The sequence below is a fragment of the Telmatherina bonti genome (genome assembly GCF_933228915.1).
Source record: "Telmatherina bonti genome assembly, chromosome: 18".
Taxonomy (NCBI): Eukaryota; Metazoa; Chordata; class Actinopteri; order Atheriniformes; family Telmatherinidae; genus Telmatherina; species Telmatherina bonti.
In genome coordinates this window covers 28,988,729-29,132,907 of record NC_136616.1, presented here as the reverse complement: position 1 = coordinate 29,132,907, position 144,179 = coordinate 28,988,729, and the positions used below count along the sequence as shown (strand labels likewise).

The window sequence follows — 144,179 nt, the reverse complement described above, 5'->3', positions numbered from 1 at the left end:
ATTGTGTCTTGGTGTGTGACGAGCGTCTGCTGAAGAACGGGTGCGATGACCTGAGAAAGTCGTCCCAGCTGAGGACGTCCTGTTGGCACGATGGGAGTCAGAACCTGAAGAACTCTGACTGATGCTCGTCACTCTAAAACAAAATGGAAATGAAACACCTTGTATCAAATCAAATGAAATAAAACTGGATTTTTGTGGCACTTTTCATACTAAAGAGCACCATTAACCCTTTATGGGGCAAGTGATTATTTTTGATCACTTCGTTTCCTTTCATATTCAGCATGAAACTATTTTTTTGTTAATGTAACAACAGAATGGAGGTCTTGGTGCATACCAGAAGGGCAATTTTTAGGTCAAAATTTCTAATTTCAAGGTATTTCATTGAGTGCCCTATAAAGGCTAAAGTGCTTTCCATGAAACAACAGTTATTACATGACAAATTATATTAACTTCAACACCAAAGTAAGAATCAGCCTTCACATATCCAAACATATTAACCAACCAAATTAAAAAACATTCATGATCTCACACTAATTCATCCAGATAAATCCCGCAAAATCTCGTCCCACAGATGAGATTTTACCAGAACTGCTACTTATGTGCTAAACAATAGAAACACCTGCAAATTGCAATTGTAGTTTACATAAATTTTACAAATATCACTTTTATTTAGCAAAAAACTGGATTGGAAACACAGCTGCTGTCTATATATCAAATAATTATAACGTTCAGCACAATGGCAACCACGTTCTTATCGTGTGCTGTGTCAATAAAGCAGGACTGAGTTAAACGCAGACAGAAAATCCATGTATTCTACCATCTAACTTTCAATGAAAATAAAAAAAAAAATAAAAATTTTTTTTCCACTTTACGAAAATGGATACCAACTGAAATTTAAATCAGTGCAACAATAATCAACAGTAATACGGATTAAATACTCACGGACGTAAATACCGAATGCTCGTCCTACAGAGAAGAGAAGAAGGTCAGATAAAGACAAGAAGATCCACTTTTGATTTGATGTCTTCCTCCTGATTTAAGAGTAAACATACCAAGTGTCCTTTGAAAACAGAGAGCACATTGAGCAGTTTTCCAGAACCCGAGTCACGCCGCTGGATTCAGCCATCTCAATGTAGATCTGAGGTGGAAAGACAGTTTAACAAAGAGCGATAAATAAAAATCCTCTTCGCATGTTCACAACAAAGCGATCAGAAATGTAGAAGTTTACACCCCAAAAAGTAAAATAAAACTTCTTCCAGTTGTGCTTTCTCTTTCTTAAACACATTCGTTGCAAACATTGACTTTTTAAAATGTGCAGATTTACTTTATTTTTGGTCAAATGTTTTAAAAATCAGGGTTTAAAACATCTGGCTGAATAAAACATGAAGTATTATTCCCATCACTGTCCACCTAAACACTGCTGGTAATGTGTCGTACCCTGTTGGCAAGCGGCACGAAGCTGACATAAGTGGCAATGGACGCCACCACTTCCATGACCGCCCTAACAAGGCCTACAGATGTTTTAGATATCTCCACACACAGCAGCCGCTCCCACAAAGTGTCCAAGTCTGGAACCGGCTGGAAAAAAAGGAAAGGTCATAAGTTTCAAGCAGCAGCTTTTCCTGAACAGCTAACTTACATAAATGATCAGAACTTACAGTGTTGCTCCATTTCATCAGATTTCTGTAAATGACCACCTGCAAAAAACAGAACACGACTTTGCCGACCACATTCAGGTTGTCAAAACACTTGTTTAATTCACAGACTGTCTGTAAAAGATGGATGGAGTCTGCGTGATGTCACCGTAGGTTTCTGAAAAGCTGAAGTGAAGCTCATTGGACGGTTCCTACTGTCACCATCATGGCCACGTCACGCGTGCGGTCAGTCCCGGAAAATACAATAATGGGCCGAGAACTAAAACTGAGAAGGGGGCTGTGAGTAACGGGGTGGATGACTGACATCTATCAACCTCTGACCTGCCTGTAGATAAGCTCTAACTAAGCATACCCAGAGCTAAAGGGAGCTAACCAGCTAACAATAGTAGGCAGGTAAAGCTAAGTCACACTGTTAGCCGGCCAAAAACTGTGGTTGTGCCACACTTTGCCTCCATGCGGCTGGATATCGAGTTCCTGTCAATCAAAAGGACACGCCCCCTAATTCTGCTGAATTTCGAGATTATTGTAAACAGATGAGTTTAAAAAAAAACCCAAAAAAAACAAAAAAACTGACCTAATAAATCTAAAATGTTTTTTTGTACCAGGTTGTAAACATGTTTATTTCTGCTGTGAAGTTGGTCTTTTTAACATAGGAGTCTATGGGGAGTTGTTCTGTTTTTGGAGCCCATAGAGGATGAGGGGGGAACTGCAGTTCTTGTCACTTCGCATAGGCTTTACTTTTAACCTCCGGAGGTTGCCGCTTGGTTCAATCTCACTCATTTTCCATTTACTGATAATAATTTAAAAAATCTGCACTTCTATCACGTCCTAATTCATTTCTTTTTAGACATGCTGGTGTTCACCATGTCGTCGTCGTCTACATTTAATGTCTTCCAGGTTGTTAATAAATACAATATTCTTTTAGGGCGTTTACAAATCACACCATTCATATTTTTCATTTTTAAAAACCATTAATCAATGTTAAATAAACAGTCATAAACAGAAAGTTATAATCTATTTTGATCCACCGACTGAACTGCAGCGCGTTTGCTGTGTCTTCATTCTGTTTCAGACTTTAGAAACTCGACTTATGGATCCACCTCTCAAATAGAAAACACCAAATAGTCTACAAAGAATGAAGGTAGTCATTGTGTAAAAGCCAACTGTGCTTTCTCCACAGCAGAACCGAGGTCTCATACCTCACTGGACCCAGGATGCATGTCCTCTAAGACCAAGTGGATGGTGACAGCGTTGCCTCTGATAAAAATTGGATTTCTGATGTGATCTCGAGCAAACATGGAGCACATATTCCAGCTGTTGAAATAGATAAATGCCTGGAGGTAAGCAGAGGAGAACAAGTCAGACATGAGAAAGCACTTCTTTATTTAAACTCGACTCAGCTCAACTCAGTTGATTGATCCACCCATCCATCCATCCACCTTCTGCCACTTATCCAGGGTCGGGTCGCGGGGGCAGCAGCCTAAGCAGGGAAGCCCAGACTTCCCTCTCCCCAGCCACATTTTCCAACTCTGCGGGGGGGATCCCGAGGCGTTCCCAGGCCAGCCGAGAGATATAATCCCTCCAGCGTGTCCTGGGTCTTCCCCGGGGTCTCCTCCCAGAGGGACGTGCCTGGAACACCTCACCAGGGAGGTCCAGGAGGCATCCTGACCAGATGCCCGAGCCACCTCAACTGGCTCTACTCTGATCCCCTCCCGGATGACCGAGCTCCTCACCCTATCTCTAAGGGAGAGCCCGGCCACCCTGCGGAGGAAACCCATTTCAGCTGCCTGTATACGAGATCTTGTTCTTTCGGTCACGACCCACAGCTCATGACCATAGGTGAGGGTAGGAACGTAGATCGACTGGTAAATCGAGAGCTTCGCCTTCTGGCTCAGCTCCTTCTTCACTGTAAGACATGCAAAACAACCCACATAGCATACAAACTGAGTCATAAAAGCTCAACTCAGGCTGACGAAACAATTTCATAACAAACAGGATAAAGTTCCCAACATTTCACACTCATGAGCACAGTAGCATCGCTCTTAACAACAATATTCTCTGACCATGATCCACACTTTTCATCTAGTACAATGTCATCAGCTGATGGATGGATGGATGGATGGATGGATGGATCTTACCCTCTGCTGCAGTGTCAGGATGATGAGGTTATGTAACAAGGGGCGGTTATTTTGTTTGGGGAAATAAGGCCCCACCAGCTTAGCGATGTCGCAGTGTGTGTATTCCCCTGCAGGCAAACCAGTCAACATGACGGTGGAGAACGTAGACGCCAGAGGGACCGCTCTCTGCCAAACATAAAGTTCACAGAACAAGGAAGAAGAAAAAAAATCTACACAATTTGGTAAAAAAATGATCATTAGGGGTAAAAAGAAAGAACATTCTCACCTCAATGTCGTCCATTTCTTTTACTGTCTGACAATCTAAGGGACAATAATGATCACTGACTTGTGAAACTGTGTATGTGGAGGTTCTGTAGTCTTTCCAGGTGTTTGTGTTACCTGGGATGCTGAATGGAGGAGATGAAGTGGAGGAAACGTAGGGATTAGTTTTCATGGTAACCCAGAACGGTGAAGTGTTGCCTGGTGGAGGGTTACAGTTTGTTTTCGGGACAAAAGCCGGGGCAGCATTCCCCGTTTTGTCTGGGCTTGGATCATCTGGCAGTGGAGGAGCTGCATAAACAACAAAAAGCAAGAGAAAAATAAATAAGGCTAATATTTAAGTTTGGTGAATAACAAGAAGTAACTGAATGAATTCAGTCTCTTAAAGCCGTTCACAATTAGAAATGACAAATGTGGATTGTCCTCTCATATGTCACGCTGAAAGATTTCCAGTATGAACTTTTCCACCTTTCTGGTGTCTTAAAATCTGCAGAGAAGCCTCATAAAAGCTCAGGACAGTCATCTCTCTGTGTGGTGAACCATATGTAGTTATAGAGCTAACCCATCTTGTTGTCAATGTCTATAAAAGCTCAGGAAAGTGCCTTTATTTTCTTGTTGCGGTTCAACAGTGTGTGACTTACATTGTTCCTTGCTTTCTGCTTGTGCTTGTTGCTGCACTTTCTGCTCCATCATCTTTCTTTGTTTTGAGAATCGGGTTGGCTTTTTGTGCAGCGGCACAGTTTTACTGTGAAGGAAGCAAAAGGAGGTAAAAAACTAGAAAAGGAGAGAAATGGAAAGTAAAGAAATAAAGGTTTTGATATGTTCTTCACAGGATCGACAACAAGCACCACTGAAAAGAAACTGGGATGTTGGGTAAAATAAAAACAGTATTCAATGACTTCCAGATCTCATAAACTCATATTTTATTCCAATTGGGGGAAAAAAACACATAAGATGTTGAAACTGAGACTTTGACCATTTCATGGAAAATATGAGCTCATTCACAATCTAATGGAGGCAAGAGATCTAAAAAAAAACCTCTTAGACTCTTAAATAGAAAGATGAGCAGTTTTGTCCATCTGCATCAAACTGCATCTGTGGAAAAACTCTGAAGACCCAAAATCTGCAAGGAATAATACCGTCAAAATATTCTTAGAATCAGGAGGAATCTCTGTACGAAGGGGACAAAGTTCAATGTTAAAACTGGATGGTAATGGTCTCGGCCACCAGTCAGAAGCACTGAGACATTTTCTACTAGAAATAATTGCATGGACTGATGAACATCTCCATCAATCCCTGTCTGTGAACAAGGTTCTCCCTGAAATTTACAAATACAGGTTAATGTTCTGCCACTGTCTGCCCTGGACCAAAGTCCATTTTAAATAGAATGGGACAATATAGAAAACTGTTATGAGGTCAGATGGATCAACATTTTTAATTATTTTTGGACACCATGGATGGCATCTGAAAGGAAAGGGACGATCCAGCTTTTTTTTTAGTGCACACTTCAAAAGCCTGCATCTCTGATGATTTGGGGTTGCATTAGTGCCTGTGCTGTGGGCAGCTTCCACATCTGCAAAGCTCCATCCATGGTGAAAATTACCCAGAGGTTTTAGAGCAACATCTGCTTTCATAAAGACTAAGTATCTTTCTGGAAAGACCTTGCAGATTTCCACAAGACAATGCATCCATCTAAGCAGCATGGCATCTCAGGAGAAAAGTCCGGCTGCTGAAATAGCATGTGAACGCATCACCAAGAGAAAATATTTGGAGCATTATGAAACCAAAAATCTATTAATGAAGGTCCAGGCTTGGTGAGCAGCCAGAGTCCTGCATCATACCAGTATGGGACAAAAACTTCAGCAACTCATCTCCTCACTACCCCATCTGGAACAACTTTTTACAGATGTGTTGCTGCCATTACATACATAAGACACATAAGTATCTACCTACCCATCTACCCACCTCTCTATCTGTCTATCTGTCTATCTATCTATCTATCTACCTACCTACCTACCTACCCATCTACCCACCTCTCTATCTGTCTATCTGTCTATCTATCTATCTATCTATCTATCTATCTATCTATCTACCTACCTACCTACCCATCTACCCACCTCTCTATCTATCTATCTATCTATCTATCTATCTATCTATCTATCTATCTATCTATCTATCTAAATCAAAATGAGCTAATATTTTCCATGAAACAGCTAAATATCTCAGTTTCAACATCCAATATGATGTTTACGTTGTATTGGGAATTTAGGTTTAGCAATTTAGGTTTATGAGATCTAAAATCACTGAATTCTGTTTTCATTATACATTTTACACAATATCCCAACTTTTTTAGAATTCTTCAAAATAAAGCAAGGGGCGTACAGAAAAAACACACGTAGCAGACAGAGAGATGAACCAACCTGAATATGTGTAATGATGCTATATATTGTGAGAAAGATCAAAGTAGCACAATCCATTTTAAGCACAACTTACTTCTTAGGAAGCTCCTTTTGCTTCTTTGAAGAAGTCTGCAGAGGCTTCCTGGAAGCTGCAGACTGCAAATAAAAAATGTATTTTAAATGAACTAAACTGAATGCAGACAGTGTGACTCCGCTACTACAGAAAAACGTGTTTCCATCTCTGATCAATGCACAAAAAGACATGGAATATCTTTTCCCTTACTTGGTATTTTTTTCACACTGAAAAACATAAAAATTTCCACACTGTCATGTTTCAATCTCTTAATTACAAACTGTGTTCAAAGATGGTTTTGAAGGCTTTTGTTTTTAGTTAGATGAATTTAAATTCAAAGCAATGTTAGCGATGAAAAGAAATTGTTTTTATAACTTACTTTCCAAATTCTATTTATCTAAACAAATGTTTTAGCCTGCAACAAAAAAATTTAACAGTTCTTGCAAACTTTGCAGATGTCTGGATCAATACCCCATATAGCAGATCAAATGAGCCTATTCGGTGCAACTTTTGGCCCTTCTAGGTTAGTTACACTGCTGTTAAGCAACTTGTAGGCCGTATGGAGGTTACGGCAACTGGGCTTCATGCCGTCCAGATGTCAATTCAATTCAATTTTATTTATATCGCGTCAAATCACGGCAATGCCATCTCAAGACGCTTTATAGACAGAGAAGAAAATATAATGAAAGCCAATTCATAAAAGCCTTTATAAGGAAACCAACAGATTGAGTTGAGTCCAACTCAATCTCCCATCCTGAGCAAGCACACTGGCAACAGTGGGAAGGAAAAAACTCCCTTTTAACAGGAAGGAAACCTCCGGCAGAACCCGGCTCAAGGACAGGCAGCCATCTGCCTCTGCTGTGTGGGGGGAAGAGGACAGAAGGACAACAGACAACAGGAACTGCTACTCCCGGCCAGGGAGACCATGTCATTTCCAGATGTGAACTTAATTTAGCCAAACACAAACTCAGCCAACCTTAAGTCCCACAGAAGAACTTGTTTTGCTCTTCTGAATGCAGACCTTTTCTTTCACACACTTTGGAGTCAACTTGGAGGAGGACGACGAGGATGCTGATTTCAATTTTGCTAGCTCAGCCAGCAAGACAGGTGCCAGGGTTTTCACCACAGCCTCCAGGTCAGACTCGTTGGACAGAGAGCAGCTTTGGGCAGCTGGAAGGACAAAGACACAGGGAGTCAAACATTTCTGGTTACAAAGCCTGAAAAAGATTTTACTCTTCCTCTTAGCAATTTAATAAATTCAGAACCAAAGACTCAAACAAAAAAATGATTCATAATCAGTCACGTTTAATGACCTGAGGTCTCCATCACTCTCTTAGCCAATCTCTCAGCACTGATCAGCTTCATTCGCAGCGGGAGCGGCTTCTCTGAAGAGGCTTGTCTCTCGTGACTTTTCCTCAGTGGCGACTGTCTCTTGTCACGTTTCTTCAGCGATGACTCGCAGCTCCTCTTCGGTGAGGACCGTTTCTCATCTCTTCTCCTGGACGCGAGTCGCCTCTCGTGGCTCGTTGAGCAGGCTTGATAGTGAGAGGAGGTCGGCCGGTTGTACCGTGGAGACCGAGAACGGGATCGTGACCTAAAAGCAGCAACAGTTTTACAAAAGACACAAGCATGGGATCTCCTCTCTGAGTATCACATAACATTGATTCTATTCCAAGCAAACCTGTAAGTTCGTCTGGATCTGTGTGGTGATCGTGATCGGCTTCTACGTCTCTCTCCGCGATGGCCGAGGGGACTGTGTGAGCGGGAAGATAAGGAGGAGCTTCTGGATTTGTCCCGACTGCTGCAGGCTATGGGACTACGGGCTTTACCCTTGTGGTTACGGCGGGGGCTGCGGGAGCTAGAACGGCTCTCATGTTTGGTCTTATGATGACTCTGTTGTGAGGTCTGGGTGGTACGAGCTGAGGATGAAGCACTTTGAAGAACATGGAAAAGAAATAAATAAGATAAACTTCCACAGATGAGGAGGGGTAGCTGCTCCATAACGCTGGAGATCTTTGATAAAATCCAGATGTTTACCTTAGGAACTGTCGTATGTCACCGTCCCACTCTGGAAACCTGTGGAGGAAAGAAAAAATCAAAATAAAAAAAATGCAAAGGGGCGACGCAATAACAAGTCTCCAAACATGGGCGGAAGGAAGACATCTTATTATACATGTATTACTTCTCCAGGTGGTTATTGCTTTGGCTCAGTGATCCAAAACTTCTTTACATAACAGACACGTTGTGTTTGCAACCCTCCTGTAACACCTGAGTGGTGAATAGTGTGATATATCCAATAAGTCTTCCTGCGGCATCCTCTAGTTGTAAGGCTTCATAATTGTTGGAATCTTCATAGACAAGGAGGATAAGAGTAGCACATGTATGCCGAAAATCAGCTTCTCCTGCCAGTACAGGGACAACTTCGGACTTTTAAAGTAGAGCCCACAACTTTGTTTCTTGATACTTGATGATACAAATTCTAAATGTAGGTCTTGAAAAACATCAGAAACTTGATAAATAAGGAGGATTAAGTTGTTTTTTTAGTGGCTTCGGTTCGTTGGGCCATTTTGGTTCTGCAGACATGATTGAGGTCCACTCATGGCCAGGGCCGGATTAAAAGTGCAGAGGCCCCTGGGCCCAGAGTGTTCCAGGGGCCCCCTTCCCCACTGCAACATTGTGAAAATTGTGAATGATACACTGTGAAACATTTCTAACATGTCTCAACCAGTGGTACCAACAGCAATACACTAGACATTGGTGTAACTAGCTGGTTTTTATGTACATTTTGTTTCATATCCATTCTAGTAGCACTGCTGGTGTTTGCCCTACATGGGCCCCTGTGCCCATAATGCCCATTGGATAATCTGGCCTTGCTCGTGGCTTGTTCTTAACATGTTAGCCAAGCAGAACTTCTTCTCGTTGGGCTTGGAGAAGTATTGCGTAATGGGTCAGACATTTGAAGTGGGAGTGGTTAACACAGACAAACTTAAAGCGGACAGTTGTCGCTTCCACAGTTTTGCTGATGCGAGGTTAAACAGTTTTACGAAAACAGCTGATCAAAGTGGTTAGAAAGAAGAAATATTTGTACAACACGTGGCTTTTAAAGATATGGACCTAGTTGTGCGCACATCCTTCCCTGCCGCGGACAAAGCTTTTTATTAAATATGAAATAACTGAGTTCACTGCAAATAAAAGCATCCTGCAGGAATCCCTGCCCCCCCCCCCCTCCCTCCCAGACAAAGTTTATTGTGGAGTCTGAATCAACAGACAAAAAAGAAGTTTTTTCTTGTTCTTGTTCCTGAGAATTAACAAAGTTCAAACTTCTCATGGAGTATGAAACACGTTACCTTACCAAAGCAGCTACCTGCTGAAAATCAGCTTCTGAAACAATGCCAAATTTGGATTTTTAATGCGATCTTAGTTGTTTATACATTGATTAAACTAACCCGCCAGTTTCACAGATTAATCTCAGTCCATTAAAACATTTTGACAATCCTAATGAATTCCAAAAGTAATTTAACAACTTTAAGCTATATTTTATTTTTGGAATGAACTAACACCACTGACATTATCTTGGAACCCCTAATTTGAGAAAAGCTGGTTCAGTTTAACATGTAGACTCGTGTTAAATACTTAAGAACTGACAACAATAACTGGTGAAGTATTTTAACCCCTTTATCTCACTATTTCACAACAGTGATCCCCTCCAAAGATATAATCAATCAGGATTATGATCTTTGCAACAAGCATTTACAAGAAGGGAGGACTTACATTTTCCGGAGGAGTTTGCACTTATTGAGATGAAGGCTGGTATTCTGGTGGGAAAGCCAGTTCTAGTAGTCACAACAAAAAAAAAACAAATAATTAAAGTCTTTCATGTGATTAGATTCAATAAATAAACAGCCATTTTATATACTAAAAGGCTAAATAAAAAGAGTCATTAAGCTTCTTTAAATTACAGATGACCAATTTAAGGTCTACAATAAAACAGAAAAAACAAAAACAGGTTTTTTTTTAGGGTCCTCATGTCAGGTCAACCGACCGGACGCCACACGAGAATAAACCAACCATTAACATGAAGGAAGAAAGAACGTGAAAAAGAGGGCTGTGCATTTTTTGAGAAGCCAAACGAGCATAAACAAACAGTAATGAGAAAATCTACTTTAAAGACATAAAAACACAGTCTGACCAACACATAACATGCCTTTATGAGAAAAAAAGTTATTTAAAATGTAAAAGATATAAAATCAACACTGTTAACTCCAACAGTGGCATGATGTTGTAAACCTTTCAGTTACTAACAGCTGTTTGAAATAAATTAATTAAATTTAGGGCTTAGTTATGCACATGTGCACCATCTCTACTTGTTGTTCACGACTCCTCAATGTTCATCACTTCACTCCATGATGAAAAACTGCCTCAAAAATGATCTTCCAACCATTTTCCATCAAATTATAATAATTTCAGGTTATTTGGCAATGAGCTTCACACCACAGGGTTTTATTGTTATCTGTTGAATGGATATTGACTTAACTGTTAACATTCTTAAAAAAACCCAAAACAATTCAAGGTCCCAATGTTCAAGACCTACATTCAACATTGCAGACACTGCAACCCTGAATTACAGATAAAATTAAAACCGCAAGCGGTGATATAGGCCCTCGCACCATGGCGCCGCTCGGCATAATGCCACCGCCTCCCCTGGCAACATCCTTCCCATGCCTCTCTCAACCTAAAGTTCAGCCAGACTGCACTTCAGGCCATTTAGGCCTTATGAAGGGTCACTTCCTGTCACCAAGGGGCGGGGCTAATTTATATTCTAATTATTGACATACAGAAATGTGAAGGATATGACTGGCATCATCTGTAGCAAATTTGGTGCAGGTTGGTTGTTTTTTGTGGGAGTTATGTCAGTTTTCCTTTTCATTGCATCACATCTGCTTTGCTGCCCCGCCTCTCCTAAACGATATCCCCTATTAAAAGAAATAGCACAACTTTTAATCACACATGCCTCTTGAGCATCCTGACTCATTTGGGTTAAAGTTGGACAAAATTCTTTGGAGAAGTTCCTCAAAATGCATGGCAAAGAAAATGACAGAAATGACCCCAAAAATGGCACCCTTTTCAAAATGGCCGACTTCCTGTTGGATTTAGCCCATATGTCCAAGAGACTTTTTTGAAGGTACTGGGAGGGTCTACGAGTTTCCCGAATCATATCCATGTCAGTCAATGTAGTGGGCGGGGCTGATTAATTAAAATATTGTAGGGGGCGCTATGGAGCCATTTACTATCTTCTCCACTATATTTTAATTTTACTCTATTAAGGGCATAACTTTCATGACTCATGGCAAGTATGGTGAAGATCAAAGGTTTCATGGCTTTGTTACAGGTACTTCCTGGTTCATGATATCAGACACTTCTTGTTGCCAAGGGGTGGGGCTAATTCATAGTCCCATTATTGCATTGCAGATTTTGTTCATCATGGGACTGGCATCAAATGTGTCGATTCCTGTGCTGATATGTTGTTTTATGTGGGAGTTTTAGCAATAAGTCATTGTTAATGAGACATAAAACTTTGAGGGCCCGCCCCTCCTAAACTAAATCTTCTATTAGAAGAAATAACACAACTTTACATCACACATGCCTCCTGAGCATCCTGTGCAAGTTGGGTGTCAGTTGGACAATATCCCTAGGAGGAGTTGTTTAAAATGCATGGCAAAGAAATGACCCCAAAAATGGCACCTTTTTCAAAATGGCCGACTTCCTGTTGAATTTAGCCCATATGTCCAAGAGACTTTTTTGAAGGTACTAGCAGGTTCTCCAACTGTGCTGAATTTTATCCATGTCGATCCATGTAGTGGGCGGGGCTGATTGATTGAAATATTGTAGGGGGCGCTATGGAGACATGCTCCATTTATTCCATAATGTTTCAATGGGGCTTAGTTCAGGGCCTTACTGTCATCAGTCATGGCAAGTTTGATGGCGGTCCAAGGTTCCATGGCTTGGTCACAGGTACTTCCTGTTTCATGGCGTTGGACCGCCATTCGCCATGTCCCGTTTAGCGTAGCGACTTGAGGTTTTTATTGTGGCATCATGAATGGGTTTGACATGTTTTGGAGGAGGCTCAAGTGTTTTGGACCATTTGCTTAGAAGCATGACCCTCAAACGTGGAAAAAACCACTTCCTGTTGTAAGTGGGCGGGGCTTAGGTCTACACCAGCAATGGTCACATTAATCTGTTCAGGACTGATCCCTTATTAATCCCTATAAGTTTTAGGGTGATCAGATCAAAATTGACAATTTTATAGTGATTTATGATGTCACGCCGCCGCATGGAACTTCGCCATGGCGTCACGGGCATACCGTGCAGCGTAGAGCAACGTCCTTTATCAGATCTCTTCACCAACATGTTTTGTGATGCCTGAGTGAATTTGGGCCATGTGGTGTCCACCAAGCCAGAGTTATGGGTGTGTGAGCAAAAAACAACACTTTTGACCTCCAGGGGGCGTGGCTATTTCATAATCAAAATATTGACATATAGAACTCTGTAGGAGGGGACTGCCATCATATCTAGCAAATGTGGTGCAGAAATGTTGCTTTATGTGGGAGTTATATCCGTTTAATTTTTCATGGCGAGACATCAAACTTTGAGGCCCCACCCCTCGTAAACTAAGTCTCCTATTAGAAGAAATAACACAACATTGAATCACACATGCCTCCTGAACATCCTGAGCAATTTGTGGCTCAGTGGGATAAAAGCCCTAGGACGAGTTCGTTAAAATGCGAGGTGCTAAAACGCCAAAATATTGACTTTGACCTAAAATGGCCGCCTTCCTGTCGACATTTCACCATGACATTAAGAGGATTTTTTGTTTGTCCTGTCATGTAGATCATGTGTATGAATTTTCATAAAGATTAACGACATGCAGTGGCGGGGCACCTAAAATAGGTGGCGCTCTCGTTCAGTTTTGCCCAAACATTCTGGAGCACCTCAAAATATCAAATTTTTCGTATTCCCTTGGGGGGGTACGCAAAATTTGGTGAGTTTTCGAGCACGTTCAGGCCTCCAAAAAAGCACGCGAAGTGTCTGAATAAAAATAATAAACACTGCAAATACAATAGGCCTTCGCACCGCCAAGGTGCTCGGGCCTAATAATAATAATAATAATAATAAACACTGCAATTACAATAGGCCTTCGCACCGCCAAGGTGCTCGGGCCTAATAAGAAACGCTGCAATTACAATAGGCCTTCGCACCGCCAAGGTGCTCGGGCCTAATAATAATAAACGCTGCAATTACAATAGGCCTTCGCACCGCCAAGGTGCTCGGGCCTAATAATAATAATAATAATAATAATAAACACTGCAATTACAATAGGCCTTCGCACCGCCAAGGTGCTCGGGCCTAATAATAAACGCTGCAATTACAATAGGCCTTCGCACCGCCAAGGTGCTCGGGCCTAATAATAAACACTGCAATTACAATAGGCCTTCGCACCGCCAAGGTGCTCGGGCCTAATAATAAACACTGCAATTACAATAGGCCTTCGCACCGCCAAGGTGCTCGGGCCTAATAAGAAACGCTGCAATTACAATAGGCCTTCGCACCGCCAAGGTGCTCGGGCCTAATAATAATAATAAACGCTGCAATTACAATAGGCCTTCGCACCGCCAAGGTGCTCGGGCCTAATAAACGCTGCAATTACAATAGGCCTTCGCACCGCCAAGGTGCTCGGGCCTAATAATAATAAACACTGCAATTACAATAGGCCTTCGCACCGCCAAGGTGCTCGGGCCTAATAATAAACGCTGCAATTACAATAGGCCTTCGCACCGCCAAGGTGCTCGGGCCTAATAATAATAATAAACACTGCAATTACAATAGGCCTTCGCACCGCCAAGGTGCTCGGGCCTAATAATAAACACTGCAATTACAATAGGCCTTCGCACCGCCAAGGTGCTCGGGCCTAATAATAAACGCTGCAATTACAATAGGCCTTCGCACCGCCAAGGTGCTCGGGCCTAATAATAATAATAAACACTGCAATTACAATAGGCCTTCGCACCGCCAAGGTGCTCGGGCCTAATAATAAACACTGCAATTACAATAGGCCTTTGCACCGCCAAGGTGCTCGGGCCTAATTAAGCTGAAAATGATCTTGAAACATTAAGAATTAAAAACATGGATCAATTAATCGCTGAATAAAGATGAACGTAGATTCAGAAATACTGTAGTTGGAACTTTTTCCACTAAGCAGCGCAGAGCTATGAATGCTGTCTTTTAAGAGACTATAGGCTCTATTTAACAGACTATATCAGTGTTTTGCAACCTTTTTAGAGCCAAGGTTTTTTTTCACTGAAAAACCACAAGGCACACCACAAACCAAAATGGTTTAAAAAAAAAAAAAAAAAAAAAAAAGTTCATATTATTATCATAAAGTCCATCTTGTCAAAACCTCTTAAAAAGAAATCAGATTAACACAAGAAAAATGAATGTTATTGTCTTTCACTGGGGTCTGTTTGGATGAACACAGAGCTGCTTTTTAGACCATTTAGATGAAATTGTGCAATTTCTCAGGGCACACCGGATGATCTCTCGCGGCACACAGTCGAAAAATACTGGACTATATTATGACTAAAAGGGACGGGGAAATAAAACATCTTTATCACAAACGAAAGTGGGTCAGCATGTGTGAATCGCAACATAAAAAAAAGTTTAAGATCGGAAGGAATGGAGGACATTTGCTTGGAAAAAACTTAGCCATAATAACTTAATCAGACTACCTCTACTGAAGTGAACATAAAGACATTTATGTCAAACTTAAACAACTTTCGAATAAAATTAAGACTCTACAATTGAGGTTATATTGGAATATGTATTACTTACAGAATGTAAGGTTTTCTCATTTGGAAATATAAAGGAACGTGTAAGTAATAATGATGTACATGTACGTAGGATCTTACTGAATGCAAACAAAGCAATAAGCAAATGACGACAAACTGGTACAAAACTGAACCATTAATAAAATGTAATGGTTGAAATTTGTGTGAGATTTAAATGGAAAAGAACCTCAGTGAGAGAAGTGTGTTTTTGTGAAAACAAACGAGGAAAAAAAAGGATAACTCAATAGAAACTGGAAATTGCGAAACTCTGGTCATCTGTACCTCCGCCTTTAGCAACAGGCAAATGTTAGCCATAACTTGTGTTTTGCACATTTAATTTATATTTACATACTATGAGTTGTGAAATTATGTCCACAAATGTTCATTTGTTATCAAGCAAATACTCAAATTAATAGATAAATAAAATGGAAACCATTTCATGCTTTAAATAAAAGGAACATTTTCATGTAATCCTACAATAAAATGAGCAAAAAGAGCTTTAAAGAAAAAGATAGACAGAATTAAAGATGATTTGTTCACTTACCTTAAGGTTGGCACATTCTGTGTCACATAGACAGCAGGTGTGTGGAAAAACCTTTGGTGTGGCTGCAGAGTAGTCCTGAATCATGGCCAACGTTGGCAGACCCTTAGAGACCACCTCCAAAGTGGGAGACTGTGTGCTGGTAGTGTGCATGGTCCTCCGCACAATCGTGGGAATAAAAGAAGAAGAAACAGGAACTGGTTCTGCTTGGGGTGTAACTGGAGACTGTGAAGCGTCCTCTCTCTGTGCTTGCAGCAGCGTCTTTATCTTCACTTGTTGGTGATTTTCATTCAGCTCAGCAGCTGTCGGTGCTTTTCCAGCTGTTTTACTCCGAGCATTGTTGCAACTGACCTCATGGCCATCAGTGACCAGGCCAGCGTGGACCAGATAAACAGATGAATGGGCTTTGGGTGTTGATAAGTAGTCTGTCTTTTGTTCTTTTAAAGGAAAAGTTTGGGAAGGCCTGAAATGTTTTAGATCTGTGTCTTTCTGCATCAAAGAAGAACAGGGTTGTAAAGTCTGGTTTGGCTGGGTCGGCTGATGCTTGACTGGAGGGGTCAGAGAGCTGCTCGCGGAGTAAAAACATCCCATATGATCACATGATGACATCAAAGAACAGCTTTTCACCTCTGGACTATGTTTTTGTATCGCTTCTTTACTGAAACTAGTGGTACTAGAATCGTCTGACTCTGTCTGACTGACCCTTTCCATCTCATCCTCCATCAAAGTATACTTGCTAGTATGTCCATAGTTGATTACTTTAGCTGGTTTAAGAATACCTGGTGGTGTTTCATCCTGCATCACCAGCACTTCAGAGCTACTGCACCTGTCTGGTTCATGCAAGTCTGCATTGGACGGAGGTTCTAAATGTGGTTTTGACTGAACCGCTCTTTTGTTCTTCTGAATGCGAATCTCCCGCAAGATGAAGGGCAAGTTTTCGGGGGTGACCTGATCTTCACTGTACCAAAGGAGCGCTTTCAAGTCCTCTTTTTCAAGTCCAAAGCTCCGAAGGATGTTGGCCGCCGACTCTCGAGTGTACCTGGGTCGACTGGAGTCGTCGTGACCAACAGATTTGTCTTTTCGGGTTTCACTGCCACTTAAACCTGAGATGAGCACCGTTCTTTCACTAGAGGGTTTCACTACACATCCAGATGCCGCAGATGATGAGTAATGTTTGGAGGAATCATCCTCAGTGGCCTTTTTGTTGCCTGGCAACCAGTCTAGAAAGCTGCTGCCATGTTCAGCAGGAGGGCATCCTCGTCCTTGAGAAGCTGAAGATATCAGATACGGCGTCGCCTCTCTGCTTGACAGAAGAACGTCAACTCTTTGCTTGAAGGGAAAGTGAACACTCTGGCCTACAGGTTGATGCTGTGATTCTTCTGTGGCTCTACTAATATTCAGGTCCAAAATACCATCGACGTCCTCGTCCAACATGGCCCCGTTCTGTCTGGGCCTGTAGCTCACTGGAAGATTAAGCTGAGATGGTATTTTTTCCCCCAAAGCGTTGAGAGCTGGAGATGTTCCAGAAGAGTTTAAGGCGGACCCTGGTAGAAAGCCAGGAAATGTCCGGTAAGGGTCCCTCTCTGCTGGTTCGGTTGGGGGTCCAGACTGGAAGGGACTTTGTTTCCAAGAGGCAAGCAGGTTATACAGGGGGTGCGACATGGTGCTGCCAATCTTCAGAAGGTTGAGGTGATTGATGGCTTTGCAGAAAGGGAAGACGGTGTTCTGGGTGAGTCTTGAGAAGCCGTGTTGGGTTTTGTGGTCAGAATAGAGGTTTGATCCCTAACAGCAGGAGCATCGATCATCCGTGTCAGTCCCGTGAATATGTGCCTCTTCTGATCCCTCACATCTGTCACACGCTCATCATGTCAACATCTCACCTGATTTTTCAGAGAGAGAAAAGAGACACGACTATAAACAACAAATACATCGTCTCCAGTCTAATAGAAACACCTGAAACAAGCTGGTACCAGTTTAACAAAAATCATTCAAAATATTGACTAATCACAACTTACATCACATTAGATGAAATGGTTTAGATCTGTACATAAAGCACATTGTCGAAGGTTGCCTGACAAAGAACTAACCCACTGTGAACCACAGATTTTTAGGTCTGCCTTTAGAAAGTTCAGGTTTGGGGGTTTATTTCAATACTTTTTTGGAAAAGAAACCCATTTGCTATCCAAACTTTTATATTAGGTTTGATTAACTGTGTGAAATGCAAACTTGATCCTGCTTTAGACAAACTGACTGCCCGCCTCGGCTCTGTACCATTACCTTATTCCCTGGTTTGCACACATTTCAGACCTTCACTCAGATCCTCTATTGATCTAATCACTCATTTAGTTTTCAATAAAATAGTTCATTTCTTATCCACTTACTTCAGCATTTCTACATTCATTTACCCAATTCCACACACATTTCTACATATTTTTATTCCATTATTCATATTTCCATATACCTCTACCTCCACATTGAATGCTTCTTGCAGGTTACAAAACCCCTCTTTTCACTATGCAGCAAAAAACACAGAAACAAATAGATTTAGATATTAATACATACATTAATATCTAAATATAGAAATACACAAACAAATGAATTAATTACTAAATAAATATAAATGTTGATGATATGAAATTAATTGATACATTTCTATAATTATACATTTGACTGTATTTATCTAGGATTCGGTATTGTTGGTCCTACTGCTGAGGTAATTAACGAGGGAAAAAAGGTGTGTAGATCAAGACAACAAATTTGGAAATATGTGTTTGGTTAATAATTTCTCCCCTTTCATAACAGCAATACTTGTTTTAAAACCTGTGCTGGGTATATTTACATACTGATCATTTTCATTTAAATTTCTATTCATATTCATGTCATTTTATCTCACACTGCTAAGGTTAAGTGTTATTTGAGAGTAGTGCCAGACAGAGAGCGCTAATATGTATTTGTGAGACCTCTGCAGAACTCGGTCTGACTGCAGGTGAAAGTTTGTTCAGGCTAAAGTCCGACTGCAGCTGTGATCTGCTGGTGAGTAGTAGTTTTCCCACAGGGAGTAACTGGTTCAGACTAAATTCATAGGGATTGCACAAGAGGTTCAGGCACGAGGCCGAAGCAGAGTAAAAACACACTATGAGCGAGAATCAACAACTTCTACTGATCCTCATTCTAGCAGATGTAAAAGATTATTTGCATTATTTTTTACAGCTTGTTTATTGAAGACTTTTCCACAATACCTTATTAGTCACATTTACAACAAGGAGAACTAATTAAGATCACACTTCTGTGGAATGACAACACAAATAAACAAGTGGGTAATGTCCCACAGTGTGGTTGTGTTGGCCAGTTTGGAATGAACAACATGCTCAAGTTGATCCCACATTTTCCAGGTAGTTTGTTATGATCCTGGCTCTGTAGCAAGGGCGTTATCATCCTGAAGAGCGAAGTTTGATCCAGATTCTGGACATATTTGATGGTTACTGACACCAGAATATCACTTTGATATCTACCAATAAGTACGGTAGCCAATCAGGTATCAGTCATACATCTGTGACAGGCACACATCTGGCAACACTCATATTCAAAGCAAGAAGGAATAATTCCTTTTACTTTAGTTTTAGTTACATTTAGTTTACATTTTACTCATAACTGATGTACAGCACTTTGTTTCAGCTGTAGTAAAAGTGTTGTAGAAATAAAGTTGGTATGGTAATACCAGCAGGACAATAATGCAGATGATCCTGAGGGCATGATTCCACAAATCCACAATCCTACACGGCGTTGTTACAGTGACTAATAATACAGTTACAGTTATTTGATAAACTGGGAGAAATGATTAATCACACACAATATCTTTTACTTTTTGGTGCAAAGTTTACGTGAAAGGTACCTGAGAGAATGGGAGCAAAACTGCAGTCCAAAATTGCATGACTGCTTTATTAAAATAACAACTGATTATTATAATCATTTTATAAGTATTTTATAGAATGCATTAAAATAAATAATGACACATTCTAAATATTACTAATTAACAAAAAATGTATCATTGCATGTCTGTAGAGGTAAAATACTGTATTTTTTAAAAAAAAGTTGCATTGTTTATTATTAATTCATGCATGAAAGGGTTATTTGATCATCTGATATGAAAAATAGGCACAACATTAATCCCTGTGATTAGAAATGATAAAGAAAATACAAACACAGATAGTTTACTAAAGCTACATAGTGATTTATAACTATTTTAATAGTTAGTAACCTGTTTTTAAAAAAAGGGTGAGTGCTTGACCAGAGGTGAATAAGTATTTATATTAGACCTATTCTTTCTTCACCCTTAATTGATTTTATAATAAGTTATACTCATAATTAACTATAAAACACCGAGAAAACTGTTAAAATAATCATATTAAACAATAATGAGGCTGTTTTGTTTGTTACTCTTGAAAGCTCCAATAGCAACAGGCTGTCCTGCTAGTTAACGCTACTGTTAGCCATCTGTAGAGAATTTATAAACTAACTACACAGTAGTTATAAAGCTCATAGAGTTACTGCTGCTTTATGATATTGTTTAAACTTCTTAATAAATAAAACATCTAAAGTTTAGTTGCATGCAGAACTTACCCTGAAGTTGCGCCGTCCCGTTTCCTTCTGCTCTACAAGGAGGAAGTAGGCGTGGTGGTGGTGGTTAGCAACCAGGTAATGGATTCATTAGCGCCACCTAGCGAGGTGGAGTGAGGCACGCCCCAAACATTTTTTTTCACCCTTAAACAAAATAATACAAATGTAATATTTTATAAATATTGAATATATTTCAGTAAATGTAAGTGAATATTTATAAACTGAAAATATATGTAGATTTACACTTTTTCATTCTTCCCAAAATCCCACAGTCCAACATGAATTGAACTCCACCCGTTACGAGTCACTGTTGCCTTGACAACGCAAACAATGGTTGGCGCGTAGTAGGGATTTTGTACGGTGAAAGTTTAATAGACCCAACACAAATGACAAAGTCCTGTATTCCATGCTTTTTCTTAACCAAAAAGTACTTTGCAGTGGTTAGGGGGTACTTGGCTGAAAAAATATGTTATAAGGGGTACTGTGTTGCAAAAAGGTTGCTGTCCTAGAATATACAGTTAAAATGCACATTTCCCCCTCTTGGTGGTTGAGAACCAACTACTTTCTTCAGGACTTTTCTCCATAAATTGTTAAAAGTAAAAGTTTTTTTAAGCCTCTTTTAAGAAATACTTTTCAAGCAAACACAGATTCCTCAATGTGCTGGAGATCGGAGGGTCTACTGGTGAAGCAGCCGTATTCGGCTTCAGCATAGCAGGAAGAGCAGTCGTCCTCCAACTGGAAAGATGGTGCAAAGTGTCCTTGGGCAAAACACTAAATAAAAATCCAGATGTGCCCGATGTGTATATAAGTCGCTTTGGATAAATGCGACTGCTAAATGACTGTAGAATAGAATAGGATAGAATGAGTGCCAGAGGTGCCTTTATGCTTTATTAAATAATCCTCAAGGCTAGAAAATTATTTGAAAATGCTGTAGATGTCTGAGTTGGAGACAGGAGTTTACTGAACAATCTGCGCTCCATCATGAATGATCTCTTTTCATTTCCCACTGCAGAAACCACAGAGCTCCTTCTTCAACGGACTTGAAGAAGTTGCACTAATTTGTAGGGCTGCAGCTCTCAAAGCTCAGCTGAAACTCCTTCAGGCGTCTTCTATTAGATCTTGAGTAATTCGAGAGGATATTGGATTACACAAAGGAACACGAACAGGATCAATAGCTTCCCATTGACATGATGGAAGAAGCTGCGTGAGGCAGGCAGTTTGCTTTATCATATAGACATGAAGCTACAGTATGCACCGTGAACTGTGTTCACTCACAATGATTTCCTGCAATTATCCATGCAGGGATTTTTTAAGACAGAACAATTTTACTGCAATGCCACCTCAGGGGCTCGAAGATCCGACATATTGATTTTCTGTTGTGTCCTTTGAGGAGATCTTTGGCTCTTGGTTTTATTTTCTACTCTTGTGTATTTTGATAAGCTTTCTTTCTGTTTTTGCTTCACACCAATTGACACACCCGCATCTCTTTCATTAGCTACTTCTTCTCTATTTTTAACAAGTTTTCTTCTTCATCTTTTGGTTGTTTTTCACCTTGTTTTCTGGCCACTTTTAGAGTCTATTTTTCCAGAACCGCCTTCATTTTTCTTGGCATACATTCAACATATTAACATGAAGCCTCATACAGTTGCTGCAGATTTGTCGGCTGCACATCCACGATGAGAATCTCCCGTTCCACCAAATCCCAGAACTGCTCTGGTGGATTGAGATCTGGTGACTGTGGACGCCAGGAGTATAGTGAACTCATCATCATGTTGAAGAAAGCAGCTGGAGATGACCTGAGCTTTGTGACATGATGCATTATCCTGCTGGAAGTGGATGTGTGATCATAAAGAAATAGAGCGTGTCAACAACATTACTCAGACAGGCTGTGGTGATTACATGAACTTCGGTTGGTTATAAGAGGTCATAAAAATGCCAAAAAATATGTCCATAACACCATAACACTAAACCAACGTTACCGGCAGCTTGAACGCTTAAAGTAAGGCAGGATGGATTTGATGCTTTCACAATGTTTCCACCAAATTCTGACCCTACCATGTGAATGTGGAGCTGAAATGGAGTCTCATCAGACCAGACAATGTTTTTCCATCTTCTATTGTCCAGTTCTTCTGCTGCTGTGGACCATCTGCTTTTAGGATGGACGTGTTGTGTGTTCAGAGATGATATTCTGCACATCTTGGCTGGAACCAGAGCTTATTTTGAGTTGCTGTTGCCTTTCTATCACCTCCAACCAGTCTGTCCACTCTGATCTGACATCAACAGGAAGCTTCAGCTTCTTTTTTCTGAACATAGACAATCACACCATTAGCTTTATACCTTGACATTTGGTGTCACCAACTACTTCTGGCCTTAGTTCATTTTTCAAGTTTTTATCCTCATAACTTTATCTATTTATTTGCTTCTTGTATTTCAAAATTTTATTTCAAATAACTTTTTTTTTTTATTTATTTTTTTTATCTTTTATTGTTTGTTTTTCCAGTTGTTAAATAATAAATTGCACTGTTTGGTTCCCATCTTTTTCTTTCTATTGTTTTTCCAAATCATTTTTCTTTCTTTTCTTTTTATTTTGATTTTTATGCATGCGTACATACAGTTTTAAATACAGTATTTTACCTCCACAGACATGTGCAATGATACTTTTTGTTTATCAGTGATATTTTGAATTTATTAGATTCTCTATTTTTTTAATGATATATAATCAGACATAATTATATTATATAAATCTTCTATAAAATATAGCTGTATCATTTTCTTTTCCTATTTATCACAAAGGTAAAGTTGTGTAATTACACTATATGCATTTATGTTCAATTATTTCATGTGTTTATTTATTCTTCAATAAGTAGTAATGTATTGGATGACTCACTAACTTTAACTAAAGTGATTCATTTACAAATATACCATCCTGATTCATGAATTTGCAAGTATAAAACTATTAAATAGATATCTACTATAGTGACCACTATGCATGAAAAGGTTAAATAATTTAAAATAAATTCAGGAAATAAACATTTTACATGATCAGCTCTTTTTGGAATTTCTTTACAATGAAATCAACAAGGTGTGTTTATGCCTTGAAAGTAAGAATTGCAGCGAAAACAAATGATTTATTACTGAGACTTTATTTTTAATAGTGTATTTGTATTAATAGTATTATATTAATATTATTAATTGTATTATAGTATAGTTTGCCTTTAAAATATTTTGGTATTTAATTGACATATAATGCAACTAAACAATCCAAAAAAGGTGAACTATTATTCTAAACTTGTGCCTTTTAATCAATAAACAGTAACTGTTCTGTTTACCTGTGTGCACCAGCCTGCTGTTCTGACAGAGAAATTAAATGCCATGGTTCACACAGATGTATTTTCGAACTCCAATGCTAAGAGGGTGAGATCCACAATCTTAATTTTAATCACCCCCACCCCATTTACTGGAGTTAGCCAGCTTCCCATAAGCGCACACCCCCTGGCTAAATGTGTAGCCCAGTGGGTCGGACTATAAATAGGGGGCAACAGAAATCCCCTCATGTCATCTTCCAGCCTGCAACGTGTACTGAACAGTAACAGTTGTTCTCTGCACATCGCAGGCTTCTCTTTCCCCCCCCGTCAGCTGGTGCGTTCAAGGGGCTGTAAATAGGAACTAGGAGAGAGGAGGCAAAGTTCAACCTTTTGCATTCCTTCACTGCATTTTTTCCTTGTTTAATCCTTTCATTCATGCGAGGTATGGCATTAGTTTGAAACAAATCACATGTTGGGGCTCCAGATTTAGTTTCCTTTTCTATAACGCCACAAAACACAGAGGCAAACGCTGGTTTGGATTCAGTTCAATTCAGCTTTATTTGTATAGCACCACTTCACAACAATGCTGTGTCAGGGCACTTTACATACACATCAGTTCAAGCCAATTCATAAACAGCCTAGCTAATAGAAACCAACAGATTGCATCGAGTCATGACTTTGATCCAATCCCCCATCCTGAGCATGCACGAGGCGACAGTGGGAAGGAAAAAACTCCCTTTTAACAGGAAGAAAACGTCCGGCAGAACCCGGCTCAGGGAGGGCAGCCATCTGCCTAGACTGGTTGGGGTGGAGAGGACAGGAAAGACAGATCAACTTTATTCAAAAAGACCTGTGGAAAAAGTAGAAATATGTTATAAATGGCAATATTGTCATATATTTATACATAAGGCAAAAGGAGAAAGGTAACTGTTCAAAGCATCAGGTGACGTCCCCATGGCTGCATGACTAATGGATGGCTAGACTACCTCTAACTATAAGAGCATAACCTGGACAGCTGCAATTCAGGAGATGCTCGTCCCATTGGCTGCATAACTGGAATAGATTCTAGTTTCTCTTCTGCGTCTTTTAAACATGTTAGAAGACATTTTATCAGAAAAATATAAAATAATTTGGAGTTAATCAAAGCTTTTCTTCATTATGCCTTAGGACTGATAACTGATCACTTTTCTCTGACTATTTTCTATGTATAAATCAGAAAGTTTGATGAATTCCATTTACACCATGTTCATAAATGTTGGAAACTTGCGTAACATAAACACCCAGCATTGAAACATCACCAAATCTTTAACAGACAGCAGAGAAGAGTGTTTTGCACTCCTTTTTGTTTGAACTACATTGTAAAATTTCCTTTTATTATTTTACTTCTGCTCAAATCTGTGTGAATAAGTCGGCTTGCTATTGTCCAACTTGTGTTTTTGGATTGGCAGAAATGGGATCATTTATCGTGTCGAGGCATATATGACCTGAAAATAAAGGCCACAGTGTGTGTGTGTGTGTGTGTGTGTGTGTGTAGCCCTTTAAGCCAGTTGTGATTGAGAGGACAGTGTGTGTGTGTGTTTGTGTGTGTGTGTGCGCATGAGTCAGCTAGCTATGCTTCTGCTATGTTGGTGTAGGGGGGGACAGCAGCTGAAACAGCTGAAAGCTGCAGCTCCATTACTTGCTCTCATTTTCTGCCTTACACCTTCTAGCTTCCATTCTTCTTCTCTTTCACTTCAGTGAATCCTCTTTTCTGGATTTTCTGGATATCCTTTGGACATTTTGACACCCACATATGGACAGGAGTGTGTCAGCCGATGGGATTTGACAGCTTTCGGAGTGCGTTTTGAACCATGCTGCGTGTGTTTATTCTGTGTGCAGAGCGTCTGCAAACACCAGACGATGACATCAGCGATGCCTACTGCAGTGTCACACATGAAGGTACTGATCGTGTATGTGTGTGCTGATACAAAGATATCAGTTGCATATATATGGATGTGATTGGTTAAATCTCTGTAACTTTAAAGGCTCTCGTCATCATTTTAACTGGGGTAGGGAAGGAAAGGAGTTAAAAAGAGATAAAGAAAGAGGATGGGAGGAAAGTGGAGAGTTACATATAAGGATGCGATGACAGGAAGAAGAAGAAGAATATCCATAGTGCCTCCAGCAAAGCTAGACTGTGTTTATAGCTAACACCAGTCTCCCAGCAGAGTTTATCTTTGGGGCCTCTCTTCCTCCCTGTTAATGGTTTTGGTTTGGATGAAGGCTTAAACATCGCCACCATCACCAGTATGTGGCTTAGTCAGTCGCCCAGCTGGTTAGTGCATCACCCTTGCACTTAAATGTACTCTATTACTAAACAGGCTAAAATTTCATAGCAGTGAATCCCGAAATATTGATCATTTATTGACTGATTCAGTTGGAAAATTTAGTATCCAGTTTCAGGATCTGAATGAATAATTTCCTGCACAACATGAGCATACAGATATACTGTTTTTAGCACATCAGCAGACAGTTGGAGCACCAGAAGCCTAAAAAAGGAGCCATTCTCTGCTGAAAAACCTAATGTTGAGCTTGTCACAGTGTTGGAAGAGAGCCAGACTCGACTCAGTTTAATTAGGTTTATTCTGCTCATGATTCATCATGTCTGTGGGTTTTAAATGATTCATGACTGGTGCATTTACAAAAAAAAAAAAATCTAAATCTTGTCATTGAAGGACGCGGTATCCTAACCTGACCTTAGTTTCATCATTACCATCCTGCTTGCTGTCTTTGTTGCTGTCTTTCATGGGTTTACCCACCGTAGAAGCTATAAAGGGCTTAACAAATTGCTTTTTCTAGCTGGCTTCTTAAAAACATCTATATACTATATGTAATGATGGGAAGTCATTTTTTTATGACTCTTAGTAACAATTGGTGTGTGTCAGATCCAAGTTCTCTAGCTTAAGTGTGTCATGAACTCATGACACTATGTGTGCACAAAAGTTTCCCTGTTCAGTATAGGCCAGTGCCTGCAGAGTGTTCAGACGTACGCTCAAAATCTGGGCAAAAAAACCAAAAAAACGAGAAAAGTAAGTTGGAATATATAGTTTGTCATTTATAAGTATTATTCTTCCTGAGGCAGTTTGTGTATTGTTGAGTTTGTGTGTCCTTGAGGACTTGTGGATGTGAAAAAAATTGAGTTGACATTTGTCTGATTAGTAAACAACTGAACAAAGTAAGCAATGTTGCTATGGTAACCATGGAGCCAATCAGAACTGAGTATTTTTGAATCAGAGAAACTTCCTTGTGACAGTAGTTCTAATTTGCTGAACAAATTTAAACATATATTAGGCGTGTTTCCATTAGATCTAGAATTGCGCAAAAACTAAATATTGCAATAAAAAAAAAAAACTAATGGAAACATCTACATTTAGAAAAAAAGTCTTAAATATCATTAAAAAGTTTTTATGCTCTCATGAGGTGTTTGGTCAGATGTTTTGATATAGAAACATGTCGCCAAAGTGTAATGGAAACACTTTTTTTACATTGACGTGTCCGAGGACATGACGTGGGGGTCATGACCAGTTAATTTCTGGTAAAGATGGCGCGGTGTGGAACAAACAACATATGTTGTGTCTCAGTTCAGGGTCTGCACGCTTCGAAGTACAGCTTCGTTGACTGCATACGTCATTGTCGTGCACCAAGGGTTGTTCCAATTCAAAGACTCCTTTAAATCCACTCTTCAAATCTGCACTCTGTTTGGCTCCAGGTTAGCTTAAAACGAATATTTCAAGCGACACATCCAGGCTCTTTTCTCCCAGAATTCATTGCATGCATGATAGAAAAGAATGAGCAGGACTGTGCCGGCGAGGAGTTTTTAAAAAAAAAAAAAAAGTGTATACACACGTATTTGTCCCAGCAGACAGGCTGGGAAGAGAGCGGGAAATAACCACAAATGAATTTAATTCATTTGTCTGAGCAGGATTATTTTCACTGAAGTTAATGTCAAATTAACAGAATAACTTTTAGGCCGGAGAAGAAAGCTTCACTGCACTCTAAGCCAGAGGAGAGATTATGTCTTAGTTCAGGGTCTGTTCACTTCCAAGTGCAGATTCCTTGGCTGCATACGTCATCCTGGCGCACCAAATGCTGTCCCAATTCAAAGGCTCCTTCAAACCCACCTTTCAAATCAGCACTTTGTTTGGCTCCAGATTAGTTTAAAACAAAGAGGACAAGCGATGCAGCCTTCGCTGCCTCTTTTCTCCCAGAATTCATTGTGCGCCTGGTTGAAAAGATTGAACAGCAGAGCGCCGGTGCTGGTACCACACTGGTGAGGCAGGTTTTTTCCTCATTGCCCATACAAGTCAAACAAGCCATTTGTGCAAGTACCGCAAAAGTAAAACAGTAAAATAAAGGTTATTTTTTTCTGCATTACTAATGATAAATGATAATGTGAGCCTTTTGTGTTTTTCTGGAACCAGAAAGATTGTGCAGACACCAAAACAAAGCTCTCTCACTGGTCTGATCCACACGGCTGCTAAAACCTTCATGCAAGGACTAAGCGAATCTGTGTTTGGTGATGAGAAAACCTCATGGTCTTCACATACGGTATATCTGTGAGATCAGACTCTCAGTCTTTAAAAAAACAAACAAAAAAAAATCATACTCTCTAAAATCATGAATATTTCATGCAAGTCTTTATGACAATATAATCTGTAAATTGCCCAAAATGATGAAGAACTGTTTTTTTTTTTTTATCAGTCCTGTTGGCAAGAAATTCTTGATTAGGTGGCCAAGATCAGATGAATGCTGGTGTGTGGTTGCAGAATAATCATGCTCAACTATGAAAAAAAGGATTTTTAACCACTGCATCTATTTATAATGTAGTTTCAGGAAAAAAATACTTTTTTGCATAAAGTACAATATTGTTTGTCAAGTTACTCTCACAAATGGTTTGTATGATTTCCAACAAACAACAGTACATGAATATTCGTACATATTATGAAATTCTGACCCACTTGGTGCCAAAGTCACCAAATGTGCTCTGATTCGTCTCAGTGCAGAGGAGCAGATGCTGCACTTTGAGCCTCTCCCGGTCACCCAAGCTTCCGCGTTGTCTCTAAGACGCTAACTTCAAAGATTAACTACTCTGCATCAAATTTTCACTGCTCCAGTAAAAAATTCCAAATTTTCTTGATAAATGTGTAATTTTTTATAATGATCTAACGATCATTTGGAATGATCTCGGGACCCTCACTTTGAGAAAGGCTTTAGTAATTGTGTGTCTTCTATGCTCCTCCTAAAATACCTTAAAGTGTTTTTGGTGAGAAACAAACACACAAACAAAAACTAACAAAACAAAAAAAAGAACTTCTGGGTGGATGTTGGTCCTTCAGGGAGACAGACGGTGGAACACACCACGGTGAGCCTCCTGATTCAGCCGAAGCGGCAACCACGAAATTCAAGTACCATTATCTCCATGGTAACACGTTACTATAATGGTACAAATCATATACTAGTGTAATGTGTAACTCATGATGAACTAATTATTGATGATCATGAACTAATAATGATCTTATTGATGATTCATGTGTTTACTTGATCCTTAACTGACCATCCATTATTATGGGTTTATGTCCAGTTTCTTTGTGTTGAAGTGCTGCATTTCTTTTGGACATAGATAACCCTTTTTAAAAGTCATCTTAGAATTAAAACGTGTCTACTTTAGCTTCACGTTTAATCATGTAGAGCTATATCAAATCTTGCTATTCACAATGAATCTTCTAATTTCTTTCTAAAAACTCCTCAATTTGGTATTTGTGTTCTCCTCTTTAAGTCCCGTCAAATGTCTGCATTCCTAAATGTTCCTGCAGCTACTAATTTAGTTTGCTGAGCTCTTCGACCTGACTTCACAGTGATACGTTCTCCTCTTTCAAAGTCAAATATGTCGTCCATTATCTGCATTCCTACATCATCTTTGGGTTTTAGATTGGGTTTGCTGCGCTCCTCCTTTCCTGATGTCACTGTGATCTTGTTGGTCATTGAATTATTTGAATGTTCAAAGCTCTTTAGTTTTTGCAAATCCATTTTCAGCTTTGCATTTTGCTCTTTGAGGTCCTGATTTTCTTGTTGGAATAAGTCATGCTCGTTTTTCAACGCGTCAAATGTTGCTTTGAAGAACTTAACTTCTTCCAAATCCTCTTTCAGCTTCTCATTTTGCTTTTGGAGGTCTTTGTTTTTCTGCTCCATTAAATCTTTCTCATGTTTCGAGTCAAATGTTACCTTGAAGTACCTCAGTTCTTCCAAATCCTCTTTCAGCCTCTCATTTTGCTTTTGGAGGTCCTCATTTTTCTGCAGCAATAATTCGTTCTCATTGTTTAAGTCAAAGGTTACTTTGGACCTTTTGACTTTTTGCATCTCCTCTTGTTGCTTCTCGTTTGGCTTTTTGAGGTCCTCATTTTTCTGCACCATTGATTCGTTGTTATTTTGCCAGTCAATAGTTAGTTTGAAGCTCTTCAGTTCTTCCAGATCCTCTTGCAGCTTCCTAATTTGCTCTTTGAGCTCCTTATTTTCTTGCTGAAATAAATCCTGCTCATTTTTCATGGAGTCAAACGTTGGTTTGAAGCTCCTCAGTTCCTCCAGATCCTCTTTCAGCTTCTCATTTTGCTCTTTGAGCTCCTTATTTTCTTGCTGCAATGAATTGTTCTCATTCTTCAGTGAGTCAAACTTTGGTTTGAAGCTCTCCAGTTCGCTCAGCATTCCAGATTTAAAGTGCTCCATTTGTTTTTCAGTTCGTTTAAGTAACTTTTTGGTTTGATCAAATTCTTTTTGCAAAACCAATTTTTCCTGCGAATACTCCTTCATGGTGTCAACCGTATCATAGATTTCCTGTTGCAAAGAATCTTTTTCTTCTTCTGTACCGAGCTGAACAGCTTGTAGATCTTGCAGGTCCTCCTTCAGCTGCAGAATTTCCCCCTCTAGTCTATCTTTCTCTGCTTTTCTCCTGATCCTCTGATCTTGCAGCTTTTGCTTTAAGACTTTGTACTCACTCTCTACTTCTTTCAGTCTCTTCTGTGTCTTTGCTTTCTGTGAGTTTCTAGCCGTCTTGCATGCCAGCAGAGCATCGTTGGCTTCTTTCAACTCCAAGGACTTCTGCTTGTTAATCCTCAGCAAATCATCTACTTGTAGCTTGAGATCCCATTCCTTTAGCTGGCGGCAGAGCTGGAGATCTTTGCGAAGCTGCTTCATTATGAAGTGAAGCTCCTTGTTGTCCTTTTTAAGGTCTTTATCCTCTTGCCGGAGCTTTTTGTCTTTAACAGGAGCATGGCTAGACTCCTTCCTGGTGGATCGAAACAATTTTCCAAACATCGTGTCAGTAAAAAAATTACTTACTATCCTCAGTGATGTGCTCTTCAGTGGAGAAATGATGCGTCTCAGAGAAATTTCCGTCCTTAAGAATTCTCGATGATGTCACTTTGTGCATGTACTTAGACTTTGTTACATCACGGACCCGCTTTTCTTTAACATCAGTGATGTCTCTTTGACGACAACACTGTCCTTCCACAACGTTGTCATGGAGACGTCCCGTCACTGCTGATGGAAGTTGTACAATTAAAATAGAAGGAATGCGATTGGCCAGCTTCTGCATGATTCTGATTTTTTTTCAGGAAAGAGGATTTTTATGCAAAGATAAGACAAGGGTCCCGAACTTCTACTTTGACCTGGGACAATGAAATTTAGTACATGTGTGTAACACCCCAAGAAAAGCAAAAAAGTCAATGAAGCACCTGTTGTCATGGCAACGGCGTGTCCGCAATTTTAGCGTTTACACCCATTTTTTCACCTTATGCGCATTGCATTGGAATAAAACTAGTCTGAGGGGATTCATGCAATTGATTCCAAATTCAGCAGAAAGCTTCGTGACAAGTCGGAGACCAAACGCTGTTAAATTTTTCTTAAAAGAGTAACCGTGGCAACCCGTGGAAAAAAGCCCTCTCGCCATGAAACACGGTTTACTCATATCTCCGTACCTGTTGCCATGACAACGGCATGTCCACCATCTCGGCATTTATGCACTTTTTTTTTTATTTTGTGCACATTGTATATCTCCGTGTAAATACATTGGCTCTGCAATAAGTTAAAAGCAGACCACATAAACATCACTATAGGATATGAACTCGGCTCAGAATATATGACTTATCAATGGTCTATTGTCTATATTTGTGGTTCTTTAACTGGTCGCGGGATTACTTCAGGGACTTGCCACACAACTGGAAAAAATATAAAGTTTACTTTTACTGAATAAATGAGGTATTTTCACCGGGGCTGAAAATTAAATAATTTATGCCAGGATAATTCTGTGAAAGCAGAACATTAATTCAAAACATTAACTCACTAACAACAGTTATTAAGAGTTATTTCATTTGTCGTATTAAAAATCTAAATTTGGCATTCTCTCTGTGATAGAAGCTGATTTCTGCAGAATATGTGCTTTGTCCCAATGGTAAACCAAATCCACCAAAAACCACTTTATTCTCTTCATTTATTAAGATTCTGACAGTTTTCCAGCCTTGCATTTAGAAAATGGCTGCAGAATAATCCATTTAATAGTTCTCATACTTAAACACTCAGTTGGGTGGTCGTGTAAACACCAACGTACAATATCTTGGGCGTCATGGCCCAAAAATATGGGGAACCAACTATAAAACTAAAGCTCTAGCTTGAAGTATATAAACAAATTGAAATATTTGCTGAGTTCAGGGTTTTTCACCAAACTGTGTCTAAGACTTTATCTGTGCACACACAGCTTCAGGCCTCAATGTGGCGCTGTCTCATAGTACGTGAAATATTTTTGTACCTTGTTTTGTCAGTGATGACAAAATCAGATACCTTGAATTTCAGACCTAGGTAACCAACTTACAAATCAAGTATTAAAATTTTAAAAGCCCAAATATAACAATTTAGAGTGTCCAAATTGTGCTTCTCTTAGTCTGAGCCGAACTGATATTCAATACTTTGACATTTTTTGTTCAAGTTATGTGTCAAGAAACAGTTCATATCTGTTCTTAGCCGTCACATTATAAAACTTATTACTGTTTTTCTTCCCATCTGAGTGTAAAATTTTAAAGATAAGTTGAATAACAATGCAAATGCTTTATTGTTATAGATTTTCATGAGTTTTACAAACAGATTTCAAAGCCAGGTTGATGTTTAAAATCTTCCAGGAGAATAAATTTGTAGGTGGTGGTATCTTACACTGAAAACAGAAATTAGATTAAATCAGCCCATTAAATGTACAAACTGACCAGATAAAATGAAAAAAAGGAGAGAAAGAAGTAAAGGGAGTGAAGCAGATGATATTCCGGCAAATATTCAGGCAAGAGAGGGAAACAATCAGGAGGCAAGAAAGGAAAAGAGAACAGGAAATGTTGTGATTTCCTCTGCATATGAGGTGTGTGTTCCTGACATTTGCGCTATCTCTACGAGGGTGTTTGAGTCAGAAAAGAGTCTTCTTTGGTCAAAACACGTCTCTAATTGAAATGGACTAAACAAACGAACGAAACAAAACATCAACTTTTGTTTTGGGAATTACGAACTAACGTTGCTGATTTCTTTGTAATGACTTCATCTTTTTGAAAATTAAGAAGATTTTACAGTTTTTCTTTCTTTTTCCCCTTTTTTTGGCCTTTGACCTTCTCTGGATGGTTGATTTTAATGCCATTAATATAATCTGAAAACTCTTGTGGTCATGTAACCAACTGTTCCTTCACCGCTGGATGCCTTTAATTTGGTGAACCTAATCACGTTTCATTCATTGGGTTCTGGTTTCATCCAATTCAACCATTCGTAACAACAGAGCAGATTTTAGGACGCTGCTGGATTCTGTGGACGTTTCAGCTATGTTACGTTGTGTTGTTCAGCGAGCCAACAACTTGAGACACTATGACCCTCTGGCGAGTGTCACATTTAGAGGTAAGAGAGCAACTTCATACTCAGGTATAATAAAAACAAAGAAAACATACCACTACATATTTGTTAAAGCAGTCTGCAAGTTTAAGGGTTATGATTAAAACTCATAGATTACCAAAATTATGACATAATTCGATACAGGTTGCCTGTAAATGTCTAAACTGTTAAATGTTCACACTAAGAAAAACAGCAAGAAAAAATGCTGCTTTGCATTTTTTTCTTTTCTTTTGGACAAAAATGATGATAATATATGGTTTCTTTAATAGCTGAGATGTTGGTAATTATATAGTAATAATAGGGAAATTGTTCAAACTTAATGAAACAACAACACTTTTAGCTTTACATACCCAAACCAAGTAGTAGAAATGTCTCAAGCATGCTATTTTCCACAGTTTTTCTTTTCAAAATAAAATCCCTTTTAGTTATAATTCCTTGAGATAGTTTAAGGAGTTTCAGCAGGTCAGTACCTGGAATTTTTATCACATATAAACATCACATTTATATATTGTTTTTTTTCTTTAATTAATAAAAATTGCAACAAATAGTTACTGATATGATTATTAGCATACATTTAAATTTGTTTTTCCTTTGTAAGACCTAATTTTTTTTACATTACTTTTGTTCTCTATACAGTCTTTAAGGAATCATTTAGCTCCATATCAATTGTTTCAGATGTAAGGGATAGTTCACATTTTGTGTTATTTATTGTAAAATGTGGAACCATGGCATTATGCCACTTATTTTTTAATGGGTACTTATGTGAGTTTAGGTAAATATTATATCAGCTGAAGGAAAAATTTCTGTTGACATGTTTCTTAGAACTTAAAAAACTGTTATACTTTTGCATTTATATGATAATTTCCCCCTAGCAAGCTAGCCTGGCTAGCTGCTCAAGCTAACGTGCTATTTTCCCTGATAAATACAGAAAACCTTATAAAAGGAAAATAAGAATAACATTACTACATTATCAAGGCTAATAGTACTAATAATTGTACTTAGAATGAATTAATAAATTAAATGTGTTTGAATGCATGTTATTTCACCATCATTATTATTATTTCTTGGGTTTATTCAGCTCAAATGCAAAGTGTTAAGCTAGTAGCTGGAGGTACAGCTTGTTAAGCCACAAACACGGAGCATGAAAGGTCTTTCTGTGACTTCATCTCAACTCAAGATTTGACTTTAACATAAATAAATATTCCAGATAGGTTGGTTACCTGTGCAGATGTTTCAATATAAATGATCTTATTGATAATTTGACATCTCACAGGTTTTGCCCATCCAGTAACAGCCCCAACCTGAATCCCCAGGAAGGTGGCGCCACTGCAGAAACATGGATATCTTCCAGCCAAAATACATTTTGATTTCAGTATTGATTCGTTTACATAATTAACCCCATGACCAGCACCATGTGGAACAACGTGGCTACCTGTTCTAGTCTTGGGTTTTGTTTCCAGTTGTTTGTTTTTGACTTTCCACAAGTCAGTGTTTACCTCCTTAATGTAATGAACTGTGCTCTTAACTTCCTGCCTTTGTCTGAGCACAGTTTCCTGGTGCCATCACACATACTTGTTTTACTCTCTTACTTAAGCCTGGACCTGAACCTAACCTGAAAAACAAAATCAAACTATAATCAGAGAGCAGAGAGCAGTATAACTCATTCTTAAGGTCATATATTCAATATTAACACTAATGGGCAGCATTCATTTTTCTTTGTTTATTTCATTTTCTTTTATTATTTTTGCCACAAAAAAAGGATATAAATCACCTTCTTCTGCTTGTCATACAAGCACATATTTGCATAATTTCCCTTTCCAGTTATATGTAGAAAAGCAAAGACTGCTCATTGTTGATAGTTTCTTTTCTTTTCTTTTTTTTAAAATAAAATTTCTGGATTCAGGAATTCATGGCAGGGTGCAGGAGGACATTTCCTCCTATCAGGAAAACAGATACCATACCCATTTATAGAAGGCAGGAATGATTATGGACAAATCAGGAAGCAGTGGGAGGAGAAAGGCAAATAACTGTTATTAATAAATCAAAACTGAAGCACAAACAAAGAGAAGCACAGACTGCTATTACTGCAAACTGAAAGCTTATCATGCAAATTTTAGTGCATTGTAAGATCATTTGTATGAGTTTTTCTGCAGAAATATTATTTTTTGTTGGAAATATTTAATCTTGGTCAGTCACTTTTGCACTTTTGGAAAGATGGATCTCACCTTTTATTGGTCTATGACTGTGATATGCTTCTATGTGATTGACTTTATATTTTTACTGCACTGAAAAACAAATTTCCCATTGAGTGATGATAAAAGTGAACTGAACTGAATCAAATATGTTCTGGCTTACTGCAGTGAATATGAGAATGAATATATTCTATACTAGTGTGTCATATATAGTAGAGATTTATAGTCTTACTGCAGAGTAATGCTTTGATAAGAATGAATTCTTTACAGCCCTGATAGGAATACATTTTTGTCTGATTGTGTGCACGTGTGTCTGCAGGTGATGTGCTTGTAGTTGTGTGCCAAGAGAAGGATTTCCGACCCAAGTGCCATTATTGAAACAATGTGTTGACATCCATTGAAACCAGGAATAAAACTTCCATCCCTGTTCCTATCCTGCGCTAATCATTATCTGGACACACAAACACAACAATCTTGAATGATTCAGTACCTTAAGAGCACAAAGCTGAATTTAGAAAACATGAAGTTCACTGTGAGCAAGTAACACACCAGTTTAAACACTAATGGAGAACACAAGCCCAGCAACACACACACACAAACACACACATCAGGCAGGTCTAAACTTAGGTTTCCCATACGTAGCTCACAGCTTCGCGAGCCTCGGTCTGTTCTATTCTCAGCTCATGACAGAAAATGTGCCAAGTTAAACCAAGCAGGAAGTCAATGCTGTGCCACTTCCTGTTAGATCCAATCCAAGAAGTCCATGCCATCCACACACAAAACACACACATATCAACACAAAGCAACCTCTTGAACCATGTTTGGAAGGGTGGAGATGTTTTTTTATGATTTCCTCCAAGAACGGAGGTACACTTACGTAGGTGCTGATGGGTTGGATTTCTGTGTGTGTTTGTGCGTACTTCACTATGTGTGGAGGTTAAGTGTGTGTGCATGTTTTGAAACTTGGTGATGACTGTGGGAAAAACAGGAAAGCAAACAAGCTTTCTCAGGGTGTGTATTATGAGATATAACATAATGGACGAGTGTGTTTATTGACCACAAATATACAAATTGTGTTGAAGCTAAACACTGACAACAGCTACGTTTACATGGAGTGCTTTTATTGCAATCAAATGTTCAATCCGAATAACAAAGTGCCATGGAAACACCACAGCTGACCCATTTCGCCTCAGTCGGAAAGAATTCTCAATCGGATCGAGAAGGGTGGTTTACACATTTTCAGGATCTGATCAGCAGACAAAAATACACATGTCTACACTCATTCCAACTGTTTTGTGGTGGATGTATCTGTGCATGCTTGAACCACCTGGAGGTTACATGAAATTATGAGTTTTCAGAGAAAACTTGGATTCAGGATTACTGAGCATTTAGATCAGTGATCCTCACTGTTAATTCAACAAGTTGTACTCAATGTACTTAGACAAGAAAAGAGACACTTCATATATATATATATATATATATATATATATATATATATATATACAATGTCCATTGTGCACATTTCCGCCTATCTGGAAAAAAAAAAGGAAAAACGAATCAGAACATTTTAATCTCTCTGTGTATCTGGAGGAATTCTTCTTTTCTATCAAATACAAATGTAAATAATAACATTGTGATGATTCATATTCTCATGTGTTTGCTTACATTCATGTGCGGAGGTCTCCTCTCCGTTCGGTGATGTATTCTGGCAGCTTGTTGCTGCCTCATCCACCTCCCAGAGTTGCCCAGCAGACAGGAAATCAGAGCTCAGGACTTTATGTTACAGGAAGTTGCAGAGAGATAACACACAGACAGATTAAAGTTATTGTTTGCTGCTTGTTATTTGAGAAATGCATATTTACACACAATGTGTGCTATTTGCGAGTTCCCTGGAAATTCCTCTGGGCGACCTGCTCTGCTGAGACCAGTAGTTTATATGGTCAAAGGCTTCATTATAATGATGATAAATGTCATTTCTGACATTCAGGTTTGGTTTGTTCACTGAAGCTAAGTCACATTTACAGATGATTTCGTTGTTGTTAAAGTTAAAGCTGCTCCATTAAGTACATTTTAGTCAAATTTATTTTAATATGCAGGTCCAGAAATAATCAAGCATTTTTCAAAAACCCCTTCATTCATTTTGTATTGATCCTGTGTCTGATTGGTCAACTGCTAGGAGTAGTGGTACTGAGCAGGGAAGGTGGGCGTGGCTTTCTTCTCATGAACATGCACAATCTAGAGAAGATGACCAGTCACTGAGTTCCTCCTCCGTGACATCACTAAAATTTCAAATTAGAAAAAAATGTCTAAAAAAATAGTTTCCATCGCCATGGAAACAAAACATAGAGACCTGGAAAACTAAATGCATTTGAGTAATAAAAAAAAAAAGGAGCTGCTCATATTTCTGAAGAGTATTCAACACTATAACACAGCAGAAAGCTCAAAAAACTAGAAATAGCATCATAGAGCCCCTTTAAGGTTTGGATTTTGGGATGACTGGCTGTTATAAATAGAAGAAAATGCAAAAATATAATAAATACACCTGCAGGCCACTTTATACATGTTCAGTTACTTAATACAAACATAATCAGCCAATCACATGGCAGCAATTTAATGCATTTAGTAATGCAGACATGGTTAAGATGACTCTAAAGTTCAGAGAGAGCATCAGAACGATGAAGAAAGAAAGTTTGCTAGTTTGAATATTTTAGAAACTGCTGATCTACAGGGATCAATGCAAAGACTTCTTGTTTTCTTCAGTCTACTAACCCACGCAGCTTGGGATTCATTCCAGTCTGGAGTAAAAATATCAGAACTAATTTCATTTAATAAATTCTGTTCTTTCCTTTCAGACAGCGAACAGCATCTGTGTTTGTTATTGTTTCTGACTTCATTTTGATTTTCTGTTCGCTCACTTGTTTGCACTTTAAAATCTATCAGTTATATAGACTCGCGAAGGTATTGGTATTATTTTCTTCTGCTTCTTTGTTGTTGATTACCTTCTTTGTTGGTAGTACCGTCATTATAATAGAAAAACTTTTTATTCTTTTGCTGAAATAAAGTTTCTAAAAAAAATGTATTTTACTCATGGATTTCTGTTCAGCACTGTGCCCACAATCATGTTTTATTTAACAAAGTTCATAATCCGGTTAAAAAGGAATTTAATAATGTGTAAATCATGAACAAACCCTCATTTTATTTTTTATAGTGCATCAATGAACATTTACAGTGCAATGCAGCAAGTAATGCAGCAGCATGCCAAAGACATTTTTTTGTTGTTCTTACTTGTTTTTTTTTTTTGTAATGAACTATTAACATGATTGTTTCTATATTTACTTCAGGATCCAAGAAGAAAACAAAAGTCATCAAAAACAACCCCAACCCTGTTTGGAACGAGGTAAGTCATCTACCTCCAGTCTGTTTTCACCATTAAAGTGAGATGTTGCCTTAGAAATGTGGAGAAAACATAAAAGTATGATCTATTATGACTATTTTGTAAAATAATTTCACAAAAACACATCAGATCTTTTTATACATGTCCAGGCAGACAGAATTCATATTGAGCTTATGATTATGACTTACAGATTAAGTTACATTTTCCAATGAAGCTGTGTTCCACTCAAGCGACAACCTCCAGCGGTTAAAAGTGAAGCCTATGCGGAAGTGCATAAAACTGCACTTCACGGCAGAAATAAACATGTTTACAGCCTGGTTCAAAAATCCATTTTAGGTTTAATAGGTCAGGTTTACCTTCATGACAACTGTGGGGGGAGTGAATTTTTTTCTAACTCGCCTGTTTTAAAGTAATTTAATCTTGAAGTTCTGCAAATTTAAGGGGCGTGTCCTTTTGATTGACAGGTACCAATCTCCGGCTTTAAGTAAGAAGAACGTAGAACAACCGCGGTCTTTAGCCGGTTAACAACATCACTTAGCTTTAGCCTGCTTACCTCTGTTAGCTTGTTAGCTCCCGTTATCTCGGGGTTAGCTCGGTTAGGTCTTAGCTACAGAAAGCTCTGAGTTCGCTCGATGTCAATCATCCACTATGACACTCACAGTCCCCCTCTCAGCTCCACCTCTTTGTCCATATTTGTATTTTCCGGGTGAGACAATAAGCATGACGCTGCCAAGATGGCAACGGTAGGAACCGCCCACCGAGCTTCAATTCAGCTCTTCACAAACCTATGGGTGACGTCACGGACACTCCGTCCATCTCTTTATTTACAGTCCATGGTTCCACTACAAGATGTTTCAGGTTTTCTGTCACTGCAAAATGCAACATGCATCCCATAAACAAGGCCAATGAAGTTCATATAAGCTAACTTTGATTTATAGACTTTAAAGAAACAAAAACTGTTAAAAGGTTCATTTCTGCCCCCTTTGCCTATGTAAATAGGCATGTCCATGTCAAACATAGTCAAATATCACTGCCTCACATTTGTATTTGTTTGTTTACAAAAATCTATATATAACACATCCTGTAAGGAAAAGAATTACTCAGACACAACCCACACAAACCCCCCACTCCACTGTAGATGAGGTATTTTATTAAATACAAAATAACTGGACCAGGTTAAAACAAAGAAATGTCTTAGCATCGTTTTTATTTTATTTTGGTTCCTCTTGGTCGCTCATGAGTATGGTGGCCCTGAAGTGTCACAGCAACATACTGCTCTGTTTCCTGCATTTTAACCAACATTTGAAAGAAAAAAAACCGCATGTACAAAATTACAGCAAAAGACAGATAAAAAGCTTTATACCATGGTCTGGGTAAATACTTTTTTTATTTTATTGGCTGCCGGCTTCGACAGTTCATGGCTCAGCGTAGTCCATTAATTTCTGATAATGGTCACCTTTCAGGCATTGTCCCTTAGGTATGCATATGCATACTTAACCATTAGCATAAAGGAGCCTTAACACAACTTGTAACTTTTTATATGAAGTTTTGTGCAGCTTTTAAAGTATCCCATTTAGCATGTCTTGCATTTTTTAAAAAGTTCCTTGAATCATGATTTTTAAATGAATCCTCTAGATGCACCTTATAGTTTGACCGACTAAGCAGAAAGTTTTCAGCTGGAAAAGCTATTTTGCTACATTCATTTATGCATTTATTCATTCATTCATTAGCTGAACTGTTTAATCCGATCAAGGGTCATTGGGGAGCTGGAGCCTATCCCAGCAACCTCCGGGTGAGAAGCGGGGTACACCCTGGACAGGTCGCCAGTCGATCGCAGTATTTTGCTACATGACACCTTCATTTATCAGAAATTAGTTGCAGAAAAGCAGAACTGATTTGTTTACAGCAGAACCTGTCACCAGATGAAGAAAACCTGAAAATATGTTGGAATTCATTCTCATAGAGTCCTGTTTTCCTGCTGCTGTCATGTTTTCTTGCTTGTTTTTGTCTCTCTAGGGATTTGAATGGGATCTGAAGGGCATTCCTCTGGACTCTGGATCAGAAATTCACTGTGTTGTAAAAGACCATGAGAAGATGGGAAGAAACAGGTACGGCTTACTAAGAAGGAACATGTAGGGATTATTGGAATTACTTACAGACTAAGGTGGAGGGAATGCATCAGCCCCATAACTCAGAACATGGGAACTGAGATAAGAGCTATAGCATTGTGAGGAGTGATAGATGGATGGGGGTTGGGGGGGGGGGCGGGGGGGGGGGGGGGGGGGGTAGCGTAGCTGATATGCCCTCCACTCAGTTATTTTTGGACTGTTTTGCTCCATCAAGACAAAACAAGAAGTCTGAGCTCCCTCAGAGGGGAAGGAGCAGACGTAATGTAATCAGGTCATCCTCTCATTGTGGTTCTGTGTGCATTCAGTCATATTTCCACCCATTCATCGACTGATGTGCTGAATGATTAATTGAACCATTCATCAGCAGCTTGGAATACACACAGAGTGGAGTGTGACCTCTTTGGTCAGTAGAATTTCAGACGGGTCGGTGGCTTAAATGTGAATCTAGTTTATGCAACTGGTGCATTGGAATCTTAATTGTGTAACACATCTGCTTGGACTTAAGAAGTACCACATTTGTTGTAAGTCAGTCCAAAATATCTCAGAGGAAACTTCAAATAGCAGAGAAACAAGACAAGACAAGACAATATAAGATTTTATTCCTGTAGATAGGAAAATTCATGCGCTACAGTAGCAAGATGAGTAGAACATGAAGTGCATAACTTCATTTTCCTATGTCCTGTGAATAAGGAAGGACACTGTCCTCATAAAAAGCATTTGTGACAGCTTTTATCAACATTTATTTCTGCCTTCATTCTTCATAACTGATTTCTGTATTTAGTTTTCTTTAAAGTAATTTAGTTAAATCGATTTATGTTGTTTCATAGTTGTGTCGTAGTTATAGAAGAAAGAACTTAAATAATGAAATTAAATGTCTTAAACCGCTACTTTTGGCCGCCACGGCTGATCATATTGTTTTCTCTCTCTGCTGGTCTGAACAGGTTTCTGGGAGAATGTCGGCTGTCTCTCCGAGACGTCCTCAACTCACCCAACCTGGCCGCCTCCTTTACTGTTTCCCTGTTGGACACGAAGAGAAACAACACTGGGGTGAGGATGAGGATGTGCAGAGTCATGACACATTCATGTAGGCCTGCTGATAAGTGAACAAAGAAAATGTCATCAGTCACTTAATCAGAGTTTCCAGTCTGGGTCTTGAAATAAGGAAGAATAACGTCTCTGTTTTTCCATCTCTTTATCTGTTTTCACTCATCTTTTTACACATCTTTAAAAATATTGGCCCTAAACTGAAACCATACAGTATTTACTGAGATTTAATTTCAGTCAGAAGCCAAGAGCAGCCATTTTTTTAACATTTTCTGAACAGAATTATCTCGAGATAATGAGTTAAGAGTCTTGAGATAATGGTTTTATTATATCTTTAAAACTATGATGAAGAGGCTTTTCTTTTGTTAAACTTAAGGAAATAAGGTCAAAAGAAGACATGCTTGCCTAACCTTTGTCTTATAACTTGTGGACATTAAATTTAGGTGCTAACCGCTTATTTTTAATCTCCCCTTCATAATCTTGTGATCTAAACCCCCCCCCCCCCAAAAAAAAATCAAAAGTTAATAATTAGTTATAGTACGCAGTTATCTTGAGAAAAGGCTAAATTCTTAAGAAAATAGAGAATATATAACTTATAATGTGAGAACGATTTTTGTTATTTTAAGATAGTAAAATAATAACTTGTGATCTAGGGATAAAGTAGGTCACTGCAGGCAAAGCAACACTATATATTTGTATAAATCTGCTGAAAAGAACTTAATTATTATTTACTAATCCAAACGAATGAATTTTATTTGAAAGCCAAACATAGAAATCACAATTTAGTGTTATTAACCTAATTAAGATTGGAAATTTCCCTTCCATTAGAGTAAAAGAAGTGATTTATTCTGTCTTTACATCTGCTGTAAACCAGAACAGCAGTCTCCTGTTTAGTCTCTACACTATGCTAAACCGAGCTAAGTTACACTAGCTACACTACGTTTTGCTAAGTTAGCTGGCAACATGCAGTAGTTTGCGATTTCATTTATTTTTCTCAAAATCATGGAATAACACATATACTACAATATCAGATTGTTCTCAAACCTAGTTTGTGTAATGTTTGCTCCAGTGTTGTCCATGTTGTTAGCTAGTAGGCCATGGAGTGGACAAAACACCCAAATTCAGTAAATCATCCCAATCATGCTTAAAGATGTCATTCAGTATTTTTTTCTTTGAAAATTTTTTTTTTTTTTTTTTTACCCTCGTACTTGTTCTTAAACCTGATCCAACTTCACTGAGGAGCTACTGATGACTCCTTAAAAGTGCATTCACACAATTTTCTGCTTGTCAGACTCTTAACTTGGGAATTTGTCATTGATACTCTAAATAGAGAAGCACGTATGATACATCTTTGTACCAAGCAGCAAGTAACAGTCTTAAAATACAATTAAAAATAAATTCTTTCCTAAGCTGTGTCATGTGAAGCTATACAACTTCATCTCTTCCCTTTATTTAGGTGCCTTTTATATGTTCTAATTCATGGTCTCTTAATAAACAATACACAAGCTGGTCAGACATGAGGACCAATCATTCAGCAAGATCCTAATTTACTAATTGTTTGAATGTATAGAAGAGGAAAAACTCTGTCTTTACCTAAGTGGGCCACGCCTATGGTCCTAGTCACAGAGAACTTTTTCCATCCTTGTTTCCTGAACTCAAAACAAAGTCTTCCTGTGAGTGTCAGAGTGGACCTGATTGATGTTCCACACACAGATTTAGGGGTTGGAAAGGCATGCAGAGGACAAGATGCCCACATTTCAGCGCGTGTGTACGGACACACCTAACTATTTATTAAAACACTGTCAGTTTGTCTGAGCAGCACAAAGAAATCATGAGAATAACAGACGGTAAAAAAAAAGGGTTGTCAAGTGAAGTATTTCCTATTTTTAACTGTACGAAGATAACAAAGACCACATAACTAAATCTTCACATCTGGAAGAACACACATAATGTGCTGTGTTCTTGTTTATAAAAGCGGAAGAACCTACTCTGTGCCGGCTCTTAAACTGGCCTTACGCTGAATAAATACATATTCCTTCTCCACTAGGCAACGTTGACCCTGCAGGTTTCCTACATCCCTCCTCCAGGATCGGTCCCTATCTTCCATCCTCCTCCCCAACCAGACCCAATGTCCCATAACAACCCCAACGTGGAGCTGGACACTGTCACAAGTAACATGCTTTGTTAATGAGTCATTACAATGCTTTCTTAATCAGGACAAAAGTCACATCTAACACGTTCCATGTTGTCCTTCCTGCATCGTTCTGTCCATGTGCCCGTCTGAGCAGTGATTTCTCTGGATACTTTGGGTGAGGAGGACACAGAGAGCATGATTATGGTGGAGGCTCCAGAGGACCAGGGAGCCGACGATGGGCGCTCAATGGTGATCGTTGGCCCTCAGGGTCCCCCTGGCCAGGAGTCTCCCACTGCCCAGACCCCTAAGCGCTCACCACCATCCTACCATACCCATGGAGGGCTGAGGAAGAGGAGGAGAGGAGCCAGTAGTCAGCCCAAACAGCTGCCCAACAAACCCCAAGACATACAGGTTGGTTAGAGGAGAGAAGTTTGTTCCTGCTTCCATCAAAGAAGACTGAAAATATGTTTACATTAATACAGTCACTGTCATTTCTTCTCCAGTTGTTTGAGAAGTGACACATTGCAAAGTTGACATTTTGTGGAAATGACTGATTTCTTCAGATAAATAAAAAATCCAGCATTAAATCCATTGTATCTGCCAGTAAATTTTCCATCAAGTTTACAGTGATGCACTGTATATCTAGGATAAATAAGATACTTAGTGGAAGGTACTCAGAAATGGAAGGTAAAACCCGTAAATCCCAGTCACTTTGTCAGAATATAATTCTAATGGCTACTGAATAGATAGCATACTCCTTTAACTAAATAAATAAAAATCTATTTTTCCAGCTTTTTGTCAAACTTTCTAAAAGTAAATTCCTTTTAGTAAATAAGCTATGATGATAAATAAAATGTCAAATAATGACTTTTGTTGGTGGACAAACCTGAAATGTTAGGACAAAGTTAATCTGAAACAAAGGAATACAAAAAAGTTTACAGAACAGATATTTGGAAATTCATACAACACTGCTGTGTTTACAGGTCCAGGATTTTTCCCAAAGTACAGGACGGTGGCATTAGCAGGTTTAAAAAGAAAAGAGCTTTTTGAACTAAGAACGGAGGTAGAAACAAAAGCAGCAACTAAGTCTAAATGTCCAAATCCTCATTGCTGTAGAGGAAAAATTTAATTTAGTTTCAAAGTAAAGACCACCTTTAAACAATGGTACAGATATGAATAAATGACACAAAACTGCGACTAATTCAGAGATTAAATATCTATTCACAGCAAGAGTGATAAAAAAATTGCAAGGTGGCAAAAACAAACGTGGATTCCGCATTAAGCAACAACAATATTATGTTGAAGAAAGAAAAGGAGCGCACTGGACACATCATCATATCCTAGAAAGGAAAAGAGAACTTGTGGTTTAGCTTGACCATCACCACTTCAGGACATTAATATGTCTGTAGGACAATGCACGGGCTTATCTGGGAGTTTAGGGCCTCACGGTTTTAGAACAAAATTACCTAAAAAGTCCAGTTTTTACATAACTTATAAGTTTTCCTGTCAATCAGCGCTTTATGCAAATTTGAGACTGCTGATTGATCTGAATGAACCCATTGCCACCATGCCACTATTACTCCTTATGGTCATGTTTTGATATGTCAACTAAATAAAGAAAAAAATCAGTGTAAACCTTGATATTTAGTTTCTATAATGAGACTTGGTACATTTGGAGGAGGTGACAGGGCCTACAAAACTTCTCAGCCAAGCAGTACACTGCAAAAACTGAAGTCTAAGTAAGATAAAAAATCTTAAATTGAGTACACATATACTTTTTTTTTTAAAGATAATTCTTAGTTTTTATGCCAGAGAATTCCTCTTGTTTTAAGAGCATTTTTACTTTCTTTTGGGAAGTCTTGATAAGCCAAATTTTCTTGTTCCGTTGGCAGATAATTTATCTTATTTTAAGCAACATTTGCCTAATTTTTGTATATTTTTCTTCTTGTTTTTTAAGACTGAGTTTTTGCAGTGTAGGTAAACCTACTGTTGGGCGGCCCTGATCTCAAGCTACATAGCATCTTCATAATTGAGCTTGTTGCAACTGTTCGCCACACATTGTCTTTGTAATCACTGTAGCATTTTTTTTCTTGGCTTTCGAGCAGGCGCGAGTGCTGTTACACAAACATAAGCAGACGCACAGCCAAGGTGGTGCAAAGCTTGAATGAAATAGCAGCGACAAAATTACACTGTAAAAACTGAAATCTAAGTAAGATTAAAAATCTTAAATTGAATACACATACGTATTTTTTAAAGATAAGATAATCCTTAACTTTTATGCCAGAGAATTCCTCTTGTTTTAAAAGTATTTTTACTTGTTTTGGGAAGTCTTGACAAGCCAAATTTTCTTGTTCTGTTGGCAGATAATTTATCTTATTTTAAGCAACATTTACCTAAGTTTTGTATATTATTTTCTTGTTTTTTTAAGGCTGAGTTTTTGCAGTGTACACTTGCAAAGCTCTGATGACACTATCAACACCCCTTCTCTGATTGATCAAATATGTATCTGTTAGATGTAAATATTCAGAAAACTCTACCTCAGTTTGATAAAATAACACTTGTAAAATCCCTGGAAGGAATGTCGTCACTGATGCAAACATTTCTATTGACTTGACATCGACTCCATAAAAAAGTATTCAGAGAAGGTGTGTCATGGTATAACAATAAACCTTGACATGAAACTGTAAATTTACTGGGTTCAAAATAAGCTTCAGGCTTCATCCACTAACTTTTGGTAATCTTTGCCCAGATTCGTGTGCGGGTCATCGAGGCGCGGCAGTTGCCAGGCATCAACCTAAAACCAGTTGTGAAGATAGCAGTTGCTGGACAAACCAAGAGGACTCGCATCAGAAAGGGCAACAATCCCATCTTTGATGAGGTAAATATTTTCCAGTATTTTGTCCTATTTAGTGACTAATCATGACCATCACACAGCTTGCTGTTAAACTACACGAATAAAGAAAGAAACTGCAGTCTGTTTTTGTTTTATCTCCAGACATTCTTCATGAACTTCTTCGAGTCACCTTCAGACCTGTTTGATGAACCCATTTTCATTACTGTGAGTGTGAATCTTAGGCTTCATGTACACATTAACGGTAGGAAGTCCAAACAAGGCAAAGACAAATGAATGAAACCATTTAACACAATAGTTTTGACAGTGACCAGTTTAGACACTGAAGTTCATCATAGTGAAAATATTTAGCTCTTCTTTACTTACAGGTGTGTGACTCTCGCTCACTTCGAACTGATGCAGCGATCGGTGAATTCAAGGTAAAAATTGTTGCTCTCAGGTCCTTAATTTTCAGAAATTGGTTTTGACTTCTGAGACATTCCGACCAAATAAATCTGTGTAGTTGAAAGTAAGCAATCCCTTTACCATTTTCCACAGTTGGATGTTGGCACTGTGTACAATGAGCACAGTGAGTATCTATATTTGCTGATGATGGCTTGCTGTATGTATTCAAGACTGTCACAAAGGAATAACTTATTTCAGGCTGTTTTAAAGCATTTGCTTTCTCTTGCAGGACACTGCTTTTTGAGGAAATGGCTGTTGCTGTGTGATCCGGATGATCTCTCTGCTGGGGTCCGAGGCTATTTGAAGGTCAGCTTGTTCGTTTTGGCAGCTGGAGATGAGCCACCGGTGAGTCTTGCTGTAAATTTGTAGATTTTTATAGCAAAAAGAAAAAAAAAGAACTCCCCAAAAGATCATAATTTTTACATTGGTATTTTGTACCATTTACTTGTACAGGTTAGCTACATTTAGCATTAAAAATAGAATAGGACACATGAAAGCGAGGAGCCTATTTTGAAAGGAATTCACCATTTCCATTTGAATGTCAAGCATTTATGAACATGTTTAATAATTCATGAATAAATATTTGTATTTAATCTGTTTCCAGGCTGATAAACGTGAGTGTGTGGAGGAGAAGGAGGACATAGAGGGAAACCTACTGAGACCAGCGGGTCTTTCTCTGAGAGGCGCTGTGTTCACACTGAGGATCTTCAGAGCTGAAGACTTGCCACAAAGTGAGTTTCAAGTGTGAGTTTACTCTTCATTTATCTTATCAGAAAATAAAACCTGAGATATTGCTTATTGTTTCCACAGTGGACGATGCCTTTATGGATGGGATGAGGCAGGTCTTTGGGTTTGACACAAACAGGAAGAATTTGGTGGATCCAATGGTGGAGATTCACTTTGCTGGCAAAACGGTGCTTATAAGTTTCTGATTATTTCCACAATCAGACGTTAGATTCTAGCTTCATTACAATCCAAACTCAACTTCATACATGAAATGTAAATTGTGTTTTTTTTTTCTTTAGGTTTGCACCAAAATTCTGGAGAAAAATGCCAATCCACAGTGGAACCAGAGTCTGGCTTTGCCGATTAGAGTGAGACACAGAAGACAGCAGTGTACCAATGTACAAGTGGGCATGCCCATTTATTATTGTTAATATATCTTTTCTTTTTACTCCTCAGTTTCCATCCATGTGTGAGAAGATGAGGATCAGAATTGTGGACTGGTGAATCCTAAATCATATACGTCACAGGATTAGATTTTATTTGAAGTAATCCCGTAGTTTGTAGCAGGTCGAGTAAAAGTTTTGGACTTTCTCATTTCAGGGACAGAGCAAGTCATAATGATGTTATTGGTACCACCCACCTCTGTATGTCTAAGATCTCTGCCCCTGGAGGAGAGATAGATGGTAAGTAACTAATAAGAACTAGACTAAACTCCTTGAGCCAAGTCTGGACTTGTTCAGACTGGATTACAGTAACCTAAACTTAGTTTAGTTAGAGACTAAGGTGGTTTTATTTTCAAGATATAGAACCTTAAACAGACTCAGCTTGGTCAACAGTTTCCGGGGCTTGGACAATATGTAAAAAAAAAAAAATATATATATATATAAACTATTATTCCAATCTGATTTGGCCTTTTAACTTCCACATTAATGTGTTGAGGAAGTCTTTCAATTTGATTTGTATTTTATTTTACCAGACAACTCATCTGACTTGATCTATTCAGCTTGACTGTGGTTTTACTGGTCTTGCAAGGGAGAACAGAAAGGTTTTCATCCTCTCCAAATGACATGCGACTGACTTTGCAGAAGACTTTTTAAGATTTTCTCATGTGAAGTACTCAGTATTACAGGTTAATCAGTTTTCTTGATCTCTAAATGACGTGGTTGTGAATGGTTTGATGGATTTGAGTTAAACACACTGAAGCATGGACATTTTGGCAATGACTTGCATGTGGACTAACTTGATCATGTTTGTGTGCCATATACTGACATTGCTCATGTTTTCAGTCAATGGAGTGTCCTGTAAAAGAGAAATACAAATTGCTCAAATTATTGAGATGAGTATTGTTTCTTTGTCTGGAATATTGGCAGCTTTGTAGTTTACTGCCATCAAACCTCAGCTTTTACAAAACAGATATAATAAAATCATCAATTTTCTTTGTAGTAACATGGCTGTGTCTTAAATGTATGGTTGAGCTGGACAACTATGTACTCTATATTTATTCTAAATACAAACAAAAGAACAACATTCCTGGGACTTTGTAAATGCCCAGTCTGCACCGCTTGGTCAGCTCAAGTGAAGAAGAAAAAAAGTCTGAGTCTTCATTTTCTTTCATTTAAGATTTAATGTGAACTTTCTTCATGAGATGCTTCTTCTGCTGTGGTAAAACATTTTAACTTTACAGCAAAGTGACTTGTTTAACTCCCTTGTTTCAAGTCCTTCACATCAAACCAGCTGAGTGATTCTGCACTGAGTGTTTTGGACTTGTTGTGTTTTAGTTTCACAGCATCGTGCTGCTTCTGTTTGGGTTTGACTTGTGTTCAAAGACATCTGTTTCCTCTCTGTCTGAGTCTGAACATCTTTTATTCTTAACCATCCTTCCTCTCTACGCACTCAGATGACTTGACTCCTCGGACCATCCACTCTGGCAGTATGTCCACCATCCTCTCTTTTGTTTTGTGTGAAACAAATCAGATATTTATTCATCTATTTCACTTTGTTGCAGATCTCAATTCCTCCGCTTTTACCTTAAACATGTTGAAATTGTTACTTAATTGAGCAGACTTTTGAAAACATCTGATCCTGTTTCATCAGTCTTATTCTCTATAAAATGAAACTCGTATCTAATATCTAACGGATAATCATATCCGTAATTCCACAGTTTGATCTGATAAGACTTATTGTCCATTCTCTGTCATTACAGTTGATGACAGTCTTGGTTTCCTGCCGACGTTTGGTCCGTGTTTTGTCAACCTGTATGGGAGCCCCAGAGAGTTCACAGCTTTCAACGATCCCCATGAGGCTCTAAACCTGGGAAAAGTAACTCTTTACCCCTTTATTCTCTAAAATAGTCACAAACAATGATATGGAATGATGCTTTCATTAGAATTTACTAGAGTAATCATTCAATCATTAAGTTTCCTGAAGCTTAAAAACTTATAATTTCTTCAAGTGGATGGGTGAAAGAATTGGGATTAAGACCCCTCATGACAAATCCTGCATTGGTTTTGTCTGTGTATATATGCGTTTTAGGTGATTGTATGGAAATCATTGCTACATGTGTTTGGTGTAAACAAACCCCAACAGACTGTTTCACCTTAACATAGCCAAGATTTTATCATAGGCATCCAATTTAAGTCCTTCTTATCTTAAAGATTAATGAAGTGAAAAACATTAACTCATGCTCGTTAATTCACTTTGTCAAGCAACCATGATAATTGACAAGTAATTAAAAAAAAAAACGGCTCAAGGATTAAAGGTCTCTATAAACTTTTTTTTCCAAAAAGTTTCATTTGGGTGTCAGAGATCCAATAACATTGTTTTACCCAAGTGGCAAATTCCGGAGATTAAAAGTAAAGCCTATGCTGAAGTGGCAAAAATTGCAGTTTGCCCTTCATCCACTAGGGGTTCCAAAACAGCAAAAATTGTCATGTAAAAAGGCCAACTTTACAGCAGAAACAAACATGTTTACAGCTTGGTATAAAAAACATTTTAGGTTTAGTTGGCCAGGGTTACCGTCATGACTACTCTGGACGAGGGATTTTTTAAAAGATAATTAGGGGTGTGTCCTGATTGACATGTTCCCGATATCCCGCTACAAGAAGGCAGAATGTAGCACGACTGCGGTTTTTAGCTAGTTAACAGCGTGATTTAGCTTTAGCCCCCCCTACCTCTCTTGGCTAGCCAGCCCAGTTAGCTATTAGCTACAAACAGGTCAGATTGTGATAGATGTAAATCATCCACCCTCCCTCTCATCACAACCCTCCTCTCAGCTCCACCTCTTTGCAGAGGTGTATAAAGTAGAGGTAGAAGTAAAAATAAAGTAGAAATCCTGCCATGTTTTTGGATCTACCTTTGGATCTACGTTTAGAAGAGGCATCTTTACTAACAGGCTCATCTACCTGCAGTGGAGTTGAGCTAATTACATCCACCTGGTTTAGAGACTGGTTGGAAAGAGCTGCCGGACCAGACTTCTACTCTCTACTTCTACTTTATACATCTCTTCCTATTTGCCCATTTTTTAATTTTCCTGGAGAGACGAGACGTGTGACTATGCCATGTTGGTGATAGTAGGAACCGTCCAACAAGCTTCAGTTCAGCTCTTCAGAAACCTATGGGTGATGTCACGAAGGCTCCGTACATCTTTTATAGATATGCAATGGTTTTACCCTAAATTTAGCCATGGTACTTAATTTCAGCCATTCCAAAAGAGGCTTTAGTGAGCTCTACTAAGAACGGCCGTTTCTGTGTCTGAACCATTAAATGTTCATGATTGATGCCTGTCAACGCCCCTCTCACAAATCCAGCTTTCCTCGTGCCAACTAGGTGATTTTAAGGGGGCAGGCTCAGCTAGCTGGGGGGTGGGTCAGAACCAGGATCCACTACCAGGAAGAGTGGTCATTTCCCTTTGTCAGGTCAAATAGAGAAAGATGTCAGACTCACCCATTTGAGCACATTCACTAAAAAGTGGAACAAGCAACATGAGGTGACGGAATCTTCCAATTTTTGGGCCTCACACACAGTCTTGTGTTGTTCTCACCCTCATATGTAAGTTGCTTTGGATAAAAGCATTTAGCAGATGCTTTTATCCAAAGCGACTTACTTATGAGGGTGCTAAATGACTGTAGAATAGAATAGAATAGAATAGAATAGAATAGAATAGAATAGAATAGAATAGAATAGAATAGAATATGGAGACAGATGTGACTGTCGGAAAACCTTTGTAAAGTTCATTTTGCATTCTTATTTTATTATTTTATTATTTACTTATTTTATTGATAATTCTTCTTTTTGGGACATTATTTAGTTTTAGAAAGACTATTTTTGCATCTGATTAAATTCTCTCTGTCTGTCAGGGCGAGGGGGTGGCGTACCGAGGGAGAGTTTTACTGGAACTATCCACCAAGCTGGTGGACAAACCAGACCAGAGAACCGAAGACGTATCATCGGATGATCTGCTTGTGGTGGAGGTAAGAGATTAGGAGCATCTGAACCCACACAAAACTAGGAAAGATAAGTACTGTGGATGGATAACTAGATGCATCATCTCTCTGCCTCACAGAAGTTCCTTAGGAAGAGGAAGTTCTCTCTATTTGTGGCGTTTTACTCAGCCACGCTCCTGCAGGATGTAGATGATGCAATCCAGTTTGAGGTCAGCATCGGTAACTATGGCAACAAGTTTGACTACACCTGCCTGCCTCTGGCCTCTACCACACAGTTCAGTAGGGCTGTGTTTGATGGTAAGTCAGAAGCCCGACTGTAATTGGTGGAGGTAAAATTAACGTCGCTACAACGCTTTTTTTTCTTCTACAGATATGTTCAGTGACACCTTCTTAAAAAAAAAAAAAAAAAAATTTATTTATTTTGATCTCTTGTTTAAAATATTTGTAAAGTAACCTATGATATTAATAAGATGTATATAGTCTTTATAAATATAGCTGTATCTTCTCTTCTAGCTAATCGCTTTGGTAAACTTGGTAATTACAGTTTATGCATATGTGTTAAATTTAGTGAAATATTAATTTATTCTTGAGGGAGTGGCAGTACGCTGGATGACACACTAATGTCCACTGAAGTGGGCAATTTGCAAATACACCATCCTCATCCATACATATCCTAGAAAACAGCTTTCAGGTGTTTACTGTAGTTAAGTATCAGTAAAATGTGGAGTAAACCAGCAAAAGTACTTTATATTTACAGTTAAAAAAAGTACTATTTTATTTTATGAAAAATGTTTTGATAAAATAAAATAAAATTAAGTTTAAATATTACAAACACATTTATTTTAAAAGAAATTAATCGATAAAAGACTATGTAAGTAAATAAACAATATGCCTATTTTGAGCTGAATTACTCAAATTAACGTGAAATGTTTGTTGTTTTGTCATTTTTCCACAAATAAAATCACAATAAACAAAGGAAAAACACAAGTCTTCTGGCTGTCAGAGAGAAAAGCAACAGCTGGGGTGCATTTAATTTCATGTTTCCTGCAGCAAATGATGTCTTCACTGACGAATCCGCCGTCTTTAATGAATAATACTGAATTCACCAGGAATAATCACATTTTAACACAAATTCTTTGCACTTATTTTTAAACCCAGCGACACACACTCTTTGCATAGTTCCAGGAAGTGATGCAGAAATGACATTTAAGCAGAAATGGATGCAGAACGGATTTTTTTTCCAGAGACAGTTTTGTTTTAAAGTTCTGCAATATGGTTCCCTGGACAAGAACTGTACTGCTGTAGTACGTTGTGTCTCAAATACCACCTGCTGTACGAGCACTCTGCAGATTTCAAATTTCTTCTTGTACAGACAGACTGTGATGGACAGTATCAAGGAGAGACGTCCTGATTCATCAGCAGTAATGTTGCGATAAATTAAACAGCAAATGGTGCTAAAACCCCGCAGGATATTTACTCCTGATGTAAGAGAGAGATAGTATGTGTGTGTGTAAAGTCAACCTCAGGTGAGTACGTACAACTAGTAATATACTTTATTCTATACCTGCTAACAGGAGTATTAAAACATAATAAATATCCTATTTTGCCACATTTAGAAACAGATAAAAACTACATGTTTAATCGTGATTAATTGCGAGTTATCGTGAGACGCTAATGCGATTAATCGTGATGACGTGTTTTGAGTGACTGAGTCTGGATTATTCCTGTGTGTTCCAGGTTGCCACTACTACTACCTCCCATGGGGAAATGTAAAGCCCGTGGTGGTTCTGTCCTCAGAGTGGGAAGATATCCGACCGAGGATTGAAGCTCTCAACATGCTGCTGGCTATTGTAGACAGACTGGTGTGTGTCTGTATTCATCTATATTAGGAAGTCTGGATGGAAATAGAGGATTTTATTTATTTATTTTTTTACAAATATCCCCATGGGGTCTCAATGAGCTGACATTATATTAGTATTTTATTGTTGTTTGGTCCAATTTACATCACAAACAAAATTTAAACAACGTAAAATAACACAAGTTTTGTCATTCTCATTTGACCAGGTGTAGACAGAAGCCAAGGCTTATACCTATACCTACCCTTCTATCCAAATTTAAAGTACCAAATGCTTTGGTACTTTAGTTTACATTATGTAATTTAATTTTAAAAAAAAAAAAAAAAAATTCAACAAAATTGTCATCATGATCAAAACATTCCACTTAATAAGAGGGAAGAAAATTATTAACCTAATAAATATTTTTCCATCCCTATCTTCTTGGAAATGTTTTTAAACTGTAATATAGAAGTAGTATATGTCTGTCTGTCCTGGGAGATACTCAGAAAGTGAGCTTTGTTAGAGTTTTGTTGAGGAAAACATGATTGTTTGAGGTTTGTTTTAACCTGTCGGTGTACCAACATGTTTGTATATCTAGGAAATGAACCTGCAGCGAGTGCAGCAGCAGGTGAAGTCAGGCAGCGATCTGGAGGAGGTGGAGCTAAGAGTGGTCGAACTGCTGGATCAGCTCATCGAGGATTGCAGGTGAACATTCGTATTAGTTCGACTGGACCGAGGTGCTCTGCAAACGCTGCAAAGTTCTGTATTTGCAGGTCTTTCATTCACATGTCTTTTCTGTTTCTTTTCTCCAAACAAAGTCTCAATATAGTCAAGTCATTTTTATTAAAATCCAGTCCGCAGGTGAAGTAAAACCACTACAAACCTCTGGAACAAAAATAAACAGGAACAAGGCACCAGATGACCCTAAATCTTTTAAAATGCTCAATCTTAAACATTAAACGTTGATAGAAAAAACCCCAAAAAAACCCCAACAAAAATAGTCCTTCAATAAAAAAGCTTTTTTTTTTATGTTTATTAGTGTGTGTATGCGTGTGTTTGGTTGTTTTGATTATATGTGTTATTGTGATTTTTTTCTTGCTTTAATATCAGATTTTTCATACCCCTGATATTTATGTTTCATTTTTAAGTAATGTCAAATGGGGCATGATTATAATGTATGATGTAACTATGTTCACTATAAAAAATAAAAGTAAAAAAAAAAAAAAAAAAAAAGTATAAAGGAATAAAATCATTTGTAGGCATGTGGAACAAAGGAATATTTCGCTCTGTTTGTCATAAACTTTGTGGTTGTGATTTAGCAACCGAGGAGGTCAGGTGTGAGATTCATAACCCCAGAGTCAGGACAGATGTGATGGTTACATGCACGCTGATTCAGAGAAACGTTCGAGGTGACAGAAGATCCTGAACGTTTCCTAAGGCTCTAGTGTAGAAGAACTGGATATAGCTGAATCCATAAGTTAACTAACCAGAGGAGGATCCACCCTGGTGCAGGTTTCCAGTTAAGTTGGACTCAACTGTGTATGGAGAGTCATGCATGTTAAACTTGTTGGTGGAACATCACTAACCTTACTGGTGCTAAAGTGGCCGAGTCTGCATCAGCGATAAGATGCAGTAAAACATTGTCGTTCCCCGCTGTTCATGCTGAACTCCTCTGTCTTTGTGCAGTGAGGAGCTCCCCTCCCTCCACCCGTGGCAGTGTGCTACACCTCTGGATCGCTCGCTGAGGCACGTTCGAACCCTCCACCTGCAGCAGATCGTTTCTGCAGCGTTGGCGCTCAAACACGGGCCTGAAACGGAGCTTTCCACGGTGCTGGAGCAGGCCGAGGACTGGGCCAGCAGACTGAGGGCTGTAGCTGAGGAGGTGTGTGTGTGTGTGTGTGTGTGTTTATGACAGCTGAATCCATCCCAGGTCTTAATAGGAGCTCTTTACATGTGATAGAAAATATAAAAGGTTGTTAATTCTGCTGTTGTTACAGAGATTAACATTGTTTTGATAATTCAGATATTTCCTTGTTAGTTTGTTTCATGAGAACGCCTCATCAGAACCCGGAAATGTCAAACTAATCAACACTTTGGACCTTATTTACAGCCTGTAGGCTGTTCTGATGAACCTCAACAGCTCTGAAACAACACCTGATTTCTTTCTATGCTGTTATAAGTCAGAACAGTTGTAACAAGTTGGAAAGTCATCTTCATACTTTAACACTGTCTGAACTCTTTCACACAATCTTTCTTTAAATATCTTCAAATAGTTTTCAGGAATAGTTCCCAGGCTTCTTAAAGGGCTTTTCTAAGTTCTTTTTTTGGATGTTGGCTGGATTTTGTCTTGTTCTGCATCAAAATGATGCCAGACTGCTTAAGTAAAGTTCCTGTCATCTGCAGAAATACTCTGATGACTCTGCAGTTGTGGGGTGTATCAGGGATGGACGAGAAGCAGAGTACAGAGAACTGGTCAGTCAGTTTGTTAAATGGTGACAATCATCTTATATTAAATAGCAGCAAAACAAAAGAGATGATTGTTGACTTCAGGAGGAAGAAGAATAAACAAAGCACTGTTTCCATCCTGGGAGAGGAGGTGGAGGTGGTGGAGGAATACCAGTATCTTGGGGTTCAGCTGGACAACAAACTGGACTGGAAATGCAACACTGACTACATCTACAAGAAAGGTCATAGCAGACTGTACTTCTTAAGGAAGCTGAGATGGTTTAACATCTGCACCAAGATGTTGCATATCTTCTATAAGTCTGTTGTGGAGAGTGCAGTCAGCTTTGCAGCATCTGCTGGGGTAGTAGCATCAGAACCAGAGACTTGAAGAGAATCAACAAACTGATCCAGAAAGCTGCTTCTGTGCTCGGAGTAACTCTGGAGCCGCTGGAGCTGATTGTCCAAAGAAGAATGCTGCACAAGCTGATGAAGATGATGGAGGATTCTTCACACCCTCTCCACAACACAGTGATGAAACAACCAAGTGTGTTCAGTGAGAGGCTTCTTCAGGTCCGATGTGAGACTGAAAGATACAGAAGAGCATTCCTGCCAGCAGCCATTAGCCCCCGGAACAAGAACTCCTCTAGTTAATTATTATTATATACTACAATATTGAATTTCCCTTTGGAGATTAATAAAGTATTTTTCATTTCATTCATTTAATTTTCATTTCATTATGTTGAGGTCTGGGCTTTTGAGCTGTTTGCACTGATTTTCAGTTCACTTCTTGTGTCATTTGACGTGGTTTTTTTCCCTTTTCCCCTTCCCTAAGAAGAACTTCTTGACAGCCACCCTTCATGGAAACCATTTCTGATGAGGCTTCTGTAAACCGCAGATTCAGCTTCACATCCTTTGTCAGGATTTTTCCCCTATTTTTCTAATCATTTCCAGATATTATTGTTTTTTGTTTTTTTTTTCTTTTTTAATAGCTTTTACTGTTGTTGAGGCATACCACTCCTTACATCTCATAACCCTATAAGGTGTTATCGGATTTCTTGTAGTCTTTTCCCTTTTTCTTAGATTTATGGTTTTATACTTTGCAAATAAATAAATAAATAAATAAATACATAAATTACTGAAGGAATGTCGCACCTTGAATTGCTAATCTGGCAGGTAATGGTTGCATTTAAAAATGAAAGGTGGCTAACTGTGGGTTGTTGAGTTGTTAATTTCATACCACACAGCCTTTTGGCTGCCCTCTGGGAGTTGCAAGGGGGGTAAGAAATCTCTGGGAATTCTAGTGTTAAAGATATGTTGCGCACCGTCCAAATTTTCACCTTCTAAATCTTTGAAATCTTGCTGGTACAAAAATGCACATTTGCCTCTGAAATTATTGGTGAGTAAGGAATCAACTAAAAAGGTGTAAAACAGCAGCCAATGTCCAATAAACAAGTCTGAAACCCGTAAACTTTAATTTCATGAGCGGCAAAGATCACCTGAGCAGGTGTAAACATGTTAGTCTGAGCAGAATCTAAATGATTATTGGTAACAATACAATTTACCTCTCATGTTTTCTTTCTTTTCTCTGTGTTGCCCGTCTCTTTCAGCCCCAGAACAGTCTTCCTGACATTGTAATATGGATGCTGCAGGGTGACCGCAGGGTTGCGTACCACCGCATCCCAGCACATACAGTCCTCTTCTCCCAGCAGCACTGTGGGAAACACTGTGGACAACTGCAGACCGTCTTTCTCAAGGTACACGCAAACGAGCACATACACGTGTGCATCCCTTGCAATGGAGTGTGACTAACCCAGATGTTGTTGTGCAGTACCCGCAGGGCAGCAGCGGAGAAGCCAAACTTCCCGGTCTGCTGAGGGTCAAAGTGTGGTTCGGACTGACTGCTGACGTTCAACACTTCAACCGATACGCTGAGGGAAAACTGTCCGTATTTGCTGAAACTGTAAGTCCCAATCCGGACGTGCACAACGGCGGCACATTTCTACAACACGATGCATAATACAAAGCAGGAGAGTGATTACTAGCGTTACGTAGCGGCTTTAAATATTTCTGCAGTATGAGAACCAGACCCGGCTGGCTCTGGTGGGCAGCTGGGGAACGACAGGTTTAACCTACCCAAAGTTCAGCGATGTCACCGGGAGAGTGAAGCTGCCCAAAGAGAGCTTCAAGCCCTCGCCTGGCTGGGCCTGGGCAGGAGACTGGTTCATCAGCCCCGAGAGGACGTGAGTCACGATTTCTACTTCCTGTTTGTCAGGTGATAAACTGGTGCTTTGTTGAACTGATTTTTAGACGCACATCTGTCCTGTTCAGGTGCAGTTTTTTCTGCTTTAATGAATATATCTGCACCTGATGAAAGTAAACGGGTTTATAATGAAGCCACACCGTCTCATGGTTGACTTGACTTGCTTTTATTGTTGCTCATAAAGAATTATTGAGACAGAAACCAAAAAAAACAAAACAAACCAAAAACAGTTTTTCATATTTATCATGTATCTATTTATTTTAATTTCAATTTAATTATTTTATTTTTTAATTTACATTTTGGACATTAATAAAGTATTTCTCCACTGAATTCACGTATTTCTTTATTCCTATTCTTGTTTCATGAAAACATTTATTATGTTTCTTTTAAATGCTACGTTAAATTAATTTACATTATAGTTTAATTAATAAAATTTTAACACTGATGAAGCCGGTGGGGTAGTGAAATACATCTGTGAGACATCTGCCTGCATTCAGGATGTTTGTTGGTCTGAATTTGTTCTTTTTTTCATTCAGAATGAATAAAAAAGGAAAACAGTGATAATCTGTGATGTTATTTACTCTAAACAGGGAATAAAGTTAAATATAAACCATGTTGGCTTTACTGGAAGTCATGTAGTCACCTTTGTGTCGCTTCAGACTTCTGTTTGATGTGGATGCTGGTCACATGACCTTCACAGAGGAGGTGTTTGAAAACCAGATGAGGTTACCGGGTGGACAGTGGATCGGCATGCCGGAGGGATACACTGATGTGGTGGGTGTGTGTTTAGACTGTTTCTGCGCCTCTTGTTGCTTCATTCATTACCAGCAAATCAGAATACTGCATTTATGCGTCAGAACGGAGAAAAAGCTGTGCCGAAGGATGAGGTGGAGTGCCCACCAGGGTGGGTGTGGGAAGAGGTGGAGTGGAGTGAAGATCTCAACAGGGCTGTAGATGATCAAGGTGATTTAATTCGCAGAAACACAACACACACAGACATGAGTCTTTGACATCGATAAGCAGAGGTAACATTGACTCATCTCTAACGGTTCCTCTGTGTGTGTGTGAGTTCAGGCTGGGAGTACGGCCTCACCATCCCACCAGATCGCCGTCCAAAGTCCTGGGTCCCTGCAGAGAAGATGTACCACACCAACCGCCGAAGACGATGGATACGGATGAGGCGAAGAGATCAGCAGAAGATGGAGGCTCTCTGGAAGGTAGCAGAACTGCAGCTCTTCCTCACAAACCTGCAGAAGCAGGAAATAATGATTCGAAGCTTAAAATGTCTGCAAATGATTTAATCACAGTTTATAGAGGCTGAAAATAATTTATAAGAACGACTGCAGCTGTGGCAGCTTAAATGTCTATACTGGTTTTATCGTTTTAAACCAGTTGGTTGTGTTTTCTTTCTTTGCTCACTGAAATTAATCTCAATATTTGATCCGTTTAAACTACATTTATAATAAAAGTTATAGGAAAAATACTGTTAGCAATTTTTTTTTGTTTTTTTAAATCATTTTTTAACTTGATTTTGGAACTTTTTTAAAAGGAATTTTTACTATTAAAACTGGATTGAAATAAAATAAATAATACAAAGCTTTAACTGCTAATTTGTTCGATTTAATGTTTAAAAGGCGTCACACAGGTTTTTTTTTTTTTTAAATTAAAAAAATATAAGATCAGTAGTCAACTTGTCCAGGGCGTACGCTGCATCTTGCCCAGTGATTGCTGGGATAGATTTTCAGCTTTTCCTGCAACCCTTACTTGGAAAAAATGATAAAAAAACGTTTTTTATAACAATGATGGACTAAGACTGAGTAGCAAATGTGCCAGGTGACCTGAAAATACAGCCATTAAAAAAAAAAAAAAAAGTGTTCGACGTGTGATATTGTATTGATAAATTTTTTTTAAATTTTTTTTTTAAAAAATTGATATTGCTTTAGATCCATATATTGTTGCAGCCCTAATATCAAGTAGCTCAGTAGGCAGAACAATGTGTGCTTTTTTGACTTCATGATTAGGCCAACTACTTTAATTTATCTAATGTACATACATACACACACACACACACACACACACACACACACACACACACACACACATATATATATATATATATATGACTAAGACATTTCAGTTATATGTAAGTGTAGCTAAATGCCTTTTGTCTGTCAGACAAGTCAAAACCTTACTTTTAAATAATAATAGATATTTTAATATTAATATTTTGAATGTTATTCTTTTCAATTAAAATTTGATGTGAAAAACTTTATGGTTCCTAGTAAAATATTTTTTAAAAAAAGACCACAGCAATGAACCCATGTTTTCAAAACCTCAATGTGAGCAGCTGAAGTTCCTGTTTCAGCCACTAGGTGGTGCTCACGTTCCACCAGCAGGAAGTGACAGGAGCGCCAGCTTTGACCTGAAAACATATTTAAAGCTTAAAAAAAGCGTACATTTAACTCACTAAAACTGATCATTTACACCAAGAAGTGATTTAAATACTCTTAAAATGTGTGTTTTCACAGCAGCGTCCTGATGAAGCTGAAAGGGAAGGCTGGGAATACGCCTCGCTGTTCGGCTGGAAGTTCCACCTGAAGCCCAGAAAGACGGACAGCTTCAGGAGGCGCAGGTGGAGGTGTCGCATGGAGCCGCTGGAGAAGACGGGACCAGCAGCAATCTTTGCTTTGGAGTGTTCTCTGGTAAGGAAAAAACTGCCTACTGTTTTGCATTTATCACTCTGTATATCACATGGCAGTGAACGGAAATACCTTATATCAATATGTAAACTGTGTCATCAAGAAGTTAGTGTAAATATACATAATAAATGTCTGATATATCTAAACTTTTAATAGGACAGACAGCACTTGCTGTAACATTCTGTCGTGTTGAAGGTTCACTTAGGTGATCACCCAGACCCAGAAGTGCAAAACTGCCTCTGAGCAAAAAGACAAATCTATTACTTGTCTTTGGTATCCATATAGTTTAGGAGACTACATACTTGTGATTTGTGAATGTTTCTTTGACTATTTCAGCTGTTAATTGAGTTTTCCGTGGGCGTATATGTTATTTTTACTGCCTTCTTCCTCCCACAGAGCAGCATAGAGGACAAACACGATGACAAGTCTGTAACAACGACCTTTGGAGTCAACAGACCAACCATTTCATGTTTCTTTGACCGTAAGACAACTTCCACCCTTCTCTTTTGGTTATTGCTGTTGTCATCGTTTGTACCCCCTGTCATTAACCTCATCAACAGTTTGTGTAATTCTTGTCTTTTTGTGTTTTTACGTGGTTTTGTGCAGGTGGAACTCGCTACCACCTGCGTTGTTATCTGTATCAGGCCAGAGACCTGCTGGCCATGGACAAAGACAGCTTCTCAGGTAGCGTGCAATAAATCCTTGCATGTATTTTCTGGAATTACTAGCACGTCTCAGTCAACTCTACAAACTTTCTGCCATCTGGTGGCTGAAAAGTTGCATTTTTGACAACTGAGTTCATCTTTCAACCGAAGCTCAAAGTAATAAAATAAATATTTTGCTTACAACATTAAAAAAAAACTATCAAAACCAAGTTCTATTATTTATATTTAATGCAGCTTTTCTTGTTGTTTGGACAAGATCAACAATTCATCAAACTGAAGAGCAGATGGTTCACCAACTTCTATTTCACCAACACATTGTTGTAAGACAAGTGTTTACTCTTGAAATCATGTTTATCAAGTCTTGTTGAGGCCAGGTGAGAGTAACGTCTTATATAAAGAGCCCAGTGTTGGTTAGTTTGGTTTTAAAGTCACTGGGCTTCACTAATTGACGTTCAGTGTTTTGTCAGGCTGTAATTTCAGGAACTAGCCCACAGATTTAGAGGTTAAATAAAACATCTGTGTCTCCTGACCCCCAAATAGCAAGTAGACTAAATTAGCAAGAGTCAAACACTTACCGCTAAAAAAATCAAGCTATTCAGCTACTGGACAAAAAAATCTATTAATGCAGCGTGACTCGCTGCTAAGGAGGTAGGCAGAGCTTATTGAAAATCATTATAATGATCCAGCTTTAATATCAACCACATTCATCGTGAGAGCTGGATGTGGGGAGCTGACGACACAAAAAATGCTGATTTAATTAGAAAACAGTCCTGACTTTAATTAGAAAAAAAAAAAAAAAAAGGGGTTTCTTTTGATTTAAAGAGGTCATGGAAACTGAAGCTACTGTGTGTGTTAATCAGAAGCTCACCACAGACTCAGATGTAAAAACAGCTCCTCTAAACAGACGGATGGCTGGACGGCGGAGAGAGGAATGATAGATGAGAGGCTGCTTAAAGGAAGGGTTACAGAGAGGGGATGTCAGAGAGGATTCTGGCAACTAACTAATGATAAATCACTATCTTCACTCTGGCTCGTTAGCTCACACACACACACACAAACACACACACACACACACATTGTAATGGATGAGTAAAACTGATGGATGGACTTTACTTGTGCGCTAATCTGGTGTTACATGGCGTCTTGGCGGCCATGATTAAAGACTGAGTCAGCTGTCAAACGCCGGGTTTTTATTGCTTTCTTTTTCAATTCGATCTTCTGTACTTTTAGTCAGAATCACTTTTCACGTTATGTTTGTTTTAGCGTTTTTCTTGTTTCTCCATTCTGCCTTATCTGTTTCTATTTTTATTCATCTCTTCTTAGTCGTCGTTTCTTTCTTATTGTGGAACAGTTTATTCTTCATCATCTGTGCTTATACAGAGGAAGGTTCCCACCTAGGTTTTCATTCAGGTTCAGTTCTTTTCTGTTTCTACCACTTTGTTTGCCTTTTAATGTTTTCTTATTTCAGTTTATGAATTGAAAGTTTCTGTCTGACGGAAAATTTATACGATAGCACTCTTTCACCCTTGTTCAGCTGTTTTTTAACAGCTAGCTTAAAAGCCAATCACATAGCAGCAACTAAATATATATGGGATTGGTAATAGAAAAGAAACAATGACTTAATTACAAACACAATATGAAGAATACAATCTATGAAGTATAACATGTACAACCTTGAAGCCGATGGGCTACACCGAGTACAACTCCTGTCAGCTTCAAACAGGAAACTGTGGGTACAATTCACACAGACTCATCAGAACTGGAAACCGGAAGATGGAAAACCTTTGCTCGTATGATGAGTCTCCATTTTGGCTCCACATTCGGATGTTGGGTTCAGAATTTGGTGAAAACAATAAGAAAGCATGGCTCCGTCTGGCCTTGTAGCGACAGTTAAGGCTGCTGGTGGTGTAATGTGTATAATGTTTTCTTGGAACACTTTGGGACCTTTAGTACCAACTTTTTTTGTTTTAACCACCACAGCCTACCTGAGTATCGCTGCTGACCACTTCCATCCCTTTATGAGCACATTGTCACATCTTCTGATGGATACTCTCAGCATAACAATGCACCATGTCACAAAGCTCACATCACCTCCAACATGACGATGAGTTCATGTACTCCAACAGCCTCCACAGATCTCAGTCCAGCAGAGCCGCTTTGGGAGATTCTGATCATGTACGTGGAGCCAACAAATTCACAGGAAAAGTGCGATGCTTCATGTTAATATGTAATTCAAATCAGTTCAATTCAACTTTATTTGTATATCCCATCAATGTTGTCACAGGGTACTTTACATACACAAATCAACATACACATCATTTCCAGCCAATTCATACATATCCTATAATAGAAACCAACTGATTGCACCGTGTTATGACTTCCATCCAATCCCCCATCCTGAGCATGCACACGGCGACAGTGGGAAGGAAAAAACTCCCTTTTAACAGGAAGAAAACCTCCGGCAGAACCCGGCTCAGGGAGGGCAGCCATCTGCCTCCCTGAGCCGGGAGTAAAATCTCTGAGAAACGTTTCTAACACCTTGTTGGATCTTAGACACCAAGCATTAAGGCGGTTCTGAAGTCACCTTGGGCCCACCCCGGTACTAATAAGCGGTGGGTAAGTGAATTAAGCGGACACTTTTATTCAGGGTGACTATTCTAGAACTCATTATTGGGGACAGTATGAGTTTCAATACTGGGAATGTGAAAAACAACAAGCCTACAACACGAATCAACCACACACTTTGAATGTTTCACACTGACTAACTCTTTTTCTGTCTTCAGCTTTTTTATTTCTTTCGCTCCTTTTTTTTAAGTCTCTATTCCTCACCTCTCTTCCCAGTCTTCGTCATGTTTACGTACCCGTTTGGCCCCTCCAGAGCACTGACTACTGCTGCTGCTTCCCCTCTGTACACACAGACGAACACACACAGCCTTACATAACCCCCCTGGGCTGTTTGTATTGCTGTTTATATGAGCTAATGGACTATTGGGAATGAACGGTAATTGAATGGGTCACCATGGGTGGTGCGTCTGTACGGTGCTTGAATGTGTTTGTGTGTGTGTCTCGGCTACAGGGTTAAGTGAGGGCTGGTGGGAAAATGCATCTTAACTTCTGTTTACTCTGATGCTAACGGCTCCACAGAGACTCGTTACTCAGCCTGAAACAACAAACTACCCAGTCAGAGTCACTGTATGTATGTGTGCTTTAATGCGTGCGCCACACACACTTAGAGTTATTTGTGTCTGTTAACATCGAGGAGAGTGGCTATGACCTGGAATAACAAACCTCTCAGAGAAGCGTTCCCAGAACTCCGTCTCAAGCTCGGCATTCCCAAGCTGCTGATGTCACCCTGCAGGATGCCAGGACAGTTTGGACAGAGGCAAACCCACAAAGTCATTGCTATATTTCTGAGGACGTTCCCTGTGTTCAAATGTAACCTCATCCCCTCGTTTATGCACATTAGGACAGAAAGTCTGGATTAACAGTGGCTGAAAATGTTGCACAGAAGAAGTACATTACAGGCAATCTCATCTTTACCAGACCATTAAATAAGTTGACGTGGCTGGATGTGCTGGTGCGTGTGAACGCTGTCCTAAAAAGTGCCAATATACAAATCATTAAATTGATGTTTTCACTTGCAAATAATTCCTTTTTTGTGTCATACAGATATGAAGCAAGTTACTTCTGTTCATTTCCTGCATTGCAGCCCAACCAGACCCATTTAAAATGGTGGATATTAAATTAGTAAAGAAAACGTGTTCTTCTTCCAGACCCCTATGCCATCGTATCCTTCCTCCATCAGTCACAGAAAACGGTGACCATGCGAAACACCCTCAATCCCACTTGGGACCAGACACTCATCTTCTATGAGGTGGAGATGTTTGGGGATCCAGATGCAACAACGGCCAATCCTCCCAATGTTGTTGTAGAATTCTACGATCAGGATACATATGTGAGTGTTTAACTGTCGGCGTACCTAAACACATGTTTTACTCTTAAATAATCCCTTCGTGATGAACAAAAGTTGGAAAGCCTTCTTGTGGAAGTTCTCGACTTTTAATTTAAGGCAAAACAATTAAATGTTAGCTTCTTTATGGTGTACAGAATGTAAGAAAGCAAAACATAGAATTTCCTAATGAAAACAACCCTGTGAATGTGTGGTGTTGCAAATGTCCAGGGAGCGGATGAATTCATGGGCCGTTGTGTGTGTCAGCCCTCCCTGACTCCCTCCCCACGCCTGGCCTGGTTCCCAGTTTACAAAGGAGACAAGAGCACTGGCGAGCTCCTGGCTGCTTTTGAGCTAATACGCAGAGAAAAGGTTAGAAGTTCCACACCTTCATAATCATCATCATCACCTTTTATTTTTTTCCTCATCGTCCTCCATAAGCTCTCTAGTCGTCCCCCCCCTTTTTTTTCTTCTCCTGTTCATTTAAAATAATTTGTAAAATACTCAATGTACTCTGGGGAATATAGGCGTTAGACTTTCAAACAGCTGCAGTCTGCAGCTTTACCACTAGATGTCACTAAATGCTTAATCAACGCTACTTTCAAAATCATCCATTTAATCTTGCAAATGTACCTGATGTAAAGTTGACATTGTGAAAATGACATTAAAATACAAATTAGAAAAAAAAAGATGAAATTACAAATACTGAAAAATCCACAATCAAATAGTAACATTGTAATAGTAACGTGATTTATTTATAATGATGACATCAGAAACTAAACTACATCTTGTGACTCAAATTGCTGTATGTATACTTTTCAAGTTTATTTTTACTTTTTCTTTAATATTTCACAAAACAGAGCCCACTGTGTTTAAAGAGGGGGGCCTCAAAGCAACGCTTCCAGGTTACATGACCCCATAAGAGGCATATCCGCTTCTGTAAAGTTACAATGTCTGGTTTTTGAAGAACACACACCCCTTGGAGCAGCAACACACAACAAGCACCCCAGAAATCATCCATTTTTACTCACATTAGGCTGATGTTTGGGTCAAATGTTCCACAGTGTCCCTTTAACACAAGTGCTGGCTGAAGCTTTTCTTTCTTTGCTTTTTTAAATTAATTTAATCCCAGTAAATCATCTCAGCATTTGTGTCCACAGCCTGGAGTGCACCATATTCCAGGTCAAGAGGTGAGTTTATCTTCTGTCCCACTTTTTGTGGAGTTGTTCCACTTTTATCAACGGCTGTGGTCATTTTCAGCTTTTGAAATCAACCTTTTATCACCCGCAGGGCGACTTCGTCAGCTCCACCCACGTGCTGGATGAGGTAAAAGCACACTGACTGCAGCGTAAATCAAACAGAAATTAAATGTGGAAAATAACCTGAAGTTTTTCTTGATCTCCTTCCAGCAATTTTGCATCAGTTTTTTTTATGACTTAGATAAGATAAATATTTTTTTTGTGGCCTAATGGGTGAAAAATGATCAATAAACAGCCTGATGCTAAATACATACAGACTGCATTTAAAACAAAAAAAAAAAAAGGTCAGATCATTTGTCTGTTGTGGTGAATTTTCTTCTTTTTTTACTGCTTCTAATTTGTTTGTCCTTTTTTCTCTGCTGTTGCTCCGTCAGTTGATGTTTTCAGGATTCCTGTCTGAAAACCTGCAGCAATGGGTACAATATAGAAACACATGCACAGTATCCAACCCATCCACATGCATCCTGTTTTATGTGTGCGTCTCCCATTAACAGCACACGCAGATAATGTCATCATACATGCATGCTGCAGACTGACTGTCACACATTACAAATACCTTAATCTTCCTCAGTTTTTATGTGGTTTATTTGTTTTTTCATCCACTAACAGAGTTTAGTTTCGTCTTACATTGATCTTCGGATGTGTCCGGAAGCTCAAAGAGGACATGTGTAGTACATTTCAAAGTATATTTTTATAGTAATAGTATATTTTTATAGTAGGGGAATTCCAGTTTCTGAAGAAATAACCTAAATTTAAATATATGTGCAGAAAATGTTCCTTTTTGTTATTTGGCAGTGATTCTTCACCTTGAGAAAATAACTTTATAAAGCAGGGAAAATATTTAAACATGCCGTCTTTAGCCTTCCACAGACAATCTAAGTATGTTTGCCTGCTGAAAGTAACGGATTAACGCATCATTTTATGTTTTTGTTAAATGGTACATGTGTGCCTGTAACCTATCTTGCTGCTACAATACTAAACCTCGTCTTTTAAAGTGTCGTCGCTGGTTTTATAGAAACAACATGCAGCTGGCAGTAAACAGCACAACTCGCTGTCATAAACAGGGGTGCCCAAGTCAGTCTACCATCCTGCGACTTTTAGACACCTGAATCAAATAACTGAATTCTCTCTTCTGCTGCAGGATGGTTGATCTCAGGGACAAAACTTGTGCACCCCTGGTCTATAACTTCAGCATCCATACTACGTCATGATCTGATTTGACTTGCTGCTTTCCCGCGTTTCAGCCGGACGAGTCAGACCTTCCATACCCGCCTCCTCAGAGGGAGCCCAACGTCTTCATGGTTCCTCAGGGAATCAAACCTGTTCTGCAGAGAACAGCCATTGAGGTAGCACAAAGATCTGCTCTGCTTTTCTGTCGCACCATGTTTAATATAATTTCTCTTTCTTTTTTTTTTTTTTTCAAAGCTTCTTTTATTGAAAAATTAGTTGGACATAATATTTAAAATACAATACAGTCATTTTTTTTTTTTTTTTTAAATTTTTTTTTTTATATATATAACTCCCCAGAACAAACCCACCCTGTTGCACCATTAAAAAAAAAAAAAAAAAAATTCCAGAAACAACAATACAGAGATTAAGTTACTCATGTAAGATAAGTGAAGGATCCACCTTTTTAATCTGATCCAATACAGGTTGCCAGATATTGAAGAACTTATTGACGCAGCCTCTTGGCTTATTTTCTCCAGTGTTAAATGACGGAAAAGATCAAAAAACCACAATTTAAAAGATGGAGGATGCTTTTCTTTCCACCTATAAAATTTCTCCTTTAAGATCAATAGTTACTTTTTTTATTTCATGCCACACAGCAGGTCAGAAAGTTAAATTATAAGCATTTTAAACAGCTTTGCTATTGAACAAGTTTAATTAGAAATTGCTCGGATTAAAATAAGTAGTTTAAAAACTCTAAGCTGTTCTTCATCCTCCTCTCCTTTTTTTTATTATTTAATGGTATTTTGAGTAAGTTAATGATGACAGTCTGGGCAGCATTAATACTTCCCTTCTCCTCTCGTCTCCCTCTGTAAGATCCTAGCGTGGGGCGTCCGGAACCTGAAGAGTTTCCAGCTGGCCAGCGTCACTTCTCCCAGCCTTCAGGTGGAGTGCGGCGGCACCATGATCCAGAGCTGCGTCATCCGCAGTGTTAAGAAGAAGCCAAACTTTGACATCAATACGCTCATCCTTGATGTGGTGAGAGCTCAGAGACGCACTGTGCTGTACATATACACACACCATATGCACACAACACACACAAACACACAGTGTAATCAGCGCAGAGGCTGGCCGCTTTCATGGCTAATGAGAGCTCCGCTCTGATGTGGTTCGCTTCAGTCATTTGTCTTCATCAGTGAAGCCACAATAATGGCAGCAGAGAGGAGAACTGTAATCTTTTTATTTTCCCAAGAAAAGTTCAAATCCTTTAATATAGAAATAAAAGCTGCTCATTTGGGATGTTTCCAACTGTTTAAGGCTGCTGAGCATTTGTGCAGAAACAGAGCGGGACTTTCCTTTGGAAATGTGTATATTCTGTACATTACCAGCTTAACGTAAGTACAGGGTGGAGGTTTACCGCGGCTGTGATGGCACATGACTCACTACGTTTTTTTTCCCATAAATATGTTTATTGAATTTTGTATTTAGAGAGAAGAGAAAAAAAAGACAACATCAAAACACAACAAAAATACAGATAAAATAAAACATAAAATTAAACCCACCCACCCTTGAACTCAGCATTCACAAAAGTTCGTTTCTACAGATCAAAGTTTTTCACAAGGCGTAAAAAGGGAAACCAAATGTCCTTGAGGTCCTCCTGTTTGTTTTTGGCCACATATGTCAGTTTCTCCAAAGCCAGGTTACTGGACATCAGGTTGATCCAGTGGTTCACTCCAGGTCTCTCAGTGTCCTTCCATTTCAAAACAATGACTAATTTTGCTTGTAACAAGCAAAAATTTACAAGTTTCCTTTTGTTTGCAGTACATTTAAAACCATTGGGGGAAATATGCAAAATGCATAATTTACAATCAATAGGTATTTTACATTCAATGACCCACTAGTTTTAAACTGGATGCTGCTGGAGAACATCTGAAGCTAAAAAATTATGTATGTTGTTTGGTTATAAATGACTAATAAAAAACAAGTGGAGATACTCATTGAAACGTAACATAAAACAAATGTAACTTTTATTTAATCCATTAAAACTTACAAAGTATTATTGTAAAATTTTGACGATGGTCTGAAAATACATCCTGATTCTAAATTTGATGCCAAGATCCAGTTTAAAACAGGAAATAATGGTGATTTTCCCAAACTGACCATTGAATACGGTCACCGTGGCCTTTAATCTTACAGAAAACACATGTCGGATGCAGAAGAGATCAAACATAATATAAAAAGCCGGGCAATGTCAAAAAGCCAGAAATCCTGCAATGCCAATATACTGCATGTCCACGTGTCAAAGACGAACAGTCTGAATCATGAAATGCAGTACTTAACTATCCCTGAACATACTGTCTTTAGAAAACACACAATATGTAATGATGCATCATGTAGGAACAACAAAGGAACTGGGAGAAACTCTTCCCACTCTTGGACAAACTGCATGTTAAAGTAAACCATTACCTAAACCAGTGGTTGAGGAAATGGTTTTGCAATGAAACATAAGAACCCATTATCCAAGAAAGGAAGGAAAACAAAAAGAGAAGGTAAGAGAGCAAGAAATAAGATGAGTCAACATTAAACAGACTTTTCCTGGCTGGAGAGAGCTCAGAGAAGAGACAGGATGCAAGATGGATGTCCTTGTTATTGTGTGAAAAGTGCAGTGGTGTGGCTATAAATTGAGTCATTATTAACCCCAATTACATTGATTTTCACTTCTGGAATTGCAAAAACTTTAACTTTGTACCTGTAGTCAGTTCTCACACCTTTGTTCTCCTTTGGATTATCAGTGTGATGGGACAACTAAAACCTGATTTTAAGCACATCAGGTATGTGCGTCTTTTTTTTCTTAAAGTGAAATCATGACTTCAGATCTCAAAGTCATCAGTCTCTCCAGCCTCCATTTAAAGGGTCTGAAAATGGCCTGTTGACATGTAAAGGTAGGTTAAATTTAATGAAAATATATCGCTGGACCGCATGAACTCCTCAGGCTGCTTAGCTGCTTTATAAAGCACTAAGTTCACCAGCTGTTTAAGGAAATGACCTTAAAACCAGTTGAATACTTATCAAAATAAATCCTCTTTAGAGCAAGACGAACTTTATGTACAAGCCCTCATAAGAACTTTTACTAAAGCAAAAAAGTTGATTATAAGAGCTTAGATAAGCGCTATGATTATAAAAAGCCAAACTTTATACACATCTGCAACTAACTCCACTTTGCTGCCACTTATTCAGTCATTTATTTTAATTAAGTTGACATAGCTGGCAAGTCGTTATTATACATCCTGTGAGAATATATTTCCACTGTGTTTACATTGCTGCCATTACATTCCTCCAAAGTGTTTTCTTATGAGAGCCTAAAATGAAATATGGAAATGTTACGCACATTTTCCTTAACGGCAACAGCAGCAGCTCCAAAACGGGCTTGGGAGTTAAATGTTAACAATATTAAGGTCTGAAGTTGATCACCTCAGTGTTTTATTATGACAGCTTTAACTGGGGTATGGAAATATTCACATATTTTTCCCTCAAACACAGATCTTTGCTCTGGCTCGTGCAGTTTAATGTTAACAAGACTAAGGTCCTGTTTTGGCCACCACAAAAGTACCACTGGCTAAATCAGACTATGGAAATATGCACATAGTTTTCCCTTAAATTCAACCCCTGAACAAAGTCCAAGCATTTAATGTTAACGATATTAAGGTCCTGAGTCGGCTGCACAAGTGTTTTCTGTTACCACGGTAGCAGATGAAAATTCATGTCTATAGTTCGCTTAAAAAACAAGTCTTTGAAGAGTCTAATATTATCCCCACAGTAAATGGTGTGCCATTAGCATCATTAGCCTCAGTTAGTCCTTCTTAAAGCTGGGAGGTCAAATACATCACAGTAGCCACCCACTTTTTGGCCCTTTAGCCAGACTGGCTGGATAGGACCGACAGATTTCCTTGACATGCACTTGTTGCTGTAGCTGACCACGAGAGAGGCTAAGTGAAGTCTGACAGCGCTTAGGAGGAAACACAATGCAAATGCATTAGCTGCAGATGCTGCTTCAGCAGCAGGACCGACATCAGGGGTGTCCAGCTCCGGTCCTCGAGGGCCAGAATCCTGCTGGTTTTCCATGTATCCCTGCTCTAACACACCTGACTTGGATTAATCAGTCATTATGGGTGGGAAAATCGAATCGAAAAATTGAAAATCTGGATTTTTTTTGCTTAACTTTTTTCTTTGCTTTTTTGTTTAAAAAAAAAAAAATCGTTTTTTTTTTTTTTTCAAATAAATAAAAATAATCCATTATGAAATTTTAGTCATTTTTATTGTTTTTATTGATCTTTTAACTTCTCTTTTTGGGTATTTTAGCAGTAGAATGAAGGTCTGGCTGCTGGGTTGTTTTTTTCCTAATTGAAATGAAGGAAAATGACGACTAAAAAAAAATTTTTTATACATTTGTTTTGTTTTTAATCGCATTGAGAATCGCAATTTAAATCGAATCGGCACCCAAAAAAATCGGAATCGAATCGAATCGGGGCAAAAGCATATCGTCACAGCCCTATCTGTCATACTACAGAACTGGCCACTGGATCAGTTTAATGCAATTTTTCTCTATTCCAGTCCTCAGGCCCCCCTGCCCCGCCTGTTTTAGACATGATCCTCCTCCAAAGCACCTGAGTCAGATTATTGGTCTTCATCAAGTTCTGCAGCCTCTAAACTATCCCTTTATTTCATTCAGGTGTGTTAAAGTAGGGTTGCGTATAAAACATGCAGGGCAGGGGGGGCCTGAGGACCGGAATTGAGCAACACTGGTTTAATGGAAGCCAAGTGTGTGAGCCTGGACCTACATTACCTTCACCAAGTGAGAGATTTTCAGCAAGTGCGCTTGTCTTCTCCAGCTTTTTTATCTGTGCAGAACCGATTACAGCTGTACTGAGGCTAGTATGATTGAAAAGCGCAACAAATATTCAGTTTTAGTTTAGTTTTCTCTCCTATTTGGCCTGAGTAGGTTTAATAGATTTTAGTGTCGTATAACTGTCAAGGTATTTGCCATTTAATCTATTTTTATACTAAAATTTGTGCTTGTTATTAGTTTCCACAGCTGCAAGGGATTTTCAGTCAGGGATTTTGATTTATTTACACTCTGCTTTTCCCACAGAGACTTCCCCGCGAGGAGCTCTACATGCCGCCAATCGTCATCAAAGTTATAGACAACCGTCAGTTTGGGAGGAAGCCGGTGGTCGGTCAGTGCACCATCCGATCGCTGGAGGAGTATCGGTGCTCTCAAGAAGGGGAGCAAGCTGTGGAGGAAGAGGAGGAGGAAGAGGATGATGGATGGAGACGTAAGTGATATAAAGATGGATGATGCCAACACAAAAATCTGGGTGGATGAGTTGTAATGAAAAAAAAATGCTTCTGCTTTTCTTTTTTTTTAATATGAGAAGGTGAGACATCCCATTTGACATCTGAGGAGGTCTTCATTGACATTGATGATGAGGTGCCACTTGTCTGTGACCAGGTAAAAATATCTCCTAAGTTAGTTAGATAGCTGAACATCAATGTGTCGCCAGAGATTTGCAGAAAACAAGACAGTTAATTAAGTTTGAGTGAATAGTAGGGATGGGATGATCAAATCAAAAAATCTAAAATCAGGATTTTTTTTGCTTCACAATTTTAAATTTGATTTTTTTGTTAAAAAAATTGGATATTTTTTGTCATTTTTATTGTTTTTATTGATCTTTTTACTTGTCTTCTTGGGCGTTATAGCAGCAGAATGGTGGTCTGGCTTATTGTTTTGTTTTTTTGCCGAATTGAAATCAAGAAAAATGACGAGCAAAGAAAAAGGTTTTATACATTTATTTTGTTTTTAATCTACAAAAATCAGGATTTTCAAAGAATTGTGAGAATCACAATTTCAATCAAATCGGCACCCAAAAAGTCAGAATTGATTCGAATTGGGACAAAGCATATCGTCACAGCCCTAGCGAATAGTTTCCATCTGAAATTGATCATCTTTGGACATTAACTGGACAGCATTTTGGAAATTTAATACAACTAACGAATGACTGCTTCCCATTTAGAAATGTTATAGTGTCCACAGCACTGACCAAAGCCACTTCTGCTGTATGTTTCTCTCATCATGAGCTGGTAAAGTTAAACTAATCCTCTACTTGACAAACCACAGTTTTAGCTAAAACACCTCCAACACGAGGAGGGACAAAACTCCACAAGCATTCAGTTCAGTCGGTCATGTTGAAACGTCACGTGAGTAAATAACTTACCTAAGTCGACCATCTTACAGCCAAGAAGCTACTTCTTTTATCCATGAAATACTGCAAAGTTAACATTTTGAGTAGGTTTTGATGCTGCAGCTTTACTAAAGTTTTGTGAAGTTAAACAAAGTTCACATGTTCACCATCTTTGATTTTGTGATTGTCGTGATACAAGATGTATTTCATTGCTGGAAAGTGGTTATTTCTTTTTTTCCTTTATTTTTTTTGTAGCTTGTTCTGTCCTACTAGACTAAGAGTAAAGAACAACTCTGGCTTGAGCGGTACAGAAGTGAACTATTTCACAGCTAGTGCTTAAATTAGCAAACTTAGCTTAGTTTAATTTAGCAACTAGCTTCATTGATCTGTAATTGAGAGCAGCTGATGGCTTTGAATACTACTCATCTTTATTTCTAACCCCATTTTCTCTTGTTACCTTTTTTTTAAAAATAATTAATTCAATATTGTGCTGTATATTGTTGTGTATTTAGCAAGTTAAGGAAACAAAATATCACTCGTGTTTGTGAGCAGCAGGCTTATGCTACAACAGTATGATTTGAACATGATTAGCTTGTTTCTGGGTATTTATGTAGTGTAAAAGTCAAACAAAAACTTTTCGTCATTGTAAATGCTATGCTCTACTTGTTTTTTTTCCCCTTCATTAGATACCTTTATTCGAATCAGAGAACTGTTTATTGGTTACATTGTCAAAAATGAACAAAACCTGTGATTTCATTTTGAGGAAGAGTTGTAAAAAGTTAGCGGTAAAGCAGAAAACTGTCAGGTCTGGGTTGGAGGCGGACACACACACTGGACAGAGATAACTTCAAACAGTTCTTTAATAACAGAACTCAGGATTGTTTGGCAGGAATATTAAGTAAAAAAGAAACTGGTCAAAACTCATGAAGCCAAAAGAATAGGAATGGACAGGCAAGGATGTGGCAAAGAGGACACAGAAATGGGTTTAAAAACACTGGGAAACTGGTGGGAAAATCAGAATACAGGCTGAAACGCAAGGTGAGACTCACAAAGCGATCTGGCAAGGAAAGGATGCAGCCAGATGCCTAAATACACTCAAAGAAGGAAGAGACGCAGGTGAAAGACATGAGGGAGGAGCAGACGAGGCACCTGGAATGACAAGAGAATTAGGTTCAGAACTACAACACCAGAAGTGCAAAAAAAAAAAAAAAAATCAAAATACGCACAAAAAAACAAACCCTGACCCAGGAACTGGATCCTGACAAAAATGGCTTTTGTGATGAAATTTGGTGCAGAGTTTCTTAATCCTGGTCCTCTGATCCCACTGCTCTGCATGTTTTAGTTCAGACCAAATACACCTGATGCAGAGTAAGTTCTATGAAAACCTGATAATGAGCCATTGATTTGAGTCAGATGTGTTAAAGTAGGGTACCTATAACATGTGCAGGTTTAGTGTACACGTTGAGCTGATTGACACTCATTGTCCTGGTAGTTAACCTCGCTGAATTTCTCACATTTCTCATCCAAACACCAGAATATAGATGTACTATGAGGATGCAGACACCTTGAAAGTCAGCCGTGTTTAAGCATGACCTTATTTTTAAAGGGCCCTTTTTCCCTACTTAGAATACTATTTGTAATGCGTCCACAGAAATGTCGTTTAAAGCTTTAGAGTTTCCAAACACAACAACCACAACCTGACAGAAGCGGTTTATCTGATGATCTTTGGGTCATTATGAGCTATTACACTTTTTGTTTTGTTTTGTTTTCCATCTTTTGTCTTCTGACCGTGCTCTTAGAATTAGACATGTTTTCCAAATCTATCAGCCAAAGATTTTCAACATAGACTTCGACGAGCACGTAAAGTCAATTACAGAGAAGATACTTTTCACTGGAAGCAAGTAAAACTTATTTCCCCTGATACATAGATACGACTGTGGTTTCACTATGAATGCTGCTGAACACAGGATTGAATAGAATTAGATGACAACATGATTAGATTTTATTGGTTTGACAGACCACAAGAGGTTCACTTGGGTAGGGTTGTGGGGGGTGGGGTGGGTCAAACATAAATAATGCAGCCCCATAAATACTAACTACGCCGCCCACAGTCCAACCTCGTGAAATCACATTAGCATTAGCAAGAGAGAAGCCAGCTGGAGTTGTAGGAATGCAGAGTCATCACATTGTGGTCCCTGAATTCCTGTAAAATTTCCTGTCTTGCGTTTAAGATATAACAATAAGTTCAAGTAGCAAAGGAAATTAGTTGGTGTTACAAAAAAAACAAACGAAAAATTGGCTGAGTAAACTTTTTGGCACTGCTGGAGCCTGTTGTTGCCGCCATCAGTACTCCATACAGGTCAATAATCCACCACAAGTCAAACAGAGAGGAAAAACAGAAAATAAAACTATTGATATCTAGTGTCCCAGTTGCTCTGCTGCACTGGTTGTAGTGGTATTAATTCTCACACCAATAACTCCCTGGATAGAAATGGGTGAAGACAGCATGGCAGGTCTTGGAAAAAACCCATTTCGGTCTACAGGATTGAAGTTAATGGGCTACAACGTGGAAAACCGCTGGATCGACCTTTTCTTTAAAGGGTTCCGAGGTAACACTTAGACTTCTGAGCTTTGGGAAAGAATTCCAAGCTCGTGATTCCTGTCAACTTTCTTTGTGTGAGAGTAAAAATTCAAGACTTCTGTTGTGGATTTCTGCACCTTCTGCTCTACTTCAAACTTCCACTCTCCTTTCAATGGTTGTCAGCTTTCTTTTATTCCTTCTTTTCCCCTTCCTCATCCATTCCAGCCGTCTGTTCCCGTATAATGATCCTATCATCTCTCTGTCTTTTCCTTTATTTTTCCATCTCCTCTTTTTTCTTTTACCTCATCTCGTTTCTTCTCCTGCAAAGAAACAAAAAGAGTCTTTGTCTTGTTAGTTATTTTTACTGGAACTCTCCTCCTTTTGTTGTCTACATCTCCTTCCTCACCTCCTCTGTTCCCACCTTTCAGGTTCCTTTATATATTTCATTTCTTTCTTTTCATTATCAACCATTTTTGATTTTCCTTCTTGTATTTCTCTTTTGCACAGAAATCAAATGACATAATCAGACTCTTCCTGTGCATCTAAACCATTTATTCTTCATAGTTTCACAAAAACAATCCATAAAAGTTAGAATTGAACATGTATCTTTTAGATGTATTGGTTGTCGCCTGCAGGCACGTGAGGCCAGCGATGTCCATCCATCTGTAATTAGAGTAGCTTAACTTAGTTTTGTCTCATATCCTCCTCTGTGATGTGCAGTCATGAAGAAATCGTAGTGAAAATTTTCATTGTAAATTTCTGAAAAAACAGGTCACATGTATCTGCATTTGCTATTTTCCAGTTATGTTTATGTTTCACTGAAAAGACACCTGCTGGAACGGACAGAATAACAAATGGTGCTTTATTTGTTTGTTTTCTTGCTTTATTTCTGTCCACCTATAGGCAGTAGAAATAACTTCTACTGTACAAAGTTGGTTTGACAGACAGTGTGCACTTAATTATTACAAAATACTTCCACACGTACCTTCTGAGATTACTTTATGTTGGGAATTTTCATTTAAGACTGTTTTGCAAGCAAAATTTTTTCAATTTTTGTCTCGTAATTTCAAGCAGTCAAGAGAAGGTGTTTTTTTTTTTTTTTCCCCCCCTTTCTGCACCAACTTGGAATAAAATGTGTTCATCAAAAATGGCCCATTTGTACGCGTCTACCGCATAAAACGAGGAAATCACAAATGTGCACCATGAGCTCTCTGGCAATAGTTTTTCATTTGCAACCTCCTCATTTCTGGCAGGATACATAAACAGCTGAAATGCACGATTTTCTTTTTTGTTTTTTTTGTTTTTTTTCACTGGGAGTTTACCAGGAAGTGAAAATGCCAGGTTGACAATGTAGCGCCCACTACTGGATTGCAGGTGTACTACCTGTAACAGCTTTTAGTCAGAAGCACATCTAGATTGTAAATTCAAACCCACATTTCACACTGATCTGTCAAAATCAGGTCGAGCAATAGTTGATTATTTATTATTAATATTAATAGACCAGTTTTCCAATTCTTTTTCCATTCTTTTTTCCTCTTTGTGTTTTGTGTTTGTGGCTAATTGTCGCTTTTCGTTACATATATTGTCCTGTGTTACACTTTTTTTGTTTTCTTTATTCTTATTCTGCTTGTCACTCCTTCCTTTCCTCTCTTTTACTGTCTCCTCCTTTTCTTTGAAGCTTCTTCCCCCACTTTTTCTTTCATCACATTCTTTTTATTTGTATGTTCTCTATTAAAGATGTTTTACTTCCCTTTAATTCCTTGTGGGCCCTTGTTTTCTTCAGCTTTCCTTCCATTCTTTCTCTCCTTCAGCTCACCTAGTTTACTTCATTTCCTACATTTCTATCTGCCTTCATTTCTCCTTTGCTTTTTTTCCCCTTCATTTTATCCAAATTTGCCATGTTAACATGCCTTATTCTTCCTTTTATTCTTTTAACCCATGTGTTTGTTGTTTATTATTGCTATCGCTCTCTTTTCCTACATTTCCTCGCCTGCCGTTTCTGCAGTTTCTTTCATTCATTAAATGAATTTTCCCGTTCCTTCCAACTATCTATCAAGCTGACAGTTGTTTTAATGTGGCAGCTAATTAAAATGCATCCTTGTGTTATCCTCTGCATTGTTGTGGTTCATCAACCGCTCATTTCCTTTTTGATTCTTCCGCCATCTTTAAGTCCTTGCTGGTGTTTTTCCATCTTTTAATTTCTCTGTTCGTCCCTCTCTGTCATCCTTTAACCCACAGGCGCCACAACAGCTTCACACACACCATCCTGTTTCCATTATTTTACTTTGACTTCCATTAATTTCCTAAAGACTTTATCTAACCCTAAACCTCGTCTTCATAGTGTAATAATGATTGTCTTCATTAAGGAGACAATGTTAAACGTTTCCTCCATGGAGGGGGTGGTACTGTGTTTCGTGTTTGGTAACATGGGAGGTCCAAAAATGTTCAGCCTGAGCTAAGATATGTAATTTAGTGGGTGTGTGTGTGTTTTGTGGGTGCAATGAGTCCATGTAGGGTGTCGAAACGAGTGTAAACTCACTGACATTAACACCCAGTTAGTTAACTCGTTCAGTTATATTGACATGCAAGCAACAGCATTGATGCAATAACAGTAACGCAACCAGCAGATGAATTTGCAGTGATGGCTAAATGCTCGACACGGTTTCAGATTCTAAGCAGACGAGTTGTAATTTGGAAGATCAGAGTTGAACAGCTGGTCAGAAACTTGAACGATAAGCCAAATAGTTTAATTATTCTTTCAAGATTCAGTATTAAGAACTGTAAGAGTGGCACTGACTATAAAGGCCCTCTTCTAGCTGTAGAGAACGAGCATTTAGTTAATGCATGCTTCCAAAAACCACTGAAAGTCCATTGCTTGTTTCTTTGTTCTTTACTAAATCTTTTCAGTGTTACAGGAAAGAGAAAAAAGAATATACAAAAAAATAAAGGTACTCCTTCAGAGTAAATACACTTAAACATGGTCAAAGACTAGCGTGCTCTCTGGGCTCCACAGCAGGTATGAACAAAAAAAAAAAGAAAATCAGACCAGAAGCAATCAAAAGCCGGAGCTCAGAGCAGCCTTATTTGTCTTCAGTTAAGCTTGTTAAAGCCCAAAACTTTCTCATAATTAAACAACTGAATATTTTACCAACAATATTAACTAAATGGCTCTAACAAGAACAATGATTGTTTATTTCATGTCTGAAAATGGCTTATGAATAAATACCAACGGAAAAGGAGACTAAGGCTGTGTCCGAATGTCCACACTATTCCCTACATAGTGCCCTACATAGTGCTCACACCCTTTTCTAGGGGTGTCTGAATGTCGAGAGGAAAAAAAGTAGTTTACTTAAAATTACCCACAATTCATCTTGAAAAGTAGTGAGCATCGGTGGTCACAAGACGGATTAATATAGACCGTAATGCATTGCGGGCAGGTTACATAAAAACTACAGAGCATTCATTTTATTTACTTATTTGTTGAATAAATATACAACAAAGAAGGAATAAAATATAATATAAAAAACACATTTTTTCACATGAGTTTCGATCGGATTTGGACCAACGTGGTGGTTGCTGTGGTGACAGCGGGCAGTCACGTGATCTATGACCAGTAGAGAATAGCCAGATTCATGTCCGAATCACCAACAGAATGAGTGCATTAGTGTCGCCCTGTGTAGTAAATGAGGGGTCAGGGAATGGGGTGGACATTCGGACACAGGCTAGGACTACAAATACACTTGATTTTAATTACACATACACATAATTATCACAGCGTCTTCACATACGTTGCATTTATTTAATGCGCCACTTTTGACTGAGTGGGTTTTGCATTCACACTTTTCTTTCATCAGACTCCAACAAGCAACTCCTGTTATTCTGTTCAGTAACTTTGTTTTGTTCAAAGAAGAGGTAAAAGTAGCACAAAGCAGAGCCCTGTGTGTTTATATAGATAGATAGATAGCATTTATTGTCATCATACATTTCTACAAAGACATTTAAAAGCAATTCCTTATAATGCACATGTAAGATATTCACTTGTCCAAATGTGAAAGAAGGAAACGAAGTTGGCTTGTGAAAAGAAGTTAACAAATCCACTTATAGAGGAGTTTATACAGTCAGCTGTCTGGTAATGAACCTGCCAGGGCATGATGAGAAAATCTATGCTGAAATACTGGTTAACGGGTCAAAAACGGATAAGTGAAAGATGTTATGACATATCTTAAATTGATGTATTATTTGGCGCGTTTCAAATATGCTGAATCAGCAGAATTTTTCATTTTGGCTGAATTACATCAGTATCCTTCATTGTTGAGGCTGTGTACTCCATTTTACAGTTCAGGTTCAGTAGAATTAAATAAAAAACATTATGACTTGGTGACTTTGCTCAAGTTTCTTCCAAGTGTCTCCTGCTGTTTGAGCCGAAGGTTGCTGGCCTTACAGATGTGATGCTCTGGAACTGAAGGATATTTTCAGGTGTAAGTTATTAAAGATGGAGAGGCTAGAAAGGTAGAGGGCTAATCACCATTTGTCTTCTTCTGGTCAGCTGTAAGTAATGTGCAGTTTTCAGACATATTTGACACAAAACGTGATACGACCTGCATGTTTTCCTAGTTGTAGACGTGATTAAGCGTAGCAGCAGTGTTACTGTACCTCTGTGTGTGTTGTAATCCCAGCTACTTTAGACAGTCTGAATGCACATTTAGGCTTGGGGCTCTTAATCAGCCTTCAAATCTTGTTATCCACACATCACCTCACTGATTCCCCTTGCAAAAAATGGTGGTACACTAAAACCATCTCTGTGGAGGAATGCAACGACCATGATGATGTTTCTGTGTGTTCTGAGTTAAATTGTCAAGCCTTCTTTTTGACTGAATGCCTTTTTTAAAGTTCTTCCAGCAGCTTTGATGTTAATATTGTGACTAATCTTAACCAGCTAACCTGAAAGTGTGTCTTTTTTCTGTGTGTGCATGTTTTCCTGTAGCTTGCAGATGGAGCCAGTTCAGCTATCATTAACCTTTCAGCCTCTAGTTCCAGCCTCCATGTAGGTAACAAAGTCATCTTTTCACCTCATTCATTCATTCATTCATAAATCATGTTAAGCTGTTCACTTGATGCATAACTTGTTTTATCACCATCCATCGGCTCTTTTCTCGCACCATCCTGCATCCCATTCCGCATGCCAGTAAAACTTAATGCAGGTCTGCTCACGTTGGCAACAAGCAGCACAGATTTTTAAAATCCAAACACAGTGACGCTGTAGATTTAAGTGGGAAACTTTCTGCTCCTTGGACATAAAGTGCTCCAGCAGAGGTTTCATTCCAGAGTTTTATTGATGAGGTTTATCTGATACGAGACACTGATCGATGACGGTGAATACAGAAGCTGGAAAGAATGAAAAACTCTTTCATGTTCTGCTGTTTTGGTCTTGGGTCAAGAAAAAAAACGTCCTACATCATGGAGAGATCCGAGTTTTACTGAGCTGTGTGGTTTCAGCAGAAATCTGATTCCACATTCGTACGGGAGACAACGTTCCTAGTTACATTCTTCCATTTTATTTTTCTAAGCCAGGTCAATTTGAAGACTAAACTTGACCTGGAGCAGACTGCGCGCACAAACTCTCCTTCCTCACTCGACAGTAATTGGAGGGGGTGATTTCTTTCTCTCCAAACAAAGATATTTGTTTTATTAAGGGTCAGATATTGAAACCAGTCAAATTAAAGGTTCGGCTTTCTGTCTGGTCTGGGCCAAAGTCAACAGAGCTGCTGTAGATCCTCTAAACCACAACTCTCTGTAAGCAGACGGCTACTAAAAGGAGGTATGGATGAATGAGAGAAGGCTAAGAACGGAGAAAGTGACTGGTGAAGTGAAGCAAAAAAAAAAAGAAAACCTAAAGAATCAGAAAAGATTTGAGTGAAAGGAGGAAAAGATTGAGCTAATATCTCCTGGCACCAGAAACGGAGAGCTGGCTCTCTTATGTGTTGTAAATCCTGTCTCCTTAATCTCTGGTCCGGATCCAAGAAAACGGTGGAGTAGGAGTACGCCTGATGATTCCCAGATTACTGTGCTGTAAAACAGCTTCCAAGGCGGATCAGTCAGATCTAGTTTCAGAGTTGGAGAAGTTTAAGATGATCGTCTGTCAGTCGTGGCATGACTCCACAAACCTCGGGGGCTCCCATCCCCTTTGGATGCATCTGAGATCTAACATGGCTCAGATGGAAAATGAACGTTGGGTGTCACGTCTCATCTGCAGAATCTGTGCTTGACGACAGTATTTGTCACGGATCAAACCAGCTTCTTTGCTTTCTCCTCGCCACAAGGTAGCTGCATATAAAATCAGCATATAATGTGTTATCCATAGGTGATGCGTTTTACATGAATTTTGCCTCTTCAAAAAAAAAAAGTGGTTGTGCTGCGACCCTCTTTTTCCCATTAATTCCCATCAGAACTATTCAGGTTCGCTGCCAACCACCAGTCGGATTGGGTTAAAATCTCACTTTGAAAATGTTGTAGTTAGCTCCAACTTCTATAAATCCTTTCTGGCAGCCCTGCGACCAGAGAAACTCACTGAAATGGCTTCATGCCAGGTGACATTGTGGCATTTGGGGGGGGGGGGGGGGGGGGGGGGGGGTTATGAAACACGCATTTATGGCTCTCTAATGACACTGTCACCAAAAACAAGATGTCAAAATAGCTTACTAAATCATTATTGTTTTTCTTGTTCTGCTAATTTCAGCCGCAGACTGATGTAAGCTGCTGCTCTTTTCCAGGATCTGAGAGCTGCACATATTTTCTGCCCAGAATGTCATTCAGATGCATCTGTGTGGTTCTCCATGGTGCATTGCTTTGGCAAGCTGACTTTTGGTCTAGTGTTAAATTTTTGTATATTTTAGTGTCTGTGTAACAAAGATCTTTACTTTAAACTGCATACAGACCCTCCATAGAGACCTTCATTCAGTGAAATGTCAAAGGATGCTTCTGTGTTTTCTCAAAAACGTGCAGTTGTGCTCAAAGGTGGTGCAAACATATGATGGACTGGAAATGCTGACATGCAAACCTTCATTGACCTTAAAGGTATTTTGTGGTTGTTCAGAACAAACCATAACAGGAGAAAACTAAGACTGGTCCAAAACCATCTGACTTTGGAATAACAAAGTCGACAAACAGCTGTGATCTTTGTAAAACGCTTTATTAGCATTGCAACAAAAGATACAACAAAGTTTTGTTCAGTTAGTCCGTCAGTCAGCAGCAGCAGATTAAGAAAGTAACTTTATAAAGTACAAAAAAAGAGGTGTTTGCAGAGATGTCAGAAAAATCTGACATCTCTACAAAAGAGGAGCTAAAGACCAAAGAAGAGGGATAAAAGGGCAGCAAATACTCTGCAGAGACGTGTGTATATTAAATGGCAAAAGAGGCGACTGCTCTGCCAGTTAGCATGCATGTCTTATGGCTATCCAAGCCAAACAAAACCACCCTCAAAAGTCTGGAGTCTATATTGAGATCTGCTTCTGCTCCTGATCATATGAAGACATGATTTACAGCAAAAAAACCATCAGAATAACCAGTTAAATCTATGTTGTTGGTGCTAATGTATGTTTACAACTTTTTACTGCCATCAAGTAGCCAAAATATCACATCAGCATACATGAAATATTGTGACATTTCACTGAACAGCTACATAGGGGTCAGACTCCAATCTTCGAAGGCCAGTATCCTACAGGTTTTTGATGTCTCAGTGGTCCAACAAACCTGACCAAAATGAATGAATAGGTTGACAAGACTCTGTTGGATCCATTAGATTTGAATCTTGTGTGTTGGTGGAGAGAAACAACAAAAACTGCTGGATACTGGCCTTCAAGGACTGGAGTTTGACAATGCTGGTTTAATGCAGTTAAAGGGGAAAACATGGGATATGATAATCAAAATCCCCTATTATGGATATTATTGTACTTTTTCTTATTGGCTTTTGTACCTTTTGGAGTTTAAATCACAAGGAAAGTGAAAATGAAAGAGAACTTGAGATTTGAACTTCAAATAAATCAACTTTCTGCACACAGAGATGGAAATTTGTATGACCAGTTTGTGTGTTTAAGATAAGCTTTACTTTTTTTTTTATCTGTAAATCATTCTATACTTACATGGAAAATGGAAATTTTTCAGAAGTGACTCAGAGGAAGGTAAAATAAAAGTTGCCCTTCATCTTTTTACTGTGCTGATGTTTCCATAATGGAATGGAGTCCATCACCACTAACTACCAATTTCGTCTTTTTGGTTAGTCACGAGTAGCCAGAAGTCTGGTACGCATAATTTCCTGCACGTCAGAAAGGTTTTCAGAGAAAGTGCGACCATGAATGCATGCGAGTAAAGCGGTACATGGAAAAGCATTCAGGAAGCTGATCTAGATCGCGTCACTTCTGTCTAATGTCAGTCACTGATGGTGAAGAAGACGTTTGTTTATGTGACAATGCCACCGATTTTTACTTGAGGTTTTGGTCCTTTGCACTGAAACCACAATGGAGCGGATGGCTAATGCAGTCAACCCTCCTCACACTTCTACCCCTAAGTCTTTCCACATTCTTCACATTGACCAGTTTGTTTTGGAAATTCTGAATGGGGTCAAAGAAAATAGGACATGATTTTTGGCTAGAAAGTTTGCTGGTTTGGGGAATTCTTCTCCAAAACACCATCCGTCTGTTGCATCCCCCCAGCCATCATCTGCTGATCCGGGTTCGGGTCAACAAGGCAGCAGCTTAAGCAGGCTTTCCTCACTGAAGAGTTGCTGAGCAAACGCATGCTTCTGCATCATTTGTAGCAACCATCCCAAGACAAAGCCAGGTGTTTAAAGCCCCAACTCGGAGGAAAAACCAGTCACATCTGTCACATTCTGTTTCTGTCGTGTGTGTGTGTGTGTGTGTGTGTGTGCTGATATAATGTTGTTGTAACAAACTGAATAACAAATATGTTATTTGTAGGAAAAGCTTGGAAGGAAGCATGAGGGAAAGTTACAGGTCTCATGAGGATTAGGCTCTAAAATGACTTGGTTAGATTTAGAAGGTCATGTATTGGATACAAATGTGGAATGAAGCTATTTAAAGTCAATCAAAGCCTCTTAAGTTGATCTTGGGATGCTAAGGAGTCCTGACACCGCCGTTAAGAAAAAGAGTTCTTTATTTTATAAGTTGTCATAGATGGAACGACAGCAGTCTACAGACTGTTGCCGTTTTATTTCATTTGAATGCAGAAGCTGTGATTTTGGTGTTTTTTCTTTGGGCACAGTTAATCAGATGCCCTATTCAGTTCAATTCAGCTTTATTTGTATAGCACCCCTTCACAGCAATGTTGTCACAGGGTACTTTACATACACGTAATTTCAAGCCAGTTCATATATAGCCTATAATAGAAAACCAACTGAATGCACCGAATCATGACTTCGATCCAATCCCCCATCCTGAGCATGCATGAAGCGACAATGGGAAGGAAAATGGGATTCTTGTTAAAAAATCCAACTACTGAAATTTATTAGCGGCCATCAAGTTTATTCATAAGCACCATAATAAGCACCATAAGTTGGGACTTTTTCCTCAATGCAACAAAGAGTTCAATCCGTTTTAACTCCAAATAGGTGATGTTTGGTGGTCTGATAGCATCACTGCTTTTAAAAACATGGGTGTGCCGGAGGACCACAAGGCTCCGAGGCCTATCATCGTGAGGTTTTTAAGCTACCTGGAACGGGAGCGAGTCCTGGCAGCCGCGAGGGAGAAGTATAAGAGGAAGGAGAACATCATCTGGAAGGGATGTAAGCTTTCATTTTTTCCTGATATGACCAGGGAAACAGCGGAAAAGAGGAAAAAGTTTACCGAGGCTCGGCAGAAGTTACATGCGTTGGATGTGCGTTTTACACTGGCATATCCAGCCGAGCTACGCTTCACATGGAGAGGTAAACGAATGAAGTTTACCGATCATCGCCAAGCCATGTCCTTTTTAAACAACAACGATGAAGAGGAAACAACGGAGGACACGGCAGCGGAGCAGTAGTAGCAGTTGGCTTTCTGGCAATTACAAAATTACTCTTAAACTTCACAGTTTTGTTGCTCGCATTGAGATTTTGGACGTGGACATATCAGACAGTCTACAGTGAGTAGTCTTTTATTTTATCTTTTTTTTTTTTGCGTTTATTTGTTTACTCACAGGAGGAACAATAGCATCAAAAGTGTTCAATTTATTATATCTCTCCTTTGAATATGTGAATGTTTGATACAGATGTAAGTGATATATGTACACTACTCTTTCGAGCTGTTTTTATTTCATGGTTATATTTTATTAATGGCTTTTTGTGGGTGTGGGCCAATTTTTTATTTTATGATTACTTGGTAAAAGCTACCAAAGAAGAGTTACGTTATGTTTGGGATGGAGGGATATAGGAGATCTCTGAGAGCGACCACTCGTGTGTCACATGGGCCGTGTTTATGGGAGGTTTCTCTCTAGAAAGAGATTTTTGGGGATGTTCAAAGTTACTGGTTCTTTTCTTTTGTTTGTATATGTCAGTTGTTATTTCTGTTGTTTTTTCTGGCACCGAAATTTTGGCACAATTCACTTTTTGCATGGGCAGCAAGGTCTATTATTATATTATGTAATTTATATTGGCTAATTGTATAAAGGTGACGTCCTGGAATGTAAATGGTCTTCAGAATCCTATTAAGCTTAAAAAATGTTTAGCTTATTTAAAATCACAGCGGACACAAATAGCTCTCATACAAGAAACACATTTGTCAGATTCAGAGGCGCTCAAATTGAGACGAGATTGGGTTGGGCAGGTGTTTTACAGCTCATATACAAGTAAGAAGCATGGTGTGGCTATCTTAGTACACAAAAAAGTAAATTTTTCCTTTATCAAAGAACAAAAGGATTCTGAAGGCCGAGTGATATGTTTGGAAGCTAAAATTAATGGAGTCAAAATTAATTTATGTAATATTTATGCTCCCAATATCGACGACGCAATTTTTTTCCATAAAATAAACAAAATAATGGGAGACATATCAGGTGATAACACAATAATTGCCGGTGATTTTAACCAAGTTTTAGATGCAGCAATAGATAAAACCGCTTTCTCCAGAAACAAACCGAAAGATAGAATGGCTATTAAATTAATGATGAAAGACCTTGGATTAGTTGACATATGGAGGACTGTCAACCCAAGGGATAGAGAATATACATTTTATTCACATAAGCACAAATCACACTCTAGAATCGATTATTTTTTAATAAGTAAAAATATGGTTGAGAATATTTCTGATTGCACGATAGGACCTATAGCCTTAACTGATCATGCCCCTGTGCACCTTGGTGTAGTTTTGGAGCCAGACCTTGTCAAAAAGGGTAGATGGAGACTCAATGTGTCTTTGCTTCAAAGCCCTAATTTTTTGAAGTTATTGGAAGACGAGTTGGATAACTTTTTTGAATTTAACATGGGTTCAGTAGAAAGGATTGCCACAGTTTGGGAGGCATCAAAAGCTTACATTAGGGGTAAGATTATTGCTTATGCCAGTAATCAAAAAAGAGAACAGTCAAAAAAGATTTTAGCTTTGGAAAGTGAACTAATGGAACTGGAGAGGAAGCTATCATTACAATATTCAGATGTTACATTGAAACATATTTGTGACTTAAAATTGCAGATTAATGAAATATACAATAAAAAAGTTGAATATGCTCTATTTAGACTTAATAGCAATTTTTACGAGAGTGGAGAAAAAGCAGGACGGCTATTAGCAAGACAGCTTAAAAAAAAAGAGGCGAGCTATACAATCCCTGCTATTAAAGATGAGACAGGTGAACTCAAGACCAGCACTGGTGACATAAATAAAGTATTTTTAGAATTTTACAAGAAACTTTATGAATCTGAGGTAATATTTGACAAACAGAAGTGTGATGATTTTTTTTCAAAATTTAACCTGCCAAAACTGACTATGGACCAGCAGGAAGGTTTAGATAGTCCCATTACTGTGGAAGAGGTGAAAAAGGCTATATCTCTAATGAAAACGGGAAAATCACCTGGACTAGATGGGTTTCCATCAGAATATTATAAAAAGTTTGTGGACAAATTGGCTCCTATTTTAACAGAAGTTTATAAGGAATCCTTTTCATTGGGAAAGATGCCAGATACATTTAATGAGGCTCTGATCTCTCTTATTTACAAAAAAGACAAGGATCCCACTGATCCAGGTAGTTATAGGCCAGTGAGCCTGATTAATGTAGACTGTAAAATATTGACTAAAGTTATTGCCCTTAGAATGGAAAAAATATTACCATGCTTGGTTCACTCAGACCAGGTAGGGTTTGTGAAAGGTAGAACATCATCCGATAATATTAGACGTCTTCTGCACCTTATGTGGCTAAACAAAAATAATCATACTCCAGTTGTCGCTTTATCATTGGATGCCCATAAGGCCTTTGATAGAGTAGAATGGAGCTTCCTTCAATATACTCTTAGAGCATTTGGATTTGGAGAGGGCTTAATTCGATGGGTGAGTGTTATCTACTCAGATCCTAGGGCAGCAGTTTTGACAAACGGTTTCATGTCTCCATTTTTTAGCCTGAAGCGCGGGACAAAGCAGGGTGACCCGTTAAGCCCCCTGTTATTCATTTTATTCCTTGAGCCCTTGGCAGCCACAATTAGAATAAACAAGAATATTGGAGGTGTTATACATAGTTCGGAAGAGCACAAAATGTTTCTCTATGCTGATGATATTTTGCTTCTTATTAGAGATCCTTCCTCTTCTGTTCCAAAGGTTTTATCAACAATTGAAAATTTTTCAAAACTATCGGGCTATAATATTAACTGGCAAAAGTCAGAAGCCATGCCGATATCAAAGGGATGTTTCCAACCTCTTCTTTCTCCATTCCAGTTCAGATGGGTGCCTGTGGGAATGAAATACCTTGGTGTGAAGTTGTGTTCCGAGTTGACTAACATCATCTCGATAAATATAGAACCATTGCTAAAAAAAAACTGAAAACAAATTTGGATAAGTGGAAATTACTTAACCTTACTTTGTGGGGTAAAATTAACACTATTAAAATGCTGGTTGCTCCACAGTTTAACTACATATCAATGATGATACCAATAACAGTAAGTAATGCCTTTTTTAAACAATACAATTCACTAATCAAGGAATTTCTGTGGAATGGTAAAAAAGCGAGAATTGGAGTAAGAAAACTCACAGCTTTGAAGGCTTGTGGAGGCCTGGCCCTCCCAGACCTGGAGCTGTATAATCTTGCATTTGAAATGAATGAATTGTCTAAGCATTGGAAAGGGGGTTCAAACTTTAGGTGGGTTAATATTGAAAAGAAAATTGTACATCCCTTTAATATCATCCAGTTTCTTTCTCAGAAATCAACAAATTCAATACAACAGAATCCAATCTTACAACACTCTCAATGGGCATGGGCGAAAGCCCATAAAATGTTAGGACTCTCTCCATATAAACAGACTTACTCTTCTGTCTGGAATAACCCTCTAGTGCGTATTGGAAAGTCTCCTATTTTGTGGCGGAAATGGCTTGAACTAGGGGTGCATAAAATAGGTCATCTGTATAGAGATAATAACTTTATGTCATTTAGTATGTTAAAAGAAACGTTTAATTTGACTGACAAGGGAGACTTTTGGAAATACTTGCAGGTTAGAAGTAGTGTGGGCTCAGTTGTTAGCCTAAATCAATTACGGACAGAGAGTACATTACAAGAATGGTTGAATAAGCCAGGTAATATTCAGTCGGCATCAATGTTTTATAAAAATCTTTTGAGTAGTAAAGCCACAATATGTGATGGTCTAAGATTAACATGGCAAAAAGATTTACATACTGAAATTAGTGAAGAGGTGTGGAGCAACATTATTTCAAATTTGGGTTGGGCAACTAGAGACGCTAGAAGCAGATTTATTCACTACAAAACTATTCATCGCTATTATTTTACTCCATCAAAGCTTTTTAAAATGGGACTAGTACAGAGTGATACATGTTGGAAATGTGGAACTGATGTTGGGACATACCTTCATTGTTTCTGGGAATGTCCTCTGGTCTTTCCATTTTGGATGGAGGTTATCAGCAATTTGAAAAAATGGACTGGCTTGCCTATCCCAGCAGTGCCACAGTTGTGCTTGCTGGGAGACAAGACAATTATGCCATCTACATTTACAAAGGAAATGTTTGGACTTGTGGTGGCTGCATTTGTAGTGGCGCTCAGATTGATTCTACGGATTTGGAAGAGTCCTCATAGACCAAAAATTGAGGATTGGATCAAACTGATGACTGAGACTGCTGCATATGAGATCTTTATTTCTAAGGTACATAACATCCAGGACAAAGCTAACAAAACATGGACTTTTTTCATGTCATTCCTTAAAAATCAAGACTTTGCTGTGATTACAATACCATGATTGTGCCATTACTTTTATTTTATTTCTTTTTTTTTTTTATTTCTTTTTTTTAAATTATTTATTGTTGTTATCATTGTTTGGTTTGTTGATTGAGAAATTGAAAACACTTAATAAAAACCTAAATGACAAAAAAAAAAAACATGGGTGTCAGAGACACAACCGCCCTCCTCCCCCATCAAACAGAGAACAAACAATAAACAAAAAGAAGAATAAATGGAGAGAAGCAAAGGAAAGAGCAAGAGGTTAATTGAAAATACAAATTTTACCATTCAGAAAGAGTTTACTGCCAGCAGATTAATTGGGAATGGGTGAGGCTGCCAGAATTGGTTATAAAAAAAAGCGGCTAGCAAAGGTTTATTCTTTCCAATGAGCGAGGCGTCATGGGTAATTGTTTTGTGTCATACTGTGACAGAAAATTGTTTAATCTGTTTAAAAAAGGAGACAATTCTCATATATAAAGAACTTAACTTGTTTGGAAAAAAAATAGACAAAAAAACTTTATTGATCACAGAGGGAAATTATATATTTTATATATATTACAAACATCTGCAAAACACAGTTCTATAGAAATATAGAACCAATGAGTAAAGACCAATGATGGAAAGCAGTGATATTTGCCACGTTTAAGTACTCTGGTTGCTTTGCAGGAGACACTGTCATCGTGCTATCTGATCAGTTTAGCCTCATGGTCGTCAGAATACCTTGAGATAAAACATTTTTATTCAGCACAATCTGCTGCTGCATCTAGAAATATAACCTGACATGCACTCTGTATTCAGTTAAATCCATATTTATGCTGCCCTATAGATGATGTGTGTGCTTGACAGGTTCAGCATCACAGTGGAGATAAAAACAGCATCCACCAATGGCTTAGTTTTCTAAGCAAGGGAGGGTCATTGCTCGTGATGTTCAGACAAATTTTGACAAATTCTCAAAGAAAGACTTAAAAAATGAATATTAATAATTGATTGATAAAGACAGCAAGAACCATGTGCTGCTGTGCAGCTAAAAATCTAGTTAGCTGCAGGAATGGACACGAATTGTCTGGAAATTGTCAAACAAAGTCAGTTTTCAGTTCACATATGCATTAATAAGTGTCACTGAACAGAAAAATGATGCCTTTAAACATGCATTTAAGCCAACCTCTGTGTGTTTGTGTGCTTTAAAAGTACCAAATTTAACATGTTTATATTTTTACAAATTAAATTAAGTTAAAGACACTGAAAATACTGAATAACAGCTCAAACAAAAGATTTAGATAATGATTTAAGTGTGTTGTTTTTTATGATTTGTCATTTTTATTATTTTTAGGACAACATACATCTTTATACATGTTGGTCCACTACCACAAAACACAACATAATCGGTAATCAAACACCCAAAGTGCCCCACAGTGTCATCTGGGCATCAGTTTGCAGCCACCAGGCAATGTACCATGAAGAGAAATGAAAAAATAAGAAGAAAACATGGAGATATATCACTACAGTGTGAATCCACCTGTTTTCACCTACAGCATCAAAGTATGTTTCTCCTCTGTCCTGCAACCTGTAAAACCTCTTTTCAGGTTTCTTCCAGTTCCTCAGGATTATCTGGCACATCATGATCCCAGTCTGTATCCAGTCCTCCAGGACCTGAGGTGTGCCCTGCAGGGCTTTAACCTTGGACAGAGAATAAACTCTTTCTTATTTCTGAAGAAAAATTTCATGGTGATATATCTGGACCACAAAATGCTTTAAAAGCCACCCCTTCCAACTGCAGTCCTGCTGTTGTGACCTCTGACCCTGCTGTGGGGACGGAGTTTCCCCAGTAAAAAGCTGTAATGAAGCAGTTTATGTAAATCCAGTCTCTTTGCTCTCGGAGCTCTTGGCAGTGCCAGTCCGGTTTGGTTAGCCTGACTTTCCCTGCAGGGTGTAATGATAGGCTGCAAACCACACTGACACCCAGAACAGACCACTGCAGGCGGGGTGTGTGTGTGTGCTCAATCTCCAGAGGGCATGCTTAATACATGTAGCAGTCTGGAACGCTCCACCGACGGCCCTAATCTGTCTGAATCAGGAATTGTGGACTTGAGCGAACACACCCTGACACACTAGTGGGCGCACACACACTTTCTGGCGCCCCTGTCATCAGTGCTTGGCGCTGGCTCCACACTGAGGGCACATTAACACACAGCAGACACTTCACGCCTCAGACGCAGAGCGCCATGCATGTGTGTGTGTGTGTTTAATGCCACGTGCTGCTCTTTTCCATGCCATGCTGCCACTTTGGAAAAATGAGGAATTCCATAGTTTCCCTTCCCTCAATGTGTGTGTGTGAGAGAGAGAAAGTGATTGCGTGTGTCTCTGATTCTGTGGGAAGTAGGAAAAAGGGGATTCCACACAAACTGACTGCCATAAGGGCAATTTTGTTGTAGATTTAAGCCAAAATGCACACAAAGGAAAAAGCAGGGCATGCGTCACCAGTGTGTTTTAAGATCAAGTGTTCCTCGGAGGGTTGAAGGTTGCAGGGTGGGGACGTGTCACGCTCAACCATGCACTTGCATGTTTGCGTGTATAGGATCCGTCCCCTCTTTATTCTTGACTGTTATTTCCACATATACACAGTCATTAAAAGGACCTTCAGCTTTTGCAGGAAAATAATCCGGTAACAGACGTCTACGTCGCCAACGTGTGCAGACATTTACTAAACCTGATGCCCGAGGCAGCTTCACACTTGATAAGATCTCACAACAAGGCTTTCATTCAAAGAGGTCGCACATCGTCCCAAGAATCACATCATAGGAATCAGTCTGACTCCCGGCCAGACCGCAACATTTCAAAACAAAGATGTGTGTTTGGGGCCTCAAAACAGAACGACATTGTAAGACCTCAAAGTGACTCATAGCTGTAATAGTAAGAACTTTTAACAGCTTCTGCCTTCACGCCAGCAGTCATTTTGTCATAGAAAGATTATTTCTTTTTTTCTTTAATGGTGCATGTTTCATTTTGGAATGAAGCCCTTGGTGTGTAATGTGAATTGAATACTGAGAAAAGTGCTGAAAAGCTACTTAAAATGTGTTATTTTAATCTGTGGCGACATGCTGTCAGTGTTTGAGTGTGCTGCACGCCATGATGCTTAATAATTGTCTTTTACTGTTAACGCGGACGCTAGATGTTACAGTGGGTAAGTTTGTGAGATTAAGACAAATTGCAAATGTTGTAGAGGTACTGCGGGAAATTCTGCTCAGATTTGTTGATGCCTCTTTTGTAAGTGACATTGGAGTTTGACTCATTTTAAAGCAAAATCACAAACTCACATCTTACTGCCTAAAGATCCCATCCACATCAAGTTTAACATCTCATGGTGATCACATAAACCAGAAGTGGGGATCTCTGGACCCTGAGCGCCGCAGTAGATGGATCTTAAATTCCAAACATCTACTTTACACACCATGTAAGGCTTTACGTGACTATTTGATGTCCAGTTACTCTAATTTGATTCAGGTCAGCTTCATTTATACGCAGCTAATTCTTGGCAAAAAGTCATGTAAAAGAAAAAGGAAGTAATTTCAAAGTATAAAGTTACAGTCCAGTTATCATCTGTTACATTAGTTTCACTTCATAAATTCATAAAAATTCATTGCCTAGCTGAGGAGATATTCACTAAAAACTGAAATTAATCAAACTAGTACAATAAATAAAGTAAAATACTTACATGATACCAGCCAACATGTTTTGCTCAGCCAGTAAAGCATAAATATATGTGTTTTATGCAAACATAAAATAACCACAACTGTACAGATTGGACCGTGAGAAGATATAAAGAGGGACATTATGAAGATATTGGTAGTACTGCACATATTCTGGTACTTATACTATTAAATACTTGTGTAAATAACAGATCATGATATTAAATAACATAAAACCTCAATTTTCCTTTGCCAGGAGGAGTTTTATGAGATAGAGCCCCTCTTGAAAATTTAAGTATTATTCTTTATTTTTAAATTTCTTTATTACTGAATGCACATAATGGTGCTGGAAAAGAGGATTGGGGGAAAGAAAGAAAGAAAGAGAGAGAGAGAGAGAAAGGAAGGAAGGAAAAAGAAAGAAAGAACAGGACAGGAAAAGAAAGCGAAGAGAAGAGAGGGAATGAGGTCAAGAGTGCACCAGATAGACAGGTAAAAATCAACTGTGAGAGATTTTCAGTCTAAACAAACAAACAAACAAACAGCTGCTTCACCTGTAAGGCAACAAAACACCACCAACAACATCTCCAGTAAAAACAAACTGACAATTATCAGGCAAACTTTAAAAAAAAAAACCACACAAGCTGAGGCAGAAAGAGAGTTGCTCGGTGTGTTTGGTGCTTTAGATAATGTGGGACTCGAAACCCAAACTTTACGACTCGGATTTCAAGACTTTAGTGTCACTTTTACATGATTATTACTCATTATTCCCTGAATTCCAAAAAGCCAAATCAGATCCTAAGCTGGTCAAACATTCAGTTTGGAGAGACGACCTCTGCTTCCCATCAGTGATGCCGACCACACACAGCGTTCTCAGAGAGCAGATCAAGCATACAGAGATTAACAGTAAAGAAAGTCTAGGTTTGTTTTTGTGCAGACTTTTTCCTCTTTTATTCTGCATTTAAGTGGAGTAAGTACAGAAGACACAACAGGTGATGCACATCTATCAATGCTCTCAGAAACTGAGAAGTGATGAAAAAAGATTGGAGCAAAGCAGCAGAATCATCAATATCTTTCTGAAACAAAAACATCTTTTCTTCTTCAGAGTAACATGGGTCCTCTCGTGTACATGTGAGGTTTTGCCCACTTTTCACCTCTTTCTATTGCAGTAGTGCCCATTTCCATTGCCTCAGAACGCCCATATACCATGACCTTAATGCCATGGAGCCACCAGAGACAATTTTTACTTGTGTTGACGTGAGTTGGCCAACTCCGTCTTACTATGTGATCATTGGAAAAATCATGAAAAGTAGGTTATTCCTGTTCTCGCTGGCAAACCATTCTGCAGACAAACAGGAGTCAGTACGAGGCTTTGAGTGTGTGAAAGGTCAGAGGTTGTTAAATAAGGTCAGCCGTAAGCAAAATCAGACAAATAATGATGTAATATTCACTTTGATGGGGAGAGATGGTTCACAGGGGATGACAGTAAATACCAAATCTATAAAAAATAAAATTAATAATTAGAAATAAACTAATAAAATAATTTTAAAAATTATAATTTAAATATCAATAAAGTATAAAATATTAGTAGCACAAATGAATAATAATTTAAAAAAAGAATATGATAAAATTATTGTGAATATTTTAATAAAAATGTAAAGTACAATGCAGAAAAATAGACAAGGATTCATGAATTTTGGGAAAGATTTTTTTTTAAATGTCAATTTTTATTACCCTGGACAAGTTAGAAGTGCGTGTATATATATATATATGTATGTATATGTATATGTATATAATGTATTTAAATATATTTGTAACTTCATTTTCAACGTGCTGATCTGATGCTGAACATATGATTACAGGCAGAAGAATCCACGGATTGGTGGAGTAAGTTTTACGCATCCACTGGAGAGAAAAGCAAGTGCGGAGCTTATCTGGAGAAGGGCTTCGACACTCTGAAGGTAGGACTTTGTATGAAATGACTCAAGAAAAGAACTAAATGTCTGCCAGATGCAGTGTGTTGTGCAGGGTTTTACATGGAAGGGCTGAATATGTGTTGTGAGATAAGAAGGTGACAGACTAAATTAGACACGTAGAATTTGTGGTGGTAGTAATACTACTTAATAAAATGCTGACTTGGGCACTTTACTGGAAGAGAAGAATGAATTTTTACTTGTTTTCGATGCCACATGAACAAAATGACGTCATCTTGTTCTCACGGACTGATTGGGAACATGTTGCAGCATGTTCTCGACACATCCGAACTTTCTTCTCGGGGTCTACGAGAAATGTTGTGCGATTGGTCGGACATTTGGGGTGGGCGTGGTTAATGTGGAAAGGAATGTGAGGGGAGGGTGTTGCTTCCTAATTTCTGCTGATGCAAAGTTGAACAAATAGTTTTAATCACCAGTGGAATTTAATATTGTTTTAAAAGTTTGTTTAATGTTTTAGTGTTCTCGAGTTTTATTCATATTCCATATTTCCCTTGCATTCAAGATATTAATGCTATAATTTTGATTTTCCTGCAAAGGCAAGGAGTATCGACATTGGTATCAATGAGAAAGTGCCACAAGCTAACAGTATCGTATTGACAAGAAAATGTTTGGTATCACCCATTTCTGATTGGACACAGTGATCACTAAATCTGTTCATGTGATTAAACACTGGGACGGGGATAGTCGTCAAGTTGAATGAGCAAAATGCAGGCATGGCGTCTCCATTCAACAATAGTATAATACATCCCACCCAGCGGCACAGTTAACCCCCTCACTGAGGTAAAAATCTTATTTCACTGCTTTAAAACTGCCAAAGTTTCCTAAATCACTCAGAAGTTCAGACTCCTTTCGTTTGGGAGCAGTTCTCAGCATGTTTATGAGCGCGGCCTCTGATTGCTCCGATGCTGATTATACATTCAGAACATAGAGAAAGGTTTCTTTTGAGGGATATGTAACATTTTCCAGTCATTATTTTTGTGATTGGTGGAGTTTATGACACAAAAATGTGACTCACTGTTGCTTAAATTCATCACATTTATCCTTTCTATATATTTATTTCTGGACTTGTGGTATTTATCTCTCAGTGTTGCTTGGAAATTCCGTTATATATATATAAATGAGACAAATATTTGTATGACTGCCACTTTGGCGCTTGTGTATCCACAGATTTAAACAAAGGTCTGAATTCAGAAGTTAAAAAGTTAATAAAAACAGCAGAAAGATGAAGACAGAGTTGGTTCCAGTTTCTTTTTAGTTTGTGGCCCAGTCGTCACCATTTAAATCCCATTTAAGCCCTCCTGCCAGTTCCCTCTGTCAACCTTCGTCCTCTTCTCATGCTTCTTCTTCAGATGGAGCCGTGACTTTCCGTCCGTTTTCCAAACTGCTCCGATGATTCATCCAAGGCTAACTTTGCCTTTCTGATCGTAGCGTTGGGAGAATTGAAGGAAAAGGCAACTCACTGATGTCAGCAGTGTCCATAACGAGCCATTGCGAGTCGCCGCTGACGTCTATCTTTAGTCTCGTTCTTTCGGGGTCTGCAACCATCCCAGGAGCCCCTCTCTCCCCTGCCACCACCCACGCCCTGTTCAACCCCAATCCCAATTCTCTTGGTCCAAAAAAGCGACCTTTTCCTCCACCGGGACTCAAAAAACACGTCAGACTTCTTGTTTAATGTTCAAAGAAATGATTAATCATGTTAGAATTTGGGCTTTTCAATGACTTCTAACCTTTTTCCTAAAAGCAGCGCTCTACTTGTGTCCCTTTCGTCTTTTAAGGCCGTTGTTTGGTTGATTTTCAGCTGTAAAGCTCATTTTCTGCACGTACAGAGAAAGTATACCCAGTAAGAGCTGTGCTATTATCATGTTGTTGCTGTGAAAAAAGTTTTATAATCTGTTAGATTAACAAGACATAGTCAGAAGAAAGGAGTAGGATTACAGATGATGTGACATCAGCGGTTAGAATAAAATAAAACATTTCTTTGTCTTTTCCTTCAGATGAAACCATTGAATTATGGGTAAAATGAAATGACACAACAGAGAACAATAACCTCCTGCCCAACAGCCGCTGACTCTTGAAAGACTCCTTCCAGTTCTGTGGTGGGCGTTTATTTATTTTATTCTATTCAGGAAACTTATTAAATGGTTTCACTCTGGTGGATGGAAACACTCTGAAGTGGCCGTTTGAGCTTTTGCTACATGTCAAAACTTTTGCTCTGAATTCTCATGACATCTCGGTGGAAACGAGCAAAATGACCAACGAGGCGCTGATCCTGTCGCTTTGCCTCGCTCTATCCTCGCTCCTCCGCCTCCATTCGCTCCCTGCCAGCGCCTCCTTTTTGTTCATTCCCTCCCTCCTTTCAGGTTCCTGTCATTTGTTCGAGAGGCACTTTGAGCTGCTGCAGCAGCAGGGAAATGAGACAATATTTCCAACCTTTCCAGCTTCTTCTCAACCTGCGCAGCCACTTTTTTACTCCTCCGATCCCTCTGTTGTTTGATTGGCTTTAAACCATTGACCCTTTAATGTTCACACTAACAAATAGGCCAAAGAAAAGTGTTTCTTTGTGTTTTCAGTTTGTTTTGGACAAGGAAAAAAACAGATTAAATGTTTTTAAACAAACGGATAAAAGGTTAAAAGAAGAAGTTAATAATTGAGTAACAACAGTGAAACAGTAGTGTTATAACAAACACTTAGTTTGGGTTTTACATACCCAAGCCAACTGGTAGAGATGCCTGGGCAGGTTTATTTTCACAGTTTTCTCCAAGAAATTAATCAAAGTCATTGCAGATTTACTTCTACCAAATGGCAGCCCAGGACCTTAAAGAGTTAATGTCAACAGAGGTGTCGTTTCCTCTCTTCATCTCAGAGAAACTCGTCTTCTTCATAACCTCCTTTCTCTCATTGTCGACTTGATCTGCCTCCGTTTTCCTCACCTTTCTGTTACTGGTTCCATCTCCCACTGCTCCACAGACTCCCCTCCTTTCAGTGATCCTGAGAAATACAAAAGTACGGATAGGACAAAACTTTTCCTTTATGCTTCTATGTTTCCCAGGAGTCTCTTGAAGAAAAGATCTTTTATCTTAGTCAAACCTGTTTCAAAGGTTCTGCGTTTAGTTTTAAAAACACACAACATTCTGCACTGAGTGCGTATTTATTAGTATTAACTAATCCATGTGGTGAAAACTTAATATATGCCTTATTTAACAGCTAGTAGAGCACCTTTTAGCCCCATCATCTCACAGCAAGAGGAATTACAAGTACTTCATTGTCCCACCGAGGTAGGAAAGTTGTCTTTGGTCTCACCAGTATCAATGAAAAACATCGGAGTCAGTACATACCATAGACTGTATATAAAAAGATAAACTTAGCCTCTGTGACGTCACCCATAGGTTTCTGAAGAGCTGAATTGAAGCTCAGTGAACGGTTCCTACCATCACCATCTTGGCAGCGTCATGCGCATCGTCTCGCCCGGAAAATACAAATATGGAAAAAGAGGTAGAGCTGAGAGGGGGGCTGTGAGCGTCATGGTGGATGATTGACATCGAGCGAACTCCGAGCTTTCTGTAGCTAAGAGCTAACCGAGGTAACCTGTAGGTAACAGGCGCTAACCAGCTAACGGAGGTAACCGGCTAAAAACCGCAGTTGTTCTACGTTCTTCTGACTTGAAGCAGGAGATCGGGTACCTGTCAATCAAAAGGACACGCCCCAAAATATGCCGAACTACGAGATTAAATTACTTTTAAACAGGTGAAAAAAATCCCCCCCCCCACAGTTGTCATGAAGTTAAACCTGACCTATTAACCGCAAATGGATTTTTTTTTACCAGGCTGTAAATGTTACAGGCCTCTGTTGAGTCCTGTATATTTTTGCAGGAAGGAAAAGACGCGTGAGCTGTGATCTGTTGGCAGGCAGGCTCTGGTCTGCATTTATTAGCAATTCATTTTCCTATCAAACATTCCTCATTACAAAATGCAGACATTTGTTCAGAATTCTTATGTATACAATCTTACTTAAAACACCGAAAAACCTATGTGCAGTACACTAGCTTTTCTTTAGCACAGTGATTTTGAGCATTTGTCTAACTCAAAGATATTGCAGTTTCCATTACAAAATACTGAAGCAGCACAACATGCTATATTTCACCTGCATCTTTTCTCGATTTTGTAAGTACAAGAACACATATAAACAGTAACATCTCAGTAACAGTCTAAGAAAATAATCACATGTATCCTACTATTTAAACAATTAGTATAAGTTAAGGCCATTTGCAAATAAAATCCAAATAAAAGTCACACTCCGGGAGCTATACATTACACTTAACGATCCACGTGAAGGTCCGCCATCTTAACTCGGAAAACGTGCAGCATAACTACTGCTTTGAAACTCAGGGCTCAATTTATATAGTTGTATCATTCAAACAAAGAAAATTCTGACATAACAATTACCAGTTTAATTGTAAATGATTACATTTACCTTCACGATACATACAAGTCCAAGAAAACATATAACCAACCTGTATATTTTTGCAGGAAGGAAAAGACGTGTGAGCTGTGATCTGTTGGCAGGCAGGCTCTGGTCTGAGCATGCGCTGCTTCTCAGCAGACCACCACACCCAGCGCTCACCTTGACCCAGACGCCCTCTGCTGTCCTAATATCACAGTTGCACTTACAACAACAGGACTAAAACAGGTGTATTATCGATGAGCTGAGACCTTCTTCTTAATAAAAAAAACAAATTAAATCACATTTGTGATCCTACATTTGTAGGCGTCACATAAACATGTTTATTTCTGCTGTGAAGTTGGCCTTTTTAACATGGGAGTCTATGGGGATTTGTGCTGTTTTGCAGCCCCTAGTGGATGAAGTGGGAACTGCAGTTTTACCGCCGGAGGCTCCGTCCATCTTTCATATACGGTTTATGGTACACACAGTAGAACAACAATACAAATGTTAATCATTTTGCAAATGCACATCTGGCTGGCTGCAGAGCTCCACTGTGGAAGCTGTTCTGGTGCAGGTTCCACTCTCAGGCCACCTCCACCACAGACTTTTCTTCACCCACCCCTCCCTCATCCAACGCAATTAAATGCAGAAGAGAGTTAGCCAACCACCAATAAAACACAGTAGAAAAATACTGAGATGGAAATAAACATTTGACATTGTACACAAGCGTAGAGCTGTCACTCAAATAATAATAAAAAAAAATAAATAACGTAACACGTTAAAGTTTCATGTTTTTAACGCTAAAACTATCATGTCATACCGTGATGGTGGAGCCTGTGATGGAACTGTCCTCACAGTGGAGCTCTACAGTCAAGACATCTACATGCAGTCTGCACACTAGTTTACTGGTTTCAGTAACCACACTGGGGATAAAAGAAGTCTTATCCATCTCTTTCGCTCCCGAAGGTGCTCTTTAGCACCGTGAATAATTCAAACTCCCACCGTTTTCACCATTCAGCTTGCTCCTGCTCTATACAGTTAGATTTCCAAACCACAGAGATGTTCAAGCAAGGATGCTCTGAATAAGACTCACACACATCAGTAGCGACCTCATACTCTTTTAGCTTCTTTAATAAAACCATCTCTGCTTGTCTCTCTCGTAGTTCATCGTGGTTTAACTCTCAGCTGCATGCTTTATATGCCCATTTTTTCCATGCATGCCTTATTGTCTTCTCTGTGTTGGCCCTGTGATGGACATGTGGCCTGCCCAGGTTGAACCCCGCCTCCTGCCTGATAGCAGCAGGGATAGACTCCAACCCTGACTTGGATTAGGCTAGTGTAGGAAATTGATGGATGGATGATAGTTCTCAGATTTCTATGTCATTGTGAAGGAAGTTTGGCGCAGTCTCCTTTAAAACTTTGCTCCGGTTCATTGTGGTTTGCAGGCATTTGTTTTTGTGCCACTTTCTTCAAGTCTAATCACTGCATTTAAATCAGGCTGAGGTCTGAAGTTTGACTGGCTCGTTGATTCTTTTCTTTCTCAGCCATTCTGTTGTAGATTTGCTGCTGTGCTTGAGATCGCCGTCCCGCTGCACAGTCAAATTTCTGCCAAACTTTAGCTGTCACACAGATTACCTCATGTTTGACTGTGAAATAGTTTGGCATACGGAGGAGTTCACGGTCGGCTCAATTGCTGTAAAGTATCCCAGAAGTCCTGTGGACAAGGCGAACTTTGCCATAGCTAATTACAAGTTACTGAGGATGGTTTTTACTATTGAATCACATAGTTTTTACACACTACTTCTGAATTTTGGCTCAGTTTTTGCTTGCACACACTGGCACAGTGTAAAAATGGTCATGTGGCCATTTATATATATGAGTCTTGCACAATGTTTTATGTTAGCTGAAGAAATACTTGAGTCACATCCTGGGAATAAATGTTAAATGTGTAGCTGTCAACATACTGATTTATACTGAAGTTAATTCCTACATTTTTATAGCAGTATGGAGAACAATGTTCCCTAGAAAACACATTTGTTGCAAACTGGGAGTTTGAGCATTTGTTCACATCTAAACTGTTAAGCCCTGTTTCCACCATTAAGTCAATACAGGATGGTGTGATGCAGTCTTGTTTGGTAAATCCTGATTTTTTATTGCCTTTCCACAGACAACCATACACTTACACAATGGGATGTATCAGCTAGACTGTGACAGATGCATTAACTACATACTAGCATGATGGTATAAGTGGCCCAATACCTTCCTTGAGTTGTAACCATAGACTGTATATGAAAGATGGATGGAGCCTCCGGAGATAAAAGTGAAGCCTATGCGGAAGTGCATAAAACTGCAGTTCCCCCTCCATCCACTAGGGACTGGCTGCATAACAGAGCAAATCCCCATAGACTCCCATTTTAAAAAGACCAACTTCACAGCAGAAATAAACATGTTTACAGCCTGGTTCAAAAATCCATTTTCGGTTTAATATGTCACGTTTACCTTCACGACAACTGTGGGGGGAGTGAATTTTTTCTAACTTGCCCGTTTCAAAGTAATTTAATCTCCAAGTTTGGCATTTTTAGGTGCGTGTCCTTTTGATTGACAGGTACGTTATCTCCCACTTCAAGTAAAAAAAAACTGCGGTTTTTAGCCGGTTAACAACGTGACTTAGTTTTAGCCTGATTACCTCTGTCAGCTTGTTAGTTCCTGTTATCTCCAGGTTCGCTAGGTTAGCTCTTAGCTACAGGCAGCTCAGGGTTCGCTCGATGTCAATCATCCACCATGACACTCACAGCCCCCTCTCTCAGCTCCACCTCTTTGCCCATATTTGTATTTTCCGGGCGAGACGACGCGCATGCCCCTGCCAAGATGGTGATGGTAGGAACCGCCCACCGAGCTTCAATTCAACTCTTCAGAAACTTATGTGTGACGTCACAGAGGCTACGTCCATCTTTTTATATACAGTCTATGGTTATAACTAAGAAAAACGCAACATAGAAATAAAGGAGGAGAATGGTGGACATCCAGCACTTTGTGTTCTTTCTTCTTGGCACTGCACTGCTGCTTTCTTGTTCTTAGAGCTTAGTTGCACAGAAAGTGATGAATGCTTCCACCAATCAAAGGATTGTAGTGTGTCAAGCTGCAGCCTTTTGGGCTGGTAAGATTGGGACCCCCACATGGACAACTGGAACTTCATGGATTTATTTTTCACTGATGGTTTTATGAAGAATTTCCATGACGGTGGCTTTAAAGTGACCACATGTAAATTGATAAGACTTCATTTAACTTCATTAAATCCCCTCCTCTTCCTCAGTCGAATTATGATTGTTACATTCTCTACAAGAAGAGAGAACTTTGTTCTTGATCTCGAGGCCGCAAGAACAAGAAAAAATTATTTCTAATCTGGTCCATTTATACTCCAGAGAAGCTTCATTTGCACCAGGGCAGGGATTACTGTAGTCTGTGCTGTTATGTGCCTTGAACCTTGTTATTTCATATTTCACAAGAAACTTTATCCGCGGCAGGGTGGGTTTTGCGCACAACTGGGTCTGTGTGTTTAAATGTTACATGTTGTAAAAATGTTCATAATTTCTCACCACGATGATCAAATGTTTTTTGAAAACATCCAAGCCTTTTTTGTGCTTTTCCGTGTTAACCACGCCCACCCCAAATGTCCAACCAATCACTTGATACTTCTCGAATCCCAACAACAAAACAGTTCTGCCAGCCTGATGTGTCAAGAACTGTCTTCAACCAAGTCCCAAAACAAAAGGACGTCATTTTCTTCTTGGAGCCTCAAGAATAAGAAAACAATCTTTGCTTCTGGTGGAGTATGTAGCAGGCTTTAGTCTCTCATTAGCAATCTGTAATATAAAACTGTAAATAAACCTAAAACAACATTAAACTATGAACAAATATTTTTATTTTCACACTAAACAAACAAAACGCAACCTCATCTGTAGCTGCTGAAAGGTGAAGTAGAGTATGACGCACTGAAAAGCTGCCAGCAGATGCTCACTGATGGTAGTTTTTAGGGAAGACATGTGAGCGTGACGTCCTTCAAGAAAGAGATTTTTATTGACAGGCTTAGTCAGAACAAACAGAATCAGATCTGTTTTATCATGCAGTAATTTCTAAGCAGAAGCCAGTAGATTTTGATAGAACAATCTCAGCATCTTTCTCGTGTTTTCAGACTTTGTGCAAAAGTTAAATCAGAAAGAAAACAAAACTCATCTTGAATATGATGCCTTAAATAAACAATAGTAGCTCAGAATGTGTCAATGCTACAGCTTGGAGAATCAATGGGTTATTGGTGGCTGTATATGTTGCAAATTCTCAGATTTTTCTAGATTTGCACCCTAAAAACTGATTACAATTTATAAGATGGAAATGCTTCTTAAAAATATATGAATATATCTTGTAAAAACCAGATAGAATTTAATCAAAATGCATATTCATATATAAAATCATTTGCATCTCCTCTTTCCCCTGGTAATGGGTTTGGTCTTTAAGTAATAAAATAAACCACTGTGTCTTTGGTTTACATCATCCCCATCATCACTCACCCTTTTCCCTCTTCCTCCCCCTCCATCCTCACCCTGCTTATCCAGCTCATTTTACTCCCCTCCACCCAAACCAAAGACAATGAACCCTCACAACAGGCATGTTCCTCCCTCTTTCTTCTCTCCTACCACATTTATTTCCCAACAAACCTCTTGTTCCCCCTTTGCTTAATGACACTGGATTAAAGGCATCTGACTGCTTTCATAAACCTTCTCCTCCCTCTGTTCAGCTCATTTTAATTGCTTTCAAGGGCAGCATCTGTGGTATGTACATCACTTACAAAACCAAAACGGAAGAAGTCACAACCTTTTCCACCAGCTACCCAGTAACACTTTGTCCAGTCCAAAAGTTGTTGCGAGACTGTTTGGTTTCATTTATGGAAGCAAAATTAATCCTTGCATTTTGCATTGGTCTGTTAGTATTTTAGTAGGGAGGTTTGTGTGTGTGTGTGTGTGTGTGTGTGTGTGTGTGTGCTTTTATTAAATTTTGTGACAAGCAAACACAATAAAATTTAACCGCCAAAGTAAGCTAGTGTACAGACGTTTTTTTGTGCATTTTAGGAATAATTTTAAGGCAAACTTAAATGTAATAATGTTTTTTTTTTTTTTTACTCCGTAAGATCGTACTGAGCGTTACCAAACAGCATTATTCAAGCAATAGTTTAACAAAACTCTCATCAGTTTTTTTGAGAAAGAAAAGAAAAATTTTTCAGTTCCTATTAATGTTTTTGTTGGTAATTACTAAAGTTTCTGCATCAAGCAAATGAAAATCTAATCTTTAAAAAGATGAATCCACAGTGAACATGAGCTTGCAACAAAATTGTTGAAAAAAGAAGATGATGATGAGTTTCTTTGGTCTACCTTTCTTAAACCAATTTTATTGCACGTTTAAAACTTTATTTTCAATGTAAATGTAAAAAGTTACAATCCTTATCAAAGTGTAAGCTGAATTTCAGAGTGAATAAAAAGAAAACCGTCTGACCAGATTAACTGAGACTAAAAGAAAAAGAAACTATTAGCCTCATTCAGCTTTTAAAGGTAAAACTGCTTTTAAATTTCTGTTATTCTTTTACATAAAAGATTTATTTCATGCTTTGTTATTATTACTTTGGAAGAAATAAACATAAATTGCAGTAACTAGTTGGCTAGCATTTAACTAGCATCTTCTGGCGTTTTTAATGGTTAGCTTGCTAGCTAAAACAGACATTTCATACTGCTCAGTGGGTGTGAGTTTCTTTTCTTTTTGCTGTCGTGTTGTGCTGAACATATTTACTCTTCCTGAATGAGCCTTTTAAACATGAAGGTAAAAGATGTTTATTACCTCCGCCAAGGAGATGGATGTTTTTACCAGTGTTTATTGTCTGTTTGTGTTCAGGATAACTAAAAAAGTTAAGGACGGATTTTCATGAAATTTTCAGGAGTTGTTTGAAATGTGAAAATGAAGAACTGATTTGATTTAGGTGGTGTTTCGGATCACCGTTTGGATCCAGGAAGTTTTTAAAGACCTTGGCGAATGTTTGCGCTTCCAAGTGCTTTTCTAGTAAACAATCATGTTATTGTACAACAAGCTAACATTTCTTTGTAAACACATTTCACCCTGTCTTATTAAAGTTTATTTTGCCGTAGTATTAATTCTACTCATGCATGTATTGATTTACTTTAGTTTTATTGAACAAAAATATAACTATTGGTTATCCAGCTAACATAATTTGACATAACCTACTTGAAAGTGACATTTGAGACTAGTGTTATTATTTTTTTTATTTTGTTTTATTTTTAAACTCATTTAGCAAGAGAAATCTTTCATTTGTCTTTTGCAGGCAGTGCAGAGCCCATAATATTAACTGTACAGTTATATGTGAAAACCGAAACGGTTTTTAGTTCGAGTTATGAGATGCTTCGATGCTTGTTTAGGATCCTGAAACGGATGCATCAGTCAGACTGGAAATGCAAACAAACACTGACAACAATTCAACTGTACTTACTCATTAACATAACCTCATAACAAGGTCAAGGTGGCTGAGGTATACACAGTGACTCTATCAGCCTGGTATTGAACTATTAGTTTTATTGAGACCCTTTAGCCTCTCAGATGTCTTGTCTTCACGACATGGACTGACATTGTGCGTATGTTTTCTTTTATAGCTCCATATCCAAATTTGTGTACTTAGCTGTGTGCACGGCTGATGTAAAATAAATGTCACTAATGAAAACAAATGAACCATTTTGTACTTTTGACACATAGACGTCCCTGCCCAGATATAACAACAACACAGGCGTTGTCTAATGCCTTTGACTGCACTTTTCAAGTGTGCATGCACATACGTGTGTGCATGCCTTTTGGCTTCACTTTAAATCCAACACTAGTGGAACAACATGGCAAACACTCATCCAGGATGCCACATCAATCAATAAATGGGTTTTATTGGAAACTTCACGAGGACAGTTAGAAATAAAAAAATAATTTAAACAACACACAAAGAAAAGCAGCTAATTTTCAGGTATCACACTGGGAATAATTACACATTTATTAATTACCAAGTACATATTTATGGCAGAAATTTATATCTATTAAATTTGCTGTCATCAGCCAAAAGAAATGGCTACTTCTTAACAGATTCTTCCTCTCACTCCTCTTCCTCAGGTGTACGACGAGACGTTAGAGAAAGTGGAGGGTTTTGAAGGCCTCTCTGATTTCTGCCAAACATTCAAACTGTACAGAGGAAAGACTCAGAATGAAGGAGACGACCCATCGGTGGTGGGAGAGTTCAAGGTAAAGTGGAGCCTGTAGCGTCACAAAATGTCACACCACTGTACAAACCATCAATAAAGTTGCTTTAAATCAGTTTGAATCAGCAGTTGTCACAAAAGACATCTTTTCTATTAAATCACACCCACATATGTACGTCCTGACAGAATAATGTCAAGTAACACGCAGGATAACAGTCCTATAATTGGTTTTATATATTTATATATATATATATATATATATATATATATATATATATATATATATATATAGAGAGAGAGAGAGAGAGAGAGAGAGAGAGAGAGAGAGAGAGAGAGAGTATATATATATATATATATATATATATATATATATATATATAAATATATAGATATGTAGATATGTGTGTGTCTGTGTGTGTGTGTGTGTGTGTGTGTGTGTGAAAAACCATTATTTTAGCAATAAGTGTTGTCAAAAATCCTGTGTAGCACAGCTTAACCCATCCTTCCTTTTACTGTGTCATATATTTGACCTTTATCCTCTGTGTTAATCAGGGTATGTTTAAGATCTACCCTCTGCCTGAGGACCCATCAACCCCTGCTCCAACCAGACAGTTTAAAAAGCTTCCTCCCAATGGGATCCAGGAATGTTTGGTCCGAGTTTATATCATCCAGGCTCAAGGACTGCAGCCCAAAGATGCTAATGGAAAGGTATGCAAGTGTAAAAAAAGAACTAATAAATGGTGGAAATGAATATTAGAGCTCTTATACATCAAACTAATGACAAAAAACCCTTCCATACTTAATCTGCTACAGCCTAAGTGAAAAAGTATTCATCAAACTTGATTCTTATCTAAAAGTTGGTGCACTATGACGAGATTTGGAGAAAAACATTAAGTTTATGTTAAGTTTGTGACTTTTCTTTTCAGTGTGACCCCTATGTGAAGATCACCTTGGGAAAAAAGACCATCAATGACCATGAAAATTACGTCCCCTGCACACTGGATCCTGTCTTTGGAAAGTATGTGTGCTAATGTCTCAATGAACTCTCTGTCTGAAAGAAATACACAATCCAGATCGACCAGATCAGGGTCTGGTGAGGCTTTGTAAAAGAAAAACACTCACAAAGTTTCAGATTATCCTTTTATTTATTCTCTTACCATGTTTTTTGTCTCCTGTGAGAAGATGAAAAGTCATTTGTCATGTTTTTCTGTGCCAGAAAGCAGGATGACTTACATGGGCAGGGACTTGGATACGGTCTCGGTTTAAGTCACATCTGAAATACTGCAGACTGCGTAATGTGATGTTACTGATAGAAGTCTGCAAGGATCAATCTGCAATTTCAGACAACTTGTTTGTATAAAACTTCATATAGTCGACAGAGGAAGTTAGAGATTTAACCTGGCAGCCATTAGACTGAGGCAGCTCTTACGAACAACTCATAATTTGAAACAAATTTCTAGGATTCAAATTGCAACTCTCTGAATGTGCTTTTTTTTTTTATCCACCCGGTTTGCAGATAAAACCCCCTTTTTTCTTTTTCTGACTAAAACTCTATTTTCAAGTTTAAATTGGCCACTTTGTACCTTCTCTTGAACCATTTGTGAAGCTCACATCTTCTCATTTTAAGTGGTAAAAGGTGGGTTGATTTTCTATGTCCAGCCTAAACACGGAACTGCAGTTCAAGTGAAGGAATCTTTTCTGTAAACATATCAAACATTTTAAGTACGAGTACTTCAGCCTGAATATCTTACATCTCCCTCTGCAAGCTGACTTAGTGAAATCTTTGTCTTTAACGTTTCCTCTGTCTTGTTTTTGTCTTTGTGCCAGTAGGGGTCGCTACATACAAACCAATCACAGATCAGAGTAGCAGTAGACGCTCTGCATACAGTAAGACTGAAACGGTGGAAATGACTTTCTAAATGCTCACAGCACACCCAAGTATACCTACAAGTTTTCATTTGGTCTAGTTTACACATATTTTGTACATATGGAGCGATAATGGCCTTACAAATGAGTATTTTCTTTGTATAAAATATCTCAACAAGAGGTAGATTATGTCAAACTTTTGATACAAAATGCTAGTTTTGTATAAAAGAATAATTATTGCATCTGCAAAACATAATCATTTCATTCATTAGCAGGAAAAATGTGGATATAATCGCTGTTTAGGAGCTAAGAATGAGAGGAAAATGTGATAGTTGTGATCATACAGTAGTTGTTAGAGAGCGATGTCTCCTAAAATCTGTCATATTCAGCTTAATTGTTGGTTTTCTTTTTGTTTGCTTGGGAGTTTATAGGAGATTAAACATCTAATTTCATTGCACAAAGAAGTGAATCTCAGAAAAAGTCACATCACGTCTTTTATTGTTAAAACTCTCAGTATTGTGTCATGTTTTGTCACTAAATGTGCTGTTGGAGTTTGTTTTCCATTCCCACATGGGATCTAGGTGTTTTCTTTGCTCTGTAGTCACACGACCCTTCAGACTCTTCCTCAGTCACAGCTGTGATTGTTTGTCTTCAGGATGTTTGAGCTCACCTGTTCCCTCCCTCTGGAGAAAGACCTTCGGGTGATGCTGTATGACCACGACATGCTGACTAAAGACGAGAAAATCGGAGAGACCGTTATTGATCTGGAGAACCGCTTCCTGTCTAAATACGGAGCCATGTGCGGCCTGCCGCAGTCCTACTGTGTGTGAGTACGCTCACCTGCCTGACTTTATATGGGATTTTTTAATATTATTATTATTATTATCAAATCAAATCAAAGCTTGTTCTAGGGCAGAGATCCCCAATCCTGGTCCTCAAGGGCTGGTGTCCTGCAGGTTGTGACCCAGCTGCAACACACCTGATTCAGACTCAGACAAGCTCTGCACATGTCTGCTAAATACGCATTGGTTTGAATCAGGTGTGTTGCAGCTGGGACACTTGGAAAACCTGCAGGACACCGGTCCTCAACGACTAGAATTGGGGATCCCTGTTCTAGAGCATGGCCGTTTCTAGCATCAAACCCAATTTTTACCTCTGCCTCTGTCTTCCCTCTTTGTTTCAGATCAGGGATCAACCAGTGGCGAGACCAGTTGACACCCAGGCAGCTGCTGTGCAGGTTGTGTGAGCGACGAAACCTGCAGAAGCCCGTGTACGAGGACGATGCCGTCCGCTTCAGAGGAAAGCGATACACGGCTGCTGACCTCGGTGAGGGAAACATACTAATAAGTAAATATTTAACTAAATGCAGATCAGAGAGCGTGCAGAGATGATGCCATTCTATCCATCTGTCCTTCCATCCATCCATCCATCCATCCATTCATCCATCCATCCATCCGTCCATCCATCCATTCTATCCATCCATCCATCTGGCCATCCATCCATCTATCCATCCATTCTATCTATCCATCCATCCATCCAGCCATCCATCCATCCATCTGTCCATCCATCTATCCATCCATTCTATCTATCCATCCATCCATCCATCCATTCTATCTATCTATCCATCCATCCATTCTATCTATCCATTCATCCAGCCATCCATCCATCCATCCATCCATCCATCCATCTGTCCATCCATCTATCCATCCATTCTATGTATCCATCCATCCATCCATCCATCTATCCAACCATCCATCCATCCATTCTATCTATCTATCCATCCATCCAGCCATCAATCCATCCATCCATCCATCCATCCATTTTCTGAACCACTTAGTACAATTTATGGTTGCGGGAAGCTGGAATCTGTCCCAGCAATCATTGGGTGAAAAGCTGGCTACCCCCTGGACAGGTTGCCAGTCCATCACAGTCAATTCAATTCAGTTCAGCTTTATTTGTATGGCGCCACTTCACAACAATGTGATCTCAGGACACTTTACAGACACATCAATTCAAGCTAATTCATAATCATCCAGCTAGCTAAGAGAGAAACCAACAGATTGCATCAAATCTTGACTTTGATCCAAACCCTGCATCCTTAGAATGCATGAGGCGACTGTGGAAAGGAAAAAACTCACTTTTAACAGGAAGGCAAAATCTCTGGCAGAACCTGACTCAGAGGTCATGTGACACAGATTGAAAGAAGTACAGGTTTGGTTCTCTTGCAGATCATTGTGTTGTGAAAGAGGAGCAGAGTTCCTCTCTTTGCTCTGGTCTTAATGTTCTGGCTGAGTGGATTGATGCCCATCCTCTCAGCTCCTTCCATTAAAAAAGTTTAATAAAAGCTAAATGTGAACAGATTTATTTACCATCCACATATGAGTGTGCAGTGCTTCTTAACATAATGTAACAGCAGATAAATCCCTCTACACTGGGCTCCCAGCCCACCCATATCTAGCCCATTTTTGTTTTTATTAAAGCTTTTTCTCCTTGTTCTTCACTGGATTTTATTCATCCCCCATTTATTATTGATCATGTCTATCCATCGTTCTACTTTAAAATGATTTTTCCATGATTCCTTCATTTGACCTCATGTCTCGTACATTTGAATGTCTCATAATGTGTCAGAAGTAAGTGAGCTGGGCAGCCTGTTGTTCTAGTTTCTGTATAAAAACACAGTCTCAGCAGGAAAACCACCTGTTAGAGAGGTGGGGTTTTGGGGGGGGGGGGGGGGGGGGTGGGCTGTGAAGAAGGCAGTTCTTGTGAAGTTGACTTAGACGTTATGTAATTTGCTCTGTACGCTAAATAAACGCAGACTGGCCTCGGTTTGCACGCCCTTTGAGCGCGATGAGGTCATTTTGTTGGCATTTACTTGAACCCAGTGTTGATATTGTGAACTGCAGCAGATTTATGAAAAGTCATGGCAATGTTTGGATTGAAAGCCAGCACTTTCAGCTCAACGCTATACGCTGTTTGCTTTGGTCATAATGCTGTTGTCACCTCATGCTAGCATATTTGCAGTCTATTAAATTTCCACAAAGTCATTTCTGCACACTTAATGTGGTCGTTTTTAGCCAAAATGTCAGGTTTAAAGCTCAGCTTTAAATTTACCATCCCTGAATCTGCTGGTTACTACATTTCCACTTCTTATACCCTCGTTCTTATCTCTCCTCCCTTTGATTAGCTCCCATTTCCATTATTATTAGCTTTGCCTTCTTTCCCCCACTTATTTCCTTTTCTCTCTTGTTCTTTCCATATATTTGTCTTCCTTTCGTGTAGAAACAGGAGCAAGAAGAACTTCTGCAAAATGTCTTTATCTTGATATCACATAATTGTCTCCAGATAGTAAAGCTTCTTCTTTTGCTGTGAGATTAATAGGTCTGTGTTTATTTTAGCAGCTCCAAGCTGAAACAAATACAAGCTGATAAATATGTCTTTGTTTCCTATTAAACTGTATCACCTGACTGCTTTGATCGAACTTATTTGAGTTGAGAAAGTTCAGAAAACTGGTCAAATGATCCATAATTTTCTCTTAATTTTGATTTAAAAAAAAAAAAAAAAAAGCTTTTTCCCAAATTAGCAGAATGATTTATCGTTTCTCTAAACAGAGAGAAGTAGACAACCTCATTGTACCTAAATAAACATAAACAAATCATGAGTTTGGTATCAGCAAAAACTGTGAAACAGTTATGTTTACTGCTTTTTCACATCACTATTCCTCTTCGTTTCTGACTGAATACGACTGATTGTTGGTGTTCTTTCAGATGAATCGGTGTCCATCCTTGCTGAATATGTGGCATAAGCTACTCTATCCTGGGAAATTAGTCATTTTGATGTCCAAATACTGTCTAACTTAGCCAGAGAAACACAGCAACTTTAAGTTGATATGGCTTCCTCCTTCTGTGAAACAGTTTCAGGTTACATAGCAGAATAATTTTGTTTCATCATGCACAACTGCTTTCGTGGCTCAGAGATCACAAACACAGTTTTTGCAGTTTTCAACATTTAAATTTTTTATTTCTTCAATATTATGCTCCAAAAATATTGAAAGACACAAATTAGTTGCCGGTTTGTACTTACAGTTTTAGTGATCTTCTTGTTGATCAGAAATTCTTTGACCAAAAATTGACTGTTGCTTGGAAAGATTAGGCTTTTTGTGGAGGTTTCTTTTTTACCCATTGTGGCACCTTAACTCCTTATTGTAGAGTTTTAAATAAGTCATAAACTTTTCTGTAGCCTCTTTAATTTTTTTAAATGATGTTGCTTTTGTCATGTGTGTGTGTGCTTGTGTGTGTGTGTGTGTGTGTACAGTATATTGACCGTATATGAAAGATGGACGGAGCCTCCGGCGTTTAAAAGTAAAGCCTATGCGGAAGTGCATAAAACTGCAGTTCCCCCTTCATCCACTGCAAAACAGAGCAAATCCCCATAGACTCCCATGTTAAAAAGACCAACTTCACAGCAGAAATAAACATGTTTACAGCCTGGTTCAAAAATCTATTTTCAGTTTAATAGGTCAGGTTTACCTTCATGACAACTGTGGGGGAGTGAATTTTTTTCTAACTCGCTCGTTTCAAAGTAATTTAATCTCGAAGTCCGGCATATTTAGGGGCGTGTCCTTTTGATTGACAGGTACGCGATCTCCCGCTTCAAGTAAGAAGAATGTAGAACAACCGCGGTTTTTAGCCGGTTAACAATGTGACTTAGCTTTAGCCTGATTACCTCCGTTAGCTGGTTAGCTCCTGTTATCACCAGGTTAGCTCAGTTATCTCTTAGCTACATAAAGCTCGGAGTTCACTCAATGTCAATCATCCACCATGAAGCTCACAGCCCCCCTCTCAGCTCCACCTCTTTGCCCATATTTGTATTTTCCAGGCGAGACGATGCGCATGACGCTGCCAAGATGGCGATAGTAGGAACCGTTCACCGAGCTTCAATTCAGCTCTTCAGAAACCTATGGGTGACCTTATGGAGGCTACGTCTATCTGTATATACAGTCTATGGCACAGTACCAGTTAAAAGTTTGGACACACTCTCCAATTGAATTTAATAGAAAAGTGTGTCCAAACTTTTGAGTGGTATATATAAAACTGGGTACCTATCTTCGATACTTTCAACCTTCACTTCTCATCTGTCATTGACAAGACCCCCCCCTTCACATTTTGCTGCTGCTTTTTGATTCTTCTTCTCCTTCCTTCTTCCTCTCTGCTCCTTCGCTCCTCCAGTGCCCTCTTGCCCTTTTCCTCACTTCTCCCACTCACTTTCTTTCCCCATCACTTACCTTCTTACCCTCTTAGCAGAGGAGGGAGAGATAGGGAGGAAACCACGGGACCACCTGAGGAGCGAAGCCATCAGATAAATATTCAAGATTCATTTTCACCCCAGCACACACACAAACCAACCGAGCCCACACATATGTTCCACGACTGCTGCGATGCAAGGTCATGGTTGTCGTTTTGGTGATTTATGGTACCGTTGTGTGTGTGTGTGTGTGTGTGTGTGTGTGTGTGTGTGTGTGTGTGTGTGTGTGTGCATGCGTGTGCGTGCCAACATCAACACAGCGGTCGTCCCTCTGTTCAGCGAGGAGTACCGCCACGTTCTCTTTCCATAGTTGCCGCGGTTACCGTGCGTCAGCCCGCTGCCTGTCAAACGTGTTTGCTAACTGGCTGGAAGGCCAAACTCCTCTTCCTCTCCTCTCTTTTTGGTTTTTCTTCTCCGCTTTTGCTCTTTATCTCTTTGTTTTACTGTTTTATTCTTCTTTCTTGTTTGTTGTTTCCTCTTCTTCCATCCATCTATCGTTCATCCTCCTCCTTTATCTCCTTATCTGTTATAACTTTTTTCTCCTTTTTTAATCCTTATTTCATCTTATCTTCCTCTTTCACTCCTTTTTTCAATTTCTCAGTTTAAACTTTTATCTTTTTAAGTTTTCTTCCTTTTGTTTTCTCATGTATATTTTACTTTCTACTCTTCTGTCTTCTTATGAGTCAGCTTCTTTTATATGTTGCTTCTTAGCATCACTTCTTTCTCTCCTTCCCACCTCATCTCCTCCTCCTTTCCTCATTCTATCCTTCCTCTCTCCTCGCAGCCTCACAGTCGTAAACTTTTGACGCAAGCTCGATATTTTCATTTTTCTTGGAAGCAGCGGAGACTTTCCTCTTTCACTTATGATGCGGCGCACACAACAAACGGCTCAGAGTGTATTCATGTGAGTGTGTTTGTGTGTGTATGTGTGTGATTAATGAATGATTCCCACATGAACTGCTCTCCTCCCAGTCCGCCCAGTGCTCTGGATTTCCATTCTTCGCTTGAGAGCTTTAACAACCATTTAAAGAACGCCGTGGCCTCCGTTTAAACTCCAAACTGTGTGTGTTTGTGTGTTTTCAGAGGACAAAAGTGAATCTAAACGCCACCTCGGCCCCCTTAAAGAGAGATTGTCCCTTCATATCTTACGGAAACAGGGTCTGGTAACTGAACATGTTGAGACCAGACCGCTGTACAGCCCACTGCAACCTGACATAGAGCAGGTAATAAACACATAAAACCTTTTATCTTTTGACATCTTCTTGTTGCTTTGTGACTTTTCTTTCATTCCTGTTACCTGATTGGTTGGTTTTTCCTGCTGCCAGGGGCGTCTGATGATGTGGGTGGACCTGTTCCCCAAGTGTCAGGGACCGCCTGGACCCCCGTTCAATGTCACACCACGCAAGGCCAAAAAGTAGGAACACGATTCTCACACAACCTCTGAGTCTTCTGTGGACAGGCGCGGTCTTTTTTCCGCGACAGGCCGTCAATCAGCGACTCGATTAATCAGTAAATCAATGAGTCAGCGTGCTCGTCCAGTCAGCAGTGTGTGAGCAAATCAAACGGTCAGTCGCCCAGACATCCGGGACGCAACTTGATCTGTGGTCAGGAACTCAGTCGATCAGATGTCGTCATTCAGTCCAGATGTTAACAGTTTGTCAGAGATCTGATCACTGAGTGCATCAACATGATCATTAAAGTCTGACAACTGGAAGTAATCCGAACTATTGATAATCAGATCTGACTCATGTCCACGTTCTTCTGAAAGACAACGTTTGACAAACCTCGTCTGCACTTTCCAGTCTGCTTTGGGGTTTATTTCAGAGTGCATATGCTGCAGCGATGAAACTTCCTGTTGTTTTCTAAGCATCCAGTGTTTATAGAACTGGGCAGGACTCGCAGTCTAAGCATTCGCTGTGCTAAAGTGGGCGCTAATAAGCCGGCAAAATGCTCTTAACGTAAATGTTTTGTTACGTTTATGCGCCGACTTACCCCTGGTGTCATGGTTAAGACTTTTTTAAGTTCCTTAGTTTCAGGTTTCCTGTTTTATTTAGTAGTTTTTCCTATTTGGTTCTCTTGTTTAGCTTTATTGATTTCCTGTTCATTGAGTTCCCCAGGTCTAGTTTTAGTTCATTCTGTACACCTGTTTCTTGTTTGGTTCCCCAGTATATTTATATCCCTCAGTTTCAGTTCTTGGTTGCGGGATCATTTTGTTTGTTGTTAGTCCCCTGAGTTTCTTCGGTTGGAATAAATCCCTCCTAAACCTGCATCCCTGGTTGCTCATCTCTGCATTTGGGTCCAAACCTTCACCATCCCCACCGCGCGTCGTGACACCTGCTGCAGGCCTTCGTGTTTTTCTTCTACGCTCCGCTCGCACTGTCACACTTTGCCTCGCCCTTTTTAATGGCAGAAATGAAACAAGCTAAGGTTTTTTTTTTTAGTTTTTTTTTTAACACATGTACGGATGTAAAATAATGAAATGAATCAGATATGGGTTTATATGCATGTAAATACTGCAGTATCGATGTGTTAATGTGATTTCTCACAATGAGAGATCTACAATCTGATAACATGTAACAGATTACAACATTTACACGATCACATGAATAATCTGGTAACTCCAGGAATGAAATGTTCAGATTTTTTGCTGCGCATGTAAATTGATTCACTCAGATTCTCTGCTAATCAATGAATCAATACATCAGGACCTTGTTGAGTCATCAGCTGAGCAATGTGTGTGTTGATTGAGCTGTAAAAGAATAAGATATTGCAGAGCTCACACATCCATCAGTCAATTCGAACCCGTCAATATCTGAGGTAATCGGGTTTGTCTCTGTTTAGGTTTTTCCTGCGCTGCATCATCTGGAACACCAGTGATGTCATCCTGGATGATGTCAGCATCAGCGGGGAGAAGATGAGCGACATCTATGTGAAAGGGTAAGAAAGAGGAAGTAGTTTTACTTCACCGCTGCCTCACAAATCAGTATCTGAGACGATCGGCTTCATCAGATGTAGAATAAGAAGCGGTGGTTGTGTTCCACAGATGGCTCGATGGGCACGAACACAACAAGCAGAAGACAGACGTCCACTACCGCTCTCTGGGCGGTGAGGGCAACTTCAACTACAGATTCCTGTTTCCCTTCCACTACCTACCTGCAGAGCAGCTGTGTGTCGTCGACAGGAAGGTAACTAACCCCCACGTGTTAGAAATGCAGGTTCAACACCTCTGCACCACGAAGAACCGCAGTCATTTCAACTTTCTGGATAGTATCACCAGCATCAGATGCAACACACAGCTGAGTCCAGAAAGGTTTGTTGCGGGAGTGTTTCCAAGCCGAGGTCCTCCCTGCAGCTCTCCTGCCTCCTAACTAATCTACTGTGGCCTGCAATTAACAAAAATAATGATGTGACATTTTCACAAGAAGGAGTAGATGCTGCTGAATCTCTGAGACTCAACAAAAACATGCAGCGAGGAGCTAAAATAACACCGCGCCGAAAAGTGGAATAACAACTCGCCTGTCATTTGCTTTCCTTGGCCCGAGTCCGAGCCTCTTTAGCCGCTCGCAGCCGACATGTTTTACGACGGCGCTCACTCGCTCGCACCAGCATCTTCAATCAGAGAGCAGCTGAAAAGACAAGAAGGACTTTTAAATGAAAAACTCTGCTGGGTGGAGAGCTTATGACTCCAAAACAGAGCCGGAGCCAGAAGGAGAGTATATGAAGCCAGAAACCTCAGCGGTGGAGTCACGGTGGCTGATCAACAGCGCTATCATCACCCTGTCGCACTGCCAGGCGGCCAGACTCACGTGTGGCAGCGTGATTAGCTCATAAACAAGTGCAACTTAAAATATAAGCCTTAAATAATCAGCATATAAAGTCTTATATCTGCTGGTAATCAGATTGGTTGGTGGAGTGTGAAAAAAAAACACAAAAATACTCAGTTTAATGTCAAATACAAAAAAAAAAAAAAATGGATGATGACTCAAGAAGCTTCAAATATTTTTGTTGTTCAATTGGAAAACAAGTAAAACTGAATAACATGAACTAATTCTGAATGGAAAAGATGCCTCAGATTCTGGTCTCATCATCTCCTCTTATTTAGGCCCATTCATCAGTAATAGTAGAGTCTCAGGGGATTTTATATAACAACTTTTCACCACTGAAAACCATTAGGCAGAGAAAGTGACATTAAGATGAATGTATGTAAGATTTTCAATATGTAAAAAAAAAATTAACTAAAAAATAACTACAATCATAATTAGTTTTTTTTTTTTTTTTTTAAACATGTAGGTTCCAGTCTCTCCACAGTTGATGTGTTATTAAATTACAAGTTTAATTAATGACAAATGACAAAAAACACTTTTTTTTAACTGGTAGGCAAACATTTAGGAAGGGTCTTTGTCATTAATTAAACTTGTAATTTAATAACACATCAAATATGGACAGACTGGAACCTACATGTTTAAAAAAATCTGATTATGATTGTAGTTATTTTTTTTAGTTAATTTATTTAGAAAATATTGAAAATCTTACATACTCCACCTTTAAAGCTTATTTGTTTGTAAAAAATGTGATAAACACGATTAAAAAGGAAAAAAACAAAACTACCATTGATGCTGCAGGTTGAGCATAACGCCACTTCCATCCTCATAAATTACATCCTGCTTCCACTCTGGCTATTTGAAAAGCTTTATTTAATCTTTAATAAAGTCTTTAATCCTACTTCAGCTGGTTTTTATTTCTTCCATGCACAGCAGAGCTACCTGAAAAGGAGTCAATATGCAGCTCAAAAACACAAGGGAAAATTCAGCTTTTTCTCTGCCTGATAACAGAGTTGACAGTGAAACTAAGCAGCTACTCTGAAAGCCATAAAACGTTACACCGAGCTGAAAGATGCCAAAATTCACTGGAGACGGACTTTTCCATAGGCGCACGTGGTCGTTAGATCAGTCTCTAACCTACACTCAGCTACTTTATTTAGTACATTTCTGCAGTCTGGCTTCATTCACGTCACATACAGACACTCGGTCAGGACGTTGTCAGACTCCATCTCAGTTTAGTGTAGTTTGTTGATGTGCAGGGTGACACAGACTGGTACCACTTTCCTCTCAGTGGTCTTTAGGCTGAAAGGTATCATTGGGTCTAAATATGAGAAACTGCAGCAGTCAGAGCATCACGGATGTTTTGTGCCTTAAAAATCAGCAGCAGCTGACACAGTGTTAGGAAGGAAATGTTGACACTTGATCTAAATATGAAATTACTTTAAATCAAAACTCCAAATGATGGTTTCTATGTAGGTATCAGATGAAGTGGCCACACAGTGGCAAACGGTTAAATAATGACATACATTAAAGGACATTTTCTCTGTTTGCATTTGCTAAAGAGACAGTAATGTTGATTACGAAGCTAATTACTGCTCTCCAATAATTAATTTTTAATGCTAACATTTAATTTTATGTGAGTAAAACATGACTACATTTTTTTTCTCCACAATAAAAGTTCCCTTGTTGTAAAATGTTTTAACCATTTAATCTTGTTTATTCAACAGATTGTTCCATGTTAGCTGCTAACAGATCTCTAAACGTAATTTTAATGAATTAAATAACAGTTAGAAGTATAAATACGTTCCTCTAGTCCAGCTATATTTATTAAAGCAAATTCAAATTTTTACCAGGATAAGTTTTATAATATTCACAAAAATAAGTATTAAAAGCTTCCTAATTTCATCCTAAGTAAAATAATAATGACAGAAATGTGTTTGAATCCTCTAAGCAATGCTAAATATTTTTTTTTAACTTAAAACTGTGTTTCTGACTCCTTTTTATGGCTCTCTGACAGTAAATGCGTTTCCATTATAGTTATTTGCAAAGTAAAAGCCACATTTCTCAAATTTGTTTTAACTGAATGGTGTTTAGCACATAAGCAGTAATTTTCATCACTCCACTTTGAGGAGGAAGGAGATGCAACACGTTCTGCATTTTGGAGCAGCTGCATTCGTTGCCGCTCATCAGGAGAAGTCACCCAGAAGACTTCTAGAAATAAACTGGCCACGTGAACTGTCCTACGCCACGTCTGCTGACGTGTAAATGTGTTTCCATTAAACTTTTGTGATTTACTTCGACATGCCTGGAAAAGCACCTCATGAGAGTTTAAAATTCTTTTTGATATTCCAGTGTTTTCATTTCCAGTTTTTATTGTGATATTTATTGTTTTGCACAATTCTAGGGACTATTGAAAACGCATTTTTTTTAATATGTACATTCCTGGAACTTTTGTCCTGCATCATTATGATGCAAAGAAACTGCATGTTCCAGCCTGGAGCGTTGCGTGACAGCTGCTTTCCGCTTCACGGCACCGTGTCACACGACAGTAACACTGGATAGTTCCTCTGCATTGTGTTTAACTTGGTTTAAAAACTCATGAGGACGTAACAGAAGAAAGAGAGATAGTAATAGCGAAACAAATATAACAGTCAACATCAAACTGACTTTTACTGACTGGAAAGAGCTCAGAAAAGAGTCAGGAAGCAAGATGGTTGTTAAATTTAGCTGCTGTTGGGGTGCACTGAAGTGTAAAGATCTGCAAAAGTTCAGTCGTGCTGCTTTAAAGGGACATTGTGTAACATTTACATCCGCCTGACGTTGGAATCGTGGCTACAATTTTAACGCATTCGCGTTCTGGCACCTCACTTTCTGAAAAACAGGCATCTTAACGACGGTCGCCAACGTGTATCAAAAAGCCTCAGCAACACCGAGAAATAAAAATGTACATTATGGCTATGGTAAACACAACCGAATGAAAAACGTTTCTTTAGGCCAATTTAGGCAGCGCTTTTGACTTACTTGTCGAGAAGAAAGTTGGCAACTTTGGCATTCCTTTTAAAACCCTTCTCCGTCTTCAGCTCCTTCCACCTGGAGAAAGCTAGTCCGATGTTTATCCTTGTTTTTTGTATTTCCTGGTCACGCTGCCTTTTAAGTGTCCTTTTGCGCTGGCGATGGCGAACAGGGCTCCCGTGCTGCATATCCGTGGTCCTCCATCTTTGTTAATAACAATTTAACACGATTTTCCCCGCTGACGGCAAGCCGTTGGTTCTAGCAGATTTAGGCGTTTTAAAACGGCAAATTCACTGATAATTTTCAGCCCAGTAAAATGCCTAATTTAGATAATTGAAAAAAAAAAAAAATTTGATCTAAAGTTTATAACGCAGTTCTTGGATTAACTAAACAAGTGGAACGCATCTGGAGCTTTATAACAAGAATTGGTGATTATTTATTCTGCCGTTGGGGCCGTTTGTCCCTTCCCGGAGGTTGTATAATTTCACGATTCCAGACTGTCATGGCGCGCCCTGCTGGCTTAGCCGTTGAATGGAGAAACAAATCTAAAATATTTTGTTTTATGTGAATGTGTCGGGCTTCTAACAGAAGGTCAGAACACACCAAAGATAATGCACATATAAATACAGAAATCAATTTTGGTCAGTTAACAACAAAAAATCTTACACAATGTCCCTTTAATGTTCGTGTAGTTAAAAAAGTTTTATGAGACATTTTCAAGGTAAATCTGTCAGTGATAATTTTATAAAAAAAAATACAAAAATTTTTCTACATTAGGCCTTCATGCCTAAACAGGTTGAGATGGAGATATATTGTCCGATACCCGAACTGTAAATCACTAAATCAGTCTTTATTTGTGTAGCACTTTTCATGCATTGAGCATCTTAAAGTACAAAACAAAACAAGCAGGTTGCTATGCCAACAAGTCAGCCCCACCCACCTGCTGACAACAGAGCAGGGCTATCGTCAGGACAAACAAAAGACCTGATAATGATATGACACAAACAACAACATCAAAACCAAACAAAGATTTAATTTAAAAAAATAAATAAATAAATAAAAATAAAAAACAAAACAAAACAAGGAAACTAAAGTAAGTCCAAGGAAGAAGTAAATCAAGTAAACAAGTAAATAATTAGTAAAACAACAGCTCATCTATAACACACCCGGTTAACACGGACATCGCTGATGAAAGCAGAGTAAAAAAAGAATGAATAAAAGTCTAAATAAATTATTGAATAAATAAATAAATAAGAGGAAATTAAATAAAAAAAAACATTCTGAAAAGATGTGCTTTCAGTTTGGCTCTAAAAACACAAATTTCACTCAGAAAATCACATATAATAATTTAATGGGGTAAAATCAGTGCAGCTCATTTTATAAATCTTTGATAGCTTATGCTCTTAGCAAAGTATACTCAAGATTATTAAAATATAAAAAATAACGCTATTAATAGTATTAAATGTCCATCAAATAAAGCCATCGTAGTCATGCATTTCTTTAGTTGCCAAAATATAACATCCAGTGAGACACATTTGTTGGATTTATTTAAATGTCCTTCAGCTTTGGCATCAACTGAGTTTTATTTTCACACCAGAGGAGCCGAGTTGATCTACGAGAGAAACAGAGAAAGATGGATTGAGGAAATAAAGGAGAGGACTGAACAAGTTTCTGTACTTAGCACTCTGGCAGTGAAGAGGAAGCTGATTGATGCTGTTAGATATTGCAGAGAACAGTTAAACACACACTCATGTACAGCGTCCCAGTCCTGTGTGTGACAGCTGTGGAGTGATAACTTAATGTACTTGGATGGAGTTTGTGCGTTAACTGAGCCAAGCTTCGAACGCACACACTGACAAGCATAAAGGCATTAGCATACACACACACACACTCTTGCACACACACGGTGTTGTATGTTTACTCTGCTGTTTGTGTGCGTTGTCATGAAGTGTGAGAACACGCTGTGGATTTAGACTCTGGTGTGAAGTCATGACACCGACTGCAGATCTGTTTGTCATTTAATCACATGGACACAAAGCAGATTTTTATTTTCCACTAAAAAGAAAAAAAAAAACAAAACAATGCTTTGTTTTCTTCACATCCTCATAAAATCAAAGCATCAGGGTAACTTTGAGGAAGACCAGGGAGAAGAACAGGTTGAAGCATGACCACCTCAGAGGGCCAGGCTGGAGGCTGGCAGAGCACATGATCCAAAGCAAGGAGCAGAAGAGGCCAGCTGCACTAAATCCGAGCAGATGACCATCCAGCATCAGCGGATTGGACTGACGCTGCCTCTACAGTCTGGAAATCCTCACCAGGTTTCTATACTGGCTTCAGCAGGCAGGGTGCAGGTGTAGCCTTTGGCAGGACGAGTGCAGGTTCTGGTGGGAGACCAGGACAGATTTCAGCTGACCCTGGTGTTAACTCTGCTGTGGGAACTGGGGAGACAGGCAGGAGATTAGCCAGGCGGACTGACTCTGAAACTTTCTCTGTGGTGGTCTTAGCTGACCTTGGTGCATGAGACAGGAAGCGAATAGACATCACAGACCCCTTTTGGAAACTGGATGAGAGGCGTCCAGGGACCCTACAACTGAAGAGGTATTGTTGACCCCAATCTGTGACAGATAATGAGACGTTATGGACCTTGGAAGGGTGAAAGGTGGATTTCAAGAGGTGTTAGATCCACTTGGAAAAAGAAGGAAACATCTCCTAAATCCTCCATGGACCAGGGTCAGGTCTAAAATGAAGCTGAGGACCCTGTTAGGGGCCAGATGAGAAACAACACTTGAGACTCTCCAAGGAGTTCGCAGGTGCTCACACTAATTTGAGGACTAAAAACGAAGGGTCAAAGACGCTCTGCTGCATAAAGACCAGAGAGACACCATGGACCTCCTTACAACTGGAACAGAAAGACTGAAGAGAAGACTCGTTTGGCTGCTGCATCTGTTGCTGAGACTGAAGAACAAATGGTCTCCAGTACAGAGTTTAAAGCAAGCTGGGGTCACTTGGAGAGCTGTTGTTTGTCCATATAGCAAACCTTTAGACCTTGGATGGCATCAGCTGATCCAGAAAGTCGATAGACCAAAACCCAAAACTTTATCAATGTAAAAAACTGAACTTGTTCCTGTTTCTAGTCCATTTGGAGGAAGGCTTGTTATCTTCAGGAGAACTAAAACACCAGGCTGAGATTTATGGTCACAGTGACCTGCTGCCTCTTGAATTATTCTGTTTCTGCATGTCTGTTTGCTAGATCAACCTCTGATGGTACAGACTTGGTTTTCCTTGCATGTCTCTGACAGTAAAAGTTAGAAAGAGTATGAGACGAGATGGAAGTGCTTCTGACTCTGATGAGGTGAGTGGATGCAGGACATTTAACAGGGAAGAGGTGGTATGTGGCACTCTGGAGATGAAAAGGACGACTACAGCCATCTGGTGAGGGAAACGGGCAATAATTGGGACGATCAAAAGGAGACAGTAGGGTCATACAAAAGGAAAGAAAGAAAGACCAAAACCACAGATCTTGACAGATATTTGGGTCTGTTATTTCTCAGTTCCACGTGAGCCCGAGTCCCAGCCGTGAAAATAATTGATCTTTGTCCTTCAATGGTTCGCTTTGCACGTTTTTGGATTTCAAGGATAGAATTTGGAGGGCGAATCACATTTTTTTGTTTCCAAGAGTCCACTTTAGTTTGATCAGAGTGTAAATATCCTTAAAATGTTTTTATTTAAAAAAAAAAGAAAAAAAAAAAGAAAAGATGTATCTCTCTCCTCTTCTAACTCAGCCATGACTTTAAACCGTAGAAAGGAATTATTTGTCGCTGTGGGAGGTTGCTAAGTACAGACTTCTAGTTTGTGGAAACTCTCCTCGCCGCGTATATTTCGGAGCAGTGACGTTCTGGCGTTTGTTTCAAATCACAGGAGACCTATTTAAAATCATGTGTGAAAAGCCATATTTTTGATCAACATGACAACAGCTAAGGAGTCTCACACGTAGATTAAAAAGGACTGAGGGAATGGAAAGTGAGAGAGAGAGAGAGAGCGAGAGCAAAGTTGGTATGCAGCTGCTGAACAGCAAAGGCCATTAGCACAAAGGTGAGACAGGATCGGATTCTGTCTGGCAGATTAGCGTAACTCTACCGGAGGTGATAATGGGTACAATACACACACACACACTGATGTTTACAGATGTGCGTGTTCCGTTAGTGTGGAAGAGGTAATGTTGTGACAGATGTGTCGATTGAGTGCCGCTCCAATCTGAGGGGGCATCCTCTTTTGGACGGACGCAACAGAAACATCATCGTCATCATTCGAAGAGCTATCGTACATGTGACCACAGGAGGGAAAACAAATGACTTCAAAATGTCAGATTTCTTTCTTTGCCTGTGTCTGCAGGAACACTTCTGGAGTATGGATAAATGTGAGACCAAACTGGTTCCCAAGCTGACCATCCAGATCTGGGACAATGACAAGTTCTCTTTTGACGACTACCTCGGTAAAGCCCATCTCTCTCTGCCTCCATGTGGAAAGTGTGTTTTTTGTTTTGATCTTTAAGAAAGTTTTCCTACCTTCATCGCAGTTTTGATTTACTTTAAAACACGTAAGTGTAAACGGACGAATAGCCTTCAAGCTTCTGTCTGTTTAAGAGAATCAGAAGGGTATATTTCTTCCTTCTGGGGTTAAACAGACGCTTGAATCATTTTGGGTATGACATTTAGACAGATTTTCCCCTCCTTTCCAAAGGATTAGGGGGTAAATCTATCCCAGAAACCATATGTGCGACGTACGAACAACTACTGTGATAACATTTATCTTTAGAATTAACGCTCTTCCATTTCCACTGTGTCGGCACATTTTGCCAAAAGGAGGGGCCGATTTTATTTTTTCTTCTCCCAACTCAAGCTGTCAAAATTTTGCCTTTCCTTCACCCCTGACTCTGCCCCAACCCCGTCCCCTGAAATAACTCACCACCATGCCTCTCCTCTTTCACTCCCCCCGCCTCGCTTCGCTCTTTATTTCTCTGCCTGAAAGGGAGGATGACGGTCTGCGGACTGAGCGTCCCTCTGCGGTGCGAGACGAGGAGGAAGATGAGGAATCCAGATTCTGACCGGTTCCTGTCTGTCACCGTCGGCTGCAGTGTTTTCTCTCGCTCGCGTTTATTCGCCTCATGCTGACTGCGGGTGTGTGGCCACCTCAAAGCATTTTTTCCATGACTGCCTGTCTTCAGCTCGTCGGCTCGGACCGCTGACTGTTAATCTTCCCTGCGCGGTGCGAGGGTCAGGCACGAGCCATTTTCCTACGGTCACACTGACAAACGGCAGCAAACTCTGGAAAAACACTTCCAGTGGATGTTTAGTCTTTCATCAGGTCTCCGTACTTTGTGTCATCAAAGATCAAAACATATCATCGCAGGTTAATCCGCCATTCATCCAGTAATCAGCCATCTTGGACATATTGCATAAACTGATCACTGGATTCTGTTGGGTTAACCAACCTATAGCCATTTATTTTCTTAATGTGCTTTCTATCTCTTCTTCGTTGGCCACTGTGATACCTAGCTTACATTGTTGCCAATCTGGAGACTGGAAGATGGACCAACCACAACTACAGGCAGCTAGACTATCCTTTGTGTGTGTCAGAGATTTGTTTTTTTAATGTGGTGGGGATGAAGCAGGGGCCCACAGATTTCCATTTCCAGCTGGAGGTTCTGCATTAGGACTGGGACCCGCTTATGAAAGCAGTAACATCGGCTCAGTTCTTTGCTAGTGGTAACCACTACATTACAATTACAACATGAAGTTGGGAGGAAAATTAAAGCATTGACATGTCTGCATGACCAGCAGACAGAAATGGTCCCAAATCCACCTGAGATGGGATTTAAGAAGTCCCTTGTAATGATCGGTGGGTTTCGGTGCTATTTTAGCTTTAATTCTTGTTCTTGTTAGTCATCCTAACAAGAACCATCATTTAGGCTGTCCCCTCCCTTTCAATGGATCATAGCAGTCCTGCAGTACAGCAGGGATCCCCAAACCTGGTCCTCAAGGCCCAGTGTCCTGCAGGTTTTCCAAGTGTTCCTGCTGGACCAGACCTGACTCAGACTCAGACTAGCTCTGCACAAGTATGCTAAATACAGACTGATTTGAATCAAGTGTGTTGCAGCTGGGGCACTTTGAAAACCTGCAGGATACCGGTCCTCGAGGACCAGGATTTGGGATCCCTGCTGCACAGGATGCCACTTCCAGCCTTAGAATTGGACTGTACGGTTAATCAGTGAATTGATATAATTTATCAGCCTAAAATTTGTTCACAGCCATAAAATAATTTTTTCTACTTGTTAGCTTGCCAACAAAATATTCATTTCCATCATATTTTTGATGCGCATTTTTTTTATTGCATTATTGTTACACAATAAACAAAAATAAATGAGCACGATTTTTGAATAATCCTTGTCAAATTTCTTTCATAACATTTTTTTTTTTTTTTAAACTTATTTAACCTTCATTTATACATATAATGCCAGCGACAGACAGTCACATTTTTAAACAACATCTGCTTCAAGTAAGCGCACAACTTTACAGAATGATGTGTATCTGGTCAAGATGACTTCCACACTGATGGCAGATGAAGTCTACGTGATAGTAGTCTACATTACTGTGTACTAATGTATTTAATGGTATTTTGTTCTGTTTTGTCAGCACAAGAACTCCTGAAAATCTGGCTTTTCAGGAAAATACTTAAAATACTGAGATTGTATTTTGAGCAAATATCTTACCATAAAGTGATGTTAAATGCCTCAGAAACTGTATGGATCAAAGATGTCATGTTGGGGTAATTTGAGTCAGGTGAGTTGGAGCAGGGACACTTTGAAAACCTGCATGACAGCATCCCTTGGGGACAACTTTGGACGCCCCTGATCTAGAAGATCTTGAAGGCTTTTTCCCCCTAGTTCTCAGTTTTCTTCTTCTTTGCTCTTCTCATTCTTTTCTTCTGCTCCTTGTCAGGCTCGTCGTTCAGGAAAAATATGCCTTTACATGTGGATGAGGACTTATATGATGTCTTTTGACATATTTAGGAAACACTAAATTAAAAAAAAGATTGTTTAAATTGCACCAGCTTCTTTTGAAATTTATCTCTAACTTAAAGTTGCTTTAAATGTGTCTTCAGGTCACTTGGCAATGGACCTGAACCACATGCTGCGTCCCGCCAAGTCCCCAGAGAAATGCACTCTGCAGCTGCTCGACCAGCCGGTGGACAAACTGGTGTCTCTGTTCGAGCAAAAAACGGTCAAAGGCTGGTGGCCCTGCACCTGCGAGCAGAACGGAGAAAAGATCATCGCTGTGAGAACGCAAAGACACCTCAGCTGCAGGAAGGATGGACGCTTCCTGTCATCGGTGTGTGTGATCGCTGTCTTCTGTGTTCTCGCAGGGGAAGGTGGAGATGTCTCTGGAGATTGTGACGGAGCAGGAGCAGGAGGAGAGACCAGCCGGCCTCGGCAGAGATGAACCCAACATGAACCCTCACCTGGAGGAGCCTCAGTAAGACACACACTAAAACATGAAAACGCTCACACACACACACACTCACACACACACACACACACACACACACACACACACACACACACACACACACACACACACACACACACACAAACTCATCCTCTTGCTCTCTCCTCCCGGTCCTCCAACCAGGCGTCCAGAGACCTCCTTCCTGTGGTTCTCCTCCCCCTATAAGACCCTTAAGTTCATCCTATGGAGGCGGTACAAGTGGTTTATCATCCTCTTTATTATCGTCTTCCTCATCCTCCTCTTCCTGGGCGTCTTCCTCTACTCCTTCCCGGCAAGTTTGAAACAAAAAGAACAAAAAGTCTCCTTTAAGTTTGTGGCAAGGCGGGTTTATGTGTGTAGCATGTTTGTGTGCTTCTAGTAGCTGTGTTTAACAAGCTTATTTCATGTCATGAAGCCTCGACATCAGACGCAAATTTCCAACAAAGTTTTCTGGTCTTTATTTTATTTCTTTTAATTTTTAAAAAAATGTATTTTCATTCATTTTTTCAAATTAATGTATTTATTTTATAGATTTATCATTTGTTTGTTTTTAATATTCATTAATTTATTCATTATTTCATTGTATTTCATTTTTGTTCTAGCCTTTGTTTTTGTCATTTTTTTCTTTCATCTTCAAGTGCGTTGTTTATTTTTATATAGTTTTAAACAAACTTAGACATTAAGTGGTTTACAGGTGGTCCTCGGGTTACGTGGTTCACAACTTACGTCGTTTCGACTTTAAAACGCTCATTAAATAAATGTAAAGAAAAAAATAGACAAATTTTGAAGTTACCTCAGTGTGTGTATATTTATTCTATTTTCATTGAAATATCTATTTTAATTAGCTGTACTGTTTTTCTATTAATATGATGTATAATACGTGTATTTATATAGTTATTTAGTGATTAAATGGGTATTTAGGGGGTATTTAATGGTAAAAATCCGACCTACGTGGAATTTCATGTAACACTGTGGCATAGGAACGGAACTCGTTCGTAAACCGAGGACCGCCTGTATATGACTGTTGACATTCAGGTCCGAGTCCTTGACTTCTTTAAGAGTTGTGGCTTGGTAGTTGATAGGTTGTTGTTTCTATTTTTAGTGCTGAATTTCTTTGACTTAATAACTATTATTTCAGTTTTTTCTTCATTTAACTGAAAGAAATTCTGGCACATTAATCAATGAATTTGATCTGAGTTTGGATGAGACTATAGTTTCTTAATGAGATGAATTGAACAGTCATTGTGCAGAACTTCATAGGCTGTTGGATCCATTTAATTTGAGTCAGGTTTGTTGGAGCAGGTGAACATTGACAACCTGCAGGACTACAGTCCTTGTAGAACAAAGCTGAGTAGCCTGATGTAATTGTTGAACAGCAGTGGTCCCATGATGGACCCTTGGAGAACTCCACGGATTATTGTTGTTCGCTCAGATTTATCGTTACCTACAGACACAAAGTAGTCCCCGTCTTTTTAATTGGACTCACACCAGTTCTAGTTCTAGTTAAGATGTTAAGATCCAGTAGTACAATCACTAAAGTGTTGCCGTTATTAGATGTCATTTAAGACTTTCACTAAAACCCTGTCAGGATTGTGGTATGGTTGGAAACCTTACTGGTAGACATCAGAAGAGTTATTTAGTGTCAGGGAGTTGTGAAATTGGTTAAAGCAGCTTTTTAATATTTAACTATGAAAAGGGAAGTTTGTGTCAGCCTGTTGTTGATGAGTGATGGTGGTAAATTTAAAGAAAATCACCAAAACACTGAAAAGATGCAGAAAATTAGATTTTCAGCAGAAATAAGAGGAATGAAATGATGTCTTGCATCATTTTTGTGTTTTTATTTCACAGAACTACGCTGCAATGAAGATGATTGGACCTTTTGGTCCAGCTAAGGCTGCAGAGTGACGAAGGAGAGAAAAAGAAGGAAGAAGAAGGGAAATGTCAACAGATGGACAGAAGTGAAATGGGTCAAATGAGGCTGAACTTTATTATTTTTCTCATTTTGAGTTGTTTTGTCATCCCACTGAAGTATAACGATGAACCGAGATGCTCTGAGTTCTAGACGCCGTTTTGTACAGACAGACCTGATCAGCAATAGCTATTTGTATTTGTGTGTCTGTTTGTGCCTTTGTGTCTGTTCCTGAACCGCGGTTATGAAAGGATTACCAAAGGTTTTATCAGAATGTGCGCGTGACGTCGGCATCCTTGTCAAGCCTCCGTCACCTCTTTCATCTCGTCTGCCTCCATGCAGAGATGAAGGAGGATAAAAAAAAAAAAGAAAAACTCTGCAAACGCAAAACAGCAGAGACGGTTTCAAAGATTTTGATGTTGCTTGATCTTTTTGCCACCCACTGTTTCCCAGCAAGACGCACAGGCAGATCAGGCAGACGCTAAATGGATTCAAAATGTCAAACTTTATTGCTCCAAAAGTTCAATCTGAGGTTAAAAACAGGGTGGGAATTTTTATGTTATTCTCTTTGAATCACTGCTTTACATCATTTTCTTCAATATGCTGCCTTGAAGTGGATCATACAGCGTGTGTGGCCACATGTGATGCCTTCAGGTGTTGTGGGAATTCTTTGTGGTTACCAGTTTAAACATTATAAAGCCTTCATCACCTTTTGTCTGATTTTCTTCTATTTTCCCTCATATTTTGGTCTTTTTCTGCTTCTCCATGTCCCTCTTGGTTTTTATTTTTCCTCTTTTCATCACATCCCTTTGCCTCCTCTTCCTCTGCTTCCCCCTCTTCCCCACTCAGTCTTCCCGCTGCCTCTTTTCTTGCAGTAGTCTCAGGGTTCAGCAGGTTAAGTCTGGGATTTGCTCTTCCGGATCTCAGAGCTTGAGTTTTATTAGTACAAATCAGGTTGGACATAGATAATGTAAGCAGATAAGGACATAGAACAGTGCATGTATGTGTGTGTAGGAGGGAGTCATTCATTTCCGGCTCTTTCCATGAGGAAAGTAACACAGACAGATTAAAAAAGGAATTAATTACAATTTGAAAGAAAGATAATCAAAATATTCAAATCCAGTTAAATTTTTTGATCTAAGATTCTAATTTTTTTCTTTTCTCTGGGTTTGCTCGGTTTGTTTTGGTCCAGACCAGAGTGGAAAAGCTGGCTTGGTCCAGTTGGCCTCAGTTTTGATTCGTGGCAGCTGATTAGAAATTAACCAGGCCTCATGAAGTCACATGAATCTCATTTAACAGAAGATGTTTTGGTGAAATGTTGGTCTTCCTGGTCCAACTGCAACTCAGCGAACCTCAGATCAGATGCAACTTAAGCATCAAGATTTTAATATCAGTCATAAAGTATCAGACTATTAGCATAAATCACCATTTTAGTTGATTATCTGTGAGATGTTTGTGGATTGAATACATTTCATACAGAAACTTCATGGTTCAAAACACAGGCAACCCCGTAAAGCATCAACTTAATGTAGTTTTGTTTCGTAGCACTATCCTGTAATCTTTTTATTATTTATATTTATTTCGATCAAATAATGTGCCAAGAGTAGAACGAACAGAAGATAAGTCAGGCCACAAAAATGATGAATTATACGTCGATTATCCAAAAGGAGCGGGGAAACGTAAAAGTTACTGAACCCGACCTTGATTTGTAAAACAAAATAATACATTTACACACACATATACATACACACACATAAACACACAAAACCCATTACATAAAGACTTAAAGTCCAGAAGGTCGGATTAGTTACGGGAAATAATCCACAGTGTCACTTTTAGGTATTTATTCAAGTTTTTTCCTCTAATATTTTCATGTATTGTGCTCATGTATGGATGTATGCTCATCCTTCCAAATAGTTTTAAAAGCTTTAGCTTGGGTGAAGGCAAGCTAGGATTAGGGATGCACCGAGCCACTATTTGGGAGTTCAGATCTGATACCGATATATTGAATCTGCCGATACTGATATTTGCCGATACCAAATCTGTTTATGTGAACATTATTGTGCCTATGGTTATTATAACTGTGTAAGATTTCATTAGGTTGTAATAAATGACCCATCCTTTCTGAAGTTACCCCACCAATACAAATATAATAACACTACAGATCTAACAATTTCAACAAGTTTTATTTTGATTTGGCACATTTCACCTGAATACAACTATAAATGTGTGGTTTTGAAACAAAGATCTCACTTCTAGTGTCACAAAAAATGTCACATTTTAATACTCAAAACATTTATTTCTTTTATAAGACGTCTGAAGCATGTCAAACACATCTGCGCTGGCTTGACTAGTGTGGTATCGGGTATCGGTTGTGGTATGGGTACTTTCATTCATACCAAGTATAAGTACACACGCTTGGTGTTGAGCCGATACCAATACTGGTATTGGTGCATCTCTATATAGGATGGATTCACACGGTTTGGTCAGTATTAGAGTAGTGTGAAGACTGTCTGACCCCGAAGAGTGGAAAAAACTTGCAAGTGCACTGAGGTGCAGTTTGCGCACAGTGTGAAAGCAAATGGCCCATCCAGTGAACCGAGGAAGGGATGTAGGATGTAGAGCAGCATGCTGGATATCTCGCCTCCTCTCTGCTGCTCATACTGGTCAGTTCCTTGTGAAAACCATGTTGAACTTGAATAGCAAAGTAAAAACAAAGACTTTATTTGCTTGGTCTCACTTACTTGTTTAGATGTGGTGAACGTGACGGTTAAAAGGTGGATTTCCAGCTTCAGTCATAACCATTTAAAGAGCCTGGTTCTCTTCTTTCTCCTTCTTTTCTTCTTGCTCAGTGTTCATCTTGGAGAATACCACCGAAACAAGCAGCTGTTGTAACTGTGTGGTATTCTCAGATGATTTAGTCCACTTTGGTAAAGTGCAGAAAACAAACCAAACAATTTAAAGGTGCCACTTTTCTCCTAAATCCTCCCCCAACCCAGCCAGACTAGACTAAGCTGGTGTGAATGCGCTTTTAGACAAATTTCTGGTAGTGTTGATCATCTACCTGTGTGCTCCCACATTTACTCTATATAGCTATCTACATACAGTCTGTTATTCATGGCTAACACCACCTGTTAAACAGAAAATATTCCCTATAATTCCTATATAATTTGTCAAAGCAAATCCTAACATAACATAGGTGGTAGAACAGTTAGTCACACTAAAGTCATGAAACTAAGCGTCTATTACCAAGAAAGAAACAACTATTAATGCTTATGAAGCATTTTGTTGTAACTTTTCGGCTTGTCCCGAAAGATGGGGTCGTCGCTCAGGGGAATTGAGACGTTTTATGCTTGATGTCCTTCCTGACCCAACCCTCTGCATTTATCCCGACTTGGCTCCGCCCCTCATAGACTGTAAGTCACAAGACAAGCGGCTCTACATCCGAGCAACTTCCACCTCCTGTTTCTGAAGCTTTTTTTAAAAAATATAAATACATAAAATATAATTTATTCATCTCAACCCAAACTTCACCTGCAGTTTGTGAAGCTGTGGCAGATTGAGTAACCATGGCAACACAGCTGCATCCTCTCCTAGGTGTTTCAGGTTGATATTCATGACGTGACCATTGTGTCCAAAAGCATTCACGATCACACCTCACAATATTAATAGTAAGATCGGAAAGAATATGTTTCTGTTGTTATCTCAGGTTTTTTTTCTTTTTTGTTATTTTCAGGGAAACTTAAACAGAAAACCATTTTGCAATCAAAACTCTTTTAGTTTTATCCACAGATTAAATCAAAACATCATTTATACCTTATGTGCTGCTGCGTTCATTGTACTGTAATTTGCCAACCACAAGCCGCTACTGTTTTTCACACTATTTAAACCCTGATGTGGCTAATTTATTGATATTTACGGGGTAACATCTTAAGGAACTGCGTTACAAAGAGAACAACGCAAGCTCAAGGACAAACATGCATGGAGAGAAAAGTAAAGACAACAAAAGACACAGAGAAAGTTTGTAGCAAAGTAATTCGGAGGCTCTTTAATGTCGACACTAAAGAAGATGAATATAGTAGTTTTTACGCACAGGAGGAAGCTGGTGACAATAAATGACTTTTCTTGTAATCTACATTGTAACCAGCTGTGTTCCATCTTGCCTTCAGGTGGCATTCAGATGAATTTATTTCAACTCAATTCAGGGTTTTTACTTTCAAGCTTTAAACATCTAAATAAGCCTTAAACACTACAGCGCATGTACACGACATTTATTCAGACAATCCTGCTCTAAGCTGCGTTTACAGCCAATAAGAAGCCTTCATAGAGGAAACTAGGGCTCTGTTTGCGCCTGATGTTCCTCCTGCCAGTGAATGTAACGTGCCTTTAGCGTCTAGCTTTGCTGCTTCCTCTCCTGCCTCGACGTGAAGCAAATAAAAAGTCCCTGCAGGTGCGGTGCGGTTCAAGTATCGGTGATAGTTCAGGTTTGTTTTCAGTAGGATGGTTCTCATGACGTTTTCGGTTGTTGTAAGGAAATGAGCGTAAACATGAAGCAGGAGCACCTCGCTGCTAACCCCACGCCATTACGCTGCACTAAGCAGAGACACTGACGACTGCCATGTTTCACCTGGAATCTGCTTTTTGCACGAAAGGTTTGAGACAAATCAATTTGCTGATGTAAAAAGGTTTAAATGTTTATAAAATGCAGACTGAATGTATCAGACCTCATGTGTGAAAAGCAACACTGTGTGCGCTGCATTGTTTCAGTATTATCAATAAACTGCGTTTCTGTTCTGTGTGGATGTTGATTATCTCTGTTTCTGTACTAATAGAGCAGCTTTTAGCTCGTTACCATTAAAATTAGGATTTTAATAAAGACTCTTTAAACATCAGGCACAGCAGGACTAACACAAGATCTGCACATTTTTATCTGAATTTAAATGCAAAAACACAACCAACCAGGATAATAAGTGTTGTGGTGAAGAGTGTGCATTAACTTGCTTTTCTTTACAGTTAGTTTAATTCAAGTACCACATACAGGACGCTCTGATCTCCAGTAGTTTAGGCCACTACAATAATCTACAAAGTTTCCCTTCATGTCAGGATGAACAAATACAGCTGCATCATCAGGATAGTTACGTTAATGAACCATCCTTTTAAAAAACTGTTATAAACATGATGTTTTTGGAGAAAATAAGTGCAGATTCAATACGGTTTTATAAGTTACATATTTAATTTATTTTAAATTTTTTGTTTGCATATTTATTGCATATATATGTATATATTTAACTTCAGATGTTTTTATACACACACACACATGTTAATTACACTTTGTAAATGAATTATCTTAATTAATTATCTTATGCATTTAGATCACATACAAAAGTAATGTTTATTTTAATGGATTTAAGTGGATTAGTTAATTAAATAATAACAGGCATTAACATTGTAAACTCATGCTCTATTAATGTCTACAAAAATCCATTAACTTCTAAATCAGTAAACACATAGCATGTCAGCAGGTATATTAATATATATATATATATATATATATATATATATATATATATATATATATATATATATATATATATATAATTTGATCTACCTATTTGAAACAAACAAAAAAAAGAAACATAACACACCAATAAATGGTTTGCACCAAAGGTTTGAGACGAATCAACGAATTTTCTTTAACGAAAAGCTCCAGCTGTTCTGTAATTAATAGCTGGACATGTAGAAAAGTCTACATGTTGTAGACGTTTCTAATTAAAAGTCTACAAGATGTTATGAAACTTTTAAAAAGTCTTTTTTCAATATCATCCGAAAAAGTTGTTCAACTTGATGAGAGTTGTTTATTCTTTAAACCGACTCAACTGAGGGGTCTGAATCTACCACAAAAGCTGCTGAGTCAATGTAATCGGTGTATATTAACAAATTAAGAGCTATAGTTACTTTTATTAAAATAATTACAATTGCCCAGTTTTGACCCTTTTTGTCCCATAGAATATTCAGAAATCTTCACTTTGGTCAGAGGTTTTTAAAAGAATGGGTTTTGATGGCATAAATCTGCTATTTTGTGTGGATGACAGGCCAAATCAGAGAAAAATATCTTTGTTTTGCGAGACACCTGCTACATGTGGACAAGGCCTTGCTAATACCAAGTTCCGCACACATCTACTAATTAGCCACTGATTTGTGTCAGTTCTGTTGCAGCAGGGAAACTCCAAACACCTGGCGAGGATTGAAAAAAAAACTGACATCCACTCCTCTGTCTAGCCATACTGCACCATCTTTACCTGAAATAAACTGGTCATGTGACCCCCCAGGTCACCCTGCGTCACATCCATTGTCATGTAAATGTGGAAAAAGTGTTTCCATTACATTTTTGCAATATAGTTGTGTATCACAATGTCTAATAACTCACCTCATTAGAGCATAAAAATGTTTTTTTGTCATATTTAAAAGGCTTTTTTGAAGCATATATGTTTCCAGTACCAGATATTTAGGTATTACACAATTATAGGCATCATAGAAACACAGAAATTCCATTGTTAACACTTTTTCCAGCTTTCAAAATGCCGTATTAAATTTCTCCACTTGAATTAAACAATGCTTTTGCTTTATTTTCTGTGTAACTTTCAGGATGGAGGAGACTCGGCCCATCCTTTCTTCGTTTGAGGAAACAAGCACCTAAAATTGCTAAAAGAGCTGCCGTGTGTTGAGAACAATTATCTGAATTTAATACCACAGCTGCTGGATGTGGCTGAGCTAAATGATGTTATTTAGAGGCAGATAATTTTCCTCAAGGTTAAACTGGATGGTTTAACTTGGCGTGGTGATTCGTCATTTTGGTTATGTTTCCATTCAGGACGGGAAACGCTGCGTAAAGCCCACCTAGACCGCAATATTTTCTATTAAGAAGTCTTTTTCTTCAAACAATAATGCTCCTGTAAAGACAGGCTGATGACTGTAGGCCAAACTTGCGTGTCTATAGGAGAGATGTTGATTATGTATGCAGAGTGTTTGGTTCGCTGACCTTTATACGAACCTGCCGAGTCAGCAGAAAACTCCTTTTGACCATTTCCACTCCTGAGCTCCCGCAAACCTAAATTATTACTTAGCTCTCCCACCGCTTTTCTCTCTCCAACCTTTTTTCTCCTCGTCCCGTAATCTCTCTCTTTTTCCCCTTTCGCTGACCGTCACATGTTGTCTTTAACTCTCCATCTCTGGGGTGTTGTTATGGTCAGCATGAACTGCAGGTGAACCTCTGACCGCAGAGTGTGTGCGCAGTGTGGGTGGGCTACCTTCACTCTTCCATCTCACCCTCATTTTCCTTGACCTTCACCATCTTCTTCCTCTTCCTCCTCACCCCTCCCTGACCTCCCTCCTTGTCCTGCTCCTTCCATTTTAACCCCTCCGGAGCTCCCAGGTCTTATCGCTCCCTCTGAAATCCCGACTTGATGGTGGTCACAGTGGATCTGTGTGTGTGTTTAGTGAAAGAACTTCCTCTTCGGGAATCAATAGTTTGTCATCAGAGAAGCTGGACTGAACAGGCAAGTGCAGAAACGAGACGAGCAACGTGGCTGGATTAGACTGAAGGCCCATTTATGCTCCCTTCTGTATGTAAATGGGGACGTCCGTCTCAAATCGTCTCCTTACACTGCTGGGTTTAAAGCTCTCTTCCATTTTTTGATACTGGTTGGTAGTGATAACCTACAGCTATAAATTTTACAACCAGTACAAAAAAGCAGAAGAAGAAATAGAAGAATTAAAAACATATTTTACTGTTCTCAACTTTTTGTGCATCTTCTATGGGAACTTTTCATTCGACGGTATCTGCATCTTCTTCCTATTTCTCTTCTTCACTGGTTTTTTTCCTGTACAACTCGAAGCCCCCGCGATTGCCGGTGGTCTTGCCCTGTTTTCTGCATCAAATAGAAAGCTACGGAGACCAAATTACTCATGTAGTCTCACAGTCTGTCTTCTGCGTTGAGCATAAACGGGTTTAATGCTTGTGCTTCAGTGTCCTAATTATTCACACAATAGTTATGAAACTATTTTACTGCTCAAATGAGAAGTCTGAACCATGCATCCCACATCGAGCTCACACTTTTAATGTTTATAAAGGAGTAAAAACCAATATGTCTTTTTTTCCAATTCATTCATTAAACTTTGACTTTTCTTATTATTTTTTTTATAATGATGTAAGTATGTGAGATATATATATATATATATATATATATATATATATATATATATATATATATATATATATATATATATATATATATACATACAATATAAATATACCATTTGTCCTACACTTTATTATGGCATTTTAGCCTTCATAAAATGAACGAAAATCCTGTACAAATCTTGTTTTTAGAGTTGTTTTGAGTCAGTATCCCCTCTGTACACACACACACACACACACACACACACACACACACACACACACACATTATATTTTCGTTAAATATGTGTATTAGTGATGTCAGTTAGTTTGTAACACATCAGTCCATCCAGATAACCTGGATCATGTCGGAGTCGTATGAAGAAGAAGAAGTTACATCAGGGAGGCACCTGACTTCACAATAGTGCAGAGCTTGATGGTCAGCTCCGCTAATTAGCATTGATTTGAGTCAGGTGTGTAACAACTGGCACAGCCTGGCAGGACAGCGACTCTGAAGGACCGATGAAGGAAGGAAGTGATGATTCCTGCTCTAAAAGCACACAAAGAAACCAAAGGTGAGTTATTTAATTTAGTTTTCTGTGTATTTGATGATATTTTTAACTTTAACTGAGAAGGTTTAAATCAGTTTACTGGCGTTTCTCTGCTGCAACACACCTCATGTCAGCAGGAAATTAGCAGACTAGGTTAGAGTTTGGTGTCAAGATGTCTGATGCGTGTCAGGTGTGTTGCAGCAGGAAAACTTGCAGAACTGCAGCCCTGGAGGAGTTGACCAGCCTTGCACGTGCTCGGTGCCCTCATGCTGCAAGCACAGACGCTGTGTGACTACAATTAAACTCCTGCAATATTCAGTCCTGTTAATCACATAAAGACACCCTTGCATGTGGTGGATGTAGATCTTAGTTTATGGCTTATTTAGTGTGTTTTTTTTCCCTAATAATTAATGAATAATCCCCCCTCCCCCCCTTTTTTTTTTTCTTTTTTCTTTTTCTTGTTATAATTCATTATTTATCCTGGTTTTTTAAATTAATTACTTGACAACAACAACAAAAAAAACCTCCCATGAAGTTCTGGTTTGGGTCTCCTTAAAATGGTAAAAATGACTAAAATATGTCATCAGATTAAAATAATTTTTATTTTATTTTATTTTATTTTGTCTGGTCCAGCATTAAAGAAGGCAAAAAGGATTTTCTGGATGCTGTGTTCTGCTGGGCAAATTTACTTTGCCAAGGGCAGCATCATAGATATAATGCTCCCCTTGATATTCTGGATTTTAATTTTTATTTTTCTATTTATTTTGCAAAATTGTTTGTATTACAACATGTGTACTGCTGGACCGGAGAGGACAGAATAATATAAAAATGAAATTTTTATTTTATTCTTCTAAGCAAGAATTTATTGTCTATACTATTACTTTTAAATGTAAAACTTCATGCAGACCACGAAGACATTTCAGAAACATGCTTTGTAGTTGTCATGTAAGATAAGAGGACTGAGGAAAAATTACACTTTGACCTGCAAACCTTTAAGAGAAAATCGTCTGAGATTGACTGACACATTGAAAAGTTTTGTTTGTTTTACTACAGTCAGTTTAGAAAGGAAAGCAGATTCAGCTTATTAGGATGGAATTACTAACAAATGGCATCCAATATGTGGAACGACATTATTCCTCAGTTTCAGTCCTTCACAACTTCATCATCACCTCATGCTCCTTTCTATGTCCTGTAGATTCACCTAATGTTTATCACAGTCTAAAGAAAGCTTTTTTCTTCCAGTACAGATCATTTAAATCATATTCATCAGTGCTTTTCCTGACTGTGTGTGAGTGTATTAAGGCAGCTTTGAACATGCTGGGGTCAAAGTGCACCAGACGTGATGGAAAATAACTGGAGGGAAAGCTTGCAAACAGAATTCCAGTTGTTTCATTATCACCTCAAACACACACACATAGCAGCGAGCAGGCCTAAAACATCAAACACTTGCAGCTTGTAAAACTGTAGTAGCCCATCTGTACCTGCGAGTCTATCCTTCACACTGCCAAAGTTCAGACCAGTGATATCAGCTTACAAACTCACACACACACATGCAGACATATGATATCAGCTTGCAAATACTCAAATATATACAGATGTGTATTAACAGCTTGTGCTGACACCTCTGAGGCCGTCCAAAGTGCAAATCCCTGTCTCCATAAAGTCTTCTGTCAGGGCTGTGCTGAGTTTTCACGTTTGACTTCTAACTAGAGTTAACATGATTTCTGGATGAAACAATCCAAAAAGTACTAAAATCAATCTGCAGCACTTAGCATTTGATATAAAACAAATGTACGCAAAAGTATTCTTATCATTGCTATGGATGTATATAGTTGATTGTTGTAAGGCTGAAGAACAGGCATGTAGTCTGTAAAGCAGCGAACTGGAGCAGCTACCGTAGTGGAAAAACTCTG

General features: G+C 38.9%; 2 protein-coding genes across 3 annotated transcripts in view; one reads left to right on the top strand and one right to left on the bottom strand.

Annotated features, from left to right (window-relative positions):
• LOC306769141 (uncharacterized protein) overlaps positions 1-20,594 on the bottom strand; it is a 26,069-nt gene extending 5,475 nt beyond the window's left edge. The window contains exons 1-18 of the mRNA XM_079257694.1: positions 20,567-20,594; positions 15,950-17,826; positions 10,295-10,356; positions 8,561-8,599; positions 8,205-8,456; positions 7,837-8,117; positions 7,500-7,693; positions 6,545-6,606; positions 4,693-4,796; positions 4,172-4,342; positions 4,059-4,093; positions 3,794-3,958; positions 2,855-2,989; positions 1,659-1,697; positions 1,438-1,578; positions 1,053-1,138; positions 943-966; positions 1-133 (exon numbers count right to left, since the gene is read on the bottom strand). The exon at positions 1-133 is cut by the window's left edge and continues 874 nt beyond it. Coding sequence (XP_079113820.1) covers positions 1-133; positions 943-966; positions 1,053-1,138; positions 1,438-1,578; positions 1,659-1,697; positions 2,855-2,989; positions 3,794-3,958; positions 4,059-4,093; positions 4,172-4,342; positions 4,693-4,796; positions 6,545-6,606; positions 7,500-7,693; positions 7,837-8,117; positions 8,205-8,456; positions 8,561-8,599; positions 10,295-10,356; positions 15,950-17,608 — 3,582 coding nt within the window. The 5' untranslated portion in view covers positions 17,609-17,826; positions 20,567-20,594. The remainder of the gene's footprint in view (positions 134-942; positions 967-1,052; positions 1,139-1,437; positions 1,579-1,658; positions 1,698-2,854; positions 2,990-3,793; positions 3,959-4,058; positions 4,094-4,171; positions 4,343-4,692; positions 4,797-6,544; positions 6,607-7,499; positions 7,694-7,836; positions 8,118-8,204; positions 8,457-8,560; positions 8,600-10,294; positions 10,357-15,949; positions 17,827-20,566) is intronic.
• Positions 20,595-25,504: 4,910 nt separating this feature from the next.
• On the top strand, positions 25,505-138,333 carry dysf (dysferlin, limb girdle muscular dystrophy 2B (autosomal recessive)). 2 transcript variants are annotated; one of them, XM_079257547.1, is made up of 56 exons: positions 25,505-25,806; positions 39,347-39,402; positions 41,416-41,507; positions 42,470-42,575; positions 44,620-44,743; positions 44,861-45,117; positions 47,456-47,584; positions 47,702-47,764; positions 47,926-47,976; positions 48,095-48,125; positions 48,231-48,346; positions 48,606-48,732; positions 48,812-48,915; positions 49,027-49,095; positions 49,184-49,227; positions 49,328-49,410; positions 50,625-50,657; positions 50,931-51,046; positions 53,083-53,196; positions 53,289-53,466; positions 54,907-55,031; positions 55,603-55,709; positions 56,691-56,886; positions 59,057-59,203; positions 59,278-59,409; positions 59,523-59,689; positions 60,369-60,483; positions 60,567-60,672; positions 60,784-60,926; positions 62,241-62,411; positions 62,805-62,889; positions 63,015-63,092; positions 66,847-67,028; positions 67,254-67,394; positions 68,183-68,212; positions 68,313-68,348; positions 68,656-68,697; positions 69,526-69,627; positions 70,325-70,486; positions 74,598-74,781; positions 74,884-74,957; positions 98,223-98,321; positions 110,001-110,129; positions 110,639-110,794; positions 111,013-111,104; positions 112,608-112,778; positions 113,136-113,278; positions 118,337-118,476; positions 118,579-118,667; positions 120,095-120,190; positions 120,297-120,438; positions 128,479-128,578; positions 131,248-131,420; positions 131,509-131,618; positions 131,775-131,922; positions 133,479-138,333. In XM_079257547.1, the coding sequence occupies exons 1-56, from the start codon at positions 25,719-25,721 to the stop codon at positions 133,533-133,535; spliced, it is 6,351 nt and encodes a 2,116-aa protein (XP_079113673.1). In that variant the 5' UTR covers positions 25,505-25,718; the 3' UTR covers positions 133,536-138,333. The 2 variants fall into 2 exon arrangements, with proteins under 2 accessions (XP_079113673.1, XP_079113672.1); XM_079257546.1 differs by having other exon boundaries at positions 62,238-62,411.
• Positions 138,334-144,179: the final 5,846 nt, after the last annotated feature.

Coding starts and splice junctions, on each gene's coding strand:
- dysf (XM_079257546.1), top strand. CDS start 25,719: ATGCTGCGTGTGTTTATTCTGTGTGCAGAGCGTCTGCAAACACCAGAC. Junction 70,487..74,597: donor ATACGCTCATCCTTGATGTG/GTGAGAGCTCAG, acceptor CTTTTCCCACAG/AGACTTCCCCGCGAGGAGCT. Junction 131,619..131,774: donor CCTCACCTGGAGGAGCCTCA/GTAAGACACACA, acceptor TCCTCCAACCAG/GCGTCCAGAGACCTCCTTCC.